Below are 144,179 nucleotides of genomic sequence, written 5' to 3' on the forward strand. Positions count from 1 at the left end.
CACCAACATAGTACATCTGAGAGCTCAGATACGCCAACATAGTACATCCGATAGCTCAGATACACCAACATAGTACATCTAAGAGCTCAGATACGCCAACATAGTACATCCAAGAGCTTAGATACGCCAACATAGTACATCCGAGAGCTCAGATACGCCAACATAGTACATCTAAGAGCTCAGATACGCCAACATAGTACATCCAAGAGCTTAGATACACCAACATAGTACATCCAAGAGCTTAGATACACCAGCATAGTACATCTGAGAGCTCAGATATGCCAACATAGTACATCCGAGAGCTCAGATACTCCAACATAGTACATCCAAGAGCTTAGATACACCAACATTGTACATCTGAGAGCTCAGATACGCCAACATAGTACATCTGAGAGCTCAGATACGCCAACATAGTACATCCAAGAGCTTAGATACACCAACATTGTACATCCAAGAGCTTAGATACACCAACATTGTACATCTGAGAGCTCAGATACACCAACATAGTACATCTGAGAGCTTAGATACACCAACATAGTACATCTGAGAGCTCAGATACACCAACATAGTACATCTGAGAGCTTAGATACACCAACATAGTACATCTGAGAGTTTAGATATGTGTCATAGTAAAGCTGACAGATACATAGATATTTATAGTATAGCTCAGAGCTTAGATACATTTGCAGAGGCCAACTGACAGCTTAAATACAATGTTGTATTGAAGCCGACAGTTTAGATAAACCGACATACCGGTAATACGGCTGCGAGCTTAGCTACAATGCCATAGTAAAACTGACAACTTAGATACACAGACATATATGGAAGCTTAGATACACCAACATAGTATAGCTAAGAGCTTAGATACATTTCCATAGTTCAGCTGGTAGCTTAGATACATTGTGATTACAGATGAGCGAGCGTAGTCGGTTCGGGTGTTTTTGCACTCGAGCACTGCTTTTTCCGAGTAACTGACTACTCGGACGAGAAGATTCGGGGGACGCCGGGGGTGAGTGGGGGGATGCAGAGGGGAGTGGGGAGAGAGAGCTCCCCCCTGTTCCCTACTGCTACCCCCCACGGCCCCCCGAAGTAGTCAGTTACTCGGAAAACGCGGTGCTCGAGTGCAAAAACACCCGAACCGAGTACGCTGGCTCATCTCTAATTGTGATAGTAAGGCTGCATGCACACGGACGATGCTGCCCGTCCAATCTGCTGGCGCCCCCTCGCATCGCCTTGCCTGTTGTTTTTAAATGGGACCTTTAAAGACATCGCATGGCGCTCGCAGGCCGTCCGAGGGGCACACGAGTGCGATGTGATGTTGAAAACAATGGGAAACTTGTAAATCCTCTAACGCACGTGAAACGTGCGCCCGAGGACCGCAATTTCACAGAAGTGATGCGATCCATTTTCGAATGAAAAACGCCTTGCATCCGTGTGAAAAACGCATGTTGGGCAGCGCCATATCGGGTATCTCGCCTGTGTGAATGTAGCCTAAGGCTGTATTTACACGGATGATCCTATCCTGCCAGTTTCGTGTATTGCAGGTCTATTTACAGGAGCGACTGTTTCCTCGCAGCGCGTCCGATTTTTGGATGATATCACCCATTATTTCCAATGGGAGGAAGAAATCGTATCGCCCTCGTATTGCCCGCGTATCGCCCTTGTATCGCCCTCGTATCGCCCTCGTATCGCCCTCGCATGCTAAGTGCAAGAGAGATCCAATGCAGTTCCTGCAATTATAAGTCCTGGAGCAACACGCATGACTCTCGCATGTGCAGCGACGCACTTCTATCTCGAAACACATGACACTCGCAGAAAAATCACGTTTGCAAGCGCAATATCTAAAACCGGTATCTAGGACTGATATTGCGCTCGCCCGTGTAAATACAGCCCAAAGATGATCATTTAGATACACCCACATAGTAGAGCTGGCAGCTTAGATACAATGACAGCATATGGCCGCCCGCACAGAGGTGGATTTGCACTGCGGAATCTAAAGCGAGCGTGCGCCCCCGTATTCCGCGGCAAATACCATGCACATCGCACCATGCTCTATTATTAGGCGGATTCCATGCGGATAAATTGCGGAATGCGCTTCATCGCCTAGCGACGGTGTGGCAAAATCTGTACTGCACATGTGCAGCGGTGCGCCGGCCGGACCATTCGCAGTACAGATTACGAAGACTCTGGACAGGTATGCTGGGTCACCGGATGGGCACAGGGTCGGATTCCGCTGGGGTATCCGAGCCATTCATGTGCAGGCGGCCTATATTTGACAGCTTGGATAAACTGCCGTAGTCAAGCTGACAGCTTAGATACAATGACAGCATATATTTGACAGCTTAGATACAATCACAAAGTGTATGTCTGCCAGCTTAGATACACTGCCATAGCACAGGCAGGAGCTTAGCTACATGCCGTACCACAACTGTCAGCGCAGGTAAGGTAAGTTGCCTGGTGCACATCCTCTGGTGGTCCTACGGGAGAAGCTCCGGGGAACGTTCCTAGAACGCTATCTAACGAAAAGCCACAAATGCGCTTCGGTTTTTGAAAATTGCTGCACAACGGCGACACGGAGCGCAAATTACGGAGTAAAAAAAAGGAAAAATGGTACAAATTAATTTACATTATGTAACATCTGCAGATTTATCACGCCATGAATTGGTCCTACATACAAGCGCCTTTTTTAGGCAGTTTTGGGGTATTCCTGAGCGGACATGTGGGTGGGACCTCATGATGGGGGGGCGGGGTACGGTAAAACGCTGCGTGCCGTTTCATCTTCGTAGGGGTCACCTGCCGCAGCCCTAAATCCAAGATGCTCAATCTATGAGCTGTTGAGCTCTGCTACATTCTTAAAGGGGAATGCCGTAGATGTCAGATGTTTGCTGTTTCCATATCTGCCATGGACGTGAGCGGAGAGCGCCGCGCCTACGCTGCACCCCTCACCAAGCGGGAGCGGATCAGGGGTCCCCCTTCTCATACGAGGTTGGGGTCCCCTCCCAGCTTCCCACCAGTAAGCACCGGGCATTTGCTCCGCAGACGTGTTGTGAGCGGCGGTGACATTCAGGACATGAGGAGATGTGGAAATGTCATGTGCTGCCGGCGATGTCAGAGGTCTGACCGCCACCGCGCTGCTTCCAACTTCTACTGAGATCTCGCTGACTCCGTTACTAAATCTGACACAAACTCCAATTTTGGCCAAATGTGACATTTACTGATGGAATAAGAACTCCACTTCATGCAAAGTTCATGGGAAAGTGACTGCTGCCCCCGTTACCCAATGACAGGGGCCGCGCCGCCGCCGCCATCTGCATGCAAATCCAAGACCCTAAAGAATGCCAGATATGAAGATTATCGCTAAAGCCAATCCCCCTGTGAGCAACAGGCTATATAACATACCCCGCTGCCGAGAGAGTATCACACATGATTGGCTTAGATACACAGCTCAGCAGATAGTATCACGTGATTGGCTTAGATACACAGCTCAGCAGACAGTATCACACATAAGATTAGATACACAGCTCAGCAGACAGCATCACACATGATAAGATTAGATACACAGCTCAGCAGATAGTATCACGTGATTGGCTTAGATACACGGCTCAGCGGACAGCATCACACAGGATAGGATTAGATATTGCTAATATACTGCTGTATCTAAGCCTATCATGTGTCATATTGTTTGCAGAGCTGCAATATCTAAACCTATTAAGTGTAGTACTGTCTGCTGAGCCAAAGTATCTAAGCAAAACAAGTGTGATACTGTCTACTGAGCCTCTTTTGCTAAGCCTATCATGTGATACTATCTGTTGAACTGTGTATCTAAGCCTATCATGTGCAAATTCTGTCTGTAGAGGTGTGTATCTAAGCCATGAATGTGTGATGCTACCTTCTGAGCGTCTGTATCTAGGCCAGTAATGTGTGATTCATCATGTGTGATTTTCTCAGGCTGTGTATCTAAGCAAAACATGTGTGATACTGCCTCGTAGGTGCTGTATCTAAGCCTATCATGTCTGATAACTGTCTGCTAGCTTATGTATCTAAGCAAATCATATATGATAGTGCCAGTTCAACTGTGTATCTAAGCTGATCATGTGTGATACGCCTGAGCTACTGTATCTTATTCTTTAATGTGTGATACTGTTTCCTGAGCTGCTATATATAAATCCATCATGTATGATATGATCTCCTGTATCTAATCACATGTGATACTGTCCCCTGAGCTGTTGTATCTAAATCCATCATATGTGATATTGTCTCCTAAGCCGCTGTATCTAAGTCTATCATGTGTGATACTGTCTCCCGCACTGGTGTATCTAAACCCATCATGTCTGATAATGTCTCTTCAATTGCACGACTAAGCCTATTGTGTGTGATACAGTCTAATTAGCTACTGTATCTAAGCCTATCATGTAAGATACTGTATCTAAACCTATCATGTATGATACCGTCTCCTGAGCCTCTGTATCTAAGCATATAATGTATGATACTGTCTTCTGCACCTATGTATCTATGCCTTTCATGTGTGCTACGGTCTCCCAAGTTGCTATATCTAAACCTACCGTGTGATACTGTCTCAAGAGCTACTGTATCTAAGCCTAGCATGTGTGACACTCTCTCCTTATCTGCTGTAGGCCTGAAGACAGTTTCGGCACTCGGGGTTCATCTGTTTCATACATGAAGAACTTAATTGAAAATCAATACCAAGACCATATGAAAAGTGCGGTCGCCTCATCCAGAATGTAGCGCCTGATGGACGCCACAGAAGCGGCACGTTTCCTTCTGATTGGTTCATAAGACGTAACACGGCTCTGACGGCACATCAATAAGCCCCGCCCACAATGTGCATTACATGTAGGGGGCGCCTCCATGTGTATACCGGCCCTCGGATGGGCCTCCTGTCTACCCCACCTCCAGCTTGACACGTGTAGAACATGTTTACCCAGATCATAACCAGTCCCCCTCCCCCGCAGACCGCCGGCCCCGGGATCGGCCATTGTAATTCCTGTAAAAATTTACTCCGATTTCACCAACATTTTTGTAAATTTTTTAACAAGAAGTCTTTTTGACAGCAACAGACTGAATCTACGGGGCTGAACCCCAATCCGAGGTCGCCCCGAGCCGAGGTCCGTGTTGTCTTCTTTCTCGTATTTACAGGAGGACACAGATGAAAAGTATTCGTTACCGCAGAATGTTCTTTCAGGAGTCCAGACTACTCAGACACGTCGGCTTTGGCGTCCATTCGAGTCTTGTGTGATTAATGACTTTTGGCCATTTTCCTTGCGTCCCAGGGTCTGAGGACACAACATATGCAGGGCCGCCTCTTGACCCGTAGAGGGAGACACCAAGTCCTCCATTGCATCATGGATTGTTTCATTTATTTCCCGTAGATAAATCCCATTCTTCACCATTTAGTCCAAACCGAATATGAAGGACGGCGGGCGGAGCCTTTAGGAGAACGGAGGACACCAAAACAGGTTCCAAAAGTGCACAGTGATACTGATTTCACAAGTACGGTGGACGGAGGCGGCGCAGCCGGGGGAGCTCCTCCAGGGTTTTGGAGGTTCCATTTGAACAACTGGGCATTTGTCTGTACATTGAGGTTCCCTTTGTATACTGCCGCCATCGTGTGTGAGTGTCCCATGTCTTCTTCCTTATCTTAAAACTGTTCTAGAAGAAGAAATAAACACTGAAATGAGTCTCTGACTTCTCCTTCATGTTGGATGTTGGGATTACAGCTGCTGGGGAATGCCTTGTTCCTTATAGCCTGCAGGTAAATGTACAAATATGTTATAATGGATGATAGATAGATAGATAGATAGATAGATAGATAGATAGATAGATAGATAGATAGATAGATAGATAGATAGATAGATAGGAGATAGATAGATAGATAGGAGATAGATAGATAGATAGATAGATAGATAGATAGATAGATAGATAGATAGATAGATAGATAGATAGGAGATAGATAGATGATAGATAGATGATAGATAGATAGATAGATAGATAGATAGATAGATAGATAGATAGATAGATAGATAGATAGATAGATAGATAGATAGGAGATGGATAGATAGATAGACTGTTTGCAATAACCCTGATAGATAGATAGATAGATAGATAGATAGATAGATATGAGATAGATAGATAGATAGATATGAGATAGATAGATAGGAGATAGATAGATAGATAGATAGATAGATAGATAGATAGATAGATAGATAGATAGATAGATATGAGATAAATAGATAGATAGGAGATAGATAGATAGATAGATAGATAGATAGATAGATAGATATGAGATAAATAGATAGATAGGAGATAGATAGATAGATAGATAGATAGATAGATAGATAGATAGATAGATAGATAGATAGATAGGAGATAGATAGATAGATAGATAGATAGATAGATAGATAGATAGGAGATAGATAGATAGATAGATAGATAGATAGATAGATAGATAGATAGATAGATAGGAGATAGATAGATAGATAGATAGATAGATAGATAGATAGATAGATATGAGATAGATAGATAGATATGAGACAGATAGATAGATAGATAGGAGATAGATAGATAGATATGAGATAGATAGATAGATAGATAGATAGGAGATAGATAGATAGATGGATAGATAGATAGATAGATATGAGATAGATAGGAGATAGATAGATAGATAGATAAATAGATAGATAGATAGGAGATAGATAGATAGATAGATAGATAGATAGATAGGAGATAGATAGATAGATATATAGATAGATAGGAGATAGATAGGAGATAGATAGGAGATAGATAGATAGATAGATAGATAGATAGATAGATAGATATGAGATAGATAGATAGATATGAGATAGATAGATAGATATGAGATAGATAGATAGATATGAGATAGATAGATATGAGATAGATAGATAGATATGAGATAGATAGATATGAGATAGATAGATAAATAGATATGAGATAGATAGATATGAGATAGATAGATAGATAGGAGATAGATAGATAGATATGAGAGTGAGTGAGAGATAGATAGATAGATAGATAGATAGATAGATAGATAGGAGATAGATAGATAGATAGATAGATAGATAGATAGATAGATAGATATGAGAGTGAGTGAGAGATAGATAGATATGAGATAGATAGATAGATAGATAGATATGAGAGTGAGTGAGAGATAGATAGATAGATAGATAGATAGATAGGAGATAAATAGATAGATATGAGATAAATATGAGATAGATAGATAGATAGTGTGCTAATAAGCCTGTTCGTTATCGGAACCCTCTCTATGGGCCGCTGGCCACCTACCTTGTGAGACTGTGAGACAAGTGAAGCAGGGAGGAGATCATCAGAGAGAGGCATGAAAAAGAAAGAGAAAAGGTAGGAAATTAGGAACACACTCATCAGAAATCATGCTAGTAAAGGCTCTTTTACACGCAACGATTATCGGTAAAATGTCCGAAAGACTGAACGAATTGACAACATTTTTGCATAAAATTAGACATACAGATGACGGCTTGAATCCTCTCTTTTTCCCTCATTAGCTAAAGTAAAATCAGTATTATTTGTTTTCTCATCTGGGTGTATGTTTATTCGAGGGATTATCATGCCTGCAGGATTCCATTGTCTCCTCCAGACATGAGTAAACAATGCACTCATTGTGTATACAAGGCAAATAAATACTTCCCCCTCAAGCTGTGCAAAAGACCAGACAAATTCCATTCAAGTGGAACGAATTTTGAGCGGCTTGGCGATGGTTTTTAAACCGGCTAAAAACCAGCAGCAAACAAGAAGTGAACGAATAGTACATGACTGCCCTGAAATAGGTTATACCAATAGTGTCAGTGACATGTGTCCCGTGTAAATCAGTCCACCTCCGATACTAAAAGGATCCCTTTGGTTGAAAATCCTATTGTGCTTTCATAAGAAAACTGGGTGACAACCAATATGGCCGCCATGACAAATTTGCCTACGGGTTGTCACCTAACAGACTCCTGAATGAAATGTCTGTCTACAGTGATACAAACCCAAATCCTGTACTGTATAAGTAGCCATTCAGGGCTCTGAGAGAGCCGGGTGACAGAGCGGTATATAGTATATCACCCTGAGAGCTCCTTTAGTTAACGGGCCGCCTCAGAATCTGTTCACGGATTTACCAAAAACGAAGTGGCGAGCGCGCTGTTTGTTTTTTGTCTGACAGAGATAATGGCTTGAAGACTCCTTGTAATTAGCGGTAATCCGGTTATCAGCAGCATTAAGTAAAGTGCTGTCAAATCACCGCATCTTAATTGCCTTTTCTCCTTCGAATACATTAAAGGAATGGATCTGCGCCTAATGCGTTCGTTTACACCAAGCAGCTACGAGGGGCTGCAGAGATAATTACTACATGTAAATGAGCAAAACGCTGCATCACGAATGTCTATGTGTTACTCTCATCAATCTTTAGGTGGTTGGGTTGATACACAATAGATATGAGGAACATCTGTGGGAAGATACGCCTGACCAGTTGGGGGCGCTGTGTCAGAGAAGAACTTTATAAAAGGGCAGGTGGGGTTGATTTTACGGAATAGGGAGGTTTGGGTTGTTAGGGCTTTCCCTTGGGCCCCTATGTCTTTCAGTAGATTTGGGCCCCTGAGCTTTTGGGTCCCATAGGAGCTACAGAGTAGTTGGCTCTTCTAGAGTTTCCAGGACATTCTGGATAAAAGAGGAGACCTCCGGGACTCCGCATCCTAAATCCTAATATTGGGACTGAGCAGCAGTGTGTGGCGGTGCCGGGAGTGAAGACAAGTGCACTGATTTGCAACATGTGTTTCAGTTTTTTTGGACCCAATCTGCCATAAAGACCTCTTGCAGCCATGATTCGCATCTCCCCATCCTGCCACTACCCCCAATCAACCTCTCAGTAATCTCCCCATAGTAAAAAAATTAAAGCACCCCCAACTAGTAATAGTGCCCCTCTGAGTGGCCCCAATAATAATATCATCCCCTCTCAGTGACCCCAAAAGTAATAGTGCCCTCTTAATGGCCCAAGTAGTAATAGTACCCTATTGGCCCTCAATTGTTGCAAAGCACTCCTTAGAGGTGACAGTAGCAACAGTGTGATCCTTAGTGGCCTCAATATTAACATTGTCCCCCCTGGTGGACCCAATAGTGTTCCATCTTAGTGCCCTCCACACCCCTGAATTGCTGGCTAGGCAACAACCATGGCAGCAAGTAGTTTACACCCTCCAGCAACCTCAGTTTACCCGCGGTGGCTGCTGTATGGAGGAGGAGTCAGAGTCTCTGCATATAGCAACTATTGAGGATAGGTCATTAATAGTATAGGAAAACCCCTATAATCATCAGACTAGCCAGTGGTTTATTGGCCGGGGCATCCCTAGTGATTCCCCATACTGTAAAGATTCCCCTTTAGTGCCCTTATACAGAAAAAGTGCCCCTAGTGATGCCCACCACTTATTATGATACCTATATAGTTGTGGTGCCAATGTGCATAGTAAATTTACCCCTTGGTGCCCCCAGTAATGCCCCGCTTAGTACTCCCACATAGAAAAAGTGCCCAGTGATGCCCAACCCGGAGTGTAAAGATTCCTCTTTAGTTCTCCTACACAGGAAAAGTGCCCTAGTGATGCCCCTACATTGTATGATGCCCCCTCAATAGTAAAGATGCCCTAGTGATGATGCACCTTACATAGTATGATGCTCTCTTAGTGCCCCAACACAGAAAAAGTTCCCTGAGTGATGACCCTATAAGGAGCTCCTCAGGGGCGTAACTAAAGGCTCAGGGGCCCTGATGCAAAACGTGAGCTGGGGCCCCCCCTCTATCTGTATCTGTACCCGTACCCATACCTAAACCATGCGCACAGAGACATAACTTGAAGCTTCTGGGCCCCAATGCGAAACCTGTGGCAGGGCCCCCAACTATAATGCTTTATTCATAGTACTAGGCTCCCAATATGTAGAAGAGAGGCCTTATGGGGCCCCTGAGGCACCTGGGCCCGGGTGCAACCGCATCCCCTGCACCCTCTATAGTTACGCCCTTGGACCTCCTGACTGACACTTCTGGGTCCTACCTTCGATGATGGGGAAAAAAACGCATGACAAAGGTTAATCAAAATAGTGATGGAGCCGAAGGGTGGTGCATGTCCCAAAGTCAGCTCCAACCTGACCCCCCTCTGGTCCCTCCACTGCAGCCGCTGCGCTGGGTGCTGGCGCTAATGTTGTGTGCTGAAGCACAAGCGATGCCCCATCACTCTTGTATGTTAGTGCAGCGGCCAAAGGAAGAGGTCAGGTTAGAGTTTTCAATTCCCAATCATTGCTCTACAGACCTGTATAAAGGGTCAAGCACTGAGTTGAAGGAACGCTGCCATCCACTAGGTGGCGCTGCAGAGGTATTGTTCCATCTTCCTTATTTGCATAGTTGATAATAAGGCATGCACTAAACCTTGCTGGGATGGCAGGGCAACACTTGAAATCCGGGACTGTCCCACTGGATCCAGAACGGCTATATCATTATCTGGGTATCTAAATGTATTTACAGGGAAGGCTCGTGCGCCCTCCTGGGGATTCAAAGGCATCAGGATTGAACTATTTTTGGTGTGGGACCTATAGAAATGGGCGGGTATGTGCATAAAAATTGTACCCCATAACAGCGGTCCTCGTACAACATATGCCAGTCTATAGGAACAGAGAGAAGACAGGAGGAAGAAAGAGCAGTAACATCTCTATGTACCCCCGTAAGTAGGCTGGGTGACCGGGTGACCAAAGACAACTCTCCATAACCTTCCCAATGGCCGACAATGCCAGCAACTTCCTCTCCTCCATTATAGTAGGAAAAACAGCTCTGCAGCACAAACTGCTGATCTAATGGGTGGCATACGGGCACATTGAAGCTTTAGCATTTATCACAGGACTGCATGCTATTAGGTGGGACTACAAGTACCAGAAATCACTTCCACCTTGCTGCAGGGCACCCTGGGGGTTGTTCCCATATGGCACCTGTAATCTACCCACAGACAAGATGCTGGAAACGATTTTTTAAAGAGTTAATCCCCCGCCGTACCTTCTCTTAGATTTATCGCCATGACAACCAACAAGGATAAAACAGTGTAAAATTAGATCTCTATGTTTGGTGAATCGCGTTCTCCTGCTCGGGCGCTGGGCGGCGGCAACAAATAATTCCCAGCATTGATGTCAGAGACGGGATGTTTCAGAGCTCCCAGGGATAAGAAATCTGAAAAATGTAACAAAAACGTAGCAACATAACCGCAACAGTGTCAAGCTAAACTAACCACAAATGCCAAAATGTACTCTCGACTAGACAGTATCTGCCCTTTAAGGGCTCTTCCAGCAGCTCTCATTACAATAGGCTCCCATCGACTTATCGTTCTATTCTTTCTGTGCTTCCTGATTCATCAGCAGAATGCTAGAAATACAGTGTAGACTGACACACAAGTATAGAACAAATGAAGGGACTGATTCCAATTGGTGGTAACAAATGGGACTTGAACCTGCTTTTAAGATGAGGGTGGACAAATACTGCAAATGGAACTCAAGCCCACTTAGATGGAAGGTGGATAAACAACCCAGATAGGCCTAGAATCCATCAATGGAATGAGGGCAAATAATACAGATGGGACTGGAACCCAATTAGATAGAAGGTGGGCAAACACTCCAGAGAGGACTCAAACCCACATAGATGGAATGTGGGTAAACACCCCAGATGGGACTGGAATCCATTTAGATGGAAGGTGGGCAAATACCCCAGATTGGACTGGAACCCACTTAGATGGAAGGTGGAAAAACAACCCAGATGGGACTGGAACCAACTTAGATGGAAGGTAGGCAAATACCACAGATGGGACTAGAATCCACTTAGATTGAAGGTGGGCAAATACCCCAGATGGAATTGGAGCCCAACTAGATATAAGGTGGGCAAATACCCCAGGTGGAACTGGAACCCACTTAGATGGAAGGTGGGCCAATACGCCAATGGGACTGGAACCCACTTAGATGGAAGGTGGGCAAATACTCTAGATGGGACTGGAACTCAACTGGATAGAAGGTCGGCAGATGGGACTGGAACCCACTTAGATGGAAGGTGGACAAACAATCCAGATGGGTTTGGAAAACATCAGTGGAATGTTGGCAAACGACACAGATGGGACTGAAACCCACCTAGATGGAAGTTGGGCAGATACCCCAAATGGGACTGGAACCGACTTAGATGGAAGAAGGGCAAATACCACAGATGGGCCTGGAACCCACTTAGATGGAAGGTGGGCAAATACCCCAGATGGGACTAGAATGTATTTAGATGGAAGGTTGCCAAACAACCCAGATGGGATTGGACCCCACTTAGATGGAAGGTGAGCAAATACCCCAGATGGGATTGGAGCCCAACTAGACGGAAGGTGGTCAAATACCCCAGGTGGAACTGGAACCCACTTAGATGGAAGAAGGGCAAATACCACAGATGGGATTGGAACCCACTTAGATGGAAGGTGGGCAAACATGCTAGATGGGACTGGAACACACTTAGATGGAAGGTGGGCAAATACCCCAGATGGGATTGGAGCCCAACTAAATGGAAGGTGGGCAAATACACCAATGGGGCTGGAACCCACTTAGATGGAAGGTGGGCAAATACTCAAGATGGACTGGAACTCAACTGGATAGAAGGTCGGTAGATGGGACTGGAACCCACTTAGATTGAAGGTGGACAAACAACCCGGATGGGTTTGGAGCCCATCAGTGGAATGTGGGCAAATGCCACAGATTGAACTGGAACCCACCTAGATGAAAGGTGGGCAAATACTCTAGATGGGACTGGAATGCATCTGGATGGAAATTGGGCAAATACCCCAGATAAGACTAGAACCCAGTTAGATGGGAGGTGGACAAACACCCCAGATGGAACTGGAACCCACTTAGATAGAAGGTGGGCAAATACCCCAGATGGGACTGGAACCCACTTAGATGGAAGGTGGGCAAATACCCCAGATGGGATTGGAGCCCAACTAGATGTAAGGTGGGCAAATACCCCAGGTAGAACTGGAACCCACTTAGATGGAAGGTGGGCCAATACCCCAATAGGACTGGAACCCACTTAAATGGAAGGTGGACAAATACTCTAGATGGGACTTGAACTCAACTGGATAGAAGGTCGGCAGATGGGACTGGAACCCACTTAGATGGAAGGTTGACAAACAACCCAGATGGGTTTGGAACCCATTAGTGGAATGTGGGCAAATGCCACAGATGGGACTGGAACCCACCTAGATAGAAGGTGGGCAAATACCCCAAATGGGCCTGGAACCCACTTAGATGGAAGGTGGGCATACACCCCAGAAGGGACTGGAACCCACTTAGATGGAAGGTGAGCAAATACCTCATATGGGATTGGAGCCCAACTAGATGAAACGTGGTCAAATACCCCAGGTGGCACTGGAACCCACTTAGATGGAAGGTGGGCAAATACTCTAGATGGGACTGGAACTCATCTGAATGGAAGGTGGGCAAATGCCCCAGATAAGACTAGAACCCAGATAGATGGGAGGTGGGCAAACACCCTAGATGGAACTGGAACCACTTAGATAGAAAGTGGGCAAATACCCCAGATGGGACTGGAACCCACTTAGATGGAAGGTGGTCAAATACCCCAGGTGGAACTGGAACCTACTTAGATGGAAGGTGGGCAAATACCCCAATGGGACTGGGACCCACGTAGATGGAAGGTGGTCAAATACCCCAGGTGGAACTGGAACCCACTTAGATGGACGGTGGGCAAATACCCCAATGGGACTGGGACCCACTTAGATGGAAGGTGGGCAAATACCCCAATGGGACTGGAACCCACTTAGATGGAAGGTGGGCAAATACTCAAGATGGACTGGAACTTAACTGGATGGAATGTGGCAAATACCCTAGATAGGACTGGAACCCAGTTAGATGGGAGGTGGGACAGCACCCCAAAAGGAACTGGAACCCACTTAGATAGAAGGTGGGCAAATACCCCAGATGGGACTGAAACCCACTTTGATGGAAGGTGGGTAAACAAAAATTTCAGCAACATTCTCCCAAAAAATGACAGCCACAGTGCCCTTAATACTGCCTGTGTCCATGGGTATGACTGGATCAGCTGGGGGCTAGTATATAAGGGGCATGAGGTTTCGTAATGACTCAGCAGAAGCAGAGAATTAAATTAAACATTGTTTACAGCCACCACTAGGAGGAGCTCTTTATATACAGTTCTACAGCATTAGGTAGTATTGAGCTCAATGAGAGCCATATACATTTGTATGCAGTGAGCTCCCTCTAGTGGCAGCTATGGGCAATCCGAATTTGCTCCTGTGCTGAGTGATTTGCTCATGCGTCAAGATAATTGGCTGACTTTTTGAAAGTGGTAAAAGTGGTATAGACGGGTCATCATCTTGAAGGGTCCATAAGTATCATGTGGTCACATTCCCATAGGTATAACCGGCACGCAATTTCAGCTTCTGAAACAGCCACCCATGCAGGTTCATCAGTAATCTTTGGAATACATTTAAACAGTGGTTATAAAAAGACTTGGTTGTCTCTCTCTATTAGACAAGTGCTCTGAGCCCCGTCTCATCCCCGTGGGGGGTAAACTAGAAGGTGTCTCGGTAAGGGGACGCTGGGGGCTAATTAAAGGAGAAGTCTCTATGTAGAGACGTCAGACAGAAGAAAATGAGGCTCTGGAGAGAGAGCTTTATCCATCTGCCTACGGCCTGCCTGTCTTTAGGGCACGATCACTCGGCATCTTGGGTAAAGGTAAAACACCAGATAGACGGAAAATAGGTCAACTTTATTTCAGGAATGTGGAAATTATTCACGCGGCAGCAGCTCAGCATGAAAGGAGTCTACGCCAGGCGTGCGGACCCCAGAGATCAGCACTCAGGGAATCTGTTACCCTCATGTGGACAAATAACAGCAAACAGCCCACAGTACGGAGACGGGGACATTTTTTCTGATTTCACTCAATTTTTTTTTACAACAAGTGTCAAAAAGGGGAAGGGGCGGGGCTAAGAGTTGTAATGTGCGCCATTTTATTAGAAACAAATATCTACCTATCATCCATTTCTCTTTTATCTATCTATCTATCTATCTCATATCCATCTATGTCATATCCATCTATCTATCTATCTCATATCTATCTCATATCTGTCTATCTATCTATCTATCTATCTCATATCTATCTATCTATCTATCTATCTATCTATCTATCTATCTATCTATCCCATATCTATGTATGTCATATCTATCTATCTCATATCTATGTATGTCATATCTATCTATCTCATATCTATCTATCTATCTATCCCATATCTATCTATCTATCTATCTATCTATCTATCTATCTATCTATCTATCTATCTATCTATCTATCTATCTATCTATCTATCTATCTATCTATCTATCTATCTATCTATCCCATATCTATCTCATATCCATCTATGTCATATCTATCTATCTCATATCTATCTATCTATCTATCTATCTCATATCTCATATCTATCTATCTATCTATCTATCTCATATCTATCTATCTATCTCATATCTATCTATCTATCTATCTATCTATCTATCTATCTCACATCTATCTATCTATCTATCCATCTATGTCATATCTATCTATCTATCTATCTATCTATCTATCTATCTATCTATCTATCTATCTATCTATCTATCTATCTATCCATCTATGTCATATCTACCTATCTCATATCTATCTATCTATATATCTATGTATCTATCTCATATCTATCTATCTACCTACCTACCTCATATCTATCTATCTCATATCTATCTATCTATCTATCTATCTATCTATCTATCTATCTCATATCTATCTATCTATCTATCTATCTATCTATCCCTCTAATGTCCATATATCTGTCCAGCTATACACAGTCCACTGACTTTAATCTACACCATGCAATTCCCCATTTCTCCTGTGGGCGCACTGTAGGGAAATTGAACACTTGCTGCCATGCTCTCTTAGGGCTCATTCACCCCACCATCTCATATCCATCTATCTCATATCCATCTATGTCATATCTATCTATCTCATATCTATCTATCTCATATCTATCTATCTATCTATCTCCTATCTATCTATCTATCTATCTATCTATCTATCTATCTATCTATCTATCTATCTATCTCATATCTATCTATCTATCTATCTCACATCTATCTATCTATCTCACATCTATCTATCTATCTATCTCATATCTATCTATCTTTCTATCTATCTATCTATCTATCTATCTATCCCTCTAATGTCCGTATATCTGTCCAGCTATACACAGTCAAATTTAATTTACACCATGCAATTCCCCAGTTCTCCTGTGGGCGCACTGTAGGGAAATTGAAAACTTGCTGCCATACTCTCTTAGGGCTCTTTCACCCCACCATGATTTCACTGCATATTACGCACGTGATACAAAGTGAATGGAGTGAATAAAAGTGCATTGATTTTCATGCATCCATTCACATTAGCGTGTATTCGTTGCATGTAGATACGTGCGTGAGAGAGATCGCAGCATGCTCTATTTCACCACGTATCATGCAGGAACAGCCCTATTCTCCTCTATGGGCAGCGTATGGGAGATGTTGCAAACGCAACGGCACTATAAGACAGTGCAGACAATTAAAGAATAAGAAACAAGTCACACTGCGCATGACTGCGTGAGATACATGGGTGAGATACGCTGTCACGCGCACTGCACTATCACCGCCACACGCAGCAGTAGCGGGCTCATCGCTGGCTCTTATGGCGGTAAGACGCTGTGTGACCCACGCGGTGTTTTAGGCATACCGCTGTGTGAATGGGCCCTTGGAGGTTACAGCTGATCCCCGAGGGTCCCTTTAATCAGCACATTTGGGGGGGGGGGGGGGGACAATAAAGGACTGTAAATAGCAGCGGTGTAGTACATAAACTATAGGCAGATTCCTTCGGTCCTCGCAGACTCCTGCTGACATCTGTCTGGTGACTGAACTGTCCAAGCCGATCTGTGTCATCCTCCGCTGCCGTCCGCCGGCCGCGACACAATATCCTTCCACAGAGTGACTGCGCTGTATATAACTCATATAGCCTGGCTCCTGTATATACTTCCTCCTCCATCGGCCCCCGTATCTGACGTGTTTACAGGACGCTGATCTAGAACGTTTATAGTAAGATTAACCCCTCGCATTCCTGCAATTCGACAACTGACTGCGCTATAGTAACCGGTAAACAGCGATGCAGGATAAGATCCCAGTGACGTTCCGTGGCCGGAGTCTGATACCAGCGCACGAGACCCAACATCACCGGGTCGCTTTCACACGGAAAGAATATTTCCATAAGGACGCTGTGGAATATTCCACCGTGCTGAAAAATCCATAAAAAATGTCAGAAAACTGCTGGCAATTCTGCATCAAAACCTGCGGAATATTCTGCAGCGTCCTGTGCTGCACGATGGTCCGTCCCGTGTGAAAGCGCCCCCAAAGGGAGTAACATGCTTGTCAGGTGGCTGGAGGTCCACTGTGGGGGTGACTTAAGACTGGGGCTACTAATAGGGGTTGCTATTACTACTGGGGCAACTGTGGGGGTCAGTATTACTACTGCGGCCACTAACTGGGTCACTATTACTACTGAGGACACAATGTGGGTGCTATTACTACTGGGGCACCTATGGGGTCACTATTACTATGGGGGCCACTAATGAGGTTACTATTACTACTGGGGCCACTAACAGGGTCACTATTACTACTGGGGCACCTATGGGGTCACTATTATACGGGAGCCACTAACAAGGTTACAATTACTACTGGGGCCACTAACAGGATCACTATTACTATTGGGGCACCTACGGGGTCACTATTATACGGGAGCCACTAACAAGGTTACTATTACTACTGGGGCCACTAACAGGGTCACTATTACTATTGGGGCACCTACGCGGTCACTATTATACGGGAGCCACTAACAAGGTTACTATTACTACTGGGGCCACTAACAGTGTCACTATTACTACTAGGGACACTATCACTACATGAGCCACTAGCGAGGTTACTATCACTACTGGGCACACAATGTGGGTACTATTACAACTGGGGCACCTGTGGGGTCACTATAACTACAGGGGCCACTAATGAGGTTACTATTACTACTGGGGCCACTACGGGGGTCAGTATTACTACTAGAGATACTATGGGGGTCAGTATTACAACTAGGGACACTATGGGGGTCAGTACTACTACTCGGGCCACTATGGGGGCACTACTACTACTGAGGCCACTAACAACGTCACTATTACTAGTGGGGCCCTTTAAGAGGGTTACTATTATTGGGAGGGGTTTACTGAAGCGCACTATTATGGGATACGGAGGGCGTGGCCTGTCATAAGAGTGTACCGCGGCGCACTAGGCGCTCTGCTATAGCTGTGCCTCTTTTTGTTCAAAAGTTGGGAGTTATGGAGACTGATGTGGGCAGCGCATTAGGAGAGGGAACAAGGATTACAGAAACCTTCAAAGCAATGCAGACTGATTTACCTTTCCAGGTCTGTGGAAAGCTGGGGCAGTGTCATGGCCCCCATGATTGGTTTCTGCCACCCAATAACCAAAAATATCAAAGAAATAGCTGACTAAAGAATTACAAAGACGTCACATAAGACGACGACTCGAGGGTATAAGACTCCTAGTGGTGCCAGGGCCGCAGCAGCGCACTGCGCTTCACTCTAATAGACTTGGCAGCCGCTGCAGACAAACCCTGGCATCCTGCGGGTGCAGAGAGTGGCACTTACTTGCCAGGATGACCATGTCCATTCCCCAGAATATACTCATGATCCATCCGACCATGACGATCGCCGTGAGGATTTGGATGAGGGCTGCGGCTATGTTCAGCCAGAACACACAGCATATGTGGCGGTCGGGAAGGTCGGTCCTGGCTCCGCACAGCACGGTGAACGCTGATACAAATGTCCCTGAAAGAGACAAGAGGGAGGATCACATATAGGGGCAGACAGACGAAAATGGGGCAGGAATATCAGCCCCCACTTGTCAATATTACAGCCCCCATAATATAATCATACAGTGTAAAGATAAAACTGCCTTACATGACCCAGGTAGTACCAACATATAGTGCCCAAATCATATGCATCATCTAAATAATACTTGGAGAGTCCACACAATACTGCCATACAGTTCCCATATACAGTAGTACCATCATAGAGTTCTCACATGCTACTACCATAGAGTTACCATATAATACCGCCAGACAGTTCCTACCTCCTGCCATACAGTTCCCATATACAGTAGTACCATCATAGAGTTCCAACATACTGTTGCCAAAGAGTTCCCATATAATACCGCCTTATAGTTCTCCCATAGTACTGCCAGAAGCTGGGATGTGAGGCTTGTCTGATGGAGTTCCCTGGGGCTGACTAGTGATTCCGCAGGATCAAAAATTCAAAAATAGAAATCTTTGATCCTTCAGCCACAAATGTAAAAACCTCCCCCAGTGCAGCTCTGGTGAGCTCCCCATATCCCAGCTCATGGACCCCAACTAACCATATTCCCAATTTAAAGCAGAATACCACTTTAAGACTTAAAGGAGCTCATCTACTAAAATGTTTCCAATGCAGAAATGATACAAAGTGTTTCATATCTGGAGTCATAGATTCACTTTATCACACCCTCCCCGCGGTTTGCTGCACAAAGAGGACTGAGCTTTCAATCGGATGCAAAAAATTCATGAAGCCATTGCATGTCTGCGCACTGCTCAGTGACCACGAGACGCGGCGCGGCCATCCGCAGACGCAGATTTGTTATGGCAGATTTTTTTATCCCAATCTGTTCGTTTTAGATTCCCATGCAGTAATCACACATCCTGCATTGGTTACTATGGAAGGAATAAACTGCTCATTCCCTGGACCCTCTCAATTGAAATACAGACATAGGACTAAACTAACTAGGAATAGAATAGCAAGACTGCAGTGAAGACTGACACAGCAGCAGAGCAGTAGGAGCGAGGAATGCACCAATATTGCTCATGTTCTTACCGTCTTCACATCCAGCCTCTATCTCACTAATGAACATTCCCCACAAGAACCGCATGATCTTCTATTAAAATACTCTGTGCTGCTGTGGCCCTGCTCCATCCATACAATAGAAGGATCTCTGGCTGGCACTATAGGGGCACCTGTAGCTGGCATGATTGGAGACACCTGAAACACTATTAGGGCACATCTATAGCTAGAATTACATGGAATATATGTGGCTTGGTCTATTGGAAGCATCTGTAGAACTTGTATTCCTTTCCTTCGTTCTTTCCTATTCCTCCTGTCCCCCCCCCCCTTTTTTCTCCTTCCTCCTCTTCTTCCCCCGCCTTCTTCCTCTTCTTTTTCTTCTTCCTCCTCTTCTTCCCCCTTCTTCTTCCTCTTTCTCCTCTTCTTCTTCTTTCTCTTTTTTTCTTTTCTCCTTCTATTTCTTCTTCTTTTTCTTTTTCCTCCTTCCTCTTTTACTCCTCCTTTTTTCTCTTCCTCCTCCTCCTTTTCTTCCTTTTTGTCTTCTTCTTCATGAACTTCCCAGAAGTACTCACATGCCCTCCTGGGTATTGGTGAAGTTCCTGACATCTGTAGCTGGCAGTGCAGGGGGTATATGTGGCTATCAGTGGATATCTGTGGCTGGCACTATAGTGGCATGTGTTGCTGGAATGGTGGCATCAGTGGTTGCCACTATAAGAACATCTGTGACTGGCACTGTAGGGGTTATCTGTGGTTGTTGGCACTATAGGGATGCATGTAGCGGTATAGGAGCATCTGGGGCATCTGGTAGGTATCCCATAAGTGGGTCAGTGGCTCAGCACTCTGTGGGGTCCTCCAGCATCCACTATGTAACGCTCAGTCTTGACCTCCCGGCCCCTCTGTGCCGCTGCCACAATAAGGGTAACCTATGATGAAGGCAGAGCATCCGCCATCGGACTTCTACATTTCAGATTCCCGACGCGTAAAACACTCAATAATTCAATTAGTCAGAACTATTTCGCATAACTAATCTGCTTTAACAAATTAATTACTGCAAATGAATTGGCAGACAAAAACGAGAAAAGAGGGAAAAGCGGCGCGATGAGCAGTAAATCACACAGAAAGTTCCGTGCCAGGGGACGGGAAAAGCGTAGAACGCGCTGATCCCAACACGACTGACAGAGCTGATTCCAGATGTCACATTCCTGCTTCTTAAAGGGGCACTCCACTTTTATCACCTGCCATCATAGATAGAGGACACTCGGTAAAATCCCTCATCCATTTCATGTTTCATACAGATCTGATGTCGCGTCCATCACCTCTAAAACTGAGCCACTGAAATGAATGGAGCTTCTGTGCAGTGGTGGCTATTCACTGACAGCAAGCACTGATCATGCAATGGGTCAGAAAACCCTCTCCAGTAAAGAACATAATCTGCTATAACCTGCGGCTCTCCATCTGTTGTGAGGCTTTAGCTCCCGGCATGTGTTAATATTCACAGGCTGCTGGGAGTTGTATCTCCGCAACAGCTGGAGATTGTCAGACATCTCTGGGCATTGCCAAAGGGGAGGAGTTCTGGAAATCGGTGGGGGGCTGAGGTCACAGACGTCACCAATGCCATCATCTTATCTTTCTCTTTGACAGTAGTCTACAATCTGTGGCTTTCCTGGTGTTCTAAGACTACAACTCCCAGCATGCACTGGTGATTGGCATGCTGGGAGTTGTAGTTTTACAACAGCTGGAAAGTCCCAGGTCGGAGCTTATTGATCAGTGATGTTTGGGGTAGAGCTGCCCTTTAATATGGACTGAGAGCTTCAGATCCAGGACTGTAAATCTCTTGTCTGGGGAAGCGGCTCAGTGCCTGGCATTCTTCTATAAATATTTACCGCTGCCCGTACTACCCCGCTCACATCAGCGGGGCACGTGGGGTCCTCTGCCCGGAAATTCACCCAGGTGGGCTCAAAGACAAGGCACAGAACCCAATGCCATATACAGAAGTCACATAGTGGGCGATGTCCTGTCCTCACCGGGCCTGGGGTCCAATCTGCTTGGTTACAGATTCTCCTGCCTGGACCCCAATAGCTCCCCTATAACCTTGTCCTTAGGCTCTATGAAGAGATTGTAAGCTCCGCTGCCGAGTGAATGAGGAAGCCCATATATAACACCGCAGGATATGACAGAAGCACATAAGTACAATCGCCATATGTCATATCCTTATACTGCCTGTTCTGTACTTCTAGTATCTCTTAGGCTCCTGTATACAGTGGCGTAACTATAGGGAATGCAGGGGATGCGGTTGCCCCCGGGCACAGGAGCCTTAAGGGGCCTATAAGGAGCCCAGTACTAGGAATAAAGCATTATATTTGGGGCCCGCGTTACAGATTTTGCATTGGGGCCCAGAAGCTTCAAGTAACGCCTCTGCCTGTATATATGATGTATCTTCTATACTGCCCATGTAATATCTCTTATACTGCCTGTTCTGTACTTCTAGTATCTCTTAGGACGAGCTCACACGAACAGGTCGGATTCCGTGAGCGGATATCCGCAGTGGAATATTTGCGTACGACCACGGAAGTGAATTGCGTATGGTCGCACATGTGTGCGGTTTTCCACGCAGATGTATAGTGTATGACAGCGCACAGTCTGCGCGGAAAAATAAACGCAAGCAGAGAATGACATCAGAAAGTTGCCCAACCCCCAGGAAACACCCTTCTATCGCCCAGGCGACATTCTCTTGTGCCGTCGTGGTGAGATGTTCCGAGAGCCTTCAGAATGGCATACGGCTCTCTGGGCTCGGCTGGTTTATACTACTTTTTTTGGAAGTAGTATAAACCCCTTTAAAAAAGAAAACCCTTCCTCTTGTGGAAGAGCCCAGAAGGAGAGGCGGAGGCTGCAGACAGTCTGGATGGTTTGTCGCTCCCCAGACTCTGTCCTCCATTGTATTATAGTAGCTTTCATTATACTATTTGTATCTGGTCTCCTAGCAACTGGTGAAGGAAACCATGTTAATACGCAATGCAATTGCGTATGCACTGCAAATCGAACGCATCCCTAGAGATCAATGGAGGCCGTACGCTCGGAATCCACGGTAAAATAGAGCACAGTGAGCTTATATTCCGCTCGTGGAATCCGTAATTGTGAGCGAAATGGTGAAAGTCAATGCATTCGATAGATCGCAAATCTGCAATTGAAATTCGTTCGTGTGAGACCGGCCTTAGGCTCCAGTATATATCATGTCTCTTCTATCCTGCCCATGTAGCATCCCTTATACTGCTTCTGGTCATATGTGTCACACTCATGGCCCGAGGACCACATCTGGCCCGCTGCACCACTTTATGTGGCCCACGACGAGGTCCGTAAGCAGAAGGACTGGATGTCCGGAGGGCGCAACCAGCGCTTGGCAGAGTGAGTGGCGCAAACACAGGGAGCGGGTTTGGATTCTGAGCTTCGGTCTACCTCCATACTGCTCTGTTCAGCAGCTCATAGGTGGTGGCACAGCTCTGCCAGCCCTATCCGGGCACTCTAGCCACCCACCAAGGTAGGAAGCCCGGTGCTAAAGAGGTAGAAGGGGAGAAAGCCCATCACAGTGCCCCGAGCTCCACAGCTATGCTAAGTAGTAATTGCCTTTAGGGCTCATTCACATGGGTACATGCAGTTTGAATCAGTGCAATACACTGCAATACCCCAACTGCGCATATTCACTGCGTATTTGGACCTTCTTCTGTTTTTTGCGCCACTTATCTCCATTTCCGTTTTAAACGAACCGCACCAGCAGAATGCAAATTCAGGCTGAACGTTGCTAAAAGTTCGATGAGAACTACAGTACAGTATAGTGCCGTATATACTGCTGCCAACATAGTACTGACAGTATGTGAGCACTGAATGGCAGGATTGTGTAGCAACTATAGGGCACTATATGGTAGTATGATTTAGGCATTTAATGGCATCATTATTTGGACATCGTATTGTCTGGTGGTATATTGTATATAGCGCATACAGTATGTATCTGTGTTTTCTATGTATTTATCAACACTGGCGCAAACGAGAAGAGGTGCAGTTTCCCGTAGCGCCAAATCAATGCCTTTTAATGGATAATGTAACGCGTTGTTCTGGGTCCCCGCCCCTCTCCTTTGCGCCAGCTCGGATACATTTCCCCGAGCGGCTCTTCTTGTCTTCGCACCTTTTTTCCTTTTCCTCACTTCGGTTTAATCGATACAAAGTGTAACAAACAACATGACAAATACATTAGTAGAAGTGACTGCAGCAGGGGGCGATCCCAGGAGGAGGGGGCGCTGAATGTTCTGCCTTCTCAATACTCCTGGCCCCCAATGTAAGTTCTGTCCCGAGACCCCCACCTGTCATATGCTCTACAATACTGGACCTTGGGGCCCTGTCATACACTAGGGGCCAATGTTGCCTATAAGTGCCCCCTGAACTCGCCGTTTCCCTATTACTAAGCATAGTAAAGAAGGATAACAATCACGCAAGTATCAGAAATCGGAGGCTCGCTCAGGACAGAGCTGCAACCAGGGAGCAATAGCTTACACACAGGTATGATTAACCTCATCTTCCATCTGAGTACTTCACGTCCTCCTTGGTAAATAGGTTTCTTTGTGTCCCAGTAATTACAGCCACATATTTCCTGGATGGGTAAATAGCGAGACATCCATTTGCGCTTTACAAGCCGCTATCTTGGCGGTCGTTAGCAGTAATTACATTCATTACACAGGGAATTCCCCATGGAAATAAAAAAAAAACCCTCTGTACCATATTGAAGGGGATATTAGATGAAATGACTCCCAAAGGGGCAGAAACTACAAAACGTCTGAGGGCGAGTTATGTACGAACTCTATGTATGGGGTCCAATGGGGGGTTCTGCCCAGGTCATACCGCTCCAGCCCGATATCCTGTATGTAGCGGGCACTATACAGCCCTGTCTGTGCGATCATCATAAGTGTCACTGAGTCCACGAGCCCAGCACATTGTTATACCGAGACAACCTGAGCCGCTGGGAGACCCCGCTCCTTCCAACATGTAACCCTCAGTCTGGGATGCCCCACTAATCTTCATATCCGCCCTCACTAGAGATTAGCGAACCATTCCAGTAACCATTCAGGGTAAACATTGCTATAAGTTAGCTTCAGCGAGAACGACACTACAGTACAGTGCGGTATAACAATGCCATAATCAGCCCACGATACACTGCTGCCAACATAACACTGCCATATACTACACTCGTAATGCTGTCATACCCAGCCCACATAATACCACCATATACCGCCCATAACCACTATGCAGTGGTAAGCCAACATTGCAATATTCAGCCTACATAAGATAGTGTTATATAGTTGAAAAATTCTTGTACATAGGGGGGCAGTATTATAGTAGCTATATTCTTGTACATAGCAGGCAGTATTATAGTAGTTATATTCTTGTACATAGGGGGCAGTATTACAGTAGTTATATTCTTGTACATAGGGGACAGTATTATAGTAGTTATATTCTTGTACATAGCGGGCAGTATTATAGTAGTTATATTCTTGTACATAACAGGGAGTATTATAGTAGTTATATTCTTGTACATAGGAGGCAGTATTATAGTAGTTATATTCTTGTACATAGGGGGCAGTATTATAGTAGTTATATTCTTGTACATAGGGGGCAGTATTATTGTAGCTATATTCCTGTACATAGAGGGCAGTATTATAGTATTTATATACTTATACATAGGGGGCAGTATTATAGTAGTTATATACTTGTACATAGGGGGCAGTATTATAGTAGTTATATTCTTGCACATAGGGAGCAGTATTACAGTAGTTATATTCTTGTACATAGGGAGCAGTATTATAGTAGTTATATTCTTGTACATAGGGGGCAGTATTATAGTAGTTATATTCTTGTACATAGCGGGCAGTATTATAGTAGTTATATCCTTGTACATAGGGGGCAGTATTATAGTAGTTATATTCTTGTACATAGGAGGCAGTATTATAGTAGTTATATTCTTGTACATAGGGGGCAGTATTATAGTAGTTATATTCTTGTACATAGGGGGCAGTATTATTGTAGCTATATTCCTGTACATAGAGGGCAGTATTATAGTATTTATATACTTATACATAGGGGGCAGTATTATAGTAGTTATATACTTGTACATAGGGGGCCGTATTATAGTAGTTATATTCTTGTACATAGGGGGCAGTATTATAGTAGTTATATTCTTGTACATAGGAGGCAATATAATAGTAGTTATATTCTTGTACATAGGAGGCAATATTATAGTAGTTATATTCTTATACATAGGGGGCAGTATTATAGTAGTTATATTCTTGTACATAGCGGGCAGTATTATAGTAGTTATATCCTTGTACATACGGGGCAGTATTATAGCAGTTATATTCTTGTACATAGGGGGTTGTATTATAGTAGTTATATTCTTGTACATAGGAGCAGTATTATAGCAGTTATATTCTTGTACATAGGAGCAGTATTATAGTAGTTATATTCTTGTACATAGGGGGCAGTATTATAGTAGTTATATTCTTACACATAGGAGGCAGTATTATAGTAGTTATATTCTTGTACATAGGAGGCAGTATTATAGTAGTTATATTCTTGTACATAGGAGGTAGTATTATAGTAGTTATATTCTTGTACATAGGAGCAGTATTATAGTAGTTATATTCTTGTACATAGGGGCAGTATTATAGTAGTTATATTCTTGTACATAGGAGCAGTATTATAGTAGTTATATTCTTGTACATAGGGGCAGTATTATAGTAGTTATATTCTTGTACATAGGGGCAGTATTATAGTAGTTATATTCTTGTACATAGGAGCAGTATTATAGTAGTTATATTCTTGTACATAGGGGGCAGTATTATAGTAGTTATATTCTTGTACATAGGAGGCAATATTATAGTAGTTATATTCTTATACATAGGGGGCAGTATTATAGTAGTTATATTCTTGTACATAGCGGGCAGTATTATAGTAGTTATATCCTTGTACATAGGGGGCAGTATTATAGCAGTTATATTCTTGTACATAGGGGGTTGTATTATAGTAGTTATATTCTTGTACATAGGGGGCAGTATTATAGTAGTTATATTCTTGTACATAGGGGGCAGTATTATAGTAGTTATATTCTTGTACATAGGAGCAGTATTATAATAGTTATATTCTTGTACATAGGAGCAGTATTATAGTAGTTATATTCTTGTACATAGTGAGCAGTATTATAGTAGTTATATTCTTGTACATAGGGGGCAGTATTATAGTAGTTATATTCTTGTACATAGGGGCGGTATTATAGTAGTTATATTCTTGTACATAGGGGGCAGTATTATAGTAGTTATATTCTTACACATAGGAGGCAGTATTATAGAAGTTATATTCTTGTACATAGGGGGCAGTATTATAGTAGTTATATACTTGTACATAGGGGGCCGTATTATAGTAGTTATATTCTTGTACATAGGGGGCAGTATTATAGTAGTTATATTCTTGTACATAGGAGGCAATATAATAGTAGTTATATTCTTGTACATAGGAGGCAATATTATAGTAGTTATATTCTTATACATAGGGGGCAGTATTATAGTAGTTATATTCTTGTACATAGCGGGCAGTATTATAGTAGTTATATCCTTGTACATACGGGGCAGTATTATAGCAGTTATATTCTTGTACATAGGGGGTTGTATTATAGTAGTTATATTCTTGTACATAGGAGCAGTATTATAGCAGTTATATTCTTGTACATAGGAGCAGTATTATAGTAGTTATATTCTTTTACATAGGGGGCAGTATTATAGTAGTTATATTCTTACACATAGGAGGCCGTATTATAGTAGTTATATTCTTGTACATAGGAGGCAGTATTATAGTAGTTATATTCTTGTACATAGGAGGTAGTATTATAGTAGTTATATTCTTGTACATAGGAGCAGTATTATAGTAGTTATATTCTTGTACATAGGGGCAGTATAATAGTAGTTATATTCTTGTACATAGGAGCAGTATTATAGTAGTTATATTCTTGTACATAGGGGCAGTATTATAGTAGTTATATTCTTGTACATAGGGGCAGTATTATAGTAGTTATATTCTTGTACATAGGAGCAGTATTATAGTAGTTATATTCTTGTACATAGGGGGCAGTATTATAGTAGTTATATTCTTGTACATAGGAGGCAATATTATAGTAGTTATATTCTTATACATAGGGGGCAGTATTATAGTAGTTATATTCTTGTACATAGCGGGCAGTATTATAGTAGTTATATCCTTGTACATAGGGGGCAGTATTATAGCAGTTATATTCTTGTACATAGGGGGTTGTATTATAGTAGTTATATTCTTGTACATAGGGGGCAGTATTATAGTAGTTATATTCTTGTACATAGGGGCAGTATTATAGTAGTTATATTCTTGTACATAGGAGCAGTATTATAATAGTTATATTCTTGTACATAGGAGGCAATATTATAGTAGTTATATTCTTATACATAGGGGGCAGTATTATAGTAGTTATATTCTTGTACATAGCGGGCAGTATTATAGTAGTTATATCCTTGTACATACGGGGCAGTATTATAGCAGTTATATTCTTGTACATAGGGGGTTGTATTATAGTAGTTATATTCTTGTACATAGGAGCAGTATTATAGCAGTTATATTCTTGTACATAGGAGCAGTATTATAGTAGTTATATTCTTGTACATAGGGGGCAGTATTATAGTAGTTATATTCTTACACATAGGAGGCAGTATTATAGTAGTTATATTCTTGTACATAGGAGGCAGTATTATAGTAGTTATATTCTTGTACATAGGAGGTAGTAGTATAGTAGTTATATTCTTGTACATAGGAGCAGTATTATAGTAGTTATATTCTTGTACATAGGGGCAGTATTATAGTAGTTATATTCTTGTACATAGGAGCAGTATTATAGTAGTTATATTCTTGTACATAGGGGCGGTATTATAGTAGTTATATTCTTGTACATAGGAGGCAGTATTATAGTAGTTATATTCTTGTACATAGGGAGCAGTATTATAGTAGTTATATTCTTGTACATAGAAGCAGTATTATAGTAGTTATATTCTTGTACATAGGGGGCAGTATTATAGTAGTTATATTCTTGTACATAGGAACAGTATTATAGTAGTTATATTCTTGTACATAGGGGCAGTATTATAGTAGTTATATTCTTGTACATAGGAGCAGTATTATAGTAGTTATATTCTTGTACATAGGGGGCAGTATTATAGTAGTTATATTCTTGTACATAGGAGGCAATATTATAGTAGTTATATTCTTATACATAGGGGGCAGTATTATAGTAGTTATATTCTTGTACATAGCGGGCAGTATTATAGTAGTTATATCCTTGTACATAGGGGGCAGTATTATAGCAGTTATATTCTTGTACATAGGGGGTTGTATTATAGTAGTTATATTCTTGTACATAGGGGGCAGTATTATAGTAGTTATATTCTTGTACATAGGGGGCAGTATTATAGTAGTTATATTCTTGTACATAGGAGCAGTATTATAATAGTTATATTCTTGTACATAGGAGCAGTATTATAGTAGCTATATTCTTGTACATAGTGAGCAGTATTATAGTAGTTATATTCTTGTACATAGGGGGCAGTATTATAGTAGTTATATTCTTGTACATAGGGGCGGTATTATAGTAGTTATATTCTTGTACATAGGGGGCAGTATTATAGTAGTTATATTCTTACACATAGGAGGCAGTATTATAGAAGTTATATTCTTGTACATAGGGGGCAGTATTATAGTAGTTATATACTTGTACATAGGGGGCCGTATTATAGTAGTTATATTCTTGTACATAGGGGGCAGTATTATAGTAGTTATATTCTTGTACATAGGAGGCAATATAATAGTAGTTATATTCTTGTACATAGGAGGCAATATTATAGTAGTTATATTCTTATACATAGGGGGCAGTATTATAGTAGTTATATTCTTGTACATAGCGGGCAGTATTATAGTAGTTATATCCTTGTACATACGGGGCAGTATTATAGCAGTTATATTCTTGTACATAGGGGGTTGTATTATAGTAGTTATATTCTTGTACATAGGAGCAGTATTATAGCAGTTATATTCTTGTACATAGGAGCAGTATTATAGTAGTTATATTCTTGTACATAGGGGGCAGTATTATAGTAGTTATATTCTTACACATAGGAGGCAGTATTATAGTAGTTATATTCTTGTACATAGGAGGCAGTATTATAGTAGTTATATTCTTGTACATAGGAGGTAGTATTATAGTAGTTATATTCTTGTACATAGGAGCAGTATTATAGTAGTTATATTCTTGTACATAGGGGCAGTATTATAGTAGTTATATTCTTGTACATAGGAGCAGTATTATAGTAGTTATATTCTTGTACATAGGGGCAGTATTATAGTAGTTATATTCTTGTACATAGGGGCAGTATTATAGTAGTTATATTCTTGTACATAGGAGCAGTATTATAGTAGTTATATTCTTGTACATAGGGGGCAGTATTATAGTAGTTATATTCTTGTACATAGGAGGCAATATTATAGTAGTTATATTCTTATACATAGGGGGCAGTATTATAGTAGTTATATTCTTGTACATAGCGGGCAGTATTATAGTAGTTATATTCTTACACATAGGAGGCAGTATTATAGTAGTTATATTCTTGTACATAGGAGGCAGTATTATAGTAGTTATATTCTTGTACATAGGAGGTAGTATTATAGTAGTTATATTCTTGTACATAGGAGCAGTATTATAGTAGTTATATTCTTACACATAGGAGGCAGTATTATAGAAGTTATATTCTTGTACATAGGAGGCAGTATTATAGTAGTTATATTCTTGTACATAGGAGGTAGTATTATAGTAGTTATATTCTTGTGCATAGGGGCAGTATTATAGTAGTTATATTCTTGTACATAGGGGCAGTATTATAGTAGTTATATTCTTGTATATAGGGGCAGTATTATAGTATCTATAGTCTTGAACATAGGGGGCAGTATTATAATAGTTATATTCTTGTACATAGGGGCAGTATTATAGTAGTTATATTCTTGTACATGGGGGGCAGTATTATAGTAGTTATATTCTTGTACATAGGAGCAGTATTATAGTAGTTATATTCTTGTACATAGGGGCAGTATTATAGTAGTTATATTCTTGTACATAGGAGCAGTATTATAGTAGTTATATTCTTGTACATAGGGGCAGTATTATAGTAGTTATATTCTTGTACATAGGGGCAGTATTATAGTAGTTATATTCTTGTATATAGGAGCAGTATTATAGTAGTTATATTCTTGTACATAGGGGCAGAATTATAGTAGTTATATTCTTGTACATAGGAGCAGTATTATAGTAGTTATATTCTTGTACATAGGGGCAGTATTATAGTAGTTATATTCTTGTACATAGGGGCAGTATTATAGTAGTTATATTCTTGTACATAGGCGTGCAGTATTATAATAGTTATATTCTTGTACATAGGGGTAGTATTATAGTATCTATAGTCTTGTACATAGGGGCAGTATTATAGTAGCTATATTCTTGTACATAGGAGGCAGTATTATAGTAGTTATAATCTTGTACATAGGGGCAGTATTATAGTAGCTATAGACTTGTACATAGGAGGCAGTATTATAGTAGCTATATTCTTGTACATAGGAGGCAGTATTATAGTAGTTATAATCTTGTACATAGGGGCAGTATTATAGTAGCTATAGACTTGTACATAGGGGGCAGTATTATAGTAGTTATATTCCTGCACATAGGAGGCAGTATTATAGTAGTTATATTCTTGTACATAGGAGACAGTATTATAGTAGTTACATTCTTGTACATAGAGGGCAGTATTATAGTAGTTATATTCTTGCACATAGGAGGCAGTATTATAGTAATTATATTCTTGTACATAGGAGGCAGTATTATAGTAGTTATATTCTTGTACATAGGGGGCAGTATTATAGTAGTTATATTCTTGTACATAGGAGCAGTATTATAGTACTTATATTCTTGTACATAGGGGCAGTATTATAGCAGCTATAGTCTTGTACATAGGGGGAGTATTATAGTAGTTATATTCTTGCACATAGGAGGCAGTATTATAGTAGTTATATTCTTGTACATAGGAGGCAGTATTATAGTAGTTATATTCTTGTACATAGAAGCAGTATTATAGTAGTTATATTCTTGTACATAGGGGCCAGTATTATAGTAGTTATATTCTTGTACATAGGGGCAGTATAATAGTAGTTATATTCTTGTACATAGGGGCAGTATAATAGTAGTTATATTCTTGTACATAGGGGCAGTATAATAGTAGTTATATTTTTGTACAAAGGGGCAGTATTATAGTATTTATATTCTTGTACATAGGGGCAGTATTACAGCAGTTATATTGTTGTACATAGAAGTAGTATTATAATAGTTATATTTTTGTACATAGGGAGCAGTATTATAGTAGTTATATTCTTGTATATAGGGGGCAGTATTATAGTAGTTATATTCTTGTACATAGGGGGCAGTATTATAGTAGTTATATTCTTGTACATAGGGGGCAGTATTATAGTAGTTATATCCTTGTACATAGGAGCAGTATTATAGTAGTTTTATTCTTGTACATAGGGGCAGTATTATAGTAGTTATATTCTTGTACATAGGGGGCAGTATTATAATAGTTATATTCTTGTACATAGGGGGCAGTATTATAGTAGTTATATTCTTGTACATTAGGGGCAGTATTATAGTAGTTATATTCTTGTACATAGGGTCAGTATTATAGTAGTTATATTCTTGTACATAGGGGGCAGTATTATAGTAGTTATATTCTTCTACATAGGAGGCTGTATTATAGTAGTTAAATTCTTGTACATAGGGGCCAGTATTATAGTAGTTATATTCTTGTACATGGGGGGGCAGTATTATAGTAGTTATATTCTTGTACATAGGGAGCAGTATTAGAGTAGTTATATTCTTGTACATAGGGGCAGTATTATAGTAGTTATATTCTTGTACATAGGGGACAGTATTATAGTAGTTATATTCTTGTACATAGGTAGCAGTATTATAGTAGTTATATTCTTGTACATAGGGGGCAGTATTATAGTAGTTATATTCTTGTACATGGAGGGCAGTATTATATTAGTTATATACTTGTACATAGGGGTCAGTATTATAGTAGTTATATTCCTGTACATAGGGGGCAGTATTATGGTAGTTATATGCTTCTATAGAGCTTGCAGTATTATAGTACTTATATGCTTGTACATAGGTAGCAGTGTTATAGTAGTTATATGCTTGTACATAGGGGCAGTTTTATAGTAGTTATATTCTTGTACATAGGGGGCAGTATTATGGTAGTTATAAGCTTGTATATAGAGTGCAGTATTATAGTAGTGATATGCTTGTACATAGGAGCAGTATTATAGTAGTTATATTCTTGTACATAGGGAGCTGTATTATAGTAGTTATATTCTTGTACATAGGGAGCAGTATTATAGTAGTTATATTCTTGTACATAGGGGGCAGTATTATAGCAGTTATATTCTTGTACATAGGGGGCAGTATTATAGTAGTTATATTCTTGTACATAGGGGCAGTATAATAGTAGTTATATTCTTGTACATAGGGGCAGTATTATAGTAGTTATATTCTTGTACATAGGGTGCAGTATTGTAGTAGTTATATTCTTGTACATAGGGGGCAGTATAATAGTAGTTATATTTTTGTACAAAGGGCAGTATTATAGTAGTTATATTCTTGTACATAGGGCGCAGTATTATAGTATTTATATTCTTGTACATAGGGGCAGTATTATAGCAGTTATATTCTTGTAAATAGGAGTAGTATTATAATAGTTATATTCTTGTACATAGGAGGCAGTATTATAGTAGTTATATTCTTGTACATAGGGGGCAGTATTATAGTAGTTATATTCTTGTACATAGGGGGCAGTATTATAGTAGTTATATTCTTGTACATGGGGAGCAGTATTATAGTAGTTATATTCTTGTACATAAGGGGCAGTATTATAGTAGTTATATTCTTGTACATAGGGGGCAGTATTATAGTAGTTATATTCTTGTACATAGGGGGCAGTATTATAGTAGTTATATTCTTGTATATAGGGGCAGTATTATAGTAGTTATATTCTTGTACATAGGTGGCAGTATTATAGTAGTTATATTCTTGTACATAAGGGGCAGTATTATAGTAGTTATATTCTTGTACATAGGGGGCAGTATTATAGTGGTTATATTCTTGTACATAGGGGGCAGTAGTATGGTAGTCATATGCTTGTATATAGGGTGCAGTATTATAGTTGTTATATGCTTGTACATGGGGGGCAGTATTATAGTAGTTATATTCTTGTACATAGGGGTCAGTATTATGGTAGTTATATGCTTGTATATAGAGTGCAGTATTATAGTAGTGATATGCTTGTACATAGGGGGCCGTAATATAGTAGTTATATTCTTGTACATAGGGGGCAGTATTATAGTAGTTATATTCTTGTACATAGGGGACAGTATTATAGTAGTTATATGCTTGTACATAGAGGACAGTATTATAGTAGTTATATGCTTGTACATAGGGGGTAGTATTATAGCAGTTATATTCTTGTACATAGGGGGCAGTATTATAGTAGTGATATTCTTGTACATAGGGGCAGTATTATAGTAGTTATATTCTTGTACATAGGTGAAAGTATTATAGTAGTTATATTCTTGTACATAGGTAGCAGTATTATAGTAGTTATATTCTTGCACATAGCGGGCAGTATTATAGTAGTTATATTCTTGTACATAGGGGGCAGTATTATAGTAGTTATATTCTTCTACATAGGGGGCAGTATTATAGTAGTTATATTCTTGTACATGGAGGGCAGTATTATAGTAGTTATATACTTGTACATAGGGGGCAGTATTATAGTAGTTATATTCTTGTACATAGGGGGCAGTATTATGGTAGTTATATGCTTCCATATAGCTTGCAGTTTTATAGTAGTTATATGCTTGTACATAGGTAGCAGTGTTATAGTAGTTATATGCTTGTACATAGGGGGCAGTTTTATAGTAGTTATATTCTTGTACATAGGGGGCAGTATTATGGTAGTTATACGCTTGTGTATAGAGTGCAGTATTATGGTAATGATATGCTTGTACATAGGAGCAGTATCATAGTAATTATATGCTTGTACATAGAGGACAGTATTATAGTAGTTATATGCTTGTACATAGGGGGCAGTATTATAGCAGTTATATTCTTGTACATAGGGGGCAGTATTATAGTAGTTATATTCTTGTACATAGGGGCAGTATAATAGTAGTTATATTCTTGTACATAGGGGCAGTATTATAGTAGTTATATTCTTGCACATAGGGTGCAGTATTATAGTAGTTATATTCTTGTACATAGGTGGCAGTATTATAGTAGTTATATTCTTGTACATAGGGGGCAGTATTATAGTAGTTATATTCTTGTACATAGGAGGCAGTATTATAGTAGTGATATTCTTGTACATAGGGGGCAGTATTATAGTCGTTATATTCTTGCACATACGGGGCAGTATTATAGTAGTTATATTCTTGTACATAGGGGGCAGTATTATAGTAGTTATATTCTTGTACATAGGGGGCAGTATTATAGTAGTTATATTCTTGTACATAGGGGGCAGTATTATAGTAGTTATATCCTTGTACATAGGAGCAGTATTATAGTAGTTTTATTCTTGTTCATAGGGGACAGTATTATAGTAGTCATATTCTTGTACATAGGTAGCAGTATTACAGTAGTTATATTCTTGCACATAGAGTGCAGTATTATAGTTGTTATATTCTTGTACATAGGGGGCAGTATTATAGTAGTTATATTCTTGTACATAGGGGGCAGTATTATAGTAGTTATATTCTTGTACATAGGGGGCAGTATTATAGTAGTTATATTCTTGTACATAGGGGGCAGTATTATAGTGGTTATATTCTTGTACATAGGGGGCAGTAGTATGGTAGTCATATGCTTGTATATAGGGTGCAGTATTATAGTTGTTATATGCTTGTACATGGGGGGCAGCATTATAGTAGTTATATTCTTGTACATAGGGGGCAGTATTATGGTAGTTATATGCTTGTACATAGGGGGCAATATTATAGTAGTTATATTCTTGTACAAAGGGGCAGTATAATAGTAGTTATATTCTTGTACATAGGGGCAGTATTATAGTAGTTATATTCTTGCACATAGAGTGCAGTATTATAGTAGTCATTATCTTGTACATAGGGGGCAGTATAATAGTAGGTTTATTTTTGTACAAAGGGGCAGTATTATAGTAGTTATATTCTTGTACATAGGGGGCAGTATTATAGTAGTTATATTCTTGTACATAGGGGGCAGTATTATAGTAGTTATATTCTTGTACATAGGGGGCAGTATTATAGTGGTTATATTCTTGTACATAGGGGCAGTATTATAGCAGTTATATTCTTGTACATAGGAGGCAGTATTATAGTAGTTATATTCTTGTACATATGGGGCAGTATTATAGTAGTTATATTCTTGTACATGGGGAGCAGTATTATAGTAGTTATATTCTTGTACATAAGGGGCAGTATTATAGTAGTTATATTCTTGTATATAGGGGGCAGTATTATAGTAGTTATATTCTTGTACATAAGGGGCAGTATTATAGTAGTTATATTCTGCTACATAGGGGGCAGTATTATAGTAGTTATATTCTTGTATATATGGGCAGTATTATAGTTTTTATATTTTTGTACATAGGGGCAGTATTATAGCAGTTATATTCTTGTACATAGGAGTAGTATTATAATAGTTATATTCTTGTACATAGGAGGCAGTATTATAGTAGTTATATTCTTGTACATAGGGGGCAGTATTATAGTAGTTATATTCTTGTACATGGGGAGCAGTATTATAGTAGTTATATTCTTGTACATAAGGGGCAGTATTATAGTAGTTATATTCTTGTATATAGGGGTCAGTATTATAGTAGTTATATTCTTGTACATAAGGGGCAGTATTATAGTAGTTATATTCTTGTACGTAAGGGGCAGTATTATAGTAGTTATATTCTGCTACATAGGGGGCAGTATTATAGTAGTTATATTCTTGTATATAGGGGCAGTATTATAGTAGTTATATTCTTGTACATAAGGGGCAGTATTATAGTAGTTATATTCTTGTATATAGGGGCAGTATTATAGTAGTTATATTCTTGTGCATAGTGGGCAGTATTACAGTAGTTATATTCTTGTACATAGGGGGCAGTATTACAGTAGTTATATTCTTGTACATGGGGAGCAGTATTATAGTAGTTATATTCTTGTACATAGGAGGCAGTATTATAGTAGTTATATTCTTGTACATAAGGGGCAGTATTATAGTAGTTATATTCTTGTACATAGGAGGCAGTATTATAGTAGTTATATTCTTGTACATAGGGGGCAGTATTATAGTAGTTATATTCTTGCACATACGGGGCAGTATTATAGTAGTTATATTCTTGTACATAGGGGGCAGTATTATAGTAGTTATATTCTTGTACATAGGGGGCAGTATTATAGTAGTTATATTCTTGTACATAGGGGGCAGTATTATAGTAGTTATATCCTTGTACATAGGAGCAGTATTATAGTAGTTTTATTCTTGTACATAGGGGCAGTATTATAGTAGTTATATTCTTGTACATAGGGGACAGTATTATAGTAGTTATATTCTTGTACATAGGTAGCAGTATTATAGTAGTTATATTCTTGCACATAGAGCGCAGTATTATAGTTGTTATATTCTTGTACATAGGGGGCAGTATTATAGTAGCTATATTCTTGTACATAGGGGGCAGTATTATAGTAGTTATATTCTTGTACATAGGGGGGCAGTATTATAGTAGTTATATTCTTGTACATAGGGGGCAGTATTATGGTAGTTATATGCTTGTATATAGAGTGCAGTATTATAGTAGTGATATGCTTGTACATAGGGGGAAGTATTATAGTAGTTATATTCTTGTACATAGGGGGCAGTATTATAGTAGTTATATTCTTGTACATAGGGGGCAGTATTATAGTAGTTATATTCTTGTACATAGGGAGCAGTATTATAGTAGTTATATTCTTGTACATAGGGGGCAGTATTATAGTAGTTATATTCTTGTACATGGGGGGCAGTATTATAGTAGTTATATGCTTGTACATAGAGGACAGTATTATAGTAGTTATATGCTTGTACATAGGGGGTAGTATTATAGCAGTTATATTCTTGTACATAGGGGGCAGTATTATAGTAGTGATATTCTTGTACATAGGGGCAGTATTATAGTAGTTATATTCTTGTACATAGGGGGCAGTATTATAGTAGTTATATTCTTGTACATAGGGGGCAGTATTATAGTAGTGATATTCTTGTACATAGGGGGCAGTATTATAGTAGTGATATTCTTGTACATAGGGGGCAGTATTATAGTAGTGATATTCTTGTACATAGGGGGCAGTATTTTAGAAGTTATATTCTTTTACATAGGGGGCAGTATTATAGTAGTTATATGCTTGTACATAGGGTGCAGTATTATGGTAGTTATATGCTTGTACATAGGGGGCAGTATTATAGTAGTTATATGCTTGTACATAGGGGGCAGTATTATAGTAGTTATATTCTTGTACATAGGGGGCAGTATTATAGTAGTTATATTCTTGTTCATAGGGGGCAGTATTATATTAGATATATGCTTGTACATAGGGGGGCAGTATTATAGTAGTTATATTCTTGTACATAGGGTGCAGTATTATATAAGTTATATGCTTGTACATAGGGGGCAGTATTATAGTAGTTATATTCTTGTACATAGGGGGCAGTATTATAGTAGTGATATTCTTGTACATAGGGGGCAGTATTATAGTAGTGATATTCTTGTACATAGGGGGCAGTATTATAGTAGTGATATTCTTGTACATAGGGGGCAGTATTATAGTAGTTATATGCTTGTACATAGGGTGCAGTATTATGGTAGTTATATGCTTGTACATAGGGGGCAGTATTATAGTAGTTATATGCTTGTACATAGGGGGCAGTATTATGGTAGTCATATGCTTGTACATAGGGGGCAGTATTATAGTAGTTATATGCTTGTACATAGGGGGCAGTATTATAGTAGTTATATTCTTGTACATAGGGTGCAGTATTATAGTAGATATATGCTTGTACATATGGGGCAGTATTATATTAGTTATATTCTTGTACATAGGGTGCAGTATTATAGTAGTTATATGCTTGTACATAGGGGGCAGTATTATAGTAGTTATATTCTTGTACATAGGGGCAGTATTATAGTAGTGATATTCTTGTACATAGGGGGCAGTATTATAGTAGTGATATTCTTGTACATAGGGGGCAGTATTATAGTAGTTATATGCTTGTACATGGGGTGCAGTATTATGGTAGTTATATGCTTGTACAATGGGGGGCAGTATTATAGTAGTTATATGCTTGTACATAGGGGGCAGTATTATGGTAGTTATATGCTTGTACATAGGGGGCAGTATTATAGTAGTTATATGCTTGTACATAGGGGGCAGTATTATAGTAGTTATATTCTTGTACATAGGGTGCAGTATTATAGTAGTTATATGCTTGTACATATGGGGCAGTATTATAGTAGTTATATTCTTGTACATAGGGTGCAGTATTATAGTAGTTATATGCTTGTACATAGGGGGCAGTATTATAGTAGTTATATTCTTGTACATAGGGTGCAGTATTATAGTAGTTATATGCTTGTACATATGGGGCAGTATTATGGTAGTTATATGCTTGTACATATGGGGCAGTATTATAGTAGTTATATGCTTGTACATAGGGGGCAGTATTATAGTAGTTATATTCTTGTACATAGGGTGCAGTATTATAGTAGTTATATGCTTGTACATAGGGGGCAGTATTATAGTAGTTATATGCTTGTACATAGGGGGCAGTATTATAGTAGTTATATTCTTGTACATAGGGTGCAGTATTATAGTAGTTATATTCTTGTACATAGGGTGCAGTATTATAGTAGTTATATGCTTGTACATATGGGGCAGTATTATGGTAGTTATATGCTTGTACATATGGGGCAGTATTATAGTAGTTATATGCTTGTACATAGGGGGCAGTATTATAGTAGTTACATGCTTGTACATAGGGGGCAGTATTATAGTAGTTATATGCTTGTACATATGGGGCAGTATTGCAATACTTATATTGTCAACTCTTCTGTTGGCAGCTAATACATAGCTTATTACTCAGCAAGTGGTACTATGTCCTTTAGAGAAAGCTTCCGGCAGAGTAAATAAGATATGAAATCTGTGCATTTTGAAGCCTGAAGGGAAGGATGTGTAAAAGTAAATTGTAAAACCTATTGCCTAAACTGTTTTTTCTGTTTCCTGCTCTGCTGGAGTTAATATTAGTAATTTCTGGAATTGCCCTTTAAGCCATCTGTGTGCGGATTCTCAGCCAAGGAAAAATAGGCTGCCCAAGACAGATAGAAGGCAGTACAAGGAGCTGTCCGCTCGCCATATCAGCAGGATCTCACCAGGAATAGATTGCGTCGTGAGCCACTTTCAGTGTGACAGATTGTTTTGTAGGAAGCCAACTTTCCAGCGAATGCCAAGCCAAGAGACATCTCCATTCACCCACACTAAGAACTGCCCATTTCCAGCAGGTGCCCAGCCAGGAGGGCGAGATTCCAGCACTCAGCAAGGAGAATGCGACCATTTATCCCAACCTGTATAACAAATGGACAGACTGAACTCCAGCAATAACATGTCACCCATCTGAGAGCGGCAATATATCAGGGCAGGAGCTGCGGTGATGTGAAACCCATCACCAAACGTAACGAAAACTCATTTATAAGCCACGGCGCTTGTGCCCAATTATTCTGCATACCCAAGCACTCCTGAAAGAGCCCCCACCTAATGTCACAGAGCCGTGATTACTAAAGAGGCCAAGGCCATATGGTCCACCATCACTTCATTAAGTACGGCTCCTCTTAAAGAAGCCTTTGCTCATAATTCCATCCTCCGATCCCCCATCAGGTCAGACACATAGACTTCTGTTTGGCAGCACTTTAATTTGCCCCCACATGTTGTCGCTCCGTTGTCCAACTCATCATCCCAGACATCCGGTGTCTGCCAGGGAGTGCGATCTCTCCTAATTACCAGTCAATTAATTAATTTGTTGTGTCAATATTCTTAAAGTGTTTTTGCAATTACGGAAGGAAAAGTCGCCTCATTTGTCGCTGTTTGTATTTTGGCTCACATAAGGGTTCCTGCACACGAGCGTATGCGTATATACACTCGCGAGAAGATGAATGGGGCGCAATTCTGGGCTTTCGCACGCGTGCCCAGGCAGTTTACTGTGCATTTTTGCGATTGAACGGACTCAGCAGCCTAATTAGTCCCCGGTGTTATCACATGACACCGTGAAATCGTGGTTACGCGCACGATTTCGTGCGGATGGGGTACGCATTTGGAGACTCGTATGGAGCCTATGTGCGCAAAAATAGAGCAAGTCCTGCATTTTTTTGCCTGTGTGCAGGAGCCCCAAATGAAGTTTACTGTAATATGGAGGGTTTTGCAGGCGACTTGATGATAAAGTAAGTTTCACAATACTTGCTGCTGGATGAAAAGATGAACTTTAGCAGCCAGTGTCAGGCAGCTGCTGCCAAGCCATATGAGATCATGAAATGCCATAGAGGCACATGATGAGAAGGAGCGCAGTGACAGCTCTATGCCAATGAGGATTCTGGACGCACCGCTGAATATATAAATAGGGATATGATGCATCTGGCAAACTATATTTCATGTGACGCACTCCACTTTTCATGTTCTTGCATCAATATTTTGTATACAGTTCATGTGTTTTATGACAACTTCACACTTTTTTATAATATGTCTCTAGGGAGGTGTAGAAATAGCCTAAAACGCATAAAGCATTTGGCGCACACCACTGGCTTAATGATTTGCCCTATTTTACTAAGTGAATCTCAGATATGGATTACCATAAACCAGATAAAGACAGAAAGATCGTAACTTAGTAAACACCCCCGACTTCTCAACGATGAATAGAGGGATTAATCTGGTGGGTGTAGCTTGCCGCACCTGTTTTATGCCAAGCTGCGCCCCGTGGCACCTCACAGTAATAGTGCATCCACATACCTCTTCTCAATAATAATGCCCCTCGCATTCCTCACCTCAATAATGATGCCCCTGCATGCCCCCAAGTGATAATGCCTCCATATGCCCCCCTACTACTACCGTGTTTCCCCCCAAAAAATCCCTACCCTGATAATAAGCCCTACCCCTACATTACTGAATGGCTGCAATTGGTTCATCGAGCGCCAGCTCTGATTGGTTGAGGAATAGCGTTCATGATCCAATCACAGCACTCGCTTGCTGGAGGTGGGGTATGCAAAGCCTGGTCACCAGAAAGAGAGTGCTGTGTCAACGCTGAGGATTACACTGCAGCCTGCTGGAGTGCCAGAGACCAGCGTGAAGGACCCAGACACCGCGGGCCAGGTGAGTATAAGCCCACCAAAATAGGGACACTGTGCCTCTTTTGGGGCAAAATTTAATATAAGACAGTGCCTTATTTTTGGGAAAACATGGTAACGCCCCCGCATGCCCCTGCTTAATAATAACAGCCTTCGTATGCCCCCCAGTAATAACGCCCCCGTATGCCCCCCAGTAATAATGCCTCCATATTCCCCGCTAGTAATAACGCCCCCGCATACCCCTGCTTACTTTTTGACTTTTTTTAACCTGCCATAGACTTCTATAGCAGCTTTTTGTGTAACATGCAATAGGATAGGGCACAGGATATACGCCATGAAAACAAACCAAATGAAATCAATTCATCACATTTTGCGGGCGTGAGTATTTAACGTGTGAGCAAACACGTGCGTCTGTTTAAGCCCTAATACTCACCATATAGGAATACTGGTGATATCGGTCATTATACAGTGCGTTTTGGTCAAAAACAGTATGGAGGTAATATATAACACTGGTCAAAGCTGAAATTGTTATGGACTTAAAAAGGTCCTAATATGTAGTATCTTGGTGCGCTGAACACGAATATGACCATGACATTTTTTATTGGCTCTCGTTAGGAAGATATTTCATATATTTCACCGTGTAAATGTATCCCATAGGACTGTCACAACAGCCTTACACTTACAGTTTGAGCCGGACAGCAGCTGTGTGCGTACAGGACCTGTGATGTCACCATCATGTGATCAGTCCCTGCCTCTGAGCTCATCACCTCACACCTAACCCCAACATAACCAGTACACCCTGGTAACTCCCACAGTACCAATATACGTATCAACGGCTAATCACTAGTGTACTATAGAAAGCCCAATCCGAAAGGCTGAGCATTATATTATTTCAGACTTCGTTGGATGCAGTTTAGGCTTCTGTTACACAAAACTGTTATTATTTTATCCATTTAGTTACCATACAGAACACTAATGCCTCGGACGTGCGTTAACACCGGGGACAATTTTTGATATATTTGTGGGGAAGTGATATTTGCCAACCAGAAGAAAAGTATCACTTCTCAAGTGAAGAAGGCATCTCATCTTTACTTCGGAAGCAGAATTGGCGACCAAAACAAGCCTTGGGTCCTGCATATATGCTGGGCTACATGTACAACAGAGCTTTCACAGTGGTCGAATGGCAAAAGACCATCAGTGCTGTTTGCAGTCCCCATGGTGTGGAGAGAGCCAAGCAACCACAGACTGTGACTTCTGCTTGGTTCCTCCTGCTTCCGGCGGGATAACGAAGCAATAGAAGCCGAGAATACTCCACCCCAACCTTCCATCTACATTGAGTCTAATTCCACATGGTGAGGGACTTCCTATTCCAGAACCTCCAGCAGACTATTCTTTTGATTCAGCTGATGAGGACGAGGGTGGGCCGACCTGTTCTTCTCCTGGTCCATCAGCATGCAGTGATCCAGATTTTCACTGTGGTGCATGATCAACCCCCCACAGAATAACACAGGAAGAACTAAATGACCTGGTTCGAGATTTGGACTTATCCAAGAACAAGGCAGAATGGCTAGGTTCAAGACTCAAACAATGGAATCTTCTAGAAGAAGATATCACAGTTACTTCATATCGAAAGCGGCACCAGCAGTTTGAAAGAAGATATTCTGTTCCGATATTGAGAGCCTCATGAATGCTTTAGAAATCACTCATGACCCAGAAGAATGGAGACTATTTGTAGACTCTTGAAACTGAGTCTTAAGGCTGTGTTTTTGCACAATGGAAACCGTCTTCCATCTGTTCCAGTAGCGCATGCTGTCCACGTGAAAGAGACGTACGATAACTTAAAGCAGCTACTGAATTCCATTGAGTATAAGTACAGCTGGCACCTCTGTGGTGATTTGAAGGTAGTTGCCCTCTTAATGGGACTGCAGCAGGGATATACAAAATCCATGTGTTTCTTATGTGAGTGGGAGAGCCGAGCAAGAAAACTGCACTACTTGTGGAAGGAACGGACTCACAGACAAAATGTAGCAGTTGGAGAGAAGAATATCCAGCACCCAGCTCTGGTCGAGGCTCTCAAAATCCTTCTACACCCATTCACATCAAACTAGGTTTGATGAAGAACTTTCTGTAAGCGATGGAGCGGACTTCAACAGCTTTCTGATAACTTCATGGAAAATTCCCTTGAGGCAAAGATTAAAGAGGCAGTTTTTGTGGGTCCTCAGATTCGAGAGCTCTTCATACATGACTGGTTCAACAACTTGCTGCAGGGTGATGTGAAACAAGCATGGAATGCTCTCCACCTAGTGTCTACAAACTTTCTGGGAAACGTTAGGGCAGAAAACTACAAGGAACTGATACAAGACACGCTGATGCAGTATCAGAAATTTGGCTGCCATATGTCTCTAAAGATCCACTTCCTTTATTCCCATCTGGATCTCTTTCCAGACAACTGTGGTTAATGATAAATATGGCGAACATTTCATCAAGATATTGCAACAATGGAACAAAGATACCAGGGAGCATGTTCCACCACCAAGCTGGCTGACTACTGCCAGACACTCCACCACCATGCTGGCCGACTACTGCCGGACACTCCACTACCATGCTGGCCGACTACTGCCAGACACTCCACTACTATGCTGGCCGACTACTGCTGGACACTCCACTACCATGCTGGCAGACTACTGCCAGACACTCCACTATCATGCTGGCCGACTACTGCTGGACACTCCAATACCATGCTGGCCGACTACTGCCGGACACTCCACTACCATGCTGGCCGACTACTGCTGGACACTCCACTACCATGCTGGCCGACTACTGCTGGACACTCCACCACCATGCTGGCTGACTACTGACGGCCACTCCCCTACCATGCTGGCCGACTACTGCCAGACACTCCACTACCATGCTGGCCGACTATTGCTGGACACTCCACTACCATGCTGGCCGACTACTGCCGGACACTCCACTACCATGCTGGCCGACTACTGCTGGACACTCCACCACCATGCTGGCCGACTACTGCCGGACACTCCACTACTATGCTGGCCGACTACTGCTGGACACTCCACTACCATGCTGGCAGACTACTGCCAGACACTCCACTATCATGCTGGCCGACTACTGCTGGACACTCCAATACCATGCTGGCCGACTACTGCCAGACACTCCACCACCATGCTGGCCGACTACTGCTGGACACTCCACCACCATGCTGGCCGACTACTGCCGGACACTCCACTACCATGCTGGCCGACTACTGCCGGACACTCCACCACCATGCTGGCCGACTACTGCTGGACACTCCACCACCATGCTGGCCGACTACTGCTGGACACTCCACCACCATGCTGGCCGACTACTGCCGGACACTTCACTACCATGCTGGCCGACTACTGCTGGACACTCCACCACCATGCTGGCCGACTACTGCTGGACACTCCACTACCATGCTGGCCGACTACTGCCAGACACTCCACTACTATGCTGGCCGACTACTGCTGAACACTCCACTACCATGCTGGCCGACTACTGCCGGACACTCCACTACCATGCTGGCCGACTACTGCTGGACACTCCACTACCATGCTGGCCGACTACTGCTGGACACTCCACCACCATGCTGGCTGACTACTGACGGACACTCCCCTACCATGCTGGCCGACTACTGCCAGACACTCCACTACCATGCTGGCCGACTATTGCTGGACACTCCACTACCATGCTGGCCGACTACTGCCGGACACTCCACTACCATGCTGGCCGACTACTGCTGGACACTCCACCACCATGCTGGCCGACTACTGCTGGACACTCCACCACCATGCTGGCTGACTACTGACGGACACTCCCCTACCATGCTGGCCGACTACTGCCAGACACTCAACTACCATGCTGGCCGACTATTGCTGGACACTCCACTACCATGCTGGCCGACTACTGCTGGACACTCCACTACCATGCTGGCCGACTACTGCCAGACACTCCACTACCATGCTGGCCGACTACTGCCAGACACTCCACTACTATGCTGGCCGACTACTGCTGAACACTCCACTACCATGCTGGCCGACTACTGCCGGACACTCCACTACCATGCTGGCCGACTACTGCTGGACACTCCACTACCATGCTGGCCGACTACTGACGGACACTCCACTACCATGCTGGCCGACTACTGCCGGACACTCCACTACCATGCTGGTCGACTACTGCTGGACATTCCACTACCATACTGCCCGACTACTGCTGGACACTCCACTACAATGCTGGCCGACTACTGCCAGGCACTCCACTATCATACTGCCCGACTACTGCTGGACACTCCACTACCGTACTACCCGACTACTGCTGGACACTCCACTACCATGCTGCCCGACTACTGCTGGACACTCCACTACCATGATGGACGACTACTGCCGGACCCTTCACAGAGATGCTTCCGAACAGCTGGACAAGAGACAGGCCAATAAATCTAAGACGTAGTCTATGACTTGCTACAGGTATTAGCCATCAGCTATTACTACTGGCGAGCATTTAATGATGAAAACAGACTACTGCCAGACACTCCACCACCATGCTGGCCGACTACTGCTGGACACTCCACCACCATGCTGGCCGACTACTGCCGGACACTCCACTACCATGCTGGCCGACTACTGCCGGACACTCCACCACCATGCTGGCCGACTACTGCTGGACACTCCACCACCATGCTGGCCGACTACTGCTGGACACTCCACCACCATGCTGGCCGACTACTGCCGGACACTTCACTACCATGCTGGCCGACTACTGCTGGACACTCCACCACCATGCTGGCCGACTACTGCTGGACACTCCACTACCATGCTGGCCGACTACTGCCAGACACTCCACTACTATGCTGGCCGACTACTGCTGAACACTCCACTACCATGCTGGCCGACTACTGCCGGACACTCCACTACCATGCTGGCCGACTACTGCTGGACACTCCACTACCATGCTGGCCGACTACTGCTGGACACTCCACCACCATGCTGGCTGACTACTGACGGACACTCCCCTACCATGCTGGCCGACTACTGCCAGACACTCCACTACCATGCTGGCCGACTATTGCTGGACACTCCACTACCATGCTGGCCGACTACTGCCGGACACTCCACTACCATGCTGGCCGACTACTGCTGGACACTCCACCACCATGCTGGCCGACTACTGCTGGACACTCCACCACCATGCTGGCTGACTACTGACGGACACTCCCCTACCATGCTGGCCGACTACTGCCAGACACTCAACTACCATGCTGGCCGACTATTGCTGGACACTCCACTACCATGCTGGCCGACTACTGCTGGACACTCCACTACCATGCTGGCCGACTACTGCCAGACACTCCACCACCATGCTGGCCGACTACTGCCAGACACTCCACTACTATGCTGGCCGACTACTGCTGAACACTCCACTACCATGCTGGCCGACTACTGCCGGACACTCCACTACCATGCTGGCCGACTACTGCTGGACACTCCACTACCATGCTGGCCGACTACTGACGGACACTCCACTACCATGCTGGCCGACTACTGCCGGACACTCCACTACCATGCTGGTCGACTACTGCTGGACATTCCACTACCATACTGCCCGACTACTGCTGGACACTCCACTACAATGCTGGCCGACTACTGCCAGGCACTCCACTATCATACTGCCCGACTACTGCTGGACACTCCACTACCGTACTACCCGACTACTGCTGGACACTCCACTACCATGCTGCCCGACTACTGCTGGACACTCCACTACCATGATGGACGACTACTGCCGGACCCTTCACAGAGATGCTTCCGAACAGCTGGACAAGAGACAGGCCAATAAATCTAAGACGTAGTCTATGACTTGCTACAGGTATTAGCCATCAGCTATTACTACTGGCGAGCATTTAATGATGAAAACAGACTACTGCCAGACACTCCACCACCATGCTGGCCGACTACTGCTGGACACTCCACCACCATGCTGGCCGACTACTGCCGGACACTCCACTACCATGCTGGCCGACTACTGCCGGACACTCCACCACCATGCTGGCCGACTACTGCTGGACACTCCACCACCATGCTGGCCGACTACTGCTGGACACTCCACCACCATGCTGGCCGACTACTGCCGGACACTTCACTACCATGCTGGCCGACTACTGCTGGACACTCCACCACCATGCTGGCCGACTACTGCTGGACACTCCACTACCATGCTGGCCGACTACTGCCAGACACTCCACTACTATGCTGGCCGACTACTGCTGAACACTCCACTACCATGCTGGCCGACTACTGCCGGACACTCCACTACCATGCTGGCCGACTACTGCTGGACACTCCACTACCATGCTGGCCGACTACTGCTGGACACTCCACCACCATGCTGGCTGACTACTGACGGACACTCCCCTACCATGCTGGCCGACTACTGCCAGACACTCCACTACCATGCTGGCCGACTATTGCTGGACACTCCACTACCATGCTGGCCGACTACTGCCGGACACTCCACTACCATGCTGGCCGACTACTGCTGGACACTCCACCACCATGCTGGCCGACTACTGCTGGACACTCCACCACCATGCTGGCTGACTACTGACGGACACTCCCCTACCATGCTGGCCGACTACTGCCAGACACTCAACTACCATGCTGGCCGACTATTGCTGGACACTCCACTACCATGCTGGCCGACTACTGCTGGACACTCCACTACCATGCTGGCCGACTACTGCCAGACACTCCACTACCATGCTGGCCGACTACTGCCAGACACTCCACTACTATGCTGGCCGACTACTGCTGAACACTCCACTACCATGCTGGCCGACTACTGCCGGACACTCCACTACCATGCTGGCCGACTACTGCTGGACACTCCACTACCATGCTGGCCGACTACTGACGGACACTCCACTACCATGCTGGCCGACTACTGCCGGACACTCCACTACCATGCTGGTCGACTACTGCTGGACATTCCACTACCATACTGCCCGACTACTGCTGGACACTCCACTACAATGCTGGCCGACTACTGCCAGGCACTCCACTATCATACTGCCCGACTACTGCTGGACACTCCACTACCGTACTACCCGACTACTGCTGGACACTCCACTACCATGCTGCCCGACTACTGCTGGACACTCCACTACCATGATGGACGACTACTGCCGGACCCTTCACAGAGATGCTTCCGAACAGCTGGACAAGAGACAGGCCAATAAATCTAAGACGTAGTCTATGACTTGCTACAGGTATTAGCCATCAGCTATTACTACTGGCGAGCATTTAATGATGAAAACAATTATTGCAGATTACAAAAAAATAGAGCCGATTTAGCATTTTTCATCTTGGTGTTGAGTACGTAAAAATTGATAAGAAATTACTAATTTTATTTCAATAACATGACTTTTGTCTAAATTTGTTGATCAGTGTACGGTGATAATATTTAGTCTCTGTATTAGATAACTAGAAATGTAAATTAATACGTTTTGGTCGGACCCCGGCTGCACCCGTGGAAGCCCTGGAGCTCTGCGCTGCCTCATGAATATCTTGAATGTGATGTGACGGTGACGTTCATGCAGTATTTCAGCATTTGGGGGCCCATTTCTAATTTTGTCCATCACCACACTTTCTCCAAAATTGTCATTTCTTCTACTCCTCTCCTGGTTGCCCCTACAGGATAAGATTCTTGCCTCCAAGGATGGTGGGGCAGACCCCAAATCCATGACTGTCCCCCTGGATCCAGGACAGTTAGGAGACCTGCCTACTAGATATGATGTATAATCACACGTCTGCCATAGATTACTGAATGACGTCCATTAAGCAGAATGATGCACTCCCTCTCTGCAGACTATCACAGCGGCTTTACTCCAGGCCGTCAGATATGTGGAATGAATCCAGGGGTTGTGACACCTCCAGAGACACGACAAGGCTAATAAGCATCAGACACAATCCGAGTCACATTGATTCCCGTTCCGCTGCTCATTAGAACATCTCAACGCTCAGCACCCGTCTCCCCGGCACACATTACATCCATATGTCATTCTGATCTCTGCGTTTCATTAGGGCCGGCCTCACTGTCGGTATACTAGACGTTGATGGTGAGCACAGTTGCACTATGGGTAAAGCATAATTCTGCTGACATGGAAGAGGATTGGACAATGGATGATTATTAGGGATGGCCACCCTGTGCCCCAGGGGCCCGCTGCGGACATCCAATCTGCCCCTAATAATCCGCATGGCCGCACAGCTCAATGCCTCTGTGTATGCAGCACTATCGAGGTTGCAGTGCTGCGCTACTATCACGGCGCCCACTCTGTCCCACCCATCCCCACAAGATACAGCAGTAATCCTTCCTCCGCAGCGCGGGAGAGCGTAGTGAAATACACGGACAGCACACAAATATACGCTCACGGTTAGTAAGTGGCGGTTGACTATTCGAAAGGGTATTTCACACAAGTGGGAGATTTGCTGCAGAAAGCGAGCGGCAAATTCACCGTGTGGGAAAATACCTTTCTGGATGCGTTCGCACATGGCGGATTCTGGTGTGGATCTGCATCAAAATGATGAAAAGCTCGGTCTTGCCCTATCTTTTGCCGGAATACGCAGCAAGCGCCCATAGACTTCTATGGAAGCTGGAAAAAAAGGAGGGGGAGGGAACTACCTTGCGGACAACAGAGGAAAAAGAAGACGCTCGCCCTAATTATCCATTATTGGTCATTCCGAGGATTTCTGATGATCGGTGGTTTTCCTTGCTTCAGCCTATTTTTTGGCTTATATACAGACTGTGTGAATGGCTTGAAATACGTGAAAAATGATCAAGACTCGACTGCGGCAAATCTGTATTCATGCGATTATATGGCGTGCGGGGGCAAACGTAAAAACGCATACGGCCGTGTGAAGGAGGCCTTAGTAAGACAGGGCCTATCCTTCCGTTTTTTTCCCTATATACTCCTGCATGGTATATGGACTGTTGTATCAAGTCACTCCGAGCACCTTATGATTCTTATGGGAATAGCATGACGCGTTGTGTATGTGAGGGGGCCCCAAACTGTATGAACAGCCCAGAGCCTTGGGTCCCCTTAATCTGCCACTGGGATCGGACATACTAACGCTTAGTAAACTACAACACCCAATACCAGGTAGCTGCTGCCAAGCCACATAAAAAATGGGATGCTTCAAAATGTTCCTATATACGCATGATCAAAGCCTAGGTTTACCAATATATATGCAAATAGTATGCAAATGTTTTGCTTTCCATATTCTGCTGGTATTTTCCATAATAGTGCCCTTCTGTGCCATAATAATGCCTTTCATAGGCCCATTTATTAATGATGCTCTATTTAATAATGCCCTATTGCCCCTCATGTCTATGGTTTAATAACTACGCCCCTCATGATCCTGTTTAGTAATAACACCCCATTTTATAACAATGCCCCCTCATGGCCCCATTTATTAATAATGACTCACATACCTTGTTTAATAAAAATTTCCCCATTTAATAATGATGCCCCCTCATGGCCCTGTTTAGTCATAACACCCCATTTAATAATGATGCCCCACTTGGCTCCATTTAATTAAAAAATGGCCTTTTGTAGCTGACAAAATGGAAAACAGCGATGCGCACCTACATCGTTCCTCCTTGGAAACAGGCTGGGGACCAGTGGCAGGGACTGCAGCGGCTGGGAGCGAGAAAAGAGATGCAGGAGAGGATAGCTGCTTTTCATTTTTAGGGTGAGTAGGGAAACAGGACATGCCTCCTGCCACACAGGACTGCGGAACAGCGTCCCAAATCCAGAACTGGGTCAGGAGGGGTGTCATGTCTTCTTAAGGAGAGCACCCAAAAAGTGTGTGGAAACATCTCTTCCCAAGAAGAGCACCCAGAAAGGGTGTGAGAAGACACCTGAGAGGTGAGTGAGGAGACTTATACGGCCATGCATGCTCCGCTGGGTAATTTATGCAAATAAGGAAGATGAAACAATACCTCTGCAGGAAGGAATGCTGCCATCCAATAGGTGGCGCTGCAGAGGTATTGCTCCATCTTCCTTATTTGCAAATCCAGAACTGCCCGACAGAATCTAGGACAGTTGGGAGGGATGAGTAATAATTGTCACTGTACTAGTCACATTGGTCCGAAGAAGTCAGTGTCCCCACAGAATTTGCACTCCATAGAATAAATAGGGCCCCATAGTAGCCTGTCAGACCCCAAAGAAGTTGCAGTGCCATCATTACTGAAGGGGCCCCTGATTTCGGAGGCTGAAGACAACCTGAAGTTTTGTAGCTATTGGAGCTACCAATGGAGGAGATGTGCTTCTTTCGATGCTGGGGGTAGTTGGGGTAGTCTCCAGCACGGCAGTGAATCTACGCCATACTGTGTGTAGAAGGCCCATTCGCAGTGCTGTAAAATAGCGGCCAATGGCCTCCAACAACAACCAAACGTTGGCATCGCCATGCTGCTCACAAACTTTACTAAAAAATGTGAACAAAAAGTCCTACAAAGGAAAGAGAGTTGAGTCACAAAAAGGCTTCACCGATTGCAGGAAACGTCGATTGAATGGCCACTTAGGCCAATTATTGTGTCCTGCTACATTGATAGTGGCCAACACGTGGGCCATAGGTCTCACTTAGTGAAGCGCAGTCAGTGAGGACAGAGTCCACGATAGCTTTCAAATCTGAAACCAGGTTCAGTCTTCAGCAACGCAGTCGCTCTTGGTGAGGATTTGTTGCTTCCCCAAGCTTGGTACCAGCCTCGGATACCGAAGTATGGTGTAGGGCGGTGTCATCTTGGGGAATAGCTTGGCATTAGAAGCTTCCATGAATAGACAAGCAGTATGAAGTTATTACAGAACCGTTGGATAACCTCACTAACTAAAACTTATTTTAGAAATCACAAAACTCAGCAGTACATCTCAATTATAAAACACGTGGCAGTCCCACTAAACACTCCAACCCGGCAGGGGCGGTCGCCCGCAGACAGTCTGTAAGTAACACAACTGTTGTCCAAAATCTGCAACTGGGGGATGAATACATGTTCCTCTGACATTTTCAAGAACACGCATATTTTAACTAGCAGGCCTGCGCTGTAGTTGCTATCCTTGCGCACACATCTTTTTTTTTCCGAGGACCCACCTCACTTACGTATCTCCAGCATTTTTGATACCATAGCATAGATGATGTGTCTTTGGATATCTGTTGAGGGTAGCATGCTATACTCCACAGGGAAATATACAAACTGCAGTAATGTACAACAGCCAGTAGAGGTCGCCCTTATATCATCCAAGGAAACATCATCTGAGCCCCTTATACTGCGACCCGATTGCAATTAAACAACCTGTTAATATAACACATTAAGGCGATACAAGTGTGAGATACAAGCATTTTAGATCGCCAGAGGTCAGGCTTTGACCCCACCTAAACTACACAGACCAACGAAAACAATATTTATGGCAATAAAATTCTTCTTACAGAGGGTATGTTATGTCATGTTACCCCTCTACATAACCACCATCTGCCCTCTAGTAGCCACAGTTGGGGGTCCGACTGCTCTGAGAAACCCAACGATCCTGGGTCTAGTACACCTGAATGCCTCATGTGAGTCGAGCAGAAGTCCTCAAGCGTGACCACTGCTCTACTTTCTTCTATGGAATAGGCAAAAATCGGCAATGCCCTACTGTCGCAAAGAAGTGGATTGCTGATCACACATGCGCACTGCCACTGCATTCACATGGGGCATTTTGGTATGCCAGTCTTGGGATTACTAAGGGTCACTTTAGAAGAATCTGCCCCCATACCACCACCTCTACCTTTCAACTTTGGCGCTATGATAATGGGACATACCGCCACTCCCAAGTCCCTTTCCCCCTGTTTCTGGATCTCCATGAACTGCACACCTTGAAGACGTGTGGTAGGCTCACACCTGCTGTTGCTTCCAGCAGTCGCTCCTCAATGAAGATGCCAACGTCAGCAAAGACCCAGGAGGAGCCTGACGCTGATGTAGATGTACACATTGGGATGGCAGAATGCTCCACACAATGCTGATAGGATGGATAGAAAGGAGGTGATAAAATGAAGTGTATTGACACCAATGGGCACCATGTGTGGTATCTAGAACACCTGCAGGCGGCCTATGTGATTGTAAGGCCTGGGACTGTCCATCGGGAGGGTATGGTTGAGCTTGAGGGCAGGGCGACTACTAGAAGTTTGTTAAATAGTTCATTTATTCTGTCAATTTCATATTGTTTGTGCTCCCTATCTGCCTCGAAAGCGCTGCGGAAAAAGTTGGCGCTATACAAATAAAGATTATTATTATTAGTCCCTTCAGCACAGCGCTTTTCTATGCTACAGGCTTGTTGATCACTAATAGTGTGCACACCTATTTGGTTCGAGGCTGGCCTCACTTACAGTTTGTCCAATGGGAATTGTATCTATTACTAACCCAGATTCGTCAGGGTCAGAAGTGTGACTCTACCAGAGTTCTCCTGTGCCTCTATAGCAGTCCCAATGTCCCCATGAAGTTTGGGGTGTAACACGCCTGCTCTCTCCCCTTTAGGTTCTACGCAGCAGGCATAGCAAGTTTTCCAACCCCTCTCTAGTTACCGATGCAGAACTCCCGTGGCTCCAGGCTATCCTCACACATCCCATTCTCTTGGTCAGCTGCCTCCTGTTCCTCCCTTGAGTCCCAGCGCTCCTTGACGCCAGCAGCACCTCCAGCTTACGTTAAGGCACCCTCCGCACTCACCCCCTTACACTGCAGAAATTGTCCTTTTATGTCACTGCCTCAGCCAATGAACAAGCACCCCTTGAGCATGCTCAGTCCTGCTGCCCCACAATTTAGTACAATTTGTTGCACATGCAATAATTTTGACCCGATTTTTGACACATTTCACAGTCCATTGCCATAGCAACATTTTAACCCTTTAAAGACGCCCTTTACATATTGTTTGGGTTTTTTCATTATTATCATTATTATTACTTTATCACATATGAGGCTTTTTCCCCCGTTTTTTGTACTCTGATGAACTCATCACCACAATGCTATTTCTTCAGATCTTTTGCCGCACGCAGGAAATGTTCCTTCACGGAGAAAATCCTATAAACAATGAATAAATAAGAACTTTACAAATCCGTCCAAACCGATTACGTTGCCACTTCTGGCTGCTATAAATTTCGCAGTCTCCTCTGGAAGTGACCGGCTGCGCTCCCTCGTTGCAAACAATCTGGATGGAGATTTACAGCGGCTGACAGCGACCTGCAAAGTGTAAACCAGGAGACTCTAATGTGACCGGAGGGGTGCGGGCTCTGCTGACGGCGCCTGCGGTTGGAGGCGATACAAGAAAAGTTTATTTTATGTGACACCTAAACACTCACAGCTGAGGCGGCCGTTTATGGAGGAACCAGGGCTAGTTAAAGGGGGGCTATAGTACCTATAATTAAAGGGGGTATCGGGGGAGCAAGAAAGGGTCATCGATTCGTGCTGCTTGCACCAAATTCTGACTTGCGCTCTTTTGCCCGCTTCGTATTCCCGTTTCTCTTAGACACAATGGCGCTGGAACTGGTCATCCGCTGTTATAGCCCATTTGTGCGGAGGAACGGCGAGTTGTGCGTTCGGACACGTTAGTTGGAGCTCCAGCATTGTATTCAGCTGACTGTGCAGCCTGTTGGTCAGAACGATTCCTGACATCCTCCTCCGACCCCTTTCAGTTGTTTCCGTCCATAGGACCCCCTTTTGCTGGATGTTTTCCTCGATCGCGCCATTCTCTGTATACTCTCCCCACCGTTATTTGAGAAAGCCCTCATGCTGTTCGTAGTGAAATCCTGGTCCCGGCTAGTCTAGCATCGATGACCCGGCCTCGCTGGAAGTCGCTCCGATCGCTGGATTTTCTCATCTAATGTGGATTCACACTGAAATAGATTCACGGAAAACTTGTCACGTGACTTTATGCCGCACTCCGGGGTCACGGGGAGAATTTCCATACAGGGAACTCTAATGAAGGGGTGGGGGCACTAATAAATGGGCTGTTTTGTGTTTGTCCATAAATCCTTATATCCAACAAATGTATCAGACCAATTTGCAGTTTTGTAGGGATATTGGTGCAGGCGATGCATCATTGCATTCTGGGAAGATTTGTCATTCAGATCTCTGGGAAAGCTGGATGAAAGCTCCCTTGGAGGAATAATGGTGGTCATATTCACTTTCACTAAGCTGATTAGTTTTACTGATTCATAGCTCCAAATTCACTACACAGATATAAAAAGGTAAATGATAACTTTCTAGCTACCTGTAGCCAACACTAGGGGGAGCTCACTATGTACAGTTCTTACAATGATCCTAAGCTCCCCCTAGTGGTGAACTCATATAAAACCATCTTATGGCATTATTCAGCAGAGTCTATAAGGTAAGAACGGCCTGATGTAAATGGCTCACCATGCACTTTAAATACAAATTTGGATGCATTTATAAAAGGCTGAATGCTGAATCAGGGTTTCCAAAAGTCACAGTTTTGGCGCATGCTATGTATGCAGCGCACTTTTTCAAAAGGCTGAACATCCCGTCACTTACTATTACTTTTACTATAATCTACACCAGAAACTGGTTCATACCAGAAGACCTATGTCCTAATTCATTGGTCGCTGGTAGATGAGCGCAGGCTTTACTTAGACCGGTCCGTGTAAATGTGCCCCAATATCCTGCTCTTCTCTGCACCCCGCATCCGTACAAGTGTACACGACCATATAAAAGCCGCCGCTCAGAGCTCGCACCTAGTAAAGAGCTCCTTCTCTGCCATTGTCGGCTCGCTGATCCTTCTGCCAACTCCGAAAAGTCATTTTTAGCATTCTCCACCAACATGCAATCTGCTCAGCCAGGAACACTGCAGAAGGCGACCGGCGGCTCATCGGTTGTTGAGGAACGACGCTGATGAGAGTCTACATTCATGGAACCACAAGTCTCAGCATGCCCTACCAGCCCTTACTAATCTACTACCGCAGAGCGTGATGCTCAGGAGAAGAGGAGATTAAATAAATAGGTGGTCGCAGCGCTTCATTTACGGGACTGGCGGAAACAGCAGAGTACAAGGGCTTGGCTCCCGTTGTCAGCCCCACTGACGATGAATGGGGGGGCACAGCACATGCTCGAACCATCACTCCATTCAATGTCCACGTCACTGTCGGGGACACAACAAGCCAGCAGTGGGGAGAAGAGGGGACCTTTATTCTCAGGATTGGTGGGGGGGCTCAGGGGTGAGCCCCCCAATGATCAGAGTTTTATCAGCTGTCCTTTGGATAAGTGATAAAAGTCAATTCTGGTACCACCCCTGTAATATCCCTGGAGTCCTAGAGTGGTTTGGTGGTTCATTTCTATCATCTCTGGTGGTCCAGAGCGATAAAGGGGTTAATACTAATTTCCATTATATATGGTAGTTTAATATCGCTGGAAGACTAGTGTGACTTAGTAGTTAATACTTAATATTATACAATATTATTATATATTTTACTATTATATGGCCTGGGATGGTGAAGGGGTTAATAATTGGTGGTGTAGGGCAGGAATCTGTACCTTTAATTTAATTGTATGGGCTTTGTATTATAAATCCCCTGTCTCCCTTAACACTGCCATCCGGGTAAATGATAAAATTCTGTCTGCTTGCAGTCACCACTAGGGGGAGCACATTCTATAAGGATTTATACAGCCACCATTGAACTCAATACTAAATCAGTATGTAGTGAGCTCCCTCTAGTGGCCACCGAAATATTTTTTTCATTTTACTCTATTTCCTCCTGAACTGCTTGGAGGGGAATGGCTAGAAACCACTTTACGTTTGCCCATGCAGAGTCTCATGAACACAACCTCTTTATATGCTCCCCATCAGGGAGAGCGATAGGTGAAGATCCAAAAACTTGCTCAGCTAGTTCCATAACTCCCATAGATGTGAATGGAAAGAGCCAGTAGATGCCTCATTTGAAAGAATACCATTCTCCGCACAGGTGTGGCTCCCCCTATCTGTCGGACATATGTGGCACATGCTGTGACTATGCCTTAAATGACTAAGATGGGGGAAAGCCCTTTAAATAAATGGTTTTGTTAACATGTCTTACAGTGAAAATAGCAAAAAACGACTTCATAAGATAGTGATTAGGAGGTTCTGCAGCATCTGTGTCTTTATAAATAAGCATAGTTCCCTCCATAGGAAGCAGCAGAGACCTAATTTCCCCCATGAAGTTTGCCCGGGGGTCACATAAGGATGCGGCTCTTACAGCCCAACCTCTATAGACCCCACCTGTGCAGCAATAATCCCATTTATAGGCAGAGGTAGATATCTACAGAAGACGCCGCCACATCCCGCTGCGTGCGCCGGATCCACGGCTTATATATTAATGCCCTACACACAGCACCGACACCTTCCCCTCCGCTCAGATAATCACGGCTGATTACATGTTCAGCATCAATAAGTAAACACTCCGCCGCTGAACCCGTGTCACATGTACTGAGCCAGAAATGTCCGCGGCGCGGCCAGGAATCAAAAGTCAAGTCCGTCCGCCCATTAGATTGTAAGCTCATCAGTAAACGCTTCATATAATAGCCGTGTTCGTCAGAGGTTACACCGAGGGATATGGAGGCGTTATATAAATACAGGATGTTATTATTAATGTGTTGTGAAAGCGTGAAACTATTTAACCCTTCATCTTCTGCATTCGCAGTCAACTTTCTAAATCTGTTCCAGATGATTAAAGTTTTATTCATGAACTCAAGATCCAGTGTGACATCATATCAGTGATGTCACAGTATGTCTGTGTTAGGCCGCCTGCTGACGGGCGGAAATTCCACGGCGGGATTTCCCGCAGAATTTCCGCCCCTGGACGCTGCCATAGGAGTGCGTTAACAAACGCAATCCTAGGCAGACAGACGCGATATGGCTGCGCGAAATCTCATGCGGCAAACAAACCGCGGCATGCTCTATTTCTATGCAGGGCACATGAAAGAGCCGGGGCCACGGGAGCAGGTGAGTGACGCGCTGCTCTCTGCAGACGCTCGGGTCGGGTCCCTCTGCGAGAATTCTCGCAGCCGGATACGACCCGGCCGTCTGCAGGCGGCCTTTGTCTCATATCACTTATACATTGTATAAGTAACATCAGAGTATGTGTATTAGGGCTTCTTCAGACCGGTGCATGCGCAGAATCACGCTAGTGAGAATGAAACCATTGCAGTCAATGACTTTTTTTCGTCAAGTCTTGCGGGCGGGATTTTCATGTCCCCTAAACGTGACAAAACACGGTCATCTACTGAAGCCCTTACATTGTATCAGTGATATCAGTGTATATGTGTGTTATGTCCCATTTAGACGGGGTGACAGCAGTCTAAACGACTCCACGAGCACTGACGTCACCGCTAAGGTCGTTAGCGCTATGCAGAGTTTGCGCTTAGAGCTTCACATTCTACGTGATTCTCTGATCGGGGAGCGTTTACACTTAGAGAGAATCCCGCGGTCCAGCGATGTTTTTTATGTTGACCGAAAGTCAGCGGTAACAAAAAGTGAACAAATAGTATACGGTTTATTGGCATTTACGCGGGACGATTATCGCTCAATTTTGTTCATTTGAACGTATTTTGAGTCATAACCTTAATGTGTAAATGGCCTTTTATAGTGTATGGGTTTTGTTACAATGTATCAGTGATGTCAGAGTATCAGGTTGGTTCCTGGGGGTCTTATCACACCTCTGACTGCAGCTTATTCCCTTCTCCCCATTGAATACATACTAAGCCGAGTCCTGTATACATTTGTATTGGGGAGTTGGGAGGATGGCTTTCAGTATGTATAGAGAGAATAAGGCATCATCACTGATCATACAGCCCTCCATATGCAACAGTATCAATAGAATTAGTATCGGTGCGCACTGCTGTGTCAGGGCGGCTTCAGACGGCCGTAGGTGCAGCTACGCTTGCTGGTACGGAGAGTACTTGTGCCCGAGCGAGGGAAATTTCTTCCCCTTTGCCGTCCGTTTAAACTCCACGCCATAGCACAGAAGTTTGAAGAAAACACAGGAAGATAGTTGGAGTGTAGAGATGAGCGAGCGTACTCGGTTCGGGTGTTTTTGCACTCGAGCACCTTTTTTTCCGAGTAACTGACTACTCGGATGAAAAGATTTGGGGGGCGCCGGGGGTGAGCGGGGGGTTGCAGAGGGGAGTGAGGGGGGGGGGGGGGAGAGAGAGAGAGCTCCCCCCTGTTCCCCACTGCTAATCCCCGCTCCACCACGCCGCCCCCCGGCGCCCCCCGAATCTTTTCATCCGAGTAGTCAGTTACTCGGAAAAAGCGGTGCTTGATTGCGAAATCGCCCTAAATGAGTACGCTTGCTCATCTCTAGTCGTGTGTCCCGTTTTGTCCCGCTATGCGGCTGTGATTTTCATGGCCGTATAAGGGAAGAAAACCCCGTTTGTGTGAAATGGCGCTCACTATGCGCTTTATTCTATCACTTCCGTTAGGCCGCTCCCACACAGGTGGTTTTTTACAGTATTTAGCGGATATTTGAAATGCCCACTCAAAACGCTACACTGAGCAGCCATTCGTTTTAATGGGGCTTCTCAGACGAGCGTTTTAGCGAAGGCGTTTATAACATGTGTTATAACAAACACTGTTCTATTTTCGTGTGTTCAGCCCATTTTTGAGGCACCGCATCCCTCGTTGCAATGATGGGGTGCGTTAAAAGCTCTGTCAAACTTTGCGTTCAAAATTGCAGTGTTTTTACAAACGCCCGTGTGAGGGCGGCTCTAAGGCTAATTTACACATAACGATTATCATTCAAAATTCGTTCAAACAACCTGAAAATGAGTGATAATCGTTACATGTAAATGCCGGCACTGTGGACTTTTCGTTTGAACGATGATTTTAAGGTAAACTTAAAATCCATCCTTCAGACACTGAGAGATAAAGTGTCTCTCAATAGACCGCACGCTATTATCTCTTCGGGAGTACGCAGATAACATTGTAATCTGCAGGCATTCAGGAGAAGAACAATGCAGCTGCTTGCACAGCTGGGCTTGTGATTAATCGCACACTGTGCTCTGCAAACAGCTCCTGGAGGCCCTTTTACATGCAGATGAAGATGATAAAGTATTAATGGCCATTAACACCTTATGCAAATAGATCGCAAAATCTTTCAATCTCTCAGTCACTTGAAAGATTATCTTTGCATGTAAAATGGCCTTTAGGCTGGATTCAGATGAACGTATATCGGCTGGGTTTTCACGCAGGATGGGGCGGGGCTAATTCTCGGAACTTAGTCCAGCCCCGTCCTGCCTCCTTTCATTGCAAATAGTGCAGAGGGGCGGAGAGGGGGTGGAGAGGAGGCAGAGAGGGGGCGGGAGCTCAGTTCCTGCTCCTGGGTCTTCTATCCTCCCCTCCCTGCAGATGAGGACACCGTATATCAGCTCGGCGTGAAAACCGAGCCGATATACGGTCGTCTGAATCCACCCTTAATGTTTGTAGCCTTGTATCAGGCTGTGCTTCATAGTATCAGTCATGTCAGATTGCTACAGTACAAGGTGTGCTACATCAATTTTGTCTATATGTTATAATATTGAATTATCTGTGAACTACATTGTATCACTGTATGTGACAATAATCTAATTATTCTACACTGATAATACAGCATAATAGAATGTTACATTGTATCAGTCATATCAGAGTATTAGAACACTGTACAGTTGTGTGCTACATTGTATGTCTGTTACATTTTATTGTGAACTCAGAGTGGAGATGTGTTACATTGTATCAATTATATCAGAGTGTTAGAACACGGTGGTTTACTACATTGTATCAGTTATAGCAGAGAATCAGTGTGGTACATTTTATCAGATGTGTCTACATTTTATAGTGAGCTCAGATTATGGATGTACTCAGTTACCCGTGTTACATTATATCAGAGTGTTAGAACACAGTAAGGTCGCGGTCAGACGAGCGTTTTTGTTTTTGCGTATGTATAGGCGCGTTTAAAAAATGGCTCTATTAGAACCGATGCTTTCCAATGACAGCGGTCACATATCCTTTTTTAGAAGCACTTAAAATTTGCACCTGCAAAAGATAGGACATGTGAGTGCAAATGCACCCGGTCACACAATTCTTTTCTACACACGATGTGCGATTTTTTTTTCCCCCCACACCTATTCATGTGGGAAAAATTCACTCGTCTGACCGAGCGAGCCCTAACACTACAGTTATCAGTTATAGCAGAGAATCTGTGTGCTACACTGTATAAATTATTTTAGCATGCAACATTGTATCAGTTATACCTCTGTACTAGAGATGAGCGAACCTACTCGGCCACGCCCCTTTTTCACCCGAGCACTGCGATTTTCGAGTACTTCCGTACTCGGGTGAAACGATTCGGGGGGCGCCGTGGGTGAGTGGGGGGTTGCAGCGGGGAGTGGGGGGGGAGAGGGAGAGAGAGAGGGCTCCCCCTGTTCCCCGCTGCTACCCCCTGCTCCGCCATGCCTCCCTCCGTCCCCCCGGCGCCCCCCGAATCTTTTCACCCGAGTACGGAATTACTCGAAAATCACGGTGCTCAATCGAGTAATTACTCGAAACGAGTATGTTCGCTCATCTCTAATCTGTACATATAAAGATGGAACAATGCCTCTACAGCACCACCTATTGGAAGGCAGCATTCCTGCAAGTCAATGTCAGACCTTTTAATAACCCTTATAATAATGACTGGAAATATGAGCCAAAGTCAGAGTCTTCTCCAAAAGGAAAAGATCACCATGTATAAGCAGCTGTTTTGGGGTGATTGACCCTCACCAGTATGCAGTAAGTTTCTGGTTTGGCTAGTGAGAGGCCTATAGACGTGGGTCAGGAAGGATATTGTTTCTCCTTAGGGAGAGCACCTAGAACAGTGTTTCTCAACTCCAGTCCTCAGGGACCGCCAACAGGTCAGGTTTTCAGTATTTCCTCAGTATTGCACAGGTGATGTAATTATTGTCGGTCCTCAGACATTACCACAGGTGTTCTTACTATAGGAGATCCTGAAAACATGACCTGTTGGGGGTCCCAAGAACTGGAGTTGAGAAACACTGACCTAGAAGGTGGCGCTGTGGAGATATTGTTCCATCTTCCCATTTGCATGTTTTATAGAGTAGCATGGATGACCTTATAAGTCTCCTCACACCTTCTCACACGCTCTCCCTTATACTCTTGTGTTTAGGGCCATTTACACGGGCGATTATCACGCAAAATGTGTTTAAACAAACTAAAATGTGCTAATCATTACGTCTAAATGCAAAACATCAGTTACTATTCGTTTGTCACTCATTTTTAACTGGCATAAAAACATTACTGGATCGCTGATTTCTCACTGCGTGTAAACGCTCCCCACTCAGCACTTCACATAGAATAAAGAAACGCTGAGCGAAAAGTCCGCAATAGTCAGCGGAGATCTACCTGCACGAATGCGAACGACTTAGTGGTGACATCACCGCTTATACAGTTGTTTAGTTGACAATCGTTCCGTGTTAATGAAGCATTACATTGTATCGGTTTGCTATATTCTGTACTGAGCTCAAAGTATGGATGTGTTCAGTTATACCAGTGTGTTACATTGTATCAGTGATGTAAAGGGGTCAATGAGCTACATTATACCAGCATCAATCAATGTATCAGTTATATCAGTGTTAGAACGCACTACTGTGCATTACAATGTGTCAGCTATATCAGAGTATCAGCGTGTTAGGACACAGTGGTGTGCTACATTATGCTACAACCTATGGTGAACCTAAGAGTATGGATGTTACATTGTATCAGCTCTATTAGAGTGTTAGAGCACAGTGGTTTGCTACATTGTATCATTTATCTCAGTGTGTTACAATGGTTCAGTTACAGCACAGTATCAGTGTGTTAGAAGACAGTAATGCTACATTCTATCAGTTATAGCAGAGAATCTGTGTGCTACATGGTATAAATTGTATCTATATGTAACATTGTATCAGTTATACCCCTGTAAATATAAAGATGGAACAATGCCTCTACAGCGCCACCTATTGGAAGGAAGCATTCCTGCAAGTCAATGTCAGACCTTTTAATAAGCCTTGTGGCAATGACTAGAAAGTAGGGATGAGCGAACGTGCTCGATTAGGACAATTACTCGATCAAGCATTGTTTTTTTCGAGTAACTGCCTAATTGGGTGAAAAGATTCGGGGGTTGCCGGGGGTGAGTGGCGGGTTGCGGTGGGGAGTGAGGGGGGGGGGGGAAGAGAGAGAGAGAGCTCCCCCCTGTTCCCCCCTGCTACCCAGCGTTCCTCGAATCTTTTTGCCCGAGTAGGCAGTTACTAGAAAAAAGTGATGCTCGATCGAGTAATTGCTCTAAACGAGCACGTTCGCTCATCTCTACTAGAAAGATGAGACAAAGCCAGAGCCTTCTATAGTAGAAAAAGATCACCATGTATAAACAGTTGTTTTGGGGTGATTGACCCTCACCAGTATGCAGTAGGCTTCTGGCTTGGATAGCAAGGGGCCTATAGATGTGAATAAGGAAGGGTATCGTTCTCCTTAGGGAGAGCACCTAGTAGGTGGAGATGCAGAGGTATTATCCCATCTTCCCATTTGTATATTTTCTAGAGGAGCATGGATGGCCTTATAAGTCTTCTCACACCCTCTAGGAGCTCTTCCTTATACCCCTGTGTTACATTGTATCAGTTATACCACTGAGTTACATTGCATTAGTGTGCTACATTCTATAGTGAGCTCAGAGTATGGATGTGTTCAGTTACACCAGTGTGTTACATTGTATCAGTGATGTAAATGTATGAATGTGCTATATTATACCAGCATCAATCATTGTATCAGGTATATCAGTGTTAGAATGCACTACTCTTGTGCCATATTGTATCAGTGTATTACATTTTATCAGCTATATCAGTGTGTTACAATGTTTCAGTTACAGCAGAGTATCAGTCTGCTATATTTTATAGTGAGCTCAAAGTATGGATGTGCTCAGTTATACCCCTGTGTTACATTGTATCAGCTATATCAGAGTAGCAATATGTTAGAACTCAGTGTTGTGCTACATTGTGTTACAATTCATTGTTAAGAGTATGAATGTGTTACATTGTATCAGTTAGATCTTTGTGTTAGTCATATCTGTTATATCAGAGTATCAATGTGTTAGAACAGACACTATATTGTATCAGTCATATCAGCATGTGACATTTGTATCAGCGATATAAGAGTACTGATGTGCTACAATGTATCAGAAACATCAGGAACCATTATAATCACACTGGACTAAGCATGGATTTCATACTGAAACAAACTTTCCAAAGAACAGGTGGAAAAGTGAGAGCCAAGTGCAGCACATGCCAGCCTCCTGACAAGCTTCCTTTGCCCACAGCTGGGTATTACCCAACATTACCCACCCTGATATAAGAGACAAGGCACTTACCCAGCCCTGGTACAAAAGTATTGAGGAAGAGGCAGATGACAGCCACGGGAAAAGGCATGTAGGGGATCGCAGCTCTGAGGGGTCCTTTCTTCTCTCTGACTTGTACCACCACCCCACTGGCTGAAGTGCCCTTTTCTATAGTGTCCCCTTCCTTCACATCCATGGTGCCTCAGCTGTGTAGTCAGTCAGATGAGATGCGAGTCCTGGAAGTTGGTGGAGGGTTGTGGGGTCAGATGGCGACAGAGTGCAAGGAAGACTCTCTCCCTGTGTCTCTCCTTCCTCCTCCTGCTGCCTCTGTTATCCCTCCTCCTCCTCCCTCATTGCTGGCTCTAAGAACACTGCTGGCTGCGGAGCTGCACACATCAATGCTGCCATCATAGTACTACTACCCCCAGTAATACTCCTATAATGCACACATCAATGCTGCCATCATAGTACTACTACCCCCAGTAATACTCCTATAATGCACACATCAATGCTTCCATCATTCTACTACTATCCCCAGTAATACTCCTATAATGCACACATCAATGCTGCCATCATAGTACTACTAGCCCCAGTAATACTCATATAATGCACATATTAATGCTGCCATAATAGTACTACTACCACAGTAATACTCATATAATGCACATATTAATGCTGCCATCATAGTACTACTACCCCCAGTAATACTCCTATAATGCACACATCAATGCTTCCATCATTTTACTACTATCCCCAGTAATACTCCTATAATGCACACATCAATGCTTCCATCATTCTACTACTATCCCCAGTAATACTCCTATAATGCACACATCAGTGCTGCCATCATAGTACTACTACCACAGTAATACTCATATAATGCACATATTAATGCTGCCATAATAGTACTACTACCACAGTAATACTCATATAATGCACATATTAATGCTGCCATAATAGTACTACTACCCCCAGTAATACTCCTATAACTCAAACATTAATGCTCTCATCATTATACTACTATCCCCAGTAATACCCATATAATGCACACATCAATGCTGCCATTATACTACTATCCCCAGTAATACTCCTATAATGCACACATTAGTGCTACCATCATAGTACTACTACCCCCAATAGTACTCAAATAATGCACACATTGATGAATACTGCTGTACGAGTTGTGAGCGTGTTGCTCATTTGGAAGCCCAGATCCTGGATCTAAATGAGCGACTTGCTACACTGAAATCTGCTGACAATTTAGAAAGGAGTTTGCTGCTCACTGAGTCGGCACTCGCTGGGGCAGATGTGGGGTGGATGGTAGTTTGGGAGAGCAGAATGAGCAGGCAGCTAGCTGGGTGACAGGAGGAGGGGTAGAGGAAAGAGATCCAGGGAGGCTAGTCCTGAACTGGCACACCCCAACAAGTTTGCAAAGTTGGCAGATGAGGGGGATGCCATTACAGGATTAGTACTGCTGCACCACGACATGCACCAGGGAGATGACTGCTCCAGTAAGAAGGGGAATAGGAGCGCCTGACAGGCTAGACAGGTCCTAGTGGTGGGGGACTCAATTATTAGGGGGACAGCCAGGGCAATCTGCCACAAAGACCAGCATCGGCAGTGTGTTGTCTTCCTGGCAGTTCAGTGCGACACATTGCGGATAGGGTTGACAGATTACTGGGAGGGGCTGGTGTGGATCCAGCGGTCATGGTACACATTGGCACCAATGACAAAGTTAGAGGTAGTTGGAATGTCCTTATAAACAATTTCAGTCAGGGAACTAGGATGTAAGCTTAGGGCAAGGACCTCCAAAGTAGTATTTTCTGAAATGGTACATATACCATGTGCCACATCAGAAAGGGAGGTATACAAGTGGCTCCAGAGTTGGTGAAGGAAGGAGAGATTTGGGTTCCTGGAGAACTGGGCTGACTTTGCCGTTGGCTACAGTCTCTACCGTAGGGATGGGTTTCATCTCAATGGGGAGGGGGCCGGTGTGGGAAAGATGGCTAGAAGATTGGAGGAGACTTTAAACTATGGATTTGGGGGGAGGACAACCATAGAGATAGAGAAGATGATAGTGTAGACAGTGAGCTGGGACTAAGTAATGAAAATGGGGGTGGGGCAGTGTGAGGGGTTAGTACACATAGAACTGGCAGAATAGTTAATAGGGATACACGTATAATATAAAATAACCAAAACCTTTAAAACTGTATGGTGATTAATGGTAGAAGACTGACTAATAAGGGGACTAATGCTAGAAGTCTGACCAATGAGGTTGACAAACTGGAAGTAATGATATCTGAGGAAAACTATGACATAGTGGGAATAACTGAGACCTGGTTGGATGAAAGCTGTGACTAGGTGGTGAACTTACAGGGTTACAGTCTATTCAGAAGTGATTGTAAAATCCAGAAATAGAAAGCGGTTTGTCTTTATGTAAAATCCTGTTTAAAGCCCACATTACGGGAAGATATATGTGAGGCAGATGAACATGTAGAGTCTCTATGGGTTAAGGTACATGGAGAGAAAAACAATAATAAAATCATCATAGGGGTTTTCTATAGACCACCAAATATAACAGAAGTTACCAAGAATCATTTACTGAAGCAAATGGGAGAAGCAGCAAATCACAAGGAGGTAATTAGCGTATTATGGGGGACTTTAACTATCTGGATATAAACTGGGAAGCTGAAACCATGTGAATCTCACAAAGGTAACATGTTTCTGTCAATAACTAAAGATAATTAACTTACCCAACTTGCACAGAACCCAACTAGAGGGACGGCCATCGTGTACCTAATATTAAGCAACAGACCTGACAGAATAACAAGGGTGCAGATTGGGGGCACCTGGGAAACAGTGACCACCATACAATACATTTCCACTTGTCTTTCAGGGCTCAGTCAGACGAGCGGGGATCTGCGCGTTTTTCCGCACGGAAAAAAACGCAATTTGTGTGTAGGGTAAAAATCCACATGACCACGTCCATTGTTACCCATGTGTTCTATCTTTTATGGGTGCGGATTTTTTCCTGCAGACGCGTTGCATTTTTTTTTCCGCGCAGAAAAACGCGTGAATCTCCGCTCGTCTGACTGAGCCCTCAAAAGGGAGCTAAAAGAAAACTAAACTTCAGGAAAGAAAAGTTTGAACAGCTCAGAGGTGCTGTTAACCTTATTTAATGGGACGATGTCCTCAAAAATAAGAGCGCAGACGATAAAAGGGAAATGTTTAAAAACATCTTAAATACTTACTGTGAGAGGCTCATGCCTTACAGGAATAAACGACTTAGTAATCGGAGAAAACCAATGTGGATCAATAAAGGGCGGGCAAGAAACAGAAAAAAAGAAAGTGTTTAAACTACTAAAACAAGAAGGCAGCGAAGAAGCACTAAAAACATATAAGGAAAGAAAATGTGTAAAAAGCAGATAAAAGCAGCAAAGATGGAGACAGAGAGACTTATTGTCAGACAGTAAAACTAACCCCAAACTGTTCGTCAACCATATAAATAGTAAAAAAGATTAATACTGGAAGTGTTGGCCCTTTAATAAGAAATGTAGGAAAAATAGTAAAGGGTGATGAGGAGAAAACAAATCTGTTAGTTTTTCGCTAGTGTATTCAGCCAGGAAAATAAAATGTCTGATGAAATACAGAATGATAAAGTAAACTCTTCATTTAATGTCACCAGTCTAAAGGCCCATTTACACGAGCAGATGATCTCTCAAAGATCGCTCAAAGGACAGTTTAAGTGACAGCTTTGAGCGATTATTTTGCATAAAAAATAATCGATATTCAAGTAGCTTCTCAGCTACTTAAATGCCAATTATGTATGTTAATGGACCTTCTCTGAATGCAGCTAATAGCCCAAGGCTATTATCTGCGCTCAGATCCTTTGTTCTCACAATGCTATCATCACTCCCCCATAGACAACGACTGATAAAACTGATCCCTAAAACCAAGCTCACTTGATTTTAAGGATCAGCGAAAAGAGCCCGAAATGCAGGTGCTCCGCGCCCATTTACACGCACCGATTATCGCTTAAAGCCCATTTACATGAGCAGATAATCGCTCAAAGAACTTTCCTAATAAAGATTTATTAATTTCCTCCCCTCTGACCATATCAGGTCCGTATCAGAGGGGAGGAGATTAATAAATCTTTATTAGGAAAGTATACATCACTTTCCTTCACATCCTTCTTTATGAATGAAAATGGGGAATGGAATGCACGTAGCGTTCCACGTAGGCTGATCATGTGACCCACGTCACAAGCAAAACGAAAGTCCAACCCATTATTGTGACGTCATGATGACCATCCCGGCGTCCAGATTGTGCTTATATAAATGTACACTGTGGATGTTATTTTTATGCTTGAGAAAGGCGTAGGAGTCCACCGAAACGCGTTGCATTAGTGATTTATAATAAATACGGTTACTGAACCATTAGACCCGTGGGTCTTGAGATTACTCTTAGTTCTAGAGCACAGAGTTTTTTTTCTTTATTCTTTTACTTGTTTGGCTTGGTTGTAAGCCCCTGGTTACCAGAGGGCTTCTAACCTCCGAGACGTCCCTCCAGGATACCTGGATCAGAGAACGAAGAGACATACTGATACGCAGGCTTGGACACTAGGTGCCGGTGGGATCCCCATCCAGGAGTCCCACCATGTACCAGGTGAGTGGATTTCCCTCTAATACTTGAAACTGCTATAGGGCGCTGGTACATGTCTACCCACCCCAACTATCTATTGCAACTTGCCACTTGGGGATACTGGGAATGATGAATTCAATGTTTTAATCTCCCCTTCCTCCGTCACATCTAAGAGGCCTCTGATATGCATTCTTCCTCAGGAAGTCTTTTCATCATGATGGCAATAAAATTAGCCAGTGACAGGTAGATGGTAATTGACCCCATTGCCAGTGAGGCCTAACACCTCGGTAGTTCCCGCAGACTCCATCTCACCGCAAGCCAGATTAATGGAGAATCTTTTAATAAGGGTTATTAGTCTTATGACAATCCTATCCCGATATGAGTTACATTTTTGGAATCGGGCTGAATGAAATGTATCTAGACACATTGATATCCAAAGCCCAGAACACTCCGAACTGCATATCCACATAGCTGGTTACAATTTCCGTGTCATGCTTGAAGTGGCTGAATAGATAAAATCATGAACAGAAATATGCCGGGCCTGTATTCCAAATTGCAGGGCTTCCCACCGAAATATGGGGGAAATGGAGAATGATTTTTCCACAAGGGATGCATGGCCCCAACCCTCCTGAATTACATCAGAGGGGGCAGGGGAAGGTGTGTTCTGAGGGATCCTTTACAATTCGGGGTTCTACAGACCACTGGTGTCAGACCTTCGGAGATACGCCCAGTGTAAGGACTTTCCTATCGCTTCAGTGGCTCCGCATGAATCAGAATCCCAAATCTGGTATCTTTTCTTCATTTTTCTCCTTATTTTATTTTAAAATAATATCTTGTTCTGTATACTTGTATACCATAATCCCGTGTAACAACTTTGTTGTATATCCTTAATATATATATATATATATATATATATTTTTTTTTTTTTTTTTTATTTTATTTTATTTTTTGCACTGCACGTTTTTTAAAGATTAAATCTGCAATTTATTAGTTAAGCCTTGTCTGTTTTAAAACAAACCAAAAACTCCAAAGATTGTGTTCATAATCCATAGTCTGAGTCCCAGCTTTCCTGAACAGCTGGTGGCAGCAGCGTGTATGTGCATGGCAGTGTAGAGAGCTGGAGTGCATTAGGCTGGATCGGGGGTGATTTGTGCTTTCAGTCTGCATGTGGCAGGACCACGTGAAAGCTTGTTAAAGATCCCCCTGTAGTTTGGCGACTCCACACTCGCAATCTTGCTAGAGTGATCGATCAAGGCTCTGCCATGACAAGTGGTCATAGCAGCGAGGCTCTTGGAACAGTCGATCTGGGACAAATCAGTGATAGAGTCAGGAACAGTTGGGTCTCCCCTCTCCCATCAGTGACAATTGGATCTTGTGTATCTGGACTTTTGTGTATTTGGACTTTGTGCCGCATAAAAGGTAAGTATATAAAATACGAATGCTTGGTCTGGGTGAGAATGTGTGTAAGTGGGTAAGTAACTGGCTCAGGGCATAAACACATGGGCGCAGTCGCCAATACGATCGCTGCTATGTAGTGTATTCGCGCATGAACCAGTGTTATATATATTTTTTGACTATTCAAACCCTTTGCTACAGCACGCGAGTTTGTAAAATAAAGCAGTAAGATCGGTCCTGTCTTATGTTTCTCACACGTAGAAAAACTACATGCGAGAAAGATAAAGTCCTATGTATTCTTATATGTAGCATTAACGCTCAAGAATCCCAATAGTGGAAACGAAACCATTGAAATCAATAGCTTTGTGTGATATTTACGGCCGCAAAACAGGACAAAAACCATGTTCATGTGTTTAAGCCCTTAATGATAGAATGCGGAGGGTGGTTATTAATGGTACATACTCTGATTGGGTCACCGTTACTAGTGGGGTATCAGGGGGCAGTATTGTAGGGGACACCATTACTAGTGGGGTACCACAGGGGGCAGTATTGGAGGGGTCACCGTTACTAGTGGGGTACCACAGGGGGCAGTATTGGATGGGTCACCGTTACTAGTGGGGTACCACAGGGGGCAGTATTGGAGGGGTCACCGTTACTAGTGGGGTACCACAGGGGGCAGTATCGGAGGGGTCACCGTTACTATTGGGGTACCACAGGGGGCAGTATTGGAGGGGTCACCGTTACTATTGGGGTACCACAGGGAGCAGTATTGGAGGGGTCATTGTTCTTAGTGGAGTATCGGGAGGCAATATTGAAGGGGACACCATTACTAGTGGGGTACCACAGGGGGTAGTATTGGAGGAGTCATCGTTACTAGAGGGGTACCACAGGGGGCAGTATTGTAGGGGTCACTGTTACTAGTAGAGTACCACAGGGAGCAGTATTGGAGGGGTCACCGTTACTATTGGGGTACCACAGGGGGCAGTATTGGAGGGGTCACCGTTACTATTGGGGTACCACAGGGAGCAGTATTGGAGCTGTCATTGTTCTTAGTGGAGTATCGGGAGGCAGTATTGAAGGGGACACCATTACTAGTGGGGTACCATAAGGGGCAGTATTGGAGGGGTCACCATTACTAAAGGGGTACCACAGAGGGCAGTATTGTAGGGGTCACTGTTACTAGTCGGGTACCACAGGGAGCAGTATAGGAGGGGTCACCGTTACTAGTGGGGTACCACAGGGGGCAGTATTGGAGGGGTCACCATTACTAGTGGGGTACCACAGGAAGCAGTATAGGAGGGGGTCACCGTTACTAGTGGGGTACCATAAGGGGAAGTATTGGAGGGGTCACCATTACTAGTAGGGTACCACAGGGAGCAGTATTGGAGGGGTCACTGTTACTAGTGGGGTACCACAGGGAGCAGTATAGGAGGGGTCACCGTTACTAGTTGGGTACCACAGGGGGCAGTATTGGAGGGGTCACCATTACTAGTGGGGTACCACAGGGAGCAGTATAGGAGGGGGTCACCGTTACTAGTGGGGTGCCATAAGGGGAAGTATTGGAGGGGTCACCGTTACTAGTAGGGTACCACAGAGGGCAGTATTGGAGGGGTCACTGTTACTAGTGGGGTACCATAAGGGGCAGTATTGGAGGGGACACCATTACTAGTGGGGTACCACAGGGGGCAGTATTGGAGGGGTCACCGTTACTAGTGGGGTGCCATAAGGGGAAGTATTGGAGGGGTCACCGTTACTAGTAGGGTACCACAGAGGGCAGTATTGGAGGGGTCACTGTTACTAGTGGGGTACCATAAGGGGCAGTATTGGAGGGGACACCATTACTAGTGGGGTACCACAGGGGGCAGTATTGGAGGGGTCACTGTTACTAGTGGGGTACCATAAGGGGCAGTATTGGAGGGGACACCATTACTAGTGGGGTACCACAGGGGGCAGTATTGGAGGGGTCACCGTTACTAGTGGGGTATCACAGGGGGCAGTATTGGAGGGGTCACTGTTACTAGTGGGGTACCATAAGGGGCAGTATTGGAGGGGACACCATTACTAGTGGGGTACCACAGGGAGCAGTATTGGAGGGGTCACCGTTACTAGTAGGGTACCATAAGGGGCAGTATTGGAGGGGACACCATTACTAGTGGGGTACCACAGGGGGCAGTATTGGAGGGGTCACCGTTACTAGTGGGGTACCACAGGGGGCAGTATTGGAGTGGTCACCATTACTAGTAGGGTACCACAGAGGGCAGTATTGGAGGGGTCACTGTTACTAGTGGGGTACCATAAGGGGCAGTATTGGAGGGGACACCATTACTAGTGGGGTACCACAGGGGGCAGTATTGGAGGGGTCACCGTTACTAGTGGGGTACCACAGGGGGCAGTATTGGAGGGATCACTGTTACTAGTGTAGTACCACAGGGGGCAGTATTGGAGGGGTCACCATTACTAGTGGGGTACCACAGGGGGCAGTATTGGAGGGGTCACCGTTACAAGTGGGGTACCACAGAGTAGAAGGATTGTGCAGTAAAATATCAATATTTGCAGATGATACAGAACTATAAGAAGAAATAAACACAAGAGAGGACAGAAGGAGATTACAGGAGGATCTGGATAAATTGGGGGCAGAAAAGTGTAAATGCGGTGTAACCCTGATAGATGTAAGGTTCTGCACATGGGCAGGGAAATACATGTCACCATTACACACTAAATGGGAAACCACTGGGTAAGGCTGGGCTCACACCAACGGGTCGGATTCCGGCTGTGAGCCTGGCTGGTGCCCCTGCTTACGGCACATTACCGGATTGTGTATGAAGGCGTCCTCACGCTGGCGGTTATGCGCAGAACAGCTTTTTTGTTGTGGTTTGTATTACCCGCGCCGTCCCTTAGCCATGACGTGGGTACCCGCAGCCCATAGGATATGTAATTGCGTATGGGCTGCTGGTATATCCACAACCACAGAGCACAATAAGTCACATGCTGCATTTTATTTTCCACAAACAGATTACGCAATTCTAATCTGCTAATGTGAGTAGAATCGTGCAATCCAATGTATTCGATTGAACTACATATTACCGATCGGAAAATCTGCTTCAAATCTGGTTGTGTGAGATTGCCCTAACGCTGACATGGAAAAGGACTTGGCGATTTTAGTTAACTGTAAGCTTAACAAGAGCAACCAATGTCAGTCAGTTGCAGCCAGGGCAAATAGGATCATGGGGGTATCAGAAGAGGTCTAGGGGCACATGGCCAGAACACTGTTCTTCCCCTTCACAAGTCACCGGTCAGACCACAGATGGAATATTGTGTATAGTTTTGGGGACCGGTACTCAAGAAGGACATATCAGAGCTCGAGCAGGTACAAAGGGGGCAACTAAAGTATTAAATGGAATGGGCGGACTACAATACCCAGAGAGGTTATCAAAATTGAGGTTTATTCACTCTAGAAAAAAGACGGCTGAGGGGCGACCTAATGACTGTATAGATATATCAGGGATCTGTACAGAGATCTCTCCCATCATCTATTTATACCCAGGACTGTAACAAGGGGGCGCTCTAATAACTATGTATAGATATATCAGGGGTCAGTACAGAGATCTCTTCCATCATCCATTATACATAGGACTGTAACAAGGGGCGCTCTAATAACTATGTATAGATATATCAGGGGTCAGTTCAGAGATCTCTTCCATCATCTATTATACGCAGGACTGTAACAAGGGGCGCTCTAATAACTATGTATAGATATATCAGGGGTCAGTTCAGAGATCTCTTCCATCATCTATTATACGCAGGACTGTAACAAGGGGCGCTCTAATAACTATGTATAGATATAGCAGGGGTCAGTACAGATATCTCTCCCATCATCTATTATACTCAGGACTGTAACAAGGGGGCGCTCTAATAACTATATATAGATATATCAGGGGTCAGTACAGAGATCTCTCCCATCATCTATTATACCCAGGACTGTAACAAGGGGGCGCTCTAATAACTATGTATAATATATCAGGGGACAATACAGAGATCTCTCCCATCATCTATTATATCCAGTACTTTAACAAGGGGGCGCTCTAATAACTATGTATAGATATATCAGGGGTCAGTACAGAGATCTCTTCGATCATCTATTATACCCAGGCCTAGAACAAGGGGGCGCTCTGATAACTATGAATAGATATATCAGGTGACAATACAGAGATCTCTCCCATCATCTATCATACCCAGGACTATGACAAGGGGGCGCTCTAATAACTATGTATAAATATATCAGGGGTCAGCACAGAGATCTTTCCCATCATCTTTTAAACCCAGGACTGTAGCAAGGGGGCGCTCTAATAACTATGTATAGATATATCACGATCAGTACAGAGATCTCTCCCATCATCTACTTATACCCAAAACTATAACAAGTGGGCGCTCTAATGTCACCATTACACACTGTATAGTTATATCAGAGATCAGTACAGAGATCTCACTCATCATCTATTATACCCAGGACTGTAACAAGGGGGCACTCTAATAACTATGTATAGATATATCAGGGGACAATACAGAGATCTCTACCATCATCTATTATACCCAGGACTGTAACAAGGGGGCGCTCTAATAACTATGTATAGATATATCAGGGGACAATACAGAGCTCTCCCATCATCTATTATACCCAGGACTATAACAAGGAGGTGTTCTGATAACTATGTATAGATATATCAGGGGTTAGTACAGAGATCTCTCCCATCATCTATTATACCCAAGACTGTAATAAGGGGGCCCTCTAATAACATTGTATAGATATATCAGGGGTCAGTACAGAGATCTCTCCCATCATCTATTATACCCAGGACTGTAATAAGGGGGCCCTCTAATAACATTGTATAGATATATCAGGGGTCAGTACAGAGATCTCTCCCATCATCTATTATACCCAGGACTCTAATAAGGGGGCCCTCTAATAACATTGTATAGATATATCAGGGGTCAGTACAGAGATCTCCCATCATCTAACACACCCAGGACTGTAACAAGGGAGTACTCTAATAACTATGTATAGATCTATCAGGGGTCAGTACAGAGATCTCTCCCACCATCTATTATACCAGGACTGTAACAAGGGGGCACTCTAATAACTATGTATAATATATTAGGATTTAGTCCAGAGATCTCTCCCATCATCTATTATACCCCGGACTATAACAAGGAGGTGCTCTAATAACTATGTAAAGATATATCAGGGGACAATACAGAGATCTCCCATCATCTATTATATCCAGGACTGTAACAAGGGGGCGCTCTAATAGCTATGCATAGATATATCAGGGGGACAATACAGATCTCTCCCATCATCTATTATACCCAGCACTATAACAAGGGGGCGCTCTAATAACTATGTATTATGTATTAGGGGACAATACAGAGATCTCCCATCATCTATTATATCCAGGACTGTAACAAGGGGGTGCTCTAATAACTTTGTATAATATATCAGGATTTAGTCCAGAGATCTCCCCAATCATCTATTATACCCAGGACTGTAACAAGGGGGCGCTCTAATAACTATGTATAATATATCAGGGGACAGTATAGAGATCTCTCCCATCATCTATTATACCCAGGACTATAACAAGGGGGCGCTCTAATAACTAGGTATAGATATATCAGTGGTCAGTACAGAGATCTCTCCCATCATCTATTATACCCAGGACTGTAACAAGGGGGCGCTCTAATAACTATGTATGGATATATCATGGGTCAGTTCAGAGATATCTCCCATTCATCATGTATTATACCCAGGACTGAAAATGTGGATTACAGCGCTCATTAAAGATGTATAGGAGAAAGGAGTTGAACTCACCCGGCAGAAGGGAGGTCGGTAGAGACCGAGACCACTCTCTCCCCTCTGAATATCCAAGAAAGCCTTGTATATAAATCTTCTGGATTCCACGTCCAAGCAGAGGATATAAGAAATTCCGTTTTTATTATTAAAAAAAAAGAGTTACAATGTAGGTCTCAAATCGGTAACCCACTGCATAAAGACAAAGGTGCAATGCGTTTCGGCTAGCTAAGATAGCTCTTTTCAAGCACACAAGGTATATGATCCGCTATACAAGAATATATAGTAAAGAGATGCAGGGCTTACTAATTCCAAAAGGGTGCATGTGACTATCCTCGTGTTCGTGGCGCCTGGAAATGACCTTTCCATCCCAGCGGGATGACGTGTCAGTCCTGCGTGAAGGGCCGGACGAGTGCGTGGAACGCACTGTGCGTTCCACTAGATGACTTCCGGTAATGCGTATATGCGTTATTAGTTATACCCTGGACTGTAACAAGGGGGCGCTCTAATAACTATGTATAGATATATCAGGGGTCAGTACAGAAGTCTCTCTCATCATCTATTATACCTAGCACTATAACAAGGGGGCGCTCTAATAACTATGTATAGATATATCAGGGGACAATACAGAGATCTCTCCCATCATCTATTATACCCAGGCCTCTAACAAAGGGGCGCTCTAATAACTATGTATAGATCTATCAGGGGACAATACAGAGATCTCTTCCATCATCTATTACACCCAGGCTTCTAACAAAGGGGCGCTCTAATAACTACGTATAAATATATCAGGGGTTAGTACAGAGTTCTCTCCCATTATCTATTATACCCGGGACTGTTACAATGGAGCACTCTAATAACTATGTATAGATATATCAAGGGGCAATACCGAGATTTTTATATATATATATATATATATATATATATATATATATACAGTACAGAGATCTCTCCCATCATCTATTTATACCCAGGACTATAACAAAGGGGCACTCTAATAACTATGTATAACTATATCAGGGGTTAGTACAGAGATCTCTCCTATCATCTTTTTATACCCAGGACTGTAACAAGGGGGCGCTCTAATAATTATGCATAGATATATCAGGGGTCAGTACAGAGTCTTTCCTATGATCTGTTTATACCCAGGACTGTGACGGTTACAAGAGTACTTCCTCTACGTCTAGAGGAACGAAGGTTTCTATACAACACAGAAGGGGGTTCTTTACTGTAAGAGCAGTGAGACTGTGGAACTCTCTGCCTGAGGACGTGGCAATGACAAATTTACTAAGAGTATAAGAGGGGCCTGGACGTCTTTTTGGAGTGTAATAATACTACATATTATAGTCACTGATTACTAAAACGGGTCGGTTATCTGGGAAATATTTTCATTGACAGACTGGAAAATTGACTTCTAGCTCTTCAGGGTTTTCTGGCTTCCTCTGGATCAACATGGGGAGTAATGGGCTGAACTGGATGGACGTATCTCTTTTTAAATTCTAAATACTATATTGCTGTTAGGCCTCTTTCACATATGCGACAGCGATATCACATCGGTAGCTTGTGCCATATTGCTATGTTTTCTTGCGGTGATAACACGATTTTGTGGTGACACAAAGTCACACGTAGTGCTACAAAGTCACGCAACTTTTTAGTGGTCTTTTGACGGGATGTTCAGGGGAGTTGGAGGGGGGATTGAAATATAAGCTCTACCACAAAAATAAGACCAGCAGCAATAAAAAAAAAAAACATCACCTAACAGGTGCTGTCAGCTCTGCTGCACGTTTTCTCTGCAGCTCCCCAGCACTTTTCTTCAGGCAACAATTCCTGGTCAGGGGTTTGAAAAACCCCACCTCCAGGAAGCGCTGCCTCTGATTGGTTCTTGAGTGCTGTGGATCAGCCAATCAAAGCTCGCGCTTGATGAACCAATCACAGCCATTCAATACAAAGACTGTAATTGCTTCATCGAGTGCTGGCTCTGGTTTGTTGAGAAGCAATAACAGCCAGCGCTTCCTAGAGGCGAGGATTATGAACCTCCTGCCAGGAGAAGTGCCGCAGACAAGCGACTAATAAGTTACGGCGTCTGTATGAGCTCCAGAGCCTAGGAGAGGCATGAAGAAGGGAAATCATGAGCTCAGAGGACAGTATGGTGGCATCCATCCCATTTATGAGACCTAAATACCACCAGACTCCCTATATCTATAATGAGCACATATACGAGGGGTGGTCACATCTGATGTCCCAAACCATTTCCAGCAGATATTTCATTATTAGGCCTCGGTCAGACAAGCGTTTTTTCCACGCACAAATAGGCGCGCAAAAAGATTGAGTCTATTAGAACCAATGCTTTGCTATGAAACTGTTCATATGTACGCTTTTTAAAGATGCAAAATACTTCCACCTGCCAAAAATAGGACATACTAGTGCAACTCGCATCTAAAGGTCTGTGGTGCGAGCAAAGATAGGACATGTCCTATCTTTGAAACATGCTTTGCATAGACTTCTATGGGAGCTGAAAAAACAAGCATCACGCACCTTTGATCATATGAAGGAGCTACTTCAAATAGCTGGAATTCACACGGTCACACAATCTTCATCACACGCGAGGGGCGATCTTTTGCACACCTATTTGTGCTGGTTGCCATACTGCTATCACTCCAATATATAGAGTCCAAAGTGCTTACAGAATAAACTCTGTTGCCCTGCATGTGGACATCCTCTAAGTACAGTGAAAGACTTTAAAACAATCCCCTGATTAACAAGACTGCTCTCATTTAAACATTACACTGGTCTGAGTCAGCCAATGAAAGCCTGCGCTGGCATAACCAATCACAGCCATTCAATGAAATCATTGAATGACTGTGATTAGTTAATCCGGCACTGGCTTTCATTGGCTGACGCGGCGCTGGATTAACCAATCAGAGCATTAGCTTGCTGAGGGCGGGGTATTCAAGCCCCGCGTAGAGGAAGAAATGCTCTGTCGGCGCGGAGGAGGACGCGGCAGCCTGCAGCTGCGCCACAGACCATCGTGAGGACCGGAACGCCGGCAGTAGGTGAGTATTAGACCCCCCCCAGCCAGCTTGTAAGCTTCTTGACTTGCGAGCAGGCTCATTACCTGATTTTTTGCTCTTACATCACAGCAAAAATTCAGGAGAGAGCCTGCTCAAAAGTCAAGAAGCTCACAAGCTAAGGCACCACTCTACTATAATACTACCTCCTATGTACAAGAATATAACTACTATAATACTGCTACTATGTACAAGAATATAACTACTATAATACTGCTACTATGTACAAGAATATAACTACTATAATACTGCCCCCTATGTACAAGAATATAACTACTATAATACTGCCCCCTATGTACAAGAATATAACTACTATAATACTGCCCCCTATGTACAAGAATGTAACTACTATAATACTGCCCCCTATGTACAAGAATATAACTACTATAATACTGCATCCTATGTACAAGAATATAACTACTATAATACTGCATCCTATGTACAAGAATAAAACTACTATAATACTGCCCCCTATGTACAAGAATATAACTACTATAATACTGCCCCTATGTACAAGAATATAACTGCTATAATACTGCCCCCTATGTACAAGAATATAACTACTATAATACTGCCCCCTATGTACAAGAATATAACTACTATAATACAGCCCCCTATGTACAAGAATATAACTACTATAATACTGCCTCCTATGTACAAGAATATAACTACTATAATACTGCCCCTATGTACAAGAATATAACTACTATAATACTGCCCCCTATGTACAAGAATATAACTACTATAATACTGCCCCCTATGTACAAGAATATAACTACTATAATACTGCCCCCTATGTACAAGAATATAACTACTATAATACTGCTCCTATGTACAAGAATATAACTACTATAATACTGCCCCTATGCACAAGAATATAACTACTATAATACTGCCCCCTATGTACAAGAATATAACTACTATAATACTGCCCACTATGTACAACAATATAACTACTATAATAATGCTCCCTATGTACAAGAATATAACTACTATAATACTGCCCCCTATGTACAAGAATATAACTACTATAATACTGCTCCTATGTACAAGAATATAACTACTATAATACTGCCTCCTATGTACAAGAATATAACTACTATAATACTGCCCCTATGTACAAGAATATAACTACTATAATACTGCCCCCTATGTACAAGAATATAACTACTATAATACTGCTCCTATGTACAAGAATATAACTACTATAATACTGCTCCTATGTACAAGAATATAACTACTATAATACTGCCCCTATGTACAAGAATATAACTACTATAATACTGCCCCCTATGTACAAGAATATAACTACTATAATACTGCTCCTATGTACAAGAATATAACTACTATAATACTGCTCCTATGTACAAGAATATAACTACTATAATACTGCCCCTATGCACAAGAATATAACTACTATAATACTGCCCCCTATGTACAAGAATATAACTACTATAATACTGCCCCCTATGTACAAGAATATAACTACTATAATACTGCCCACTATGTACAACAATATAACTACTATAATAATGCTCCCTATGTACAAGAATATAACTACTATAATACTGCCCCCTATGTACAAGAATATAACTACTATAATACTGCTCCTATGTACAAGAATATAACTACTATAATACTGCCCCTATGTACAAGAATATAACTACTATAATACTGCCCCTATGTACAAGAATATAACTACTATAATACTGCCCCCTATGTACAAGAATATAACTACTATAATACTGCCCCCTATGTACAAGAATATAACTACTATAATACTGCCCCCTATGTACAAGAATATAACTACTATAATACTGCTCCTATGTACAAGAATATAACTACTATAATACTGCCCCCTATGTACAAAAATATAACTACTATAATACTGCCCCCTATGTACAAGAATATAACTACCATAATACTGCTCCCTATGTACAAGAATATAACTACTATAATACTGTCCCCTATGTACAAGAACATAACTACTATAATACTGCTCCTATGTACAAGAATATAACTACTATAATACTGCCCCCTATGTACAAGAATATAACTACTATAATACTGCCCCTATGTACAAGAATATAACTACTATAATACTGCCCCCTATGTACAAGAATATAACTACTATAATACTGCTCCTATGTACAAGAATATAACTACTATAATACTGCCCCCTATGTACAAAAATATAACTACTATAATACTGCCCCCTATGTACAAGAATATAACTACCATAATACTGCTCCCTATGTACAAGAATATAACTACTATAATACTGTCCCCTATGTACAAGAACATAACTACTATAATACTGCTCCTATGTACAAGAATATAACTACTATAATACTGCCCCCTATGTACAAGAATATAACTACTATAATACTGCCCCTATGTACAAGAATATAACTACTATAATACTGCTCCTATGTACAAGAATATAACTACTATAATACTGCCCCCTATGTACAAGAATATAACTACTATAATACTGCCCCTATGTACAAGAATATAACTACTATAATACTGCTCCTATGTACAAGAATATAACTACTATAATACTGCCCCCTATGTACAAGAATATAACTACTATAATACTGCCCCCTATGTACAAGAATATAACTACTATAATACTGCTCCTATGTACAAGAATATAACTACTATAATACTGCCCCCTATGTACAAGAATATAACTACTATAATACTGCCCCCTATGTACAAGAATATAACTACTATAATACTGCCCCCTATGTACAAGAATATAACTACTATAATACTGCTCCTATGTACAAGAATATAACTACTATAATACTGCCCCCTATGTACAAGAATATAACTACTATAATACTGCCCCCTATGTACAAGAATATAACTACCATAATACTGCTCCCTATGTACAAGAATATAACTACTATAATACTGCCCCCTATGTACAAGAATATAACTACCATAATACTGCTCCCTATGTACAAGAACATAACTACTATAATACTGCAACTGTAGTTGGTGGAACATAGGTTCAACCTGCATACAGTCTCACAGAGTGCACTATGGAGTGTAGTATTAGTCTAAGCTAAACCTTGCTGCTGTGTAGTCTTTATACTTGTGGTTTCTGTCCACAAGGAATATCCAGACATAGGAGACAGTCCAGGATCAACAGCAATCCCCTTTCACATTGGATACTGCCCCCTAGAGACATCCCATAAGTGATCTCTCATGCTGATTAATGCTCCACTATATAAAGCTTGGCCAAAATGTAGGAGATGACACGGTTGATATCATATAATCTAATGAGCTGGCTGTCCTTGGGCGCGGTGCCACTGGCATGGGACGCCTGAGTCAGGAACTGGCAGCCCAGTCCTCATGCTGGAAATAGGAGGGGATGCTCGGCAGCTCTCGGTATTGGGGAGGAGGTTGGGCACTTCTTGCTCTCCCAGGTCCTCTGTGTGTTAGATGGAATCGTGCTGCTAATTTTAGCCTCGTTATAAAGCAGCTGGGACTCGTCACTTCTGCCACTTGTATCCAGCAGGGAATTATCACATTTCTATCATCATGTCAGGTGTACGTAAACTGTCAAATCCGGGGTCACAGGAGATCGGGGCGATCCTACTGAGAGCCTCGACCTCTGAATATTCAGGTATGCCATTAGCTAACCCTAATATTACACTCACATGGGGAGCATATTGGGGGTCTCACAGTATAAAACTTTTGTATATTCATGACCAGGATTAGCTCCAGGTTATTGCGGGTCCTTCGGTGACAGAGTCTCGGGGGGCCCCTTGGCAACGTGTCATGACATATGCAGCAGTAAATCTGAAAGGGTGCATACAATGACATTGTAATAGTAGATACAGGCCCTAATCAGGTGCTATGCAGACCATATAATTGATGTCTCTACTTACTGGAGTTGTTCAATTCCCCTTTTCTTATGTATCCAGTCCAGACCACCATAACAACTTCTCCCAGATATAACTTGCCTCTGCGGAATATGATACACAGACATCTTTGACTTCTTGCTCTATCAACACTCTCCCTACGTTATCTACACCTTTACACAATTCTCCTTCCTATAGTACCCAATATAGTAATAATGCCTGTGGTACCCCACAAGTAGTATTAGGGCTCCTGATTCACGGCCCTCACAAACCTTTTGAAAACCCCATGGATGCGAGGCATTTTCTCATGGAAACGGCCTTGCGTCCCCGCGAGAGTTCCCTTCATTCCAGCCGAGGCTGTGAGATGGCAATGTTTTCCCATTGTTTTCAATGGGGCCGGCGCTGCTGCTGCCGGCCCCACTTTAAAGATTTGGAAACCCCTGGATGTGACAGCCACACATTCCTGATGGGCTAAAGGAATCCCCCACCGCAGCTGTCATAGCCGCGGCAAGGAATTGTTTTCAATGGGGCTAGTGCTGCTGCCACTGACCCTATTACAAATAATAGGCGATATCGCAAAAAAGAAGAAGAGATGCTACAATTTTTTTTTCATGCAGCATCGCAGGAGTGAAAGCATTGTGAATGCAAATGAAGTCATTGAAAATAACTAGTTTCATAATCACGCATTTCATACACTCTCGCATCGCAAGAGAATTGCACAGCTTTCTCGCCACTATTATAGTAGTTATATTCTTGTACATAGGGGGCAGTATTATAGTAGTTATATTCTTTTACATAGGGGGCAGTATTATAGTAGTTATATTCTTGTACATAGGAGGCAGTATTATAGTAGGTATATTCTTGTACATAGGAGGCAGTATTATAGTAGTTATATTCTTGTACATAGGAGGCAGTATTATAGTAGTCATATTCTTGTACATAGGAGCAGTATTATAGTAGTTATATTCTTGTACATAGGGGGCAGTATTATAGTAGTTATATTCTTGTACATAGGGGGCAGTATTATAGTAGCTATATTCTTGTACATAGGGGGCAGTATTATAGTAGTTATATTATTGTACATAGTGAGCAGTATTATAGTAGTTATATTCTTGTACATAGGGGGCAGTATTATAGTAGTTATATTCTTGTACATAGGGGGCAGTATTATAGTAGTTATATTCTTGTACATAGGAGGCAGTATTATAGTAGTTATATTCTTGTACATAGGGGCAGTATTATAGTAGTTATATTCTTGTACATAGGGGCAGTATTATAGTAGTTATATTCTTGTACATAGTGAGCAGTATTATAGTAGTTGTATTCTTGTACATAGGAGGCAGTATTATAGTAGTTATATTCTTGTACATAGGAGTCAGTATTATAGTAGTTATATTCTTGTACATAGGGAGCAGTATTATAGTAGTGATATTCTTGTACATAGGGGGCAGTATTATAGTAGTTATATTCTTGTACATAGGGGGCAGTATTATAGTAGTTATATTCTTGTACATAGGAGGCAGTATTATAGTAGTTATATTCTTGTACATAGGGGGCAGTATTATAGTAGTTATATTCTTGTACATAGGGGGCAGTATTATAGTAGTTATATTCTTGTACATAGGAGCATTATTATAGTAGTTATATTCTTGTACATAGGGGGCAGTATTATAGTAGGTATATTCTTGTACATAGGAGGCAGTATTATAGTAGTTATATTCTTGTACATAGGAGGCAGTATTATAGTAGTTATATTCTTGTACATAGGAGCAGTATTATAGTAGTTATATTCTTGTACATAGGGGGCAGTATTATAGTAGTTATATTCTTGTACATAGGGGGCAGTATTATAGTAGCTATATTCTTGTACATAGGAGGCAGTATTATAGTAGTTATATTATTGTACATAGTGAGCAGTATTATAGTAGTTATATTCTTGTACATAGGGGGCAGTATTATAGTAGTTATATTCTTGTACATAGGGGGCAGTATTATAGTAGTTATATTCTTGTACATAGGAGGCAGTATTATAGTAGTTATATTCTTGTACATAGGGGCAGTATTATAGTAGTTATATTCTTGTACATAGTGAGCAGTATTATAGTAGTTGTATTCTTGTACATAGGAGGCAGTATTATAGTAGTTATATTCTTGTACATAGGAGTCAGTATTATAGTAGTTATATTCTTGTACATAGGGAGCAGTATTATAGTAGTGATATTCTTGTACATAGGGGGCAGTATTATAGTAGTTATATTCTTGTACATAGGGGGCAGTATTATAGTAGTTATATTCTTGTACATAGGAGGCAGTATTATAGTAGTTATATTCTTGTACATAGGGGGCAATATTATAGTAGTTATATTCTTGTACATAGGATTCAGTATTATAGTAGTTATATTCTTGTACATAGGGGGCAGTATTATAGTAGTTATATTCTTGTACATAGGGGGCAGTATTATAGTAGTTATATTCTTGTACATAGGAGTCAGTATTATAGTAGTTATATTCTTGTACATAGGGGCAGTATTATAGTAGTTATATTCTTGTACATAGGAGCAGTATTATAGTAGTTATATCCTTGTACATAGGAGGCAGTATTATAGTAGTTATATTCTTGTACATAGGGGGCAGTATTATAGTAGTTATATTCTTGTACATAGGGGGCAGTATTATAGTAGTTATATTCTTGTACATAGGAGTCAGTATTATAGTAGTTATATTCTTGTACATAGGGGGCAATATTATAGTAGATATATTCTTGTACATAGGAGTCAGTATTATAGTAGTTATATTCTTGTACATAGGGGGCAGTATTATAGTAGTTATATTCTTGTACATAGGGGGCAGTATTATAGTAGTTATATTCTTGTACATAGGAGTCAGTATTATAGTAGTTATATTCTTGTACATAGGGGCAGTATTATAGTAGTTATATTCTTGTACATAGGGGGCAGTATTATAGTAGTTATATTCTTGTACATAGGGGGCAGTATTATAGTAGTTATATTCTTGTACATAGGAGGCAGTATTATAGTAGTTATATTCTTGTACATAGGGGGCAATATTATAGTAGTTATATTCTTGTACATAGGAGTCAGTATTATAGTAGTTATATTCTTGTACATAGGGGGCAGTATTATAGTAGATATATTCTTGTACATAGGGGGCAGTATTATAGTAGTTATATTCTTGTACATAGGAGGCAGTATTATGGTAGTTATATTCTTGTACATAGGAGGCAGTATTATAGTAGTTATATTCTTGTACATAGGGGCAGTATTATAGTAGTTATATTCTTGTACATAGAGGTAGTATTATAGTAGTTATATTCTTGTACATAGGAGTCAGTATTATAGTAGTTATATTCTTGTACATAGGGGCAGTATTATAGTAGTTATATTCTTGTACATAGGAGCAGTATTATAGTAGTTATATCCTTGTACATAGGAGGCAGTATTATAGTAGTTATATTCTTGTACATAGGGGGCAGTATTATAGTAGTTATATTCTTGTACATAGGGGGCAGTATTATAGTAGTTATATTCTTGTACATAGGGGCAGTATTATAGTAGTTATATTCTTGTACATAGGAGCAGTATTATAGTAGTTATATCCTTGTACATAGGAGGCAGTATTATAGTAGCTATATTCTTGTACATAGGAGGCAGTATTATAGTAGTTATATTATTGTACATAGTGAGCAGTATTATAGTAGTTATATTCTTGTACATAGGGGGCAGTATTATAGTAGTTATATTCTTGTACATAGGGGGCAGTATTATAGTAGTTATATTCTTGTACATAGGAGGCAGTATTATAGTAGTTATATTCTTGTACATAGGGGCAGTATTATAGTAGTTATATTCTTGTACATAGGGGCAGTATTATAGTAGTTATATTCTTGTACATAGTGAGCAGTATTATAGTAGTTGTATTCTTGTACATAGGAGTCAGTATTATAGTAGTTATATTCTTGTACATAGGGAGCAGTATTATAGTAGTGATATTCTTGTACATAGGGGGCAGTATTATAGTAGTTATATTCTTGTACATAGGGGGCAGTATTATAGTAGTTATATTCTTGTACATAGGAGGCAGTATTATAGTAGTTATATTCTTGTACATAGGGGGCAGTATTATAGTAGTTATATTCTTGTACATAGGGGGCAGTATTATAGTAGTTATATTCTTGTACATAGGAGCATTATTATAGTAGTTATATTCTTGTACATAGGGGGCAGTATTATAGTAGCTATATTCTTGTACATAGGAGGCAGTATTATAGTAGTTATATTATTGTACATAGGGGGCAGTATTATAGTAGTTATATTCTTGTACATAGGGGGCAGTATTATAGTAGCTATATTCTTGTACATAGGAGGCAGTATTATAGTAGTTATATTATTGTACATAGTGAGCAGTATTATAGTAGTTATATTCTTGTACATAGGGGGCAGTATTATAGTAGTTATATTCTTGTACATAGGGGGCAGTATTATAGTAGTTATATTCTTGTACATAGGAGGCAGTATTATAGTAGTTATATTCTTGTACATAGGGGCAGTATTATAGTAGTTATATTCTTGTACATAGGGGCAGTATTATAGTAGTTATATTCTTGTACATAGTGAGCAGTATTATAGTAGTTGTATTCTTGTACATAGGAGGCAGTATTATAGTAGTTATATTCTTGTACATAGGAGTCAGTATTATAGTAGTTATATTCTTGTACATAGGGAGCAGTATTATAGTAGTGATATTCTTGTACATAGGGGGCAGTATTATAGTAGTTATATTCTTGTACATAGGGGGCAGTATTATAGTAGTTATATTCTTGTACATAGGAGGCAGTATTATAGTAGTTATATTCTTGTACATAGGGGGCAATATTATAGTAGTTATATTCTTGTACATAGGAGTCAGTATTATAGTAGTTATATTCTTGTACATAGGGGGCAGTATTATAGTAGTTATATTCTTGTACATAGGGGGCAGTATTATAGTAGTTATATTCTTGTACATAGGAGTCAGTATTATAGTAGTTATATTCTTGTACATAGGGGCAGTATTATAGTAGTTATATTCTTGTACATAGGAGCAGTATTATAGTAGTTATATCCTTGTACATAGGAGGCAGTATTATAGTAGTTATATTCTTGTACATAGGGGGCAGTATTATAGTAGTTATATTCTTGTACATAGGGGGCAGTATTATAGTAGTTATATTCTTGTACATAGGAGTCAGTATTATAGTAGTTATATTCTTGTACATAGGGGGCAATATTATAGTAGATATATTCTTGTACATAGGAGTCAGTATTATAGTAGTTATATTCTTGTACATAGGGGGCAGTATTATAGTAGTTATATTCTTGTACATAGGGGGCAGTATTATAGTAGTTATATTCTTGTACATAGGAGTCAGTATTATAGTAGTTATATTCTTGTACATAGGGGCAGTATTATAGTAGTTATATCCTTGTACATAGGGGGCAGTATTATAGTAGTTATATTCTTGTACATAGGGGGCAGTATTATAGTAGTTATATTCTTGTACATAGGAGGCAGTATTATAGTAGTTATATTCTTGTACATAGGGGGCAATATTATAGTAGTTATATTCTTGTACATAGGAGTCAGTATTATAGTAGTTATATTCTTGTACATAGGGGGCAGTATTATAGTAGTTATATTCTTGTACATAGGGGGCAGTATTATAGTAGTTATATTCTTGTACATAGGAGGCAGTATTATGGTAGTTATATTCTTGTACATAGGGGCAGTATTATAGTAGTTATATTCTTGTACATAGAGGTAGTATTATAGTAGTTATATTCTTGTACATAGGAGTCAGTATTATAGTAGTTATATTCTTGTACATAGGAGGCAGTATTATAGTAGTTATATTCTTGTACATAGGGGGCAGTATTATAGTAGTTATATTCTTGTACATAGGGGCAGTATTATAGTAGTTATATTCTTGTACATAGAGGTAGTATTATAGTAGTTATATTCTTGTACATAGGAGTCAGTATTATAGTAGTTATATTCTTGTGCATAGGGGGCAGTATTATAGTAGTTATATTCTTGTACATAGGAGCAGTATTATAGTAGTTATATTCTTGTACATAGGGGGCAGTATTATAGTAGTTATATTCTTGTACATAGGAGCAGTATTATAGTAGTTATATCCTTGTACATAGGAGGCAGTATTATAGTAGTTATATTCTTGTACATAGGGGGCAGTATTATAGTAGTTATATTCTTGTACATAGGGGGCAGTATTATAGTAGTTATATTCTTGTACATAGGGGCAGTATTATAGTAGCTATATTCTTGTACATAGGAGCAGTATTATAGTAGTTATATCCTTGTACATAGGAGGCAGTATTATAGTAGTTATATTCTTGTACATAGGGGGCAGTATTATAGTAGTTATATTCTTGTACATAGGTGGCAGTATTATAGTAGTTATATTCTTGTACATAGGGGGCAGTATTATAGTAGTTATATTCTTGTACATAGGGGACAGTATTATAGTAGTTGTATTCTTGTACAAAGGAGCAGTATTAAAGTAGTTATATTCTTGTACATAGGGGGCAGTATTATAGTAGTTATATTCTTGTACATGGGGGCAGTATTATAGTAGTTATATTATTGTACATAGAGGAGCAGTATTATAGTAGTTATATTCTTGTACATAGGGGGCAGTATTATAGTAGTTATATTCTTGTACATAAGGGGCAGTATTATAGTAGTTATATCCTTGTATATAGAGGCAGTATTATAGTAGTTATATTCTTGTACATAGGAGGCAGTATTATAGTAGTTATATTCTTGTACATAGAGAGCAGTATTAGAGTAGATATATTCTTGTACATAGGGGGCAGTATTATAGTAGTTATAGTCTTGTACATAGGGGGCAGTATTATAGTAGTTATATTCTTGTACATAGGGGGCAGTATTATAGTAGTTATATTATTATATCACGGGTAAAAAATATAATTTAGCCCTGACTCACGTCCTGCATTGAGGATAAAAAAAACAAAAGGCATTAATCTTCCCTGAGCTTTAGAAATCATACACAGCAATACCGGCATCATACTACTATTACCCTCATTAATACTCAAATAGTGCAAACCTCAGCGCTGCCATCACAGTACCACCCTAACAGCCCTGCTACAGAAACATTAGTATCCATCCATCTCTCTCTGTTCTGTTATATTGTGCAGTTTGTGCCCCTAATTGGTTAAATGGTCCAAGTTCTGAGCATCAGTGGAGGTTTCTCTGCCTCTGGCGATCCCCTGCTGCTTTCATGGTCTGCCTTGCAGATTTACAGAAAATAACTCTAGCATCTTGGAAAATTGCATTAAATAGAATTTCTCTTTTGAACTTCAATCCCTGCAAAGAATCATTAAGAAACATTTTGTATTTCTTTCATTGCACCCAAATTGATTTATTTTGGTCAAACCTCAGTGAATGTTGCACCAAGTGTCTCGGGGCTTTGTTGGGTATGAATTATATTCCTTGGCTGCCTGTAAATGTTTAGGTAACGGACGTGTAATGAGCAGTAAACTTGGAAGGATATTTCTGCCTTCAAAGAGGACATGCGCTCCTAGATCCGTGATGAAAGCGCGAGAGCAAAGAGCCGCTGCCTGACCATGAGGCTGTGTGTATACAGGTGGCAGCGGCTAATTATACAGCGCAGATCAGTACTGCATGATATAAAGACACCCTGTATAAAGACTCTACAATCAGAAATCAAAAATGGGTACAACCCCCCACCCACATCACAAGCATGAAGAAGGAACTTCTCTGCCCACTCACCTAGCAGCCTACACAATGGGGCAGATGCATTATAATGTGTACGCCAAAATTGCGATTTTCTCTTTTTTAATTTTATGCTAGGCCCCACCACGTCTTTTTTAGATGGGCGGGGCCTAGTGTCAATGGGCGGGGCCACACATCTTCCATCAGATTTACAATAATCCGTACCAGGAACTGAAGCGGAAGTATGTACAGAGCAGAGTCTAATCCATACCCAGCGGCTATCAGCTGTTTCTGATTGTTGACAGCCACAGGTAACTGGCGCGATCAAAGTTAACTGTTTAGGTACCATGGCCAAAGCTTACTACACGTCTAAACAGCAAAGTTTGCCAGTGGACTAACATGGCAGCTTAGAGCCTACTGAACGCTCCTACGGCTGCCAGACATAGGTGTCTATTAAACCGTGCCCGACGCAGGGTTTGAAAGACAACATCAAAAACGACTATATACTGCAGTACTGAGGTAATGCAGTATAAAGTACAAGCACGTTCACATCTTACGTGGGCACTAACAAAAATGTGTAAAAAAAATGTAAATAAGGTTTTTTAACGGTTAACTATTAAAAGCTAAAAAGAAAACCTTTTCCTATTTTTTTTACCTATTACAAGAAACTCCACATATTTGGACTTGCCATCTATGTAAACTTACAAACTATTAAAATATCACAATATTTATCCCACATGGCGAAGACTGTAAAAAAAAAATGGATTTTGTTTTTCTGTCCCGACTCCCAAAAAATTTGAATAAGAAGTGATCAAAAAGATGTATGCACCCCAAAATGGGGGTAATAAAATCTACATTTCAAAGATGGGCAAAGAAACTCTCATAGGTACATCACTATCACAGAGAAAGAGTCTAAGAAATAACTTTTATTGGTTCTATTAAAATATAAACTAGGCCGACGGACAAACACACAACATAAAAATCCACAAACATGGCCGGGCCTCCACTTGTCCAATAATGGAGCTTGGGGAGGATAACTGGGATCTACACACCGTCAGCACACTTGTATGATATGCTAGCGGTCACCATGATGGCGGTTTCTCTGCTTTTCTGAATCTATCACTTTGGCTCTAAGCACCGTCTTCTGAGCGTTCTATATAGAGCCCCGAGGAAACGGCATCATGGATACGCTGGAGGAAACGCGTTGGGTCTCTTTTCTTCTTTTCTCATCTTGACCTTATTCATGATGCTAGAACAGAATAGTCAGTTTATAGTCAGACCGAGTCTGGCGGGTGTAGGGGGAATCTTTAAGTATAGCTTTTGTACCTTCATGCCGTCTCTCTTCAAGTACTTAGGTCTCTGCTGTGGCTTCCTAATCTTTGCCAGTTGGCATCCATTCTCCTTGGGGATATCCTCTTATTGCCTCTGGTTTGCTGAGCGATTGACTTCGGGGTCACTATTTAGGGGTGTCTTTAGTACTGGGGTCCGGTCACTCTGATGGGGTTCTCTGATTGTCTTATGTCTGCTGAGTAACAACGGTCGGGAACATAACTGTACTGCAGTCTGGGGTTGCTCACACCCACCCATTATCAGTTCTAGTGGGGGTGTTGTGTACCTAAAATAGGCACACATGTATGGCCAAACATATAGGCATCAATCAACATCTGGCTCATGTTTAGCAGCGACCTTCTAAGGCCGCCTGCGCACGATCGGATTTGCATTGCGGAATCCGGAGTGGGCATCCGCCACTGGGTTCCACAGCAAATGCTGCCTATAGTATGTGTGCCAGTTGACACATCCACAACACAGCTTTGAAGATGGCGGACAGGTACACAAGAGTCGCCGGCCAGACACAGGGTTGGATTCGCCGCGGGATCCGACCCGGCGGTGTGCAGGCGGCCTAAGTCAGTTATTCCTTCACGATGGTTATCATTCAGCAATGACCATTATAAAGGTGTCCTTGTGTGAATGTTAGGTGCACCGAATTGTCTTCACCTCTTGTGATCCCATGCGCTAAGTGAAGGAGCACAAGGCGGCCTCCCTTGAAATACAAGAAGTGCGCTGACGGTATGTAGATCCCAGTTATCCTCCCCAAAGACCATTATTGGACAAGTAGACACCCAGCCATGTTTGTTGTCTGTTGAGTGTTTGTCCGTCTGCCAAGTTTATATCTTAATAACCCCTAAGGCTGGGTTCTCACAGGGCGGATTCTCGGCGAAAATCTGGCGGTTTGGCCACAGCGAAAAGCTGCGAGATTTTCGCCGGGAGAACCGTCGCTGCAAAACCCGCGGCGGTTTTGAAGCAGCCCGGCTGCTCGCTCTTCCACTGCGGCCGGCGCTCCCACAGAGGAAAGCGCGGCCGCAGCGGAAAAAAAAAATGGACATGCTGCGGTCTACAAATCCGCACGGCAGCGGCAGCTTCTGCCGGCTTAGCCAAAGCGGATTTGCCGTCCAGTAATCTCGTCCACATGGCTGGCTAATCCCGGGATTAGCAGCCGCATGCGGATGTGGCCCGTCTGTAACTCTTTCTGCACACCAAATGTCCTTAATGAGGCCGGCCACACTTATGGTTCCATTTGCAGGAATTGCTAGGCAGTGCAGTACCATGGGCGAGGGTAGGGAGCGCTACTCTCCCTGATATTCTGCATTTTCTTACTGCTACCAATTGCACTCCTCTTCTCCAGGCTGCAGCGATGCTACTTCTCAGTCCCCTCAGCTTGCAGGTTCTTGGTCCCCTGTGTGTTGCCTTCTCTCATCAGTCAGCAGCCCCTTCAGCTTTTCTTTGCAGTGCCTGCCCTACTCCCCTCCTGTGGCGCAGCACACACTTTTCATGTGGTGCTGAGGATCTTCCCATGTGTTCAGAGCACGGCTTCTTCTCTTCAGTGCTGACAAGTGCCGTCAATCTTGGGGCTTCTGTGTGCCTAAACTTGCTGTGCGCTTGAATCTGCAGACGTTAGATGAGCTGCTACAGTAAGAGGGGTAGCAGTGTACTACAAGGGTGCCTGTCACAGTGCTTCTACAATGGAGATTATATGACAGTGCTTGCCATAGTGCCAGTATAATATTTACTGCCACAATATAACCATAAAGATGGCTGACAGTGCCCGATAATAGTGCCTGCTGCAGCGCTCCATCATAGTGCCTAACAAAGTAGCTCAAGAGTGCCTAGAACACTGCCCCTATGATAGTGCCCTGTAGAATAGCACCTCAGGTGTAGTGACCCAGCACATCATCCTGGTCCCCTCCATAAATATCATACATCTATGTCTTATGTTGATGCACTGTGCAAAGCTGTCTTGTCATTTCCAGTATGTGTTTTGCACAGCTGTGGCGCTTAAGAGGTTAACCTCTAATAAAATCGAAAGCCTGCATGTAAATGTATCCAGTTTGTCATGTCATGTGGTATGAAAGGAGGTTATAAATGTGAGTTATTGAGTGCGGGAAAGGGGTTCCATCTTCTGGAGTTGAGAGAGTCTAAAGTACAGAGCCACATGGGGCACCTTCATCCTCTATGTGGTGAAAATGGAAGAGGAGGAGAGATCTCTAATACCAAATGTGATTGAATGTTAATGGAGTGAGCCCAGAGAGAGAGAGAGAGAGAGAGAGAGAGAGAGAGCATTTGTGAGTAATAACTTTCCTTCAAGGCCAGTGCAGAGGTACTCTTTTGATTTTCCCATGCGGCCATCTGAAGTCTGGATCACCACGTAGAGGTACACCCTTTATTTGTCACACCCACGCATCTCCATGACTGGGTGGAGGTACTACAAGATAATAATCTCTGTTCACACATATGTGTCTTTGAGCCTGTAAGAGCCGTGTGGAGGTACTACGTTCTGATGTCTATTCATTTGCCTGCACTGTAAAGTCTACAATTGAACTGCCTTGTATTGTTTATTCTTTATTCAAGTAAAGTTTATACTGGGCTCTGACCTTCCCAGAGACCCGTGGAACTTAAGAACTGTCTGTGGCTGAATTACTTATCCACCGAGGGTCATACCGGTGTGAGTGTTGAAATGGTGGCATCACACATGACAATTACCTCCCTGTCATCCAGTTTGGAGGGCATTCCCTATCTAGGGGTGTCCGAGGTGGACTGCAGTGATACTCTGGCCTTGGCTGTGTGTGTCCCTCCGGGAAGGAGCCTGGTGAGTGCCACCATGGCAAGTCAGCACTCTACCCTCCCAGCTCCCCATGTATATCAGGTGTCCGGGGTCTCCCTATGGGACGCTGCACAGGGCTATATAATTGTGGCTGAAGCTCCGATTTAGTAGGGCTGATATCTGCACCTGAAAAATAGCAAAAACACCTGGATGGCACACTGTTATGGGGGAATCTGTGGATGGCACACTGTCATGGGGGAATCTGTGGATGACACACTGTTATAGGGGAATCTGTGGATGGCACACTGTTATGAGGAATCTGTGCATGGCACACTGTTATGGGGGAATCTGTGGATGACACACTGTTATGGGGGAATCTGTGGATGACACACTGTTATGGGGGAATCTGTGGATGGCACACTGTTATGGGGGAATCTGTGGATGGCACACTGTTATGAGGAATCTGTGGATGACACACTGTTATGGGGGAATCTGTGGATGGCACACTGTTCTGAGGAATCTGTGGATGGCACACTGTTATGGGGGAATCTGTGGATGGCACACTGTTATGAGGAATCTGTGGATGGCACACTGTTATGAGGAATCTGTGGATGGCACACTGTTATGGGGGAATCTGTGGATGACACACTGTTATGGGGGAATCTGTGGATGGCACACTGTTATGGGGGAATCTGTGGATGGCACACTGTTATGAGGAATCTGTGGATGGCACACTGTCATGGGGGAATCTGTGGATGGCACACTGTTATGGGGGAATCTGTGGATGGCACACTGTTATGGGGGAATCTGTGGATGGCACACTGTTATGAGGAATCTGTGGATGGCACACTGTTATGGGGGAATCTGTGGATGGCACACTGTTATGGGGGAATCTGTGGATGACACACTGTTATGGGGGAATCTGTGGATGGCACACTGTTATGGGGGAATCTGTGGATGGCACACTGTTATGGGGGAATCTGTGGATGGCACACTGTTATGGGGGAATCTGTGGATGGCACACTGTTATGGGGGAATCTGTGGATGGCACACTGTTATGAGGAATCTGTGGATTGCACACTGTTATGAGGAATCTGTGGATGACACACTGTTATGGGGGAATCTGTGGATGGCACACTGTTATGGGGGAATCTGTGGATGACACACTGTTATGGGGGAATCTGTGGATGGCACACTGTTATGGGGGAATCTGTGGATGGCACACTGTTCTGAGGAATCTGTGGATGGCACACTGTTATGAGGAATCTGTGGATGGCACACTGTTATGAGGAATCTGTGGATGGCACACTGTCATGGGGGAATCTGTGGATGGCACACTGTTATGGGGGAATCTGTGGATGGCACACTGTTATGGGGGAATCTGTGGATGGCACACTGTTATGAGGAATCTGTGGATGGCACACTGTTATGGGGGAATCTGTGGATGGCACACTGTTATGGGGGAATCTGTGGATGACACACTGTTATGGGGGAATCTGTGGATGGCACACTGTTATGGGGGAATCTGTGGATGACACACTGTTATGGGGGAATCTGTGGATGGCACACTGTTATGAGGAATCTGTGGATGGCACACTGTTATGGGGGAATCTGTGGATGCACACTGTTATGGGGGAATCTGTCGATGACACACTGTTATGGGGGAATCTGTGGATGGCACACTGTTATGGGGGAATCTGTGGATGGCACACTGTTATGGGGGAATCTGTGGATGACACACTGTTATGGGGGAATCTGTGGATGGCACACTGTTATGGGGGAATCTGTGGATGGCACACTGTTATGAGGAATCTGTGGATGGCACACTGTTATGGGGGAATCTGTGGATGGCACACTGTTATGGGGGAATCTGTGGATGGCACACTGTTATGAGGAATCTGTGGATGGCACACTGTTATGGGGGAATCTGTGGATGGCACACTGTTATGGGGGAATCTGTGGATGGCACACTGTTATGAGGAATCTGTGGATGGCACACTGTTATGAGGAATCTGTGGATGGCACACTGTTATGAGGAATCTGTGGATGGCACACTGTTATGAGGAATCTGTGGATGGCACACTGTTATGGGGGAATCTGTGGATGACACACTGTTATGAGGAATCTGTGGATGGCACACTGTTATGGGGGAATCTGTGGATGGCACACTGTTATGAGGAATCTGTGGATGGCGCACTGTTATGGGGGAATCTGTGGATGACACACTGTTATGGGGGAATCTGTGGATGACACACTGTTATGGGGGAATCTGTGGATGACACACAGTTATGGGGGAATCTGTGGATGGCACACTGTTATGGGGGAATCTGTGGATGGCACACTGTTATGAGGAATCTGTGGATGGCACACTGTTATGGGGGAATCTGTGGATGGCACACTGTTATGGGGGAATCTGTCGATGACACACTGTTATGGGGGAATCTGTCGATGACACACTGTTATGGGGGAATCTGTGGATGGCACACTGTTATGGGGGAATCTGTCGATGGCACACTGTTATGAGGAATCTGTGGATGGCACACTGTTATGAGGAATCTGTGGATGACACACTGTTATGAGGAATCTGTGGATGGCACACTGTTATGGGGGAATCTGTGGATGACACACTGTTATGGGGGAATCTGTGGATGGCACACTGTTATGGGGGAATCTGTGGATGACACACTGTTATGAGGAATCTGTGGATGACACACTGTTATGAGGAATCTGTGGATGGCACACTGTTATGGGGGAATTTTGAGGACGCACTGCTATGGGGACATCTAATTGTCCCAAATTACTGCTTGCTTTTTCCACTTCAAGGCGGCGCAGGAGCAGTTTGAAAGTGGTTGTCGGCATATTGTGATGGAATCGTGTAATAGTAGGCAGGTGCGGATACAGAGAAGTCCAATTATCTGACATCACTTCTTCCCCTCCAGCTCCGTGCAGAGATCGCTTCTGTTTACATCAAGTCCAATCACATGTGAAGTCCCAAAGTGTGCGGCCCCTTCCCAGAGGAGAGGACTGACAAACCTGGTGAAAACACCAACTGCAATGTCCATCGCCGCTGATAGCGGGACGGGCGGAGGACACTTTGTGGCGCTGACTATAAATAACTGCAAACAAATATATCAGGGATCTCATTTATAAGGAACGGTGATTAAAATAGAAAATCCGGCAGCCAGCAGATGTTCTGAGCCCGCCGCTCCCAACGATCATTTTCAGCAAAAAATAAAAATAAAAGCCCTCTCCTTAAATCTCGTCACGTTCGGTCCCCATGAAATATACAACAAATCCGTCATTTCATAGCCCGGATTTATTCACACGCTTTTTGTGAGCAAAAGAAAAAAAATAGATTTTAATACAAAGCTGTAAAAATAAAAATCTAATAAACTTTAAAAAGAAAAAACAAGCAAAACGGTCAACTATAATAATAAAGGAGTAAATAGGGGGTCACATCAGGGGCGCAGATTCTGTTCAGAGCCTCCGTGAGTAAATTCCGTTTTAGTACCGCATGTTGTAGTATTTAGTATCTGGACCCCATTATATAATATGTTTATATTCAGTGGGGTTTGACACCATTCAGTTTCATCACAGGATGGATGTTTGGCCAGCGGAGGGCGTTTTCCTGCCCCCAAACAGAACCATAGCCCTTATAGGGTTGTGCCAAGAGTACGGTCCCTGCTCACATGTCCTATTAGAGCTTATGAACATCATAGATAGGGACCCCCTCTCAGGGGAGATCTGCGGATGACACATTGTTATTGAGGATCTGTGGATGACATACCTTTATGGAGGATCTGTGGATGACATACCTTTATGGAGGATCTGTGGATGACATACCTTTATGGAGGATCTGTGGATGACATAAGGTTATGGAGGATCTGTGGATGACATAAAGTTATGGAGGATCTGTGGATGACATAAAGTTATGGAGGATCTGTGGATGACACCGTTATGGAGGACCTGTGGATGACATAAGGTTATGGAGGATCTGTGGATGACATAAAGTTATGGAGGATCTGTGGATGACATAAAGTTATGGAGGATCTGTGGATGACATAAGGTTATGGAGGATCTGTGGATGACATAAAGTTATGGAGGATCTGTGGATGATATAACTTATGGAGGATCTGTGGATGACACCGTTATGGAGGATCTGTGGATGATATAAAGTTATGGAGGATCTGTGGATGACATAAAGTTATGGAGGATCTATGGATCACACTGTCATTGAGGATCTGTGGATGACATAAAGTTATGGAGGATCTGTGGATCACACTGTCATGGAGGATGTGTGGATGACACTGTTATGGAAGATCTGTGGATGATATATTGTCATGGAGGATCTGTGGATGACACTGTTATGGAGGATCTGTGGATGACATACCGCTATAGAGAATCAGTGGATGACACTGTCATGGAGGATCTGTGGATGATACTGTTATGGAGAATCTGTGGATAACACACCATTATGGAGGATCTGCAGATGACACACTGTTGTGCGGCATCAGTGGATGACATACTGTTATGGAGGTACTTTGGATGACACACTGTTATGGGAGATCTGAGGAGGATGAAGCAGTGTTATGGGGTATCTGTGGATGATACACTGTTATGGGGGCATTTTTGGATGATACACTGTTATTGAGGGTTCTTGTGGATGACGCACTGTTCTGGAGAATCCAAACTAGTCAGATCACTGTTTTTTTTATTTCATTTTTTTTTATTACATGCATATATAAATAAAAATGAGTCAACTATTTTTTAGTCCCTAGCAGAATCTAAAGCCGTGACGGGAGTATAACAGTATAACTAAGGAGACCAGACATCTGATTTAGGTGGGACAGTCCCACTTTGGGAACTTTTGTCCCACTTTCCCCTGGGTCCCAGGCTGGACGGCCATTTGCCCTGTTTTCGGGACGCGGGTCACCATTAAAGTGATTGTTTCTTGGGTTTACAGCATCAGAGATCTATGGGGTCTTGTTTTTGCAGGAAGAGTTGTTGTCTTTTTTTTGGTACCAGTTTGAACTATTTCTTACTTTTGGATTATTTTTTTACGCATTTTTTGTGACGTGAACAGCAGAAAAACAACAATTTTGGCTTTAGCTTTTTAAATGATTTCACGGCGTTCACCATGTGAGATAAATAACTAAATATTTTTATTTGATCGTTATGAATATGGTGATACCTATTATGTGTTGCTTTTAAAAACATTTTTGGGCATTTTATCCATTTAAAAAGGTTTTTGTGGGGAAAAATGTGTTTTAAACTGGATTTTTTTTCTCAAATTAAACTTTATTGAAGTTTTTTGGATGCAATTTTTTTAGTCCCTCAAAGGGACTTGAAGATGTGATTATTCGATTGCTAGGATAGTAAACTGCAATACTTATATAGTGCATTCTAATATGCCTATGACAGCAGCCTATTAGTTTCTGCCAGAGACGGGGCCTAATAAGCTGAGTTAAGGCCCATTATTGCTCAAAATTCGCTCAAACGACTGCAGATGAGCGATAATCATTGCGTGTAAATGCTTCCATCGTGCACTTTTCATCTGAGCGATGATTTTAAAGTGAACAATGATTTTAAGGGAGATTACATTGTATTCTGCCGACACCCCCGACAAGAACAATGCAGCTGTGTGCATATCATAGGCCACATGCTGGACTCTGCAAACAGCTCCCGGAGGCCCTTTACATGCAAATGAAGATGATAAAGTGTTAAAGGATATTAGTGTCCATTAGCACTTTATGCAAAAGGATCGCTAAAACTTTCAATCTTTCAAACGTTTAAAAGGTTACCTTTGCATGTAAATGGGCCTTTACTGTGCATGGCAGACATGAAGACCTTTGTCAGGCTTCTGGCTACCATAGGAACCCATTGTTACCTTGGAATGTCACTGCAGGGTGCCTATGGGTGACAGAAGAAGCTCCCTACCCCTCTCATCTGCCTACATGCTGCAGTTGCTATTGATTGTGGCATGTAAGGGGTTAAACTGCCAGGATCTGAGGTTTCTCCGCTACTGGCAGTTAGAGCAGGAGCCTGGTTGTCAGTAGTCAGCCAAGCCACCCCATTAAAGAGATGTAAGTGCAGGTTTAAAGCCCAATTGTGAAGTCAGTAGAAAGGTGTATTGGCCGTCACAAAGGGGTTAAAAACGGAACAAATGTAAAACAATTGAAATAAAGTGAAGAACAAAAATGTAACAAAAAATAAGACTGAAACAAAAAAAGAAAAAGGAAACTTTGGTGATAAGGCCGGCCGACCCCGCGTATCTGGCATCTCTTTTCGTGTACAGGCGGCCTTCTGTACTGCGGATGGTCCGGCCGGCTCACCTTTTGACATGCGCTGTACAGATGTTTTTTAAACCCCTGTATTTCCGGCATCTTCGCTAAGCGATGACATGGAATCCGCGATCTTCAGCAAGGTCAGTTGCGAAAGGGCCGCGGATTGGACGGCTTCAATGGAAGCTGTCTGCGCAAAATCTGCTTAAAAATACAGCATGCTACGATTTTTTCTCCGAGAGCGTAAAATCGCAATTGCTTTCCGCTCGTGTGCAGGAAAAAGCGCTTTTCCATAGCATGCCATGGAAGGTATTTGCTGCGGGACCCAGAGGCGGGCGCCCGCTCCAAATTCTGCGATGCAAATCCGGTGGCGTGCAGTCAGCTTTAACTGGATAGATAAAAGCGAAAATGAGCTGCATGGGTCTTAGGGAATAAACGAGGCCAGGGGCATCATGGGAACCGCGCTATTTTTTAATAGTTGTTTCCTAGATAGAAAACGAACAATCATCCCTTAGCAACGGAGCGCCACCCATGAATGACACGCAGCCCACCGGTTGTCGGGGTGTATTGTACACATTGGCGCTGGGTGACAAAAACTTACTATAGATGCGCACACCCCTTCATGGCTGGAGCACTTTAACTCCCCACGGAGGCGAATACCGTAATGTGAAGAATATACAGCGTCCGTGGGAGTGATAGTCTGCAGAGTGGAGACATAGAAGAGATGTCAGCGCTGCTCATCAGAGGGGAAACAGGCGAGGAGCAGATGGTGGAAGTCAAGATCAGCCCTCCATGAGTACGAACCAAGGACGCAGCGAGGAGAGCACGAGACAGGGCGAATAAGGGCGCCTCCACGTCCTTACAGACTCTCATGAAGGCCGAAGTTCTTCATAGTCCGCAAACAGCATCACACATGATAAGCTTAGATACACGGATTCAACAGACAGTATCACACATGGTAGGCTTAGATACATGGATTCAACAGATAGTATCACACATATAATTAGATACACTGTTTCAAATGTATCACAGATGACAAGCTTAGATGCACTGATTTAAAAGACAGTATCCTACATAACAGTATCACACGTGAGGGCTTAGATACACTAGTTTAACAGATAGTTTCACACCTGATGGACTTAGATGCACTAGTTCAACAGTATCAGGCACGACCAGCTTAGATACACTGGTTCAACACATAGTATCACAAATGATAGGCTTAGATACACCAGCTCAGTCAACAGCATCAAAAATGACAGCATTAGATACAATAGCTCAAGAGACAGTATCACAAATGATTGATTTAGATACACCAGGCCAGGAGACAGTATGACATATTATAGGGTTAGATACACTTATTTAGCAGACAGCATTACACATGGTAGAACTACATACAGCTCTACAGACAGTGTCACAAGATTAGATACACTAGTCCAAGATACAGTATTACACATGATAAGCTTAGATACACCAATCCAGGAGACATTACCACAATCAGGCAGCAACAATATAATGTTTTACAGAATTAGATACACTGGTTCAGAGGGCAGTATCACACATGAGGCGATTGGATACACTAGCTCAGTAGACAGTATCATGCATGGTAGGATTAGATACTATGGCTCACAGGATAGGATTCAATGTGCTAGCTTAGCAGGCAGTATCACACGTTAGGATTAGATACACTAGTTTAACAGATAGCATCATGACTAGAGATGAGCGAGCACACTCGTCCAAGCTTGATAGTCGTTCGAGTATTAGGCTACTCGAGATGCTCGGTACTCGAGTCGAGCAACACGCGGTACTCAAGAAAATTTCATTTCCCTTCCCCGCATGTTTTTTAGCCAATAAACATGCAGGAAAGGCATTACCACTTCCTGCTGTGACGTGCCAACCGTCTGCCCGCCAACAGCAGTGAGTGGTGGGCGGGATCAGGTGACCGCTGAGTACTTAAACTAGTCCCGCCCGCGGCTCGCCTCAGACGCATGCTGGCAGAGGTTAGGGAAAGAGCTGCTGATATAGGGAAAGTGTTAGTGTAGGATCCTGTCTTCAAGAACCCCAACGGTCCTTCTTAGGACTGCTACTCATTGTGTGCATTACTGTTGTGGCTGGCTGGGAGCAGTAGTGCACCATTTTTTTTAAAGCATCTAGGCCTGTGCAGAGCATTTCAGCTATACTATTCTGTGTGTGCAGTGCATAAGGCAGAGGTTTCATCGCTAAACAGTACGCTAATATTCCCTGGGCCCCTGCAGACCATTTCAGCTATACCTTCTATGTGTGCAGTGCATTAGGCAGAGGTCTCATCGCTAAACAGTACGCTAATATTCCCTGGGCCCCTGCAGAGCATTTCACAGATACCATTCTCTGTGTTGGGTGAAGTAGCCGCAGTTATTCGGACTATCCACTGGCTTTATAGCTTTCTGCCCCTGTGCAGAGCGTCTCACAATACCCTTTTCTGGGTGGGGTTAAGGTAGCCGCAGTTATCAGTATTATCCACTGTCTTTATAGCTTTCTGCCACTCCATACAGCCTCTCTTATCTACAAGTCTCTGTGAGCGGTAAATTACCCCTAGGTATCAGCGCAAGACAGTGGGTTAATTTTTTCCGGTCACAGCATAGAGCCTCCGCTATCTACAAGTCTGAGTGCAGTGAATTAAGGCCCAGTTCTAAGCGCTATACATGGGATCTTACACTTTATTAAAACCTTACCAAACTCCTATAAATACCCGACACAGACACCAATATTGGATAAATAAGGCCGCGGTGTTTATTAACGGGGTTACAAACATTGGGGAGAAATGTAACCAATAATAACCATAACACTTGCTGTAAACTCTGTTTTACAGACCCAAGTTTATTAACCAATCAATAACCATAACAGATCATGTAAACTCCGTCTTACAGACACGAGTTTACCACCACCAAACTTTCCCCAAGTTTACCTGCTCACCCGCCTAATGCGGGCGACAATCCCCCATTAACTACACCACGACAAACCTAAGGGAGGGAGGGATGCTGCTTGCTTTCCAGATGATGATGGCCCACATCTCTGCACCTCCATATCTCACTGCTGCTCCTCTCAGCCTGCTCCTCTGGACCAATCACCAGCCACTGTCAGGCCACCAGATTCTGCCTGACTACCACAGGCATTTCCCGCCATTTTTCTTCAGCCAATCATTTGCTGCTGCCAACCAGTTCATCACTGGGCAGAACTCGCTCTGTGCCATCTCATCTGACCCACTAATGACCTTTGTAACATATCATGGTTAACCAGAAAACCTCCTCCATAGAAGGTGACATATCATCCATCCATCATGTACATAAAGCTCCCAGATCCCATGAGGCTCCATAGAAGGTGACATATCATCCATCCATCATGTACATAAAGCTCCCAGAGCCCATGAGGCTCCATAGAGGGTGACATATCATCCATCCATCATGTACATAAAGCTCCCAGAGCCCATGAGGCTTTCCCTCCTAACTGTCCCTCAAGCCTTATAGTGGGGTCATTTATTTGCGCCCTGCTCTATCCTTAATCTGACATGATGAGAAGTAGGGGTAAGGGTCAAGGACATGGACGCGGGCGTCCAAGTGAGGGTGTGGGCACAGGCCGAGGTCCTGGGCAGTGTGAATCACAGCTGGCTGCTGAGGGATTAGGAGAGAGCCAAGTTTCTAGGTACCCCAGCTTCATATCACAATTTGCGGGTCCGCGTGGTAGACCTTTATTACAAGCAGAGCAGTGTGAGCAGGTCCTGTCGTGAATCGCAGTCATCTACGCAGTCCACTACTTCCGGCCTAGGGACTGGACCTCTGAATCCTCTGGCTGCTCCTCCTTACTCCCAGCCTCCTCACTCCATGAAAATTACAGATTCTGAACAGGCAGACTCCCAGGAACTGTTCTCGGGTCTCTGCCCTGAGTGAGAAAAAATGGTTCCTCTCTCACCTGAGGAGTTTGTCGTGACCGATGCCCAACATTTGGAAAGTTCCCGGAGTCCGGGTGATGAGGCTGGGGACTTCCGGCAACTGTCTCAAGAGCTTTTTGTGGATGAGGTTGATCAGACACAGTTGTCTATCACTCAGGTAGTAGTAAGGGCAGGAAGTCTGAGGGAGGAGTGCACAGAGGATTCGGAGGAAGAGCTCCTGAACGATGAGGTGACTGACCCCATCTGGCTTGCTAAGCCTACTGAGGACAGGACTTCAGAGGGGGAGGCAAATGCAGCAGCAGGACAGGTTGGAAGAGGCAGTGGGGTGGCCAGGGGTAGAGGCAGGGCCAGAGAATCCCCCAACTGTTTCCCACAGCACTCCTTTGCGGCAAGCCTCCGTGCAGAGGGCTAGGTGTTCAAAGGTGTGGATGTTTTTAGTGAGAGCGCGGATGACCGACGAACAGTGGTGTGCAACCTGTGTCACATCAAGATCAGCCGGGGAGCCACCACTACCAGCCTCACCACCACCAGCATGCACAGGCATATGATGGCCAAGCACCCCACAAGGTGGGACAAAGGCCATTCACCACCTCCGGGTCACACCACTGCCTCTCCCCCTGTGCCACAACCTGCCTCACAGAGCCAATCCCCCTCCCAGGACGCAGGCACAAGCACCTCCTGGCCTGCACCCACACCCACACCTCCACGGTACTCCACTCCATCCAGCAATGTCTCTCAGCGCAGCATTCAGCTGTCGCTAACACAAGCATTGGAGCGAAAGCGCAAATATGCCGCCACACACCCGCACGCACAAGCTTTAAATGTGCACATTGCCAAATTAATCAGCCTGGAGATGCTGCCATACAGGCTTGTGGAAACGGAGGCTTTCAAAAACATGATGGGGGCGGTGGTCCCGCGCTACTCGGTCCGTAGTCGCCACTATTTTTGCCAGTGTGCTGTCCCAGCCCTACACCAGCACGTCTCCCGCAACATTAACCTTGCCCTCACCAACGCGGTTACTGGGAAGGTCCACTTAACCACGGACACATGGACAAGTACTGGCAGGCAGGGACACTATATCTCCCTAATGGCACATTGGGTGTACTTGGTGGAGGCTGGGACCGAGTCAGAGCCTGGGACCGCTCACGTGCTACCCACAACAAGAATAGTGGGTCCTACCTTGGCGCTGGTATCTGCGGCGTATTATGCCACCTCCTCCAAATGTTTCAGGGGTCTGCCTATACTCTTGCTACTGAAAGGTTTGAGGGGTTCGCCTATATTCTTGCTACAGAAAAGTTTAAGGTGTTCGCCTATACTCTTGCTACAGAAATGTTTCAGGGGTCCACCTATACACTTGCTACTGAAAGGTTTGAGGGGTTCGCCTCTACTCTTGCTACAGAAATGTTTGAAGGGTTCGCCTATACTCTTGCTACAGAAATGTTTCAGGAGTCCGCCCGTACTCTTGCTACTGATAGATTTGAGCAGTCTGCCTATACTCTTGCTACAGAAATGTTTGAGGGGTTCACCTATACTGTGGGTGCACAAAGATTTCCCATTGCGGTGTTTTAGCTATCTGGCACAAAAACACTGAATGACTTTGGTAGGACGCAGAAGGCTTTCCCATTGTGGTGTTCTGCTATCTGATACCTACACAGAATGAATTGTGTGGGGACACATGGATTTCCCATTGATATGTAACTCGCAGCATGTTGGGTCACACAAGGTGGAGGCTGGGACCGAGCCTCCTCCTGCTTGGGATCTGGGGAACAGCGTTGGTCGGCATGTATTATCTCTCATGCTACAAATTACCACAGGTATCCGAGATACTGGATTGGAACGTTCACAGGAAGCGAAACGGATTTCATGAGACATTCACAGGGTCACTGTATACCTGTGGTGGCTACTTTTGTGACACCGCCTGCTTCAAACCAATCTTTGGTGTTAGTATGCGCTGCTGCATTGTGGAGATGTGTAGAAGTACTGGCATCTGAGTCCCCTTTATGCCCACGATTGCGGCTCCTGACAATTTTGTGACGGATGTGCCATGGGATTGGAATGATGATCAAACGTCAATTTAGCATCAATTCTCATCAGCATTGTGGGCCATCGCCCACACTTTCAAAGAGGGTCGCTGCCTGGCCCTGCCAACCCTCTGCAGGGTGTGCCTCCGGTTCCTCCTCATCCAGTACGCACTTATAAATAGACATGAGGGTGGTGTGGCTATGAAGCGAGCGTGTGACATGAGGGCAGCTGAACGCTGCGCAGGGAAACTTTTGTGTGCGCTGCGGACGCAGGCTCGTGCGGGGGGTTGGACAGCAATGCCAGACTGTAACTCATCAGAAGAGGCAGCGGTGTCACCCGCAGGCAGTGATTGTCCTTGGTATAAAAGTACTGCAATGCATTATCATAGCAATCAGAGCTATTTGATTTAAGTTCCCCACATGGATCTAAAAAATGTAAATAAAATAAATGAAAATGGTGTAAAAAATGTAACCCCCCCCCCCCCTTGTATCCATAATGATGTGCACAATAAATTGAACACACTATTTATATTGCAAAAACCGTGCACGTTCGCCATCACCATATCCTTAGGCAGACAGATCCATAGTCTCACTGCTCTTACAGTAAAGAACCCCCTTCTATGTTGGTGTAGAAACCTTCTTCCCTCTAGACATAGAGGATGTCCCCTTGGTACTGTCACAGTCCTGGGTATAGATGATGGAGATCTCTCTGTACTGACCCCTAATATATTTATACATTATTACTAGGTAGCCCCTCAGCCATCTTTTTTCGAAACTAAATAACCCCAATATTGATAACCTCTCTGGGTATTGTAGTCCGCCCATTCCATTTATTACTTTACTTGCCGCCTTTGAACTCACTCAAGCTCTGATATTACCTTCCTGAGTACCGGTGCCCAAAACTGTCCACAATAATCTATGTGTGGGTCTGACCAGCAACTTGTAAAGAGGAAGAACAATGTTCTCGTCATGTGACCCTAGACCACTTGTGATGCACCCCATGATCCCCAAGGACTGTTTAGCTTGCAGAAGAGAAGGCTGAGAGGAGACTTATTAGCTGTCTACAAATATCTGAAGGGCTGTCACAGTGCAGCCATTCTCCTCGGCACAAGGAAAGACTAGAAGCAATGGGATGAAACTGAAAAGGAGGAGACACAGATTAGATATTAGACAGTGAGGGGGATCAATGAGTGGAACAGGTTGCCAGGGGAAGTGGTGAGTTTTCCTTCAATGAAAGTCTTCAGAGGCTGGACAAATATCTGTCTGGAATGATTTATCGAATCCTTCACTGAGCAGGGGGTTGGACCAGATGACCCTGGAGGTCTCTTTCAACTCTACCATTCTATGATTCTTTGATCCTATATACTTTGTCAGAAGCTGCCAGACACTTGTTGCTCCAGTTGAGCTTACAGTTAACTGAAATCCTTAAGTCCTTTTCCATTTCAGTTTGGCTTACCTTCTGTACCTCACCTTTGGTCTCACCCCCTGGCGAGGAAGAGGAGGTGTTATCGAGGGCTTGGAACCATTTAGAGAGGTCCACTAGAGGGGAACTACTTGGGCCTTCCTTTGGTATCTATACCAGATTGAAAAGGACCAAATAATCACACTCTAGAGGGAAAGAACCCTTGTTTTTCCTGTTGTTTTTTTGTTCTCCCCTTACCTTTTTTTCTTATTTTGCCATTTCTTGCCTTCCTCATCCACACTGTCTTCATGGGAGGATGCAGCAGAACTTGCAGCCATCTCCTCTATCTCCATCCTTCTGGTTTCCTCATCTACATCACTATCCCTTGGGGTCTCAGCAGCGGGGTGCATTTCCCTGCCAGAGGCAATCCTAGAGTCTCGGAAGTTACCCCTACACCTGCAGTTCAACGCCCCTCCCACCTAGGCTAGTCAGATACTCCACTGAGACCCTGTAGCTCTTCCTCTTTGTCCCAACCAGCCTCACCTCCAAATGGACGTCTCTGCTGACCCTCCAAGTGTTCCCGGTCGGAGTTGGCAAAATAAAAAGGACAGTGACTGATTGTGTACCCTAAAGCACTACACAGGTTACACCGAATGTCCCCACAGGATGAGGGTGGATGATCTCCTCCCCCAAACAGCAGTGCACTAAACTGTGTGGGGTCACCACACCTGTGCAGACCTTCAGTTGCCCCTGGTATGAAACCAGAATCCTATCCCTTCTCAGGAACATAGAAGAAGGGATGTGGGTAATGGAATTACCTTCACTTTACAACTTCACCATGAAAGTCCAGGCCCTTGACCAGATATTGTGTCTGTCCCTGTGTGGGGAGGATGGAGAATATCCCCATACTTAGTCATCCAGGTCATGATGTCAACATAAGAAAGACATTTGTTACTAGTCAAAACGGTCCCTCTCTTAGTGTCATTCTGGTGGGAAATTGCTTGAACCACAAAATCCTGCAACTCGTTTTCTATCTCAGCCAGCTCGTACTTTGACCAGAAGAGCTCAAGTCTCTCCAGTCTCATGAAGCTGACATTTAACAAGGAGGCCCAGAAGGGGTGGATCAGGGCAAAGATGTCACTTGCCCTGTATTCCATGCCAAGGAGAAGTTCTACCACCCTAGCACCATTGGGGACGGACCACATTCTTCTGGGATCCCACTTGCCTAGTTGTAGGAAGTAACTATGCCTCTTCATCCCTCCTTTACTCTTGGAAGTCCTCTATGCCAAACCTATCTATCCCAAAAGATAGGTTGTGTTCTTCACCCTCCATGGTGCCCAACCTCTATCCTCCCCTTAAGATAGACAGAAAGAGATTATGTGACCTGGGGTCCCTGAAGCCAGGAGATAAAGGTCTCTTCCTAACCTGTCAGCAACACTCACATAGCTCCCACTGCAGGACCCCTCTGGAGGCCACTCAAAGCCCTTTTTGATATCCTTGGGTCACCTGATGCTGGTTGACTCCTACACATAGAGATCTCACTGTTAGACAACACCAGTTTCTGCCAATCATCCCTCCTGTTATTACATACCAGGGGTTGTCTGGACCAGGATGCCTAGCACTCTCCCTTTTCCTGTGCACTGAACCCACAGTAGGGTCCAGGCTGGGTGAAACAAGGGAGCTAGCCATGCAGCTATCTGCCGCCCCTGGTTTAGAAGCTTGATCTGGGACGTTGACATACTTGTACTCCACCTGGGTGATCATTTTAGCATCTTTTCTCTTCTTCTTAGCCTGGGGGTACCGTTTAGGGAGGTCATTCCCAAAACATAGACCCTCCGGTTAGGTGCTTTAAATATGCTATTAGTCTTCTTTTCAGACTGATGTCACCCTCTTCACCAGGAGTCCGGGCTTGGTATGATGGTAACTTGCCCTTGTGGAAGATCACTGCATAGGGACTGCTGACTTTCCATTGCTTGCAGTTCTCTGGCAGAGGTGCGCTCCATGTTGGACACTTGATCCTTGATATCATCACAGACCTGAGCCAGACCAAGCTGAGACCCATGAAACCAGTCATAGTTTCCCAGATACTCTGCAAATAGACCTGCACCCTTAAAGATGGCCGTCCTTCTCTCAACCAGGGTGAGGATCTCTCCCTTTAACTCTTGGACAGCAGGGTTGCCCCATCTGAGTTGTTGGCTGGGAACCTGGCTGCCTGTAACTCCTCCTGGAGCTGTAGTGTCCCAGAACAACATCCTGGACCCCTCCATAATTGTCATACATGTATTGTCTTATGTGTACGCACTGTGCAAAGCTGTCATGTCTATTTTCTGTATGTGTGTTGCACAGCTGCAGCGTCTGAAGGGTTAACCCCCTTAAAATCATTGCCTGTCAGCTCTGTCCGCATGCTGAATGTATCTATTCCTATTGTGTGATGTGATACAAGTGAGGTGATAAATGTGAGTTTCTGAGAGCGGGAGTGGTTGTTGATGATCTTCCATCTGCCCATGCTGTTGGAAGACCCACAGTGATGCAGGGAAGCACCTTCAGCTTCCTTGTATCGAAAATGGAGAAGGAGAGGCTCCCTATGAGGAGCTGAGAATCTTCCCTCTTCTCCAATCCGGTGGAGAGACCGCAGGGGCGCAGGGAGACATCTCTGGTTTCCCTGCGTCTAATATGGAGGAGACGGAGAGACAGCCTTACCGCATGTGAAACGCATGAGAGAATAAGTGAGTCACTAAAAATCCCCCAGAGTGAGAGCAATCCTCCCCAAGTAATTCTGTATAAAGAGACCCATCGTACCAGATACCCATCGTACCAGATACCCATCGTACCAGATACCCATCGTACCAGATACCCATCGTACCAGATACCCATCGTACCAGATACCCGTTCACACTACAGGCATTTATTTTTCCTGTGTGACCCCCACGCGGAGAATGTGCGGGGTGCATCTAGGCTAAGCCTTCTTCTAAGGGATTTCTTCCCAGAGAGTATGTGGAGAGGATCTTGTCTTTTTCCCTCCTCCGGAGTATATATTTCATGTCCAGGACCGGTGACATATAGATAACGTGGACTATAGGGCCGTATTGTTCCCGTGTATTCTTACCTCCCAACCTCTGAGCTTCTGCCTGTAACTCCTACCGTGAATCTACCTCTAATTCCCCGTATGCAAAGTTTATTCAAGTAAAGTTTTACCGGGCCTCAACCGTTCCTGAGGACCCGAGGTACGATACACTTGTCCAGTGTTTATTACTCCGCCACATAGAATAACGGTGTAGGAACGGTGGCGTCACGACGTGATATACATACTTTCATAAGCATTCCCCCTGTGTTACCACTCGGTTACACCGTGACAAGGACTAGGCCTCCGGCCATACCCACAGTGTTCATTGGCGTCTCTAACGGGACGTTGCAAATACTTTGGCGTCTCTCACAGGACACCACAGAGCCTTTTGATCATACCACTGGCCTCACAATAATCCTGGGTTTTTGCAGCTATCCTGGAGGTAACATCCTCCAGGGGCCGCAGTGTCCCCCAGTCCCTGATGGTAGAACTGGCTTCTTCCCCAGAAGCATCTGGCTTGGCTCCAAGAGGGCCCTTGTTGGAGTTCCTTGCAGCCAGGGTCCCAAAGGGCTGCTGTCCCTGACCTGGGTTAGCCTGACGGCCACCTTGGGTAGCCTCCAGGAGGGGCGCAGGAGATGCATCACTATGCCTATTGCATGATCCCCATAATCCCTCTTGGGTAGCTGGTTGCAATACATCCCCACCCTCTGCAGCCTGGACCGGAGAGCAGAGGTAGTAAGCCTTCCTCCAACCATAGCCCCGGACCTAATCCTCACCTGGGTAAGAGAGAGCAAAAGCTCCAGGCCCTGGATGGGATGCTTGGAGCTGCAATCACCTGAGCCTCTACCTGCACACAACCTCATGCATAGGAAGTCAGTAGGCAGATACAGCAGCTCAGCAGACAGTATCACCCAATAGACATGGATACATAATAATCCTGGATACTTTAATGTAGCAGTAGTTATTGCAACAAGTTGTCACTAATGCAGTAAACAGTATTAACTTATGGCGACGGTGTAGGGGACCCCACATCAAATCTACAGTATGACGGCAGCACGTTCCATGTCTGTGGGAATGGCGCTTCTCCCAGCGATGATCTATAGTAACCCTTCTATTGCCTATAAATGTAACTATGAAGACTGGGACATTGAATATCTATAAATACACGTCTGGAAAGTGCCATTACGAGGCGATCACCAATGACGAGGATCTGCTGGACTTACGGGAGTTACATTTCTGCTGGGAGTTACATTTCCTGTTACTGTAAATCCAGCGCTAGAAGTGTCTAATGCTGCACATGGCTGTCCTGAAATACCCCCTAATGCTATGTGTACCCCGACCGATACCCCTGAGGAGGCACAGACCCCGGTGAGGGAGGAATAGCTGGGATGTGGGAAACATTTCCATATTATGTTCTGCTTCGAGGACTGCTGGCAGCGACGCTGGTCCGCTCCGTTATTCTGGGGCCGCTGCCAGCACGATATTGTCATGTATTAGAATCCAAAATACATGGGAATGAATGTTAAACGGCGGCAATAAATAGAACAACATCTGCTGTAGAACAGCATTCCTCTCCTGCGCCACAAATACTGCTCACCCCCCGGCACATACAGGATGGGCATCGGTGGGCACAGAGAGTGAGACTAAGGAGGGCAGCAGTGAGGAGTGATCTATAGAGCCCACATAATACCACCATATAGTGGCCCAATTAATATGCAGTAGCTACATAATACTGCCATATGGTTCCCACAAAACACTAAGACTCCCAGGCAGTGGTACATGATATTAGGTTATGCTCAGGGTTCTCCTCCTTGTGGAAATGGGGTCTGCACAATTGCCTAATTTGCCGCTAAAACACGGAGACAGGATTTAGCAGACATTGCTGGAGTTCGGGTAGGCGAGTTAACAAAAGCTGGACATCAGATGTTGCCCATCCACTACCCTAGACTGCCAAGGAAGCAGGTGTTTTCCTGTTCACTACTCCTGACTGGCAGGGCAGCAGTTTTTTTCCTATCCACTGCTCTAGACCACCAGGGAAACAGCAATCCAGCGCTGTCTCTGTCCAAGGATTGTGGAAAATCTGACTCTTTCTAAAGTCTTGTGTGCGCCTTTTCCTATACAAGTCTTCAGAGGGCAACAGCGCTAGGAAAAAAACTTCACCCAGCTCCCTGTTACCCCCCTAATAGCATTGAAATTAGTTTATGGTGCTGTGGGGATGTGACAGGTTCCCTTTATTTCACTGTATAGCGGCATTATTTGGTCAGCATGTGGCAATATTAGTCACTGTATGATGATATGATCTACGGTAGTCACCATATGGCGGTATTATGTAATCACAGTTTTATTCAGTCACTCTTTGCGGTGCCAGACTAGGGGTTTTCGTGGACCACCAGCCTCTATCTATACATGTACCAGGCTGTAATTTGCACCCTAATCTTTGACATCATTGCCCACAGAGGACTTATCAGTAAGTGATCCCTACGCTGTTGTCCCAAACATGTCACATTAACCTTATAATGTTCAGTGACCCAGCGAGTGCGACGATAAAGTGAGAAGTGGATGAATATGTATTTCTTCTGTCTCTGGCAGAAAGATCTGCTGTTTACGTCTCTTAGCAACAACTTCATGTTACACCAAAAGAATGGAATCTGCTCAATGTTCTGTAAATACAGTCTGCCCGTCTACTCTGCATAGGGACTATACGCTGAACGGACAGTTTATTACAGCCCCCGACCCTTTATTAGAACCCGCACCCCTCTATTGTAGCCCCGACCCTTTATTAGAACCCGCACCCCTCTATTGTAGCCCCGACCCTTTTTTTAGAACCCACACCCCTCTATATTAGCCCCGCCTCTTTATTAGAACCCACACCCCTCTATATTAGCCCCGACTCTTTATTAGAACCCGCACCCCTCTATTGTAGCCCCGACTCTTTATTAGAACCCACACCCCTCTATATTAGCCCCGACCGTTTATTAGAACCCACACCCCTCTATTGTAGCCCTGACCCTTTATTAGAACCCGCACCCCTCTATATTAGCCCCGACCATTTATTAGAACCCGCACCCCTCTATATTAGCCCCGACCCTTTATTAGAACCCGCACCCCTCTATATTAGCCCCGACCCTTTATTAGAACCCCTCTATTAGACCCCCCGCCCCTCTCACGATTGGCACTTCCTGTACGGTAATTCTCCCCGTTACTCCGGAGCATAAAATCACGTGACAAGTTTTCTGTGGATCAGCTTCAGTGTGAATCCACATTAGATGGGAAAATCCAGCGATCGGAGCGACTTCCATCAAGGCCGGTCATCAGGGCTAGACTAGCCGGGGTCTCACCGCCAACCGCAGGGTGTTTTCTGGTGTAACGGCATGGAGAGTGCTGCGTCCAAGGAGCAGGCCCTCAGCCGAGGAGACAGCGGGGTGGAGAATTAACCTTGTCACGGGGCGCTACTGTCTCCTCCCTACGTGTGACTAACAACCCAACCTCGATACTAACCCAGGGAGATCACGTTTAGTAACTTGGATTACCTTAAGTCTTGTTTTTGTCACCGTGACGCCAACGTTCCTTCTTTCGCGGCGGATCACCCAACTGGAATAAAGTAGCCCACACACAGAGAGTACTTGTCAAACAAGAACAGGGGACGTTCGGTCCTGTTCCTTTACATCAACGTTTTGTAAATAACTTGTACACATTGAGTTATTAGTGGAAGTAGGCTTACATTCCTCGCCTGATTCCTTTCACTCGCACAGTTCGGGTTTCCAAAGGTATTACATCCACAGTCTCAGTTATCTGTTGATCTCACTCTCTTGGTCGAACCTTTCTCAACTGGATGGAACTCTTTCACACTTGACTTGAACATCAGGCAGTTACTCACTATTTCTTGCTTGGCTTGCAGTTGTCGCTGACTAGGTACATTCGTTCTTGCGCTCTCACACCCACGCGTACTCGGCATGTCCTGGGTTCTCAAACTCGTAAGGGCAGGCTTCTCACAAGGAGGGTTCTAAGCATGGCTGAGCTCTGGCAGGAACAACAGTCCATCTCTCCTTCTTCTTCATCCCTCCAGCTCCAACTCTCTCTTCTACCACCAGCTCACAACTCTCTCAAGACATTTCTCCACACATGAGGCGTACATCAACCAATCCACAGCTAGACAAAACGATACATTTTCAAGACATTAACCCCTTTTTGCCTGCAGGTGCTAATACACATAACATCGACTCATTCAACACTTATGACAATGTCATCGAGACATACATATAACATGCATTTACAAGTTCTGGACGGGACCCCAAACTCTGGGCCACTACAAGGGTATACTGAGAATCTCGTGATTGAGAAAAACATCCAGTGAAAGGGGATCCTGTGGAGGGAAACAACTCATCACTGAAAGGGGTCAGAGGAGGATGTCAGGAATCGTTCTGACCAACAGGCTCACAGTCAGCTGAATACAACACTAGTGCTCCAACTAACGTGTCCAAATGCAAAACTTGCCGTTCCTTAGTACATAGGGCCATAACAGCAGACGACCAGTTCCAGCGCCATTGTGTCTAAGAGAAGCAGAAAGACTCCAGCGGGCAAAAGAGGGCAAAATTTGTATCACTGAGCAGCGGAGAAATACTGCCTGGTCAGATGGGAGTCTGTAATAGAGTGATAGGTCAGTGCTGCCCACATGAGCAGTGGTGACAGTGAGAGCAGCATGTAATGTCTTCGACTACTGATGCGTACTAATACACAGTGTACATCAGGCAGAGAAGCGGTTCGGCCATATTTGTTTCTTCAAGACCGGAGGGTCGCTGTAACCTTTAACTATACAGTAGATGCTACATATCCCAGAATGCAGCACAGCCAAGAATGCTCTGTACAGTTTCAGCACCAGCAGGTGGCAGCAGGGAGCTTGGACATCCTTCAGTCCCACCAAGCTCAACCACAGAATAGCAACATTTTGAGTGCAGCTTTGGATGTGACAAGAGAAGAAGAAATCATTTCTGGTGTTACAAAAACTCCTTCTCTGAAGTGTAAGTAATCTGTGGCTACTTTTCAGTGAATTCCAGAACACAAGAAAAAAAAATGTGATAATGAGCAATTGAGAAAAGCGCCACTTAATTCCTTTTAAGGAGTCGTTATAAATTCTCACACTACAGAAAATGAGCTCCTCCGGGGACAGCAGCTAAACGCAGCATTTAACGGGAAAAAATGAGGCGACCGTCAACACCGAAGTCTGCGAAGTGGTCTCTGATGCACAATAATTTGCTGTATCTTGAGGCATTAATGAGAGTCATTTACTATGTGTGCAGAGCAGCACCTACGGACACCCCTCCCCCATACACATTAGCGCAAATGGAGCGCAGTCAATAGAGAAATGCCTCCATACTTCACAGCTGAGGTGACACCGCTGCCAGCTGCTTCTAGGTACACAGGGCACTCCGTGAGAGGCGTCTTGTGAAGTGAAAAAAAAACGAGGCCGGGACATGTGACACAAGGAGTCCTTACATCAAAATTCAATATGTCTCTTTAAAACTTCAAATAATGTATGTACACAGTGACTCCACCAGCAGAATAGTGAGCGCAGCTCTGGAGTATAATACCGGATGTAACTCAGGGTCAGTACAGGATAAGTAATGTGTGTACACAGTGACTCCACCAGCAGAATAGTGAGTGCAGCTCTGGAGTATAATACTGGATATAACTCAGGAGCAGTACAGGATAAGTAATGTATGTACACAGTGACTCCACCAGCAGAATAGTGAGTGCAGCTCTGGAGTATAATACTGGATATAACTCAGGAGCAGTACAGGATAAGTAATGTATGTACACAGTGACTCCACCAGCAGAATAGTGAGTGCAGCTCTGCAGTATAATACAGGATGTAACTCAGGATCAGTACATAAGTAATGTATGTACGCAGTGACTCCACCAGCAGAATAGTGAGTGCAGCTCTGGAGTATAATACAGAATGTAACTCAGGATCAGTACATGATAAGTAATGTATGTACACAGTGACTCCACCAGCAGAATAGTGAGTGCAGCTCTGGGGTATAATACAGGATGTAACTCAGGATCAGTACAGGATAAGTAATGTACACAGTGACTCCACCAGCAGAATAGTGAGTGCAGCTCTGGGGTATAATACAGGATGTAACTCAGGATCAGTACAGGATAAGTAATGTATGTACACAGTGACTCTACCAGCAGAATAGTGAGTGCAACTCTGCAGTATAATACAGGATGTAACTCAGGATCAGTACAGGATAAGTAATGTATGTACACAGTGACTCCACCAGCAGAATAGTGAGTGCAGCTCTGGAGGATAATACAGGATGTAACTCAGGATTAGTACAGGATAAGTAATGTATGTACGCAGTGACTCCACCAGCAGAATAGCAAGTGCAGCTCTGGAGTATAATACAGGATGTAACTCAGGATCAGTACAGGATAAGTAATGTATGTACACAGTGACTCCACCAGCAGAATAGTGAGTGCAGCTCTGGAGTATAATACAGGATGTAACTCAGGGATCAGTACAGGATAAGTAATGTATGTACACAGTGACTCCACCAGCAGAATAGTGAGTGCAGCTCTGGAGTATAATACAGGATGTGACTCGGGATCAATACAAGATATGTAATGTAACATATGTACACAATTATTTATGTAGATTCCATCTACATGTACAGTACAGATTCCCCTAAAACAATGGGTAGATACTGTGAGTACATACAGACATCCTCATCCCCTGATGCTAGGCTGGTACACAGCTGGCTTAGGACAGCAACTCATCCCCAGGGAATCCTGCTGACGTTCGCTTAGTTCACAGTTTTGGGAAAGGTTTCAACCTTTGGATTTGCAGAACAGACATTACACACTGGAGCGTGCACTGAGCTACCTAACGAGAGAAGATTTAATTACTTCACGTTTCATGACATATAAATTAATGCAGCGGGGAAGAATGAAAGGTGCAGAGATGCGTCGCTCCATGCTGTAATAATCACTCTTGTAGTGACTGGAGATGATGGAGAAGAGGCTGCGTGATGGACACACAGAACAAGGTCTGACTATACAGTCTTACCTTGGTTTACGAGCTTCTTGACTTGTGAGCAGGCTCCCTCTTGAATTTTTGCTCTGATTTAAGAGAAAAAACTCGGGTTACGAGCATGCTTCCGCATTCCATCGGAGATACGTGACATCACTGCGTATGCACAGTGCCGCCACTGGCTCGGGAAATCTCGCGCTGGCTCGGGGGGGTCTAATACTCATCTATCACCAGTGTTCTGGTCCTTGGGGTGGCCTGCGGCGCTGCCAGAGCATTTCTTCCTGGAAGCGCGGCCTGAATACCCCGCCTCCAGCAAGCTAATGCTCTGATTGGTTAATCCACCGCCGCGTCAGCCAATGAAAGCCGGCACTGGATTAACCAATCACAGCCATTCAATGATGTCATTGGTGAGTATTGATGTTTGTTTCTTTACATGTGGTGTAGTTAGGGTTCATTTTTGTTTATAGTATTGAGCATACCAATCCCCTCTTTCGGGGGGTATGGAACGGATTAATGGCGTTTTAATTCATTTCAATTGGGAAAATTGATTTGACATAAGAGTGTTTTGGGTTAAGAGCTCCATCACAGAACGAATTAAACTTTTATGCCAAGGCACCACTGTATTGTCAAAAGTAGTAGAAGGGCATTATGGGTAATTTCCAATTGCCGAAATACTCATATGACTGCATGATTTATGTCATTGTAAGGGCATATTTGTAAAGTGCTACTGTAAGGTTATAATAACCTCAGGGAAATTTGAGTTCTGCTTCCAATGCATTCCTAGAGAAAGCCTGTAATTCCTACATCCCCCATCTGCCCATAGAGAAAGCCTGTTGCTTCCCCCACCCGCTCATAAAGACAGCCTGAGAGTCCTGCTTCTCCCACCGGCTCATAGAGAAAGCTTGTGAGTCCTGCTTCCCCCACCCGCTCATAGAGAAAGCCTGTGAGCCCTGCTCCCCCCCCCCCCACTCACAGAGAAAGCCTGTGAGTCCTGCTTCCTCCACCCGCTCATAGAGAAAGCCTGTGAGTCCTGCTTCCTCCACCCGCTCATAGAGAAAGCCTGTGAGTCCTGCTTCCCCCACCAACTCATAGAGAAAGCCTGTGAGTCCTGCTTCCTCCACCCACTCATAGAGAAAGCTTGTGAGTCCTGCTTCCCCCACCCGCTCATAGAGAAAGCCTATTGCTTCCTCCACCCACTCATAGAGAAAGCCTATGAGTCCTGCTTCCTCCACCGGCTCATAGAGAAAGTCTGTGAGTTCTGCTCCCTCCACCCGCTCATGGAGAAAGCTTGTGAGTCCTGCTTTCCCCACCCGCTCATAGAGAAAGCCTGTGAGTCCTGCTTCCCCCACCAACTCATAGAGAAAGCTTGTGAGTCCTGCTTCCCCCACCCGCACATAGAGAAAGCCTGTGAGTCCTGCTTTCCCCACCCGCTCATAGAGAAAGCCTGTTGCTTCCTCCACCCACTCATAGAGAAAGCCTGTGAATCATGCTTCCTCCACCCGCTCATAGAGAAAGTCTGTGAGTTCTGCTCCCTCCACCCGCTCATGGAGAAAGCTTGTGAGTCCTGCTTTCCCCACCCGCTCATAGAGAAAGCCTTTGAGTCCTGCTTCCCCCACCTGCTCATAGGGAAAGCCTGTGAGTCTTGCTTCCCCCACCCGCTCATAGAGAAAGCCTGTGAGTCCTGCTTCCCCCACCCGCTCATAGAGCAAGCCTGTGAGCCGTGCTTCCCCCACCTGCTCATAGAGAAATCCTGAGAGTCCTGCTTCCTCCACCCGCTCATAGAGAAAGCCTGAGAGTCCTGCTTCCTCCACCCGCTCACAGAGAAAGTCTGAGAGTCCTGCTTCCTCCACCCGCTCATAGAAAAAGCCTGAGAGTCCTGCTTCCTCCACCCGCTCATAGAGAAAGCCTGCGAGTCCTGCTTCCTCCACTCGCTCATAGAGAAAGCCTGCGAGTCCTGCTTCCCTCACCCGCTCATAGAGAAAGCCTGTGAGTCCTGCTTCCCTCACCCGCTCATAGAGAAAGCCTGTGAGTCCTGCTTCCCTCACCCGCTCATAGAGAAAGCCTGTGAGTCCTGCTTCCCTCACCCGCTCATAGAGAGAGCCTGTGAGTCCTGCTTCCCTCACCCGCTCATAGAGAAAGCCTGTGAGTCCTGCTTCCCTCACCCGCTCATAGAGAAAGCCTGTGAGTCCTGCTTCCCCCACCCGCTCATAGAGAAAGCCTGTGAGTCCTGCTTCCCCCACCCGCTCATAGAGAAAGCCTGTGAGTCCTGCTTCCCCCACCCGCTCATAGAGAAAGCCTGTGAGTCCTGCTTCCCCCACCCGCTCATAGAGAAAGCCTGTGAGTCCTGCTTCCCCCACCCGCTCATAGAGAAAGCCTGTGAGTCCTGCTTCCCCCACCCGCTCATAGAGAAAGCCTGTGAGTCCTGCTTCCCCCACCCGCTCATAGAGAAAGCCTGTGAGTCCTGCTTCCCCCACCCGCTCATAGAGAAAGCCTGTGAGTCCTGCTTCCCCCACCCGCTCATAGAGAAAGCCTGTGAGTCCTGCTTCCCCCACCCGCTCATAGAGAAAGCCTGTGAGTCCTGCTTCCCCCACCCGCTCATAGAGAAAGCCTGTGAGTCCTGCTTCCCCCACCCGCTCATAGAGAAAGCCTGTGAGTCCTGCTTCCCCCACCCGCTCATAGAGAAAGCCTGTGAGTCCTGCTTCCCCCACCCGCTCATAGAGAAAGCCTGTGAGTCCTGCTTCCCCCACCCGCTCATAGAGAAAGCCTGTGAGTCCTGCTTCCCCCACCCGCTCATAGAGAAAGCCTGTGAGTCCTGCTTCCCCCACCCGCTCATAGAGAAAGCCTGAGAGTCCTGCTTCCCCCACCCGCTCATAGAGACATAATTGGGCATTGAAATTATTTAGGGGGTTAAAGATACATAACAATAATATATGTCCCAACCCAGCGTTATTTTATATTTTTAGCTATGTTTTACACCCACTCATAGAGAAAGCCTGTGAGGGGGAAGTAATTTTTTGCATTTTTTTTAAAAGCTTGATTTCTCTCACATGAATGTTGTTGGCTATGTATATACAACCACGTACTGCCCCCCCCCCCCCCCACACACACACACACTATACCAGTTGCCATCCTTTGTATATTATTGTATTGTAATTATTTCATCAGCTCACTTAAATGATTTGTTACTATTTTTTCATTAAATTAGTTGACTTTTCTTTTTTTTCACTTTTTTCTCTTTTCTTTCCCTGTAACATTTAGGCTGCTCTCACTTGGACAATATGGATTCTGCAGCAGAATCTACCTGTGATCACGGCTGTTGACTTTGCGCACCTTCTTTTCCTGTACTGTGGATAACCGTGGACGCTCGCCATTGGTCATGCGCAGTATAGATTTTTTTAAAATATTTGTTTTTTTCCGCACCGCACTAGACCATGACGTGGGTACCCGCGGCCTATCCGCAGTGTCAATTGCAAAAGGGTTGCAAGACTGACGGACACCATTGACTTCGACAGAGGCCGTCCACGCTGAGTCCACAGCAAAACAGAGCATGCTGCGACTTTTCCTCTCCTTGCGAAATCGCAATTCGTTTCTGCGAGTGTGAAGGAAAAGCAATCTTTAAATACCTTTCAATGCATGCTATTTGCTGCCACGCTTTATCACCCATTGAAAACGCTGATACAGAATTGCGGTAAAACGCGGCAATCAAAGTCACAGCGTTTTACTAACGGCATGTGTGAGAGTAGCCTAAGGCCGGGCTCACACGGTCGTATGTGCACAACTCTGCGCAGTCATGGAGAATGCCCATGAGTGCGTCTTCTTCTGCCCACTGATACAATCTGTGAGACCTGCTTTCACTCCCAGACAGCCTTTGAGTCCTTCTCTGTCCACCCACCGGTAGAGAATGCCCGTGAGTGCGTCTTCTTCTGCCCGCTGATACATTCTGTGACACCCGCTTTCACTCACAGACAGCCTTTGAGTCCTTCTCTGTCCACCCACCGGTAGAGAATGCCCATGAGTCCTACTTCCCCGCCTGCACATAGAGATTTGTTAAAGGTGAAATCGATTCCACTGCTAATCACCTCAAGACCCGCATGTAGAACATCTCAATTTTGGTGCAGATTTTGTTGTGGCGCAATTTTCCTCCAAGTCTGAAAGCACTGAAGGTATAAGATGAAAAAAAAATCCCCAATTTCACTGTAACCTTGATGGAATGTTTGTAAGAACCCAGACGCTACCAACAAGCGCAGGTTAATGAAGAGTAAAGTTCTGCTCCCGTTGTGACCTCGCTCCTTCTCTCATCAGGGCTTAGAACTTGCAGGAGTTTAGAAAGTTCTAAAAATACCAGTAAATACAGAGATGGCAGCAAGCGGCACGCGGGAATACATCCTGGAGTAAACACACGGTGGAGAGTCTGTCAGATCGGCTTAGGGCAAAGACTACATTATATTATTTTTCATGCTGGGAAGGGAAGGTCCCTGCGGACATATCATAGAACATTCCGAACCCCTCAAGTGCCGGGAAGATATATCAGAACATCCACCTGTCAGTCCACAACTTGTGGATCCTATTAAACCCAAAGTGTCCAAAAATGTCTCCTGCTGCTGAGCAGGGTAAGAGAGGAGCAGGAAGTTCTGGAAGACTCATGAAAGTGCAACTTCCATCTGATGGACGCCAAGAACAACTTACTTTTACTTGTTTGTAGCTGATTAGATTTGTTCACATCCCCTGAATGCTGTAATATAAGGGGAAAAGGAAAAGAGCGTCTTAGGCCGTCTGTCCGCGGCCGAGGTGGAATATCCATAGCGATAGTCCGCCACGGGGGAGGAGGGGGGAGAACTGACAGGTCTCCGCGGTGAGCCTATCTAATAGACTGTCTGTAAGTATTCGGAAATAGCCTGAGTCACCAAATAAGTCCAAACAGTATAAGGTCCAATGGCCACAGACGGATTTTCGCTGCGGACTTCACGGCCATCCCCCCCACTGCGAATTCCGCAGCAATGTCCATCCATAGACATGTTATGCTTCCCTGCCCATGAGCAGAAATCAACTGCGATTTTCCGCTCGCGGGGAAGGATCGCAGCATGTTCTATTTGGTGCAGAAAATCACACGGACGGCTTCTATTGCAATCAATGGAAGCCGTCCGTCCAGCGGCACTTCCACAGTGAGTGCCGCTGGACGGACGGCAGCACTGTGGAAGTATCGCAGGAATTCGCGTCATAGCCCAGCGCATTATGCCCTGCACTGTGTTTGCGCGCTGGCTGGCCGGCCGAGACACTTGTGGTGGATCCAGACACGTGAGTATGGGTCTCTGGGGGTCACTGGGTCTGTTTCCTCTGCGAGATTTCGCGAGATTTGGGCAGGAGGCCTTAAAGGGGTTGTCTCGCGCCGAAACGGGTTTTTTTTTTTTGCATAGGCCCCCTGTTCGGCGCAGGACAAACCCAAGGGATGTGTTAAAAAAAATATATATATATTACTTACCCGAATCCCCGCTCTGCGACTTCTTCCTTCCTCCTACTTCTTCCTTCTCCAAGATGGCCACCGGGATCTTCACCCACGATGCACCACGGGTCTTCTCCCATGGTGCACCGTGGGCTCTGTGCGGTCCATTGCCGATTCCAGCCTCCTGATCAGAGCGGTATTTAAAGTGTTAACAGTTCCTTCGAGCGGCACGGCTCATCTGAACTGCTGCCGCCGGGTGCCGGCTGTAAGAAACAGCTGGCACCTGACAATCAGGGGGCCCATACAGTGTCCCGCGATAAGATCGCGGGACGCTATGCGGTTGCTAGGCAGCCTGGGGCCTTCTGAAAGGCCCCAGGGCTGCCTATGCAGAGTGCCTATTAAGCGCACTGCTTAATAGGCGCTCTCCATAGGCCCCAGGCTGCCAAGCAACCGCACAGTGTCCCGCAATCTGACCGGACAGGCTTCTATCAGGCTTGATAGAAGCCTGCCCGGTCCCTGCACAGTATGATGTCATGCCATAGCATGACATCATACTGTGCAGGACAGATTGTTCGCATCTTGCAAAGTTCATAAATCGAATGTTCGCAAGTCGGGGACTATCTGTACTCACTTCTTTGGCAATCCGGTTACCTGCACAATCATGTCACTGCTGTGGCCAATCACTGGCCTCAGCCACACCAACACGGAGCGGGAATGGACTGCAGCGATCGTGTGATCGTTCTACCGGGAAGTGAGTGGGAGAGTGGAGTGAAAGAGGGGAGTATAGGTTGTTTTTTTCTGCATCCTTTTTACAAACAGCAGTAGAAATCCTGCTGCATTGTTATCTCCTGATCTTTAAGTTGTTCTTGGGGCGGTTGTTATGACACATTGGAGGGGGTTAGCAGACAGCACTGCTCAGCCTCATTGCAGAGGGGAGAGTCTGATTGGTTCACCTCGATAAATACTGTTGGTTTCTACAGTGCAGTGTGGTTGATAGCTGTGACAACATGTGCTCTATTCAGGGTTCCTTGTTCTAATTCCAAGTACCTAATTCTAGTCCAGTCTTGCCTAGTCTGTCCAGTCACTGTGTCTTGCTCCTTTGTTTTCTAGTCCAGTCTTCTGTAGTTTGTTCATTCAGTGTGTCTTGCTCCTCAGCTTTTTAGTCCAGTCAGTGTGTCTTGCTCCTTTGCTCTCTAGTCCAATCTTGCCTAGTCCATCCCGTCTGCGTTCTTTTGCTCCTTGGTTTCTAGTCCAATCTGTGTTTCTTAGTTTGTGGTTTATCTAATCTTTCCTTGTTTCTTTTTGTCTGTCTTAGGTCAATCCAACATTTCCTTCTTTAGCCCCTTGTCTGAACTCTAGTGCCCTCCTATTCTCAGGAATAGTGTTTTAGACAAGATCATCCATTGGGACAACTTAGGACTGTTTAGGGACAGTGTTGTCTGGTGTTGAGGGACAGTGTCAGGGAGAAACATAGGGAGATCCAGTGTTATGTCAGCAGACACTGTTAGTACCCAGGAAAGGCGAATGCTAAAGGTGAAGCCAAGTTCTACCATTTAGCATCCAACCAGTGTCATTACAATTCTGCAGTGAAAAGGTTCTGTGTGTTGCATCATGATCAGGACCCAATGTAGGGACTATGAAACGCTCAGCTCGAAACCCAAACAATGCTCAATAGAAAGCCAACCCAATGATCCTGCCGTATGTATAAATGCCCTTACGTTTTACACTGTGATGAGGGGGGGGGGGGGGGGGGAGTCAGTTGGCAAAATTCTGATACAAATGAACTTGTAAAAAGATTCTTCCATCTCTGTGGATTTATGCTGGAAATAACCGTAGCGCTCGCTCTCCAGGGCACTGTAATAAACATCCTCCGAGCTGGAAGAAAGGTCTCCTGAAAGGGCAGTCAGCTGAAAAACCAACATTAATGCTGCACTTTTCAAAAACTTGTCACTGCTATCAACCTCTGCCGACCCGAGCACCTCCGTCCCTGCAGGGAAACACGTTATTTGCTTTCCAAAACTAAGACACGGCGTTATGGCTGATGTGATTAATACTGGAATTTAGCTCATATGAGATTGTTCAAGTGCACCATTACTTAAAGGGGAAGTCCAGAAAATATCACCCCAGTCCGTTCTATAATTCCCACCTCTCGCATAGCATCACCCACTAGTCATCACCCAAATGTGACTTCTCAGCAGGTCTTAAAAGTTTACTTACAGTTTTTATGTCGAGGATGAGTCATGTCCTCAGGTCAGCAGCCTTCCAGGCACGGTCCCGTTGTCTCTACAGCAGCTTTTCTTTTCTCTCTACCCCTCTACCTATTTTCCGTACCGAGTTCTAGTAGGCCTTATTCATACAACTGTGTCCAATTTTGGTATGGGAAAAAGGAAACAATTCTAATGCATGTGTATGTCTGTGCGATATTCATATGCATTGCTTGTGTCCATTTTTTACGTCCATGTGATATCCCCATTTTTTCTCGCCCGCGAAAAAAAAAATGAAGACCCAATTTTTCCCTAGAGTAGCCTAGTAATGATCAGTGAAAAATGAAGTGTGCACGGAATCAATCCTTTTTTAAAAGTCGCAAAACTTACTGCAGCCTCACTCCAGTGGTTAGGAGGTGTACAAAGCGATTCTGCAGTGTCCGACAAGCAGACCCTCAGCCGCAAAGACAGCAGGGTAGAGAAATAACCTTGTCACGGGGCTGTACCATCTCCTCCCTAAAGGTCGCTCGGGACCTGATCTCGTTACTGACAGGGGGAGATCACAAATTAGTAATCGAGGTTACCTGAAGTCCTGTTTGTCACTTGTGACGCCAACATCCCATCCTCTGCGGTGGAACTTTTTGATGTAATAACGTATAATAAAGTAGTCCACACACACACAGAGTGTCTTTTCTGGATGAGAAATGGGAATGTTCGGTCCTGTCCATTTACTTAATCGCTTGTAGCAAACAACAATACAGTTCTTACAGGGGTGAAACAATGAGGATTCACAGGGCATTTGTGCATCCACAGTCACAGTTATCTGTAGGATCTCTTTCTCCTGGTAACTCTCTCTCTATTGTCAGTCACTCTCTTGTTCCTCACTCTCTGGCGATTTCTCTCTCTCTCTCACTCCGGACACATGCGGTTTTTGCATGGCTTTTCCCTTGTCCAGACTCATGCACTCCTTGTGGTTAGTGGCTTTGGCGAGTATCTCTGGGATGGCTAGGACCAAGCAGGGACAGTGAACCACCTTTCAGCCTCCTCCATGTCTCACTCCTCTGACTAACTCTCTGCACCTCCGAACTCTGGATCTCCCAACTGGGACTGGAACCCCAGGACTCTCTCTGACTCTAGCTAACACATGACCACTCTTTTATACTACATACAGGACAAATCGATACATTTTCCAGACATGACTAGAAATTACAAGACATTAACCCTTTAATGCCTGCAAATTCTAATACATGTAAATCTAATTAATTACACATACAAGACAAACACAAAACATATACTCTGAGGTGCTGGAGGGGACCTCTAACTCTGGGCCACTACAAATCCACATCCTCGGATGCAACTATCTATCTATGCATGTTACACCGATGTAACTGTGTAACATGCATAGATAGATAGATCTATTTCATGTAAATTCAATGAAGTGAATATAAAAAAAGTCTATTCACCCCTGTTATAATGCCAGGTTTTTGTCATATTAAAACACCCGACAAAGACGAATCATTTCAGATTTATTTCCACCTACCATGTGACCCGTTATCTGGACAATTTCATTGAAAAACAAACTGAAATCTTTTTGGATCAAAAAAATGTAAAAAAAAAACCCCAAACATAAAATAATGTGGTTGCATAAATCTGCATACCCTAAAACTAATACTTTCTTGATGTACCCCGTGACTTTATGACAGCATTCTGTCTTTTTGGGTCGGTGTCTAACAGCATGACACATCTTAGCTTGGCAATCTTTGCTCACTCTTCTTTGCAAAAGCGCTCTTAGTCTAGGACATCTCGGGTGCAGCGCCCTCTTCAGGTCACCCACAGATCTTCAATGGCATTCAGATCTGGGCTCTGGCTGGGCCATTCCAAAACTTTGGCCTTCTGATGAAGCCATTGTCTTGGTGATGGGTCTGTCTGCTTTGGGTTGTTGTGCTGGAAGGTGAAATTCCTCTTCATCATCTTTTTAGCCGAGGACTGAAGGTTTTGTGCTAAAATGGATTGATATTTGGAACTGTTCCTGACTCCCTCTCCCTTGACGAAAGCTCCAGTTCCAGCAATAGAATAGCCCCCCCCCCCCCCCCACATAATACTCTTCCACCATCCTCACTGCGGGTTGGTGGTCTTCTGGTGATGGCACTGTTGGCTTTGTGCCAAACATACCTTTTGGAATTTTGGCTAACAAGTTCCCCCTTGGTCTCATCAGACAGAACACGTTCTCCACAGACTTCTGGCGGACTTGATGGAGGTTTTGGTAAAACAATCAGTACTTGCCAGAAACTCCTGCAGCTCCTTTAATGTTGCTGTCGGCCTTTTGGCACCAATCTTCTTCTGGTCTTTTCCTCACTTTGTGAGGGACGTCCAGTTCTTGGTGATGTCACTGTCTGGCCAAATGTAACCCACTTCTTGCTGACTTTTCGCACTGTCCTCCATGGTACATGTAATGTCTTCGGCCCCCTTCTCCTGAATGACACCTTCCAACAATCAGACCCCTTTGATAAGCTGTAAGATCTTTACCGACCAACTAAGAAAATGTCAGGAAATCCTCCTAGAAGAGCTGAACTTTATATGGGGGATCCTGAAGTAATGGCAGCGGAGTGCTGACTACTATCTATCAGGAGGTCACATGTGATTGGCTAATGCTGAACACAACCCCATCCCCAAATATAAGAGGGTGTGAACACTTATGCAACCACATTATTTTAGTTTTATTTTTTTCATTTTTCGCAAAAACAAAATGATTTCCGTTTGTTTTCCGATGGAATTGTCCCGGTAACGGGTCACACGGAGGGGGAAATGAATGTGAAATGAATCATCTTTGTTAGATTTTTTAACACGACAAAAACCTAGCCGTATAACAGGGTGTGCAGACTTCAGATAGATAGATATGAGATAGATAGATACGAGATAGATAGATAGATAGATAGATATGAGAGAGATAGGAGAGAGATAGATATAAGATAGATAGATATGAGATAGATTGATAGATATGAGATTGATAGATATGAGATAGATAGATAGATATGAGAGATAGATAGATAGATAGATATGAGATAGATATGAGAGATAGATAGATAGATAGATAGATAGATAGATAGATAGATAGATAGATAGATAGATAGATAGATAGATAGATATGGGATAGATAGGAGAGAGATAGATATAAGATAGATAGATATGAGATAGATTGATAGATATGAGATAGATAGATAGATATGAGAGATAGATAGATAGATAGATATGAGATAGATATGAGAGATAGATAGATAGATAGATAGATATGAGAGAGAGAGAGAGATATGAGAGAGAGATATCAGATAGATAGATATCAGATAGATAGATAGATAGATAGATAGATAGATAATGAGATAGATGGATAATGAGATAGATAGATACATAGATATGAGATAGATAGATACATAGATGTGAGAGAGATAGATAGATGTGAGAGAGATAGATAGATAGATAGATAGATGTGAGAGAGATCGATAGATAGATAGATATGAGAGAGACAGATAGATATGAGATAGATAGATATGAGATAGATAGATAGAGAGATATGATATAGATTGATAGATAGGAGATAGATAGATAGATAGATAGGAGATAGATAGATAGATAGATAGATAGATAGATAGATAGATAGATAGATAGATAGATAGGAGATAGATAGATAGATAGGAGATAGATAGATAGATAGATAGGAGATAGATAGATAGATAGATAGATAGATAGATAGATAGATAGATAGATAGATAGATAGATAGATAGGAGATAGATAGATATAGATATGAAGTAGATAGATAGATAGATAGGAGATAGATAGATAGATAGGAGATAGATAGATAGATAGATAGATAGATAGATATGAGAGAGAGAGAGAGATAGATAGATATGAGAGAGAGATATCAGATAGATAGATAATGAGATAGATAGATAATGAGATAGATAGATAGTTATTTAGATAGATAGATAATGAGATAGATAGATAGATATGAGAGAGATAGATAGATATGAGAGAGATAGATAGATAATGAGATAGATAGATAGATAATGAGATAGATAGATAATGAGATAGATATGAGATAGATAGGAAAGAGAGATATGATATAGATTGATAGATAGATATGAGATAGATAGATAGATAGATGTATATGAGATAGATAAATAGATAGATAGATATGAGATAGATAGATAGATAGATAGATAGATAGATAGATAGATAGATAGATAGATAGGCGATAGATAGATAGATAGATAGGAGATAGATAGATAGGAGATAGATAGATAGATATGAGATAGATAAATATATATGAGATAGATTGATAGATATGAGAGAGATAGATAGATAATGAGATAGATAGGAAAGAGAGATATGATATAGATTGATAGATAGATATGAGATAGATAGATAGATAGATAGATAGATAGATATGGGATAGATAGATAGAAGATAGATAGATAGATAGATAGGAGATAGATAGATAGGAGATAGATAGATAGGAGATAGATAGATAGGAGATAGATAGATAGATAGATAGATAGATAGATAGATAGATAGATTAGGAGATAGAGAGATAGATAGATATGAGATAGATAGATAGATAGATATGAGATAGATAGATATGGGATAGATGATAGATATGAGATAGATAGCTAGATATGAGACAGATAGATAGATATGAGATAGATAGATAGGTAATTTCTGCCATGTTCTATTCTTCCTAATAAGATAATTTTCAGTATACAGCCATTTGATCATCTGATGTTGGTATTTTCTTGCACTCTAGGGAAACATTACATATAAATGTGTTTTTGTAGAGCCCCAGCGGTCGGTTCCGGCTCACTTCAGTGGGCTCTAATAGTTATTGTGACAGCGAGCAGCAGGATGAGGTGAAGCTCAAGTGCAACGAACAGTCAGATAAATGCACAGAGCTGTAATTAGAGCAATTCAAAGAGGGTTTCCACAGAAATATCCTTCTTGGAGTTGAACGCATCGTCCGTGCTCGCCACTTCTGTCAGGCACAGGTAGAAGTCTGCCGGGAGCCGAGGCACCTCCACACCTACAACACTGCCCCTTATGTAGCCGTCATTGTGCGAGAACTGGAAGTGTAGGGGAGGTGCTGTACATTATTGCATTGCTGTTTACATGCACTGTTATGGGGGCACTGGAGCAGGCAATATTATGGGGCACTAGAGCAGGCACTGTTATGGGGGCCCTATAGCAGGCACTATTATAGGACCCTTTTGCTGTGACTATTATGGGGCATTGTGGTTGCCATTCTTGTGGAGGTTAGATAGATGTGAGATAGATAGATAAATATGAGATGGATATGCAGTATTCCGAAGGCGACTCAGGACACGGGGCATACACTGAGAAGCTGGGAGGGTAGAGTGGTCACTTGTCATAGTGGCAGTTACCAGGCTCCCTACTGGAGGAACACATGTAACCTTGGCCAGAGCAGCACTGGACCTCTTCCGGACAGCCCTATGAGAGGGATGGCCAATATAGATGGAACAGGAATACATCTTTGTCACACGTGACCCCAACGTTCCTATTACCCGCCGGTATGACCCTCGGCGGTAATAAAGAAAATGCACACACGATATATGGTTAGGTACCTCAGTCCCTGGGAATGGTCAGGGGCTAGAAAAACTTTACTTGAAGAACTAGTGCAGGTAAGACAGAAGATTTGAGATCAGGGAGGAAACTCAGGATGAAGGTCCTGCAGTCTAAGTTATCTGTCAGCACCGCTACTGAAAAGGGGAATTCTCCAGAGGAGGATAGGGGTAGCGTCACTCCACAGACACTCTGACAGAACAGTACCTCTGCATGATAAACTTGGCTTTCTCTTCTCACACTTGCTCTCAATCTCTCTCTTTCTCTCTCTCCTCACTCTCTAGTGGTTCCTGGCATTGGGGTCCTCAGGATACCTCTCTTCTTCCTCCATCAGTTCACCACATGAGGGTTGAAGGTATCCCCATGCAGCTCTCTGCTGAAGACTCTCTGCTCTGAGATGGATCTCTTTGATGGATCTTTTTACCACACCTAAATCACTGATACTTATAGGCCTCCTGCAGACGGCCGGGTCGGATTCTGCTGCGAGAATGCTCGTAGCGGGATGCACGCTGTGCCCCTGTAGTGACCGCTGTGGCTTACCTGCTCCCAACGTCTCCCGGCTCTGGTATGTGCCGGCTGCCACCCAGCCAACCAGGCACAGTGCGAAGCCGGCGCATCACTAGTGACATTTTTGTGCAGGTCTCTGCGAGACTCACACTACAACACTACCTTATGAGTATAAGGTAGAGATTCAGTGTGCTGCAACCGTGCTACAGTATACAATGGATAGATGGATAGATGGATAGATAGATAGATAGATAGATAGATAGATAGATAGATAGATAGATAGATAGATAGATAGATAGATAGATAGGAGATAGATAGATAGATAGATAGATAGATAGATGTGAGATAGAGAGAGAGAGCTATGAGATGGATGGATAGATAGATAGATAGATAAATAGATAGATAGATAGATAGATAGATAGATATGAGATAGATAGATAGATATGAGATAGATAGATAGATATGAGATAGATAGATAGATGGGAGATAGATAGATAGATGGGAGATAGATAGATAGATGGGAGATAGATAGATAGATAGATAGATAGATAGATAGATAGGAGATAGATAGATAGATGTGAGATAGAGAGAGAGAGAGCTATGAGATGGATAGATAGATAGATAGATAGATAGATAGATAGATAGATATGAGATAGATAGATACGAGATAGATACGAGATAGATACGGGATAGATAGATAGATAGATAGATAGATAAAGAGATGGATGGATAGATATGAGATAGATAGATAGATAGATATGAGATAGATAGATATGAGATGGATATGAGAGAAATAGATAGATAGATAGATAGATAGATAGATAGATAGATAGGAGATATATAGATATGAGATAGATAGATAGATAGATATGAGATAGATAGATAGATAGATAGATAGATAGATAGATAGATAGATAGATAGATAGGAGATAGATAGATAGGAGATAGATAGATAGATAGATAGGAGATAGATAGATAGGAGATAGATAGATAGATAGATAGATAGATAGATGGATAGGAGATACATAGATATGAGATAGATAGATAGATAGATAGATAGATAGATAGATAGATAGATAGGAGATAGATAGGAGATAGATAGATAGATATGAGATATATAGATAGATAGATATGGGATAGATAGATATGAGATAGATAGATAGATAGATATGAGAGAGATAGATATGATATAGAGATAGATAGATCACTCTCTTGCTGCCATTATACTATTCTTTACCTCCTGTGGTTCCACTGAACATTCTGTATATATTATGTCTGTTTGGCTGTATGCCTGGATCTGTAGGATATTTGGGGGATATTTTAGCCTGTAGCAGTGGGAGGGGTTGACACATAATCACACGTCTATTGAGGTCGTCAGGCCGCTGCGGCGGGTAATGAAGGTCTGATTGTAGCTCTCATGTGTAATGGCTGCTGATTGCTATTTTGGTATTCATCTTGTGGATGATACTACAGGCTGCGGTGTAAGGCGTGCAGGAGAGCCGCTCTGTAAGGGTCATTCACACGGGATAAGTGACATCTGATGGGGGACACTCCAACACTCATCAACTCATATTAATAGCCGTAATATTCTGTAACCACATCACGATTGTCACTAAATGCCACATAAACGTCCTCAGAGATGCCGGCAGCTCAGTATTCCCAATAACAAGATAGAATATAGAACTCCTGTTTTCATTATAATTTTACACTTTTCTCAGGTAACATTTTATACTCCGGTTACTTCCAAAGCTGCATCCAAAATACGGTCGTTTTCCTGTCACCTCACATCTTCCTGCTACTGCAGAATGGATTTATATCATTACAAAGCATGTGGTGGAAGATGGAGCGTGTACTCTCCTAGTAGTCAGCAGCAAATGACGATTTTTTTCACCCCTTAAGGACCAGGGTGTTTTGGTCTTGAAGATTTTACCCATGTGGTGGTTTTACTGCCCCGTTTTTTTGCAAGCTACCAAAATTATTTGGTGTTATATAGGGCAATTTTTTTTAACATATTTTTTCGCTATTTTTTCCTCGTTTTTTTTGCTTTATTATGGGTAAAAAAGCAAAAACAAAAAAAGTTTCCTTGAGTCTGCATTCACACGAACGTATATCGGCTCGGTTTTCACGCCGGGCCGATATACGTTGTCTCTCTCTGCAGGGGGGAGGATGGAAGAGCCAGGAGGAGGAACTGAGCTCCCGCCCCCTCTCTGCCTCCTCTCCGCCCCTCTGCACTATTTGCAATGAGAGGAGGCGGGACAGGGGTGGGGCTAAGTGGGGCAAATTAGCCCCACCCCTGTCCCGCCTCTCCCCCCTTGCAAATAGTGCAGAGGGGCGGAGAGGAGGCAGAGAGGGGGCGGGAGCTCAGTTCCTGCTCCTGGCTCTTCCATCCTCCCCCCCCCCCCCCCGCAGAGAGAGACAAAGTATATTTACATTGAAATAAAGTACAGAAATGGGCTCCTAGTTTTGTTTCGGACATTTCGATATATCATTTGTATAGTCTCAGATTACAGGGCGTCATATGGCGACAGTTTAGGTTGGCGTCGGCAGTGCGTTGTCTTCTGGCTTTCCGGAATTGTCATGGAATCCATCCGTGCAGAAAAGCCTCTAAAGCAGAGCATGCTGCGATTTCATTTTCGGCAGATTGAATCTCCACGCACATCTATGGGCAAATTGAGCAGCGGATCGCCGGCGGCGGTGACGATCTTGGGATCCGCAATTCAATTTCCCCCGTGTGCATGAGGCAACTATTTTTGTAATAATTTTTTTTACCATCTATGCCCCCTGATGTCATATAAGAACTCTAGGAATCACTCACATGGTCTTTTTTTCTTCACACTTTTCCACTGTAGCTGGGGAATCCATAGAAGCCACAGTTATAGGGGAAAACATCCCCCTGTAGTGCAGTAGGCACTGGCAGGGCCGATCTGGGTCTGCCAGGGCCCTGCAGCTCTACTGTGCAGGGGGGCACTTGGAGGTCACATGATCGCGGGGTCAAATAGCGGAAGTAACACTTCCACTTTCTCTCTTAACAAGCCTGTAAAGGAGAAGGCAGAAGCAGTTAAAAACCACATCTGCTTTCTCCTCTGGGTCCTTGGCTGTGACTAATAGCCGAGGACCCGACCTGCTAGAATGCATGAGAAGAAGCCCTGTGCTGTATATTTCCTATTGGCCGAGATTAAAGCCCAGGACCAAGCACTGTAAATTTATGGTGCTTGGTTCTTAAGAGGTTAAAAGGGGGCATAATCAAAAATATTGGTGCCCAATATTTTGTAACTTGAGCTCCCTACCAAAACGTACTGACATGTTTAGGGTTTATTAGTTATTAATGAATATTCCTGGTAGTCTAGAGTGTTTTACTGCTCAATTGTATCTGGGATAGTGGACTCCCATCCAGCAACTACTGATGAGCTATCCAGAGGACAAGTCATCAGTTGAAACGAGCCCAGACAACCCCTTTAAAGAGGGCAGCTTAGAGGAAAGACATTCTCGATTTCCAGGTGAGTGGTTAGGAGGACTCATTTTCTTGTCTGCAGCCTTTTTCATGAGGCATGAGAGAGCAAAGTTATGGTTTGGTCCCAAATCTTCAAAAACTGTTGGTGGCAGTGACTGGTAGCGGGCACATCTGTGGAGGTGGCAATAGTTATATGAGGGTGCTGAGTGTAAACGATATAGAATGGTGTGAGCCAGTAGATTAGTTGGTATGGTTGTTATGGGCAAACTCAGTCCAAGAAAAGAGAGTGGTCCAATTGTCCTGCAGAAAGGATGCCAAATGACAAAGTTATAGCTCCGGTGACTGATTAATGTGCTCCATCTGACCATTGGACTGAGGGTGGTAAGCTGAGGAGAAATGAAGCTTGACACCCAGTAGATGATAAAGGGCTATCCAGAAGTGCAAAGTAAACATACTTAGCAAAAGACCATGCAAGTGGAAGACAATTGAGCCAGATGGATGGCAGAAGGCAGAGCTGGAAGCGGGATGAAGTGGGCCATTTTAGAGAGTCTGTCCACGAGGAGACAGGCAGATCAGTAATAAAATCCATGGCTATGTTAGTCCATGATTAATATAGAACAGGCAGTGGATGTGTGCTGTCCTGCAGCAACGAAGACATGAGGCCCACACTTAGGAGCTGGTGGGGTAGAGATGGCACTTGTCACCATGGCTCTACCAAACTCCTCCCCGTAAGGATGCATGTAACCTCGGCCAAGGCACCGCTAGGCTGCTTCCAGACAATCCTGGGACAGTGGTTACCTGTATATGGGTGTAGTGGACTGAAGAAGTTGTCACTCGTGACGCCACCGTTCCTTCACACCGTTGATTCTCTGGCGGTACAAATAATAAAGTCCACACACTGTTAACTTTGGAAACTCAATCACTGGGACCGGGCAGTGACTGGAAAACTTTACTTCTAACTTGTAGAATACAGCTTTACACGCCAGTGCAGGAAAGACAGTTTAGAAGACGGTCAGGGAGGAGGACAGTTGCTTTCTGTATGACTCCGCTCCTGGACACACACACTCCGGGATGCAGGATAACCCCTGAGATGGCACAACACTCTGCAGACACTCACTTGGAAATTAGTAGTTTAACAGCTGCACGGCGGACTCTTTCTCCTCTCTCACTCCTTAAAGATGGTTCCTGGAATTGGGGACCTCAGGATACCTCTCATCAGCCTCCATCTCTTCACCACATGAGGGTTGAAGGTACCCCCATGTGGCCGGTACTCTCACTCCTCTCACAACCGTTGAAGATGATAGAAGACAATGACCCAAACATCCCTCACTCATATTTATAGCATTTAATCATCACGTAACTAGACAAACTTGTTACATTTTCCAGACATACACGAATAGCTTGGAGAAAAAGCTACAGGTAACATTTATTCCTTTTGCATTCTTTTGATAGAAGAGAGCTACCACATCCAGGGAAGAGGCGTCATCCTCAAACTAAGTATCCGGGTGGTGAAGAATTGGGAGGTATGGCAAACAGACACTTGAGTTTAACTAAGGCCTCTGCAGCCTCAGGTGACTACTTCTTGGGGTTGGCCCTCCAGCGAGTCATAACAGACAATGGAGCAGTCAAGTGGGAAGAATGTGGAATAAATTGACAATAGTAATATGCAAATGTTGAATGGCTTTCAGATTGAGAGGTTTTGGCTAGATGAGAATAGCTGACAACGTCTCTTGGTCTATGGTGAGACCTAAAAAAGGCAGACTAGTCTGTTTAAAGAGGCATTTTTACAACTTGGCATACAGATGGTTCTGACTGGAGATGAGTGAGCAAACTCACTAGGGGCAATTGCTCGATCAAGCATTGCCCTTAGCGAGTACCTGCCCGGTTGGGAGCAAAGATTCGGCTGCCGGCGGCGGAGGAGAGCGGGGAGGAACGGAGGGGAGATCTCTCTCCCTCTCCCCCCCCCCCCACGCTCCCCCCTGCTCATGGCCGCAACTCCCCTGTCACCCGCGCCGGCAGCCAAACCTTTTCTTCCGAGTGGGGAGATACTTGCTAAGGACAATGCTCGATTGAGTAATTGTCCTTAGTGAGTATGCTCGCTCATCTCTAGTTCTGACTAATCTGTTGTAGGACAGTCTTCACATGCCTCGGTGTCAGGTGATATCACTGCAGAAGTTCAGATTGTCATCCAGGTAGATTATAACTGAAGATCTCAAAACACATCATTCACAAATCCCTGGAATACTGCTGGAGCGTTACATAGTCCAAAAGGCATCACCAAATATTCATTGTGTCCATCCCTAGGATTGAATGCTGTTTTCTATTCATCTCCTTCATGAATCCTAATGAGGTTTTAGGCACCACAAAGTTCTAATTTGGTGAAGATGGTGGCACCTTGAAGTCTATCAAACAGTTTAGATATTAAGAACCACCCCATACCTGCTGGAAAAGAGGACTTCCATATAAAGTGATGTTCAAGGTTCTCTTTAATGTAGTCCAACATGGCCTGAGTCTCTGGTAGGGCTAATGGGTATACTCAACCTTTCAGTCGATTGACTCCAAGAAGCAGGTGGATAGGACAGTCATAGGGTCAATGTGGAGGTAATGGTTCGGCCTCTTTCTTACTAAACACAGCTGCATACATGTCATATTGAGGAGGAAGTCCTGGAATCTCAGAGGGAACTGGTTGTCTCAAGCCTGGAGCTACAATATGTAGACAGTGAGCATAGCAATAAGTACTCCAACGTGAGATCTACCCAATGTGCCAGTCAATGACTGTAGAATGCTGATGGAGCCAGGCAAGTTCCAACAACACTGAGTTTATGGACTTGGGAACAACCAACAAAGAAATGTTTTCTCTGGAGACTCAGGGTCTCCATGATAGAATGACTGTAGCAGTAACTGTAATCGAGTGGCTAGAGCAGAAGACAGTGATATACTATGGGTAGTCAGATGAGTAGATAACTAGCTGGAAAGCTGAGTGGTTACCTGTGTTGTAACTTGGGTAGCGGCTTGAACTGCAGCTTGAGTAGACTGCGTAGTTTCAGAGCATGCAGAGAAGTTGCAACGACTTGCAGGATACTTGATCCTGGAATGCGCAATAACACATGGCTGGATCTAGCGTGGTGTTGCAGCACCAGTAGGTTCCATAGCCTAAATAAACTAACAGGCAGACGGATGTGGATTCGCCTTGCCGCACATCAGCTCGGCTGTGGGCTAGTCAATGGGGTCTGTTCTTCATTGTTCAGCTCCATCACGGACCTGTTCGACCCTGACCCAGGTGTGAAAGCAGCCTTAGGGTGTATGTACAAGAGCAAGTGCAACATCGGCTGAGAAACTCCCATAATGCACTTGCCAATCTGTGATTTTCTATGTGACTGCAATGCTTTTTACGAGAAAAACACATTGCATCGCTGCTCTTGTGTTCTCATGAAAATCGCCCATTAAAGGGGTTGTCCCGCGGCAGCAAGTGGGTCTATACACTTCTGTATGGCCATATTAATGCACTTTGTAATATACATTGTGCATTAATTATGAGCCATACAGAAGTTATAAAAAGTTTTTTACTTACCTGCTCCGTTGCTGGCGTCCTCGTTCCCATGGAGCCGACTAATTTTCGCCCTCCGATGGCCAAATTAGCCGCGTTTGCGCAGTCCGGGTCTTCTGCAGTCTTCTATGGGGCCGCTCGTCTAGAATGCCGGCTCCGTGTAGCTCCGCCCCGTCACGTGCCGATTCCAGCCAATCAGGAGGCTGGAATCGGCAATGGACCGCACAGAAGCCCTGCGGTCCACGGAGACAGAGGATCCCGGCGGCCATCTTCAGCAGGTAAGTATGAAGACGCCGGACCGCCGGGATTCAGGTAAGCGCTGTGCGGGTTGTTTTTTTAACCCCTGCATCGGGGTTGTCTCGCGCCGAACGGGGGGGGGGTTAAAAAAAAAAAAAAACCCGTTTCGGCGCGGGACAACCCCTTTAATCCCTGTAGGAGCAAGAAAGAATCGTACTGCAGTCCCATGTAAAGGCTGATTTATGGTGGACTGGGATATTGTAGAGGGATTATACATATTGTATTATTCTTGGTGGTCTACTGTCCAAATTCCTCATATTCTAGGTTAGTTTATACTTTGATACATAATATTCTTGGTAGTCTAGAGTAGTTTAGCGATTTACACAGATTATCGCTGGCGGTCCATAGTAATTTAGGGATTAACCCTTTGCAATCCAATTTTGCATTTAGGGTTTTCATGGGGTCTTTCTCTTTATGCCATTTTACAGTGGCACCATCTGCTGGCTAGAGCCAGTACTGCGGTATGTGACATGCCGGAGAGGTCCCTCGACAACAGAGCAGCCAATAATACACAGTAAGAATACCCTACTGGACGTCTTCTGACATCGGAGCTGTACAGGCTTCATACAAAATGTCTTCAGACGTCAGACAGTGGATTGGAAAGGGTTAATTCATACAATCCCCGTTGTATTTATATGTTTTATCTATGTTGCTCCAAGGTAATATAGAAAGCTTATGAATATTATCCCTGGTGGTCTAGGGTAATTTAGTGGTTTATACATATTATCCAGGGTGCTCTAGGGTACTTTAAAGATTAATTCATATTATCCTTAGTGGTCTGCTGTAGATAGTAATTTATACATATTATCCATGTTGCTCTTGGGTAATTTAAAAAGTTTATAAATATTATTCCTGGTGGTCTAGGGTAGTTTAAAAGTCCAAACATTTTATCTATGATTGTCTCAGGTAATTTCAGGAATACACTTATTATCGCTGCTGGCCTAGGTTGAATTTGGGGTTAAAAAGAAAATTCTAATCAGAACCTCTGCTCCAATGGAATGGGTGAACAGGCCTTTCAGGTTCCCTTTTTTGCCCAATGCAGACTGATGCAGTACTTCTAGTCACCTGTAGGAGTTTCCAGCTGCCCAATTTCCTCCATCATAACAAAAACTCCTTAAAGAATCTGTCGGGATACATAACGATCCTTATAGGCATCCATTGAAGAAGGCATAAAAAATATCAAATTATCCCAGGCCCATTAAGCACTTTACTCCCCCTCCCCATCTTTGCTCCTCTGCAGCTGCGGTCAATAACATCAGGACACGGAGAAGTCTGCATTGACTGAAATGAAAACATAACTCATACTCTCTTATATGAGGGTGTCATTTGTCTCCCACTCCTTGAAGGAAACTTCTTAAAATCTTATTTTACTTTCCTCCAAACAACCCCCGCCCCCCTCAGTGTACCTTAATTCCGTTATAGTAATAGGTCACATGACTGAAGAAATTATACAGCTGTCACTTACTGAAGCTCCTGTCACTGCTGAGTAGGAGGAAACTTTTTTTGACTGCAAAACCGTTGGAAATGTTGCATTATTAACAGTTTGGTTACTCGAGGACTGGAGGTGCACTCACTAGTATGTTAGGGTAATGCAATGTGTACAATGCCCTAAAATAGTGGCCGATGCCCTATGTGCCGTCCGGTCATGTTCGGGCAAGATAGAAGGGAAATTACCATGTCTACTGATCATCCCAGATTCAGCGGGACAGCCCTGGATTTTGGGGGCTGCCCCAGGAGAAGGCATGTCCTGCAGGGAGAGTTGGGAAAAGAGCAAACTCAAAAACAGCCTTTACTCACCCATTTTGCCTCTCCCACGGCTCTGTCCCCTGCTTGCCAATCACTGATCTCAGCCATACCAATGCTGAGGCCAGGGATGGTTGCAATAGTCACATAACTGTGCTACTTGGAAATGAAACTCGGGACTGGATCCACTCTGGCTGGAGATGTGGAGGCGATGAAAAAGGTGAATATGGGCTGTTTTTTAATTTTACCGCATAAAAAAGAGGCATTATTACTGATAGGGGCATGCGGGGGCATCATTACTTTGATAGGAATACTAACGGGCACTATTACTGTGGGAGGGTCACTAACGGGCACTATTACTGTGGGAGGGTCACTAATGGGCACTATTACTGTGGGAGGGTCACTAACGGGCACTATTACTGTGGGAGGGTCACTAACGAGCACTATTACTGTGGGAGGGTCACTAATGGGCACTATTACTGTAGGAGGGTCACTAACGGGCACTATTACTGTGGGAGGGTCACTAACGAGCACTATTACTGTGGGAGGGTCACTAACGGGCACTATTACTGTGGGGGGGCACAATGGGAGTGGCTTAGCATAAAAAGAGCATAGCGTAACATTAAAAAAAAATTGGATCAAAAGTTGGGCAGTATGAAGTGCATTCCCTGCAGCTGCTTCTGGAACCCATGCTGTAAATGGAGCTTAAACAGAGGAACTGTGGAGACTTAATTTTCCTCCTAGTTGTAGAATAGATGTTGAAAGACCTGTGGTCACATGACCTAGCAATGCAGATCCTCAAGTCCGAGTAGGAGAGGAGACCTGGAAATATACAAGGGGCAATAGCAGAGGAGCTTGTTC

At 43.7% G+C, this 144,179-nt stretch overlaps 1 protein-coding gene across 1 annotated transcript; it reads right to left on the minus strand.

Moving 5' to 3' along the window:
• Positions 1–1,106: 1,106 nt before the first annotated feature.
• STUM (stum, mechanosensory transduction mediator homolog) lies at positions 1,107–66,366 on the minus strand. The gene is made up of 3 exons (XM_066595135.1): positions 66,115–66,366; positions 18,819–18,998; positions 1,107–5,767 (listed from the first exon to the last, which is right to left on the minus strand). The coding sequence occupies exons 1-3, from the start codon at positions 66,275–66,277 to the stop codon at positions 5,733–5,735; spliced, it is 378 nt and encodes a 125-aa protein (XP_066451232.1). The 5' UTR covers positions 66,278–66,366; the 3' UTR covers positions 1,107–5,732.
• Positions 66,367–144,179: the final 77,813 nt, after the last annotated feature.

The sequence above is a fragment of the Eleutherodactylus coqui genome, chromosome 3 (genome assembly GCF_035609145.1).
Source record: "Eleutherodactylus coqui strain aEleCoq1 chromosome 3, aEleCoq1.hap1, whole genome shotgun sequence".
NCBI classification, from domain to species: domain Eukaryota; kingdom Metazoa; phylum Chordata; class Amphibia; order Anura; family Eleutherodactylidae; genus Eleutherodactylus; species Eleutherodactylus coqui.

Bases quoted from the DNA above. Each gene is read 5' to 3' on its own strand.
- STUM (XM_066595135.1), bottom strand. From the start codon at position 66,277: ATGGATGTGAAGGAAGGGGACACTATAGAAAAGGGCACTTCAGCCAGT. The intron at 18,999-66,114 runs GTAAGTGCCTTG...TGTCTCTTTCAG, and splicing joins TACTTTTGTACCAGGGCTGG to GGACATTTGTATCAGCGTTC. The intron at 5,768-18,818 runs GTAAGTGCCACT...ATTTACCTGCAG, and splicing joins GGACATGGTCATCCTGGCAA to GCTATAAGGAACAAGGCATT.